General features: G+C 47.4%; 1 protein-coding gene across 2 annotated transcripts; it reads right to left on the reverse strand.

Moving 5' to 3' along the window:
* Nucleotides 1–5,364: 5,364 nt before the first annotated feature.
* Nucleotides 5,365–62,615, reverse strand: LOC137560948 (von Willebrand factor A domain-containing protein 5A-like). Of its 2 annotated transcripts, XM_068272140.1 has the most exons (20): nt 62,546–62,615; nt 58,144–58,208; nt 55,024–55,226; nt 46,181–46,403; nt 41,601–41,770; nt 40,973–41,087; nt 38,483–38,652; nt 36,401–36,489; nt 32,545–32,689; nt 29,325–29,404; nt 28,667–28,781; nt 26,897–27,055; nt 26,267–26,370; nt 24,827–25,029; nt 21,706–21,792; nt 20,723–20,752; nt 18,157–18,228; nt 16,883–17,007; nt 11,004–11,130; nt 5,365–5,541 (listed from the first exon to the last, which is right to left on the reverse strand). In XM_068272140.1, the coding sequence occupies exons 2-20, from the start codon at nt 58,190–58,192 to the stop codon at nt 5,462–5,464; spliced, it is 2,346 nt and encodes a 781-aa protein (XP_068128241.1). In that variant the 5' UTR covers nt 58,193–58,208; nt 62,546–62,615; the 3' UTR covers nt 5,365–5,461. The 2 variants fall into 2 exon arrangements, with proteins under 2 accessions (XP_068128241.1, XP_068128247.1); XM_068272146.1 differs by lacking the exon at nt 21,706–21,792.
* Between the last annotated feature and the right edge of the window lie 47,283 nt (nt 62,616–109,898).

Below are 109,898 nucleotides of genomic sequence, written 5' to 3' on the forward strand. Positions count from 1 at the left end.
AAACCCTATAAATTTTCAAACAAAATTTCAAAATGAATTTTCAAAAATGAATCATTTGTAAACACAATATTAAAAGCAGAGACAAATGACAGCACTCAAGGCTGCACCAGAAATGTAAACTAACAGAGGCAATGCAGAGCCCCCTGGGGCTAAATACATGCCTTGAATGCAAAACAGATGCAAATTATGTGCCAATTCTAATCTAAACATTTTGAAAGTAGATTTGAAGCAATGAATGCAGCTAGCCACAGGTATACTTACGTTCAATTTGCACAGCGGGAGACATGGCAGCGCTTTCAAATAGCAGTTATACCTCAATGATCATTCTGCATGGATGTGCAGAGCTCCAGTAACTGGACAACATTACACACCTAACACTCAAAACAGGCAGGGGGGGGGGGGGGGTGTTGGCTTCAGTAAATGTGTGCACAGATTACTGAATAGATTTCCCCACGGTGATGACGGACCCCCTCGGGAAAGACCCAACACTAGTCTAGCAATAAAAACATAATATTCCTCGTGCTGCTAATCATAAATGGTATACAAATTTCATCAAGCAGACAGTGCAAAATATCAGAGCCGAGATAAGGTCCTCCAGCACCCAAGGCTGTGACACCAAAGTGACACCTCCATCCCTCCCACCCGTCACACACTGATTGCTAGACTACACTGCTTTTATGCTGGGCATACACGATCCGTTTCTGCGGCTAGATTAGCTGCCGGATCGACTCCCGCTCATCCCCGCACGCGCCTGGATCGATTCCCGCTCGTCTCCACGGGAACTTCTCTTATCTTCTGCTTGTTTTACGCTATTGTCCGCCCACGGGTACCGAGAGCGAAATCAATCCGGCAGGTCATCGGACACGTTGGATATTATCAATTGAGCCATCAGCAGCTCGATTGATAAAAAACCGACCAGTGTATGCCCAGCATTAGACTAAGAGGCACCCCAGGGCCCCCAACACCTTTATCTCTAGTTATCTGGCTTGCAGTCACTGCCATATATCCCCTTTTCTTATTTATCTCTGCTTAAAACACAATAGGGGAATAATAGCCAAGTGAATTGTGTGCCCCCTCCTACACTGCGCCCTGAGGCTGGAGCCTCTCTCGCCTCTGCCAAGCCCTGTGCCCCCTCCTACACTGCGCCCTGAGGCTGGAGCCTCTCTCGCCTCTGCCAAGCCCTGCACCCCATCCTACACTGCGCCCTGAGGCTGGAGCCTCTCTCGCCTCTGCCACAGTCCCACCCTGCAAAATATTAAGTGTCAAAAACTACAACATTCAAATTTTCAAAACTAATTATCACGCACAAAATGTCTAATTTGGGCGCCTTATAGCTGATATTTGCATTAGTGACTATGGGACGGCCTAATCATGTATTGGCTGCTTTCAGCTAAACTGTGGGCTTATCAGGCTGTGCAGCATCCAGTCTGCCACCCACCAATGCCATTCAGGTGCAACTGAAATGGCAGCATTTGTATCCCACGCGTTTCAGTGCTTGACATGTGGTGGCACCGGATTGCAGAGCGGCGGGACATGTATGCAATCATGGCTGTGGATGCACTCAGATGAGACTACATGGGAGCCTTCTGTCCAGCAACACTTCCGAGCCCCATTAAGCCCCCTGCTGGGGAACGAGAGCAGCTGACTGGCACTGAATTGACCACTCCTATGCTGCCCTTACAGAGCCTGAAGAAACTCTTCAAATTAGGTCAGATTTCTGTCAATTGACTCCTGCTACCACAACTAGGGATGGTCAAAGGAGAAATGATTTGCATCTCATAATCAAATTTCATGTAAATTACATGCAGTTTGAAGTCAGATGAATGTCAATTTTTATTGTCCAAGCTCAATCTGCATATACTTTACATGAAATTTGCATCTCATTGATCATCCCTAACATTCAAATTTCCTGTAAACCACAACTGCTCTCATTGCATCCCAAGAACCCTGCATGTACCATATAGGGAGGTGCTCATTGTGGATTCATACTTTGTGCTTCATTCTAGGTGGCCGGCCATCTTTCAGGAAACTCTGTATTCTGAAAAATTTGGCTAAAAAGGCACCCCAGTGTGAATAAAATTGGATTAAAACAAGATAAAATAAAAAAGTGGAGGTGGCTTACCACAATGACGAGATCGGTGTATAAACAAAGAAATATTTAGCACAGGCAACACATTTTACGGGCCTAAGCCCGCTTGCTGTTTTTAGGCACAGTTATTGGCCTAAGCAATTTACAATACTTACTATATACACACACGTTCTTTTTTGAGAACATGCATAATGAAACCGGTAAATACAAAAGGATTCAGTAACCACGACATTGCGAATACAACTGATCATGTGTATGGCATTGGTTGCACATATATGAACACGAGTGTGTCCCACATAAGGTGTAAACACAATGCTATCTTTGTGCACACATAGGCACATGTCGCACACATCAGTTTATGCAATTTAACCATAAAATATTTACATAGTAAAGGTCTATAGAATATGCAAAAAAATTGTATATAAAAACACTGACCTGAGGCATTAGTATAAGTGCACCAGAGGTAAAGTGGTTCTAATAGATGTAGTCAAAAATTAGTGAATAAAATGAACATACAATATATATAGCTCACCAAAATTGTACAGCTGAAGACTGGAAAAATGTTGCCTGGTCTGATGAGTCTCGATAGTCAGATTTTGGCGTAAACAGGAAGAACATGGATCCATCATGCCTTGTTACCACCATGCAGGGTAGTGGTGTAATGGTGTGGGGGATGTTTTCTTGGCACACTTTAGGCCCCTTAGTGCCAACTGGGCATCGTTTAAATGCCACGGGCTAGCTGAGCATTGTTTCTGACCATGTCCATCTCTTCATGACCACCATGTGCCTCTGATGGCTGCTTCCAGCAGGATAATGCACCATGTCACAAAGCTCAAATTATTTCTAATTAGTTTCTTGAACATGACAATGAGGTCACTGTACTAAAATGGCCCCAACAGTCACCAGATCTCAACTCAATATGCAGTGTTCCCCAGCCCTGTCCTCAAGGCCCGCCAACAGTGTATGTTTTGTGGAAATCCACAGAGGTAGTTAATCAGCTCTGCTGAGACTAATTACCCCACCTGTGAATGTTTGTGGTTTTCTGCAAAACATGTACTGTTAGTGGGCCTTGAGGACAGGGTTGGGGAACTCCGCAATAGAGCATCTTTGGGATATGATTGAATAGGAGCTTTGTGCCCTGGATGTGCATCCCACAAATCCCCATCGTTCAACACCTTGTTGAATTAATGCCACATAGAATTAAGGCAGTTCTGAAGGCGAAAGGGGCTCAAACACTGTATTGGTGAGAATACAGATTAGATATATATTATGGGGACAGTCTGCAGGCAGCACTGGACTATTTCAACAGCGCTGACCTGCATGTTAAAATGAGCAGGTCACTGAATAAATAAAAGCAAGACAATGTGGTGCTTAAACAGCAGGGGGAGCAATAGTATAGGTAAAGTCATGGAGGGCAGTGGAATGAAAAGACTCTGCTTGGGGTCTTTTTAAAAAAAAAAAACATGCATAAGGGCTGGTTCAGACGGACGTTTGGAGGCGTTGCGTTTGCTGGCGTCGCGTTCAGCAGCGTTCGTGTGCGTTTGGATGCGGTCGCGTTTTTTCTTCCCCTAGGGGGACATTAGCCGTCGCGGTTAACCTCCCCTGGAAGCTACATGTAGCTTCCAGGGGCTCCTTGAACGCCAGGGAAAATCGGGACCCAAACGCCGCGTTTGTGTAAACGCGCTTGAAAGCTTGGTACAAACGCTCCCATTCACTTGAATGGGAGCGTTTAACACCAAGCCCTGAACGCTGGCTGTAAACGCTCTGCAAACGTCCGTCTGAACCAGCCCTAATAAAAAGGACAGATAAAAACAAAATTATTCAGTAAAGAAACCAGTCTATGAATATGGCTGATTGTGTATATGCCATTCATTGCACAAATACATGAACATGTGTCCCACATAGGTGTACAAACAATGCTATCTTTTGCCATACATATATGCATTTCATGCAGTTTAACCATAGAATATGTAGAAGTAAATATCGCAATTTGTTTACTGAATAATTTTGTATTTACTTGTAAAAGAACATATATAGCAAGTATTGTAAATTGCTGTTTTAGGCACAGTTATTGGCCTGAGGAAGCGGGTTTAGACCAGTGAAAAGCATTGCCTGTGCTAAATAAAGGTTTTTGTTCATACAAAAATCTGAGGCAAGCCACCTCTTTCATCTTGTTTTTAATCAAATTTTAATCACACTGGGGCGCCTCTTTACCCAAATTGTGCTTTACATACCACCAACATACCCTTTGAGGATTTTTTTTAGACAGACCAGTTAAACCATAGCGATAATCTGTCACTTACCAAGGAGAGCGGCCACACCCAGGTCTGGCTGGGCCACCCCGAGTGCAGTCGGGTTTGTTGTCTCCACCTGCTTCCTGTGGTCGGTTGCCCCTCTGCAACCTGCCTTTGTGAGTAGTACAATTACCTTACCTGTTGATATCCCGTATATGAAAACATAATTGCACTATTGGGCTCCCATTTTTGTGTCTTCTCTCTAGGGTGCTTAGACACCCCCTACTGCTCTCTGTATTCTGAAGTATCTATACTACAAACCTTCCACCATAAACTGGTCTTAGACCCTGTAGTGAGAATTAAAGAGGCTGCCATATTGGTTTACTTTTAAACAATACCAGTTGCCTGGCAATTGTGCCAACCTCCTTGGCTTCAGTAGTGTCTGAATCACACCTGAAACAAGCATGTGGCCAATATGGCCAACCTTTAAGCCCAATCTACACGATAAGATTGTGATCCATTTACGATCCGATTAAATCTAACATGTCCGATCGGAATTTGTTTTGCAATGGCAAATCTAATTGAATCAATGGAAAATCGAATTCTGATAGGACATGTCAGATTTTATCGGATTGTAAATAGAATCGTAATCCAATTGCACAAAGAATCGTATTGTGTAGATGGGGCTCAAGTCCCAGCAACTCATATTCATACTTAAGGCCCGTACACACTAGTCAGGCTGGGACGGGTTCGTCAGACCCTCCCGCTGGGCGGGCGTTCAGAAACAGCCTTATCAGTCTGCAGACAGACTACACACGCCGGACTGTCGCTGGAACGCCCGCCCAGCGGGAGGGTCTGACGGGCCTTTAGTCTGGGTTTGTGGCTGAAAGTCACAGGATCAGCAGGACAGCCAGGAAAGTGGCATAGGTTATAAGGGAAAAAAAGAAAAAATCTTTCATATCCCATCTCACTAGTGTTCCTTTAAGCTCTAGTGCTGGCAGCCATTTTCACATCAGCTATTCAAAAACAAGGACACCCATGGGCAGATATCTGTATCTTTATTGCACATTGTTATAGTTTTTTGTATTGCACATAGAGTTGCAGGATTTTGTATTGCACATTATTTTGCAGGCTACTATCATGGGCTGAATACATTCAGATCCACAGAAGATTTCAGCAAAGCGTTCCCAGCTTGTACAGCCTCCGTCAGGGAGGAACCTAAAGAGACAGAAGAATTATCCAACATGGCCTCTGCAAGTGCTGCAACAAGAGTCAGAAGCTGAAATAGTCCAGTGTGCTTAATCCACCTCCAGGATTGGCCAGTGTGGCCCAGTCCCTCCCTTTTAACCTCCTTGGCGGTATCTCAGCGTAGCTATTGGTTGCTTTTTACAGCAATAGGTGGTAACCCAGAGCTATACGTGGATACCGCTAGGCAGGCCAGGTTCAGGGATTGCAGTGTTTACTCGCCTCGCCAGGATCCAGCAGCAGCAGCTCTCTTGTCCTCCTAGGGCTGCATCAATATGCAGAGATCGCCATGTGTCACATGACAGAGGGTCATCTCAGCATAGAGATGCAGCGCCCCCTGCAGGACATGAAGAAGACTTCCATTCCAGGATGTGGCTGGATCCCAGAAGGCGTGTAATCTACAGGCTCCCTGCAGCTCTACATAGAGGATGGATGGGCCATTCTGGGACCAATACTGTAGATTGGAGAGGGGGGGGGCACATGATGGCTGTGTATACACTGAAGGGGTGGGAAGGGGAGCACACAGGTTGGGGCTCTCTGGCTGCCTATAACAGGCCAGGGGGGGGGGGGGGGGGGAGCACTGTATGGGGAAGAAAAAAAAAAAACACAGGTAGTGCTTTTAGAAGCAAAATCTGGGAAGAATCAATGCTGAGGAGGAGGTTAAAGATTGCAACTAAGGAATGAAGTTGCAGGGTTGTAATTATGAATGGATGGGCCCATCTCCTCAAGGCTCCTGCAGGTCATGCGACAGCCATGAGGAGCCACAAGGTTGCACATAGTGCAGCTGCACTGTAGAGAGGCGTGAGGACCTGTCTTGCCACAGTTAAAAACGATGCTCTGGAAGTCACCACAGGACCTGGCGCCATATGGGGGGGAGGGGGGCACTATGCCACTGGGAGGTTGTGTAGAACTCAGAGAAGATCTGTAATGCTGTCCATAAAATACACTTCCCAGGCCTTGCAGCTCTTTCTATGCACCACTTTTGCCAAAATGTGCAAAAAAACACAACTTGCTACCATACTTAAAGGAAACCCGGACGTGAGGAGGTTATGGAGGCGGACATCTTAATTTCCTTTATCATCAACGCTAGTTGCCTGGCCAGGAGTCAGAGCAGGGTCACAGCATCTGATCTGCTGCTCATTCTGGGCCAGTGACTTTTATTAGAGGCCTCTGGAGCATCAGCACAGAAGTCAGGCACATGGCATGGTTTAGAGAATGAAGATGGCAGCCTCCCATCTTCCACTCACTTCACGACCCCTTTAAAAGGCCCAGTGCACACCATAAACCTCTAGCAGATCTGCAAACCGCTAGAGGTTTTTGAAGCAGATTTCAGAGCAATTCTATTCATGTTTAGAGAGCCTAAACATGCATAACCTTTTTTGGAGCGTTTACTGTAACAATAAATGACCTGCTACACAAAGCTGCTTCTTTAACAAAAACACCTGGAAATCCGCTCTGATTTAGCGTTTTTCAGAACAGTTTTCCACTTTTCTATACTTAACATTGAGGCAGAAACTCTTCAGAAATCTAAAAAATGCTGCAGGACAGTAGTTTGCGCTTGGAGGGAAAAAAACGCTCTGGTGTGCACCAGCCCATTCACTTTCATTAGCCAAGCGGTTTTCCTCCTGCAAGTGTTTTAAAAACGCTCCAGAACCGCTCTGGTGTGCACCAGCCCTAAATGTATATTTTGGGAATGAAAAAAAGGTGTGTGTAAAGACATTCAATGTTTGCAATCCCTACCAAAGAGGAAGGTGCAAAAGAGAGAAGGCTCTGGGTCCTATAGAGCAGGGCTTTTCAACCCTGTCCTCAAGGCCCACCAACAGTGCATGTTTTTGTGGAAATCCACACAGGTAGTTAATCAGCTCTGCTGAGACACTAATTACCTCACCTGTGCATGTTTGTGGTTTTCTGCAAAACATGTACTGTTGGTGGGCCTTGAGGTATTGACAGGGTTGAAAAGCTCCGCTTTAGAGCCTTCCCATTCCTGGTCTCCTCGTTCCCCCTCAGGCTCCTCTGAATATCCCGATGCGGGAGACTTCGGCAGTCTTCACAAGCACTCTGCTCCAGACTGGCTGCTCTGTAGTGCGCATGCGTGAGAGAGTTCGGGCACTAAGGCGTACGCAGCAAGAAGCAGGTAGACTTCGGGAGCCGAGTGCTTCTGAAGACTGCCAAAGCCATGCGGAAGAGAGCAGTCTGATTAGTCGTAGACTGGTAATGGAGCCTGCAGGGGACTGCCGCAGGGACTGGGAGGAGAACAAGAAGACTACAGGACCCAGAGCCTTCTATCTCCCCTTAGGTAAATATCTGATTTAAAGAGAATCTGAAGTGAAAATGAAAGTCTAGGATCTCCAGAGAGTGACAAACTACACGACTGGCTGCACAGGCACAGGGGAGCTGGTGTAAGTGGTACAGTTTGTCACCCCCTGGAGATCACACACTTACACGCATGCACATGTTCCCTAGAATGTTACAACCAGACAGGCCTCAGCATGAATCTCAGGTTTCTGAGCAAGAATGGTTTGCTTGCTGACTGGTGTGGCTAGAGTCAGGGCCGGATTTAGGCAAAGACCACCTATGCCATGGCCTAGGCCACCACAGGAGCAAGGGCACCAAAGCAGCAGGCTCAACTTATGCAGCATTTGCAAGCTTGCAAATACTGCAATGCAGGGAGATCAGGTGAGCGCTTGACCATGGTACTCTGCTGCCAGCGGCCTGTGCTAGTTTGCATTGTGGCGGGCGGCTACGGACTTGGGCAGCACTGGAGACAGAGGAAGTCAGAGGAAGCTTCTGCACTGGAAATGAGCGGATACATGAGTGTGAGTGACACTGATTGCTGCTGCGGTGTGAAGGCGAGCTGGCTACCTATACTAAAAAGGGGAGGACGTGGGAAAAGGAGGGATTAACGGAGTCATCTGGATACCTATACCAGAGGGAAAGAGGGGAGGGGTCATCTGGATACCTATACTGGGGGTGGCAGCTGGTGACAGCGGTCTTGGGTGGTAAAGAGCACAAATCCGGCCCTGGGTAGAGTAGGGTCTCAACTTGGAGGGAACCTCATCGCTGGTTAAAGGGTTCAGTACGAAATGCTTTTGCATGAAAACCATTTCAGCTGTACAGCATCTTCTCAAAAAATTAGCATATTGTGATAAAGTTCAATATTTTCTGTAATGTACTGATAAACATTAGACTTTCATATATTTTAGATTCATTACACACAACTGAAGTAGTTCAAGCCTTTTATTGTTTTAATATTGATAATTTTGGCATACAGCTCATGAAAACCCAAAATTCCTATCTCAAAAAATTAGCATATTTCATCCGAGCAATAAAAGAAAAGGTGTTTTTAAAACAAAAAAAAAAAAGTCAACCTTCAAATAATTATGTTCAGTTATGCACTCAATACTTGGTCGGGAATCCTTTTGCAGAAATGACTGCTTCAATGCAGCGTGGCATGGAGGCAATCAGCCTGTGGCACTGCTCAGGTGTTGTGGAGGCCCAGGATGCTTCGATAGCGGCCCTAAGGTGGCCACTAATGATCCAATCTTTTTCATCCAATCTTACCATTTCCATGTAGTATAAGATAACTGCCTGAAGTATCCATTCAGAATATTCACTCAATTTACCCTTATACTACATAGATTTGGTAAGATTGGATGAAAAAGATTGGATCAATAGTGGCCATCATTAAGCTCATCCAGAGTGTTGGGTCTTGCGTCTCAACTTTCTCTTCACAATATCCCACAGATTCTCTATGCGGTTCAGGTCAGGAGAGTTGGCAGGCCAATTAAGCACAGTAATACCATGGTCAGTAAACCATTTACCAGTGGTTTTGGCACTGTGAGCAGGTGCCAAGTCGTGCTGAAAAATGAAATCTTCATCTCCATAAAGCTTTTCAGCAGATGGAAGCATGAACCCACTTTTGAATCAGAAACAGCGGCAGAGGCGCCTGACCTGGGCTACAGAGAAGCAGCACTGGACTGTTGGTCAGTGGTCCAAAGTACTTTTTTTCAGATGAAAGCAACTTTTACATGTCATTCGGAAATCAAGGTGCCAGAGTCTTGAGGAAGACTGGTGAGAGGGAAATGCCAAAATGCCTGAAGTCCAGTGTCAAGTACCCACAGTCAGTGATGGTCTGGGGTGCCATGTCAGCTGCTGGTGTTGGTCCACTGTGCTTTATCAAGGGCAGGGTCAATGCAGCTAGCCATCAGGAGATTTTGGAGCACTTTATGCTTCCATCTGCTGAAAAGCTTTATGGAGAAGATTTCATTTTTTTAGCACGACCTGGCACCTGCTCACAGTGCCAAAACCACTGGGAAATGGTTTACTGACCATGGTATTACTGTGCTCAATTGGCCTGCCAACTCCCCTGACCTGAACCCCATAGAGAATCTGTGGGGTATTGTGAAGAGAAAGTTGAGAGACGCAAGACCCAACACTCTGGATGAGCTTAAAGGACTTACGAGGCCAAAATGGCTAAAAAAAAAGCTAAGTACCTTTAAGATGTTTAAATGCACGGAGGACGCCGTCCGCGCCCTCCGTGCAGTTCCGCCGGGTCCCCTTCCTGTGATCGCCCCCCCGTGCCGATCGCGACCCCACAGGCCGGGTCGGGCTCTCGGTCCGCTCCCAATATGGCCGCTTCCTCTGGCCACGGCTGCGCAGTCCGCCTGGCCGCTAGTGCGGCTGCGCAGCTCTACGGCCAACCCCCCGAACCACGCACTGTAGCGTGGATCGGAGGGGTTGGCCGTAGAGCTGCGCAGCCGCACTAGTGGCCAGGCGGACTGCGCAGCCGCGGCCAGAGGAAGCGGCCATATTGGGAGCGGACCGAGAGCCCGACCCGGCCTGTGGGGTCGCGATCGGCACGGGGGGGGCGATCACAGGAAGGGGACCCGGCGGAACTGCACGGAGGGCGCGGACGGCGTCCTCCGTGCATTTAAACATCTTAAAGGTACTTAGCTTTTTTTAGCCATTTTTGGCCTCGTAAGTCCTTTAAGGCCACTATCGAAGCATCCTGGGCCTCCATAACACCTGAGCAGTGCCACAGGCTGATTGCCTCCATGCCACGCCGCATTGAAGCAGTCATTTCTGCAAAAGGATTCCCGACCAAGTATTGAGTGCATAACTGAACATAATTATTTGAAGGTTGACTTTGTTTTAAAAACATTTTATTGGTCGGATGAAATATGCTAATTTTTTGAGATAGGAAATTTGGGTTTTCATGAGCTGTATGCCAAAATCATCAAGAAAAATAAAAGGCTTGAACTACTTCAGTTGTGTGTAATGAATCTAAAATATATGAAAGTCTAATGTTTATCAGTACATTACAGAAAATAATGAACTTTATCACAATATGCTAATTTTTTGAGAAGATCCTGTATATGTACTATAAAGTTTAGCATTTTTTACATGAACTGTTGGCAGAGGTTTTTAGCCCTTACCAGCTTTGGATTTGACCCAGGAGACAGCCTTCCCCTCCAGCAGCTCCCATTCCTCTCTCTGATCCTGGCAGAAGTGGTGAAGCCAGATCACCGCCAGCACCGTCGCCCACACTGATGGCTCCATATTCTGCAGGGGAGAAATAGACTGATATTGTGCATGGTTGCAAAAACACATGTAAGCACTTCACTGACCGAGTCCTCAAGTATATCGATAGTATTGAGCCCCAAATTACTCTGCCCTTCTATGAACAGCAAACACTAAAAGACAGGCGTATCTAGAGGGGTGCAGGCATGGCTCATACCATTGGCACCATAGCACCATGGGCGCCATACCTGCCCCAGTGCTGCGACGCCATGCCTGTCCTTGTGCTGCTCCCCCAAGCCTGCTCCTATGCTCCGCCCCATGCCCCTCCCTCAGACCAGATTAATTCTGTTATCTGGGGAACATGGCTACTTACAATTTATGTATGTAAGGTGTACTTGGATTGGTGTTAAAAAAAAAAAAAAAAAAAAAAGGAATTTCAGTAATATCCCAAGCCATAAACCACAGGCAACCATAACACATGTACATGAGAAAGGATACTGTTTTAGAGGTGAAGGGCTCTCTAAGGGGGAGTGGGGGGCACAATTTCAATGTCTGCCACGGGCTCTATAGTACCCAGATACGCCCCTGCTAAAAGACAAACTAAGCAGCTTTCCTTGAGAAAAATAGTGAATTACGATTATTACTAAAATGAGAAATACTGAACCAAAACTGAAGCGGACCTGAACTCATTTTCCCTGCTCTAAAACGATACGCAACAGCAGAACCACCTTTAACCTCTTCAGGACCCGTGTTAAACCCCCCCCCCCCTAAAGACAAGCCATTTTTCAATAAATTGGCCACTGCAGCTTTAAGGGCTCACTGCAGACACACACACACACACGTGTGATTTCCCCGCACCAACAGAGCTTTCTGTTGGTGGGGTCCTCCCTCCCCCATTTATTTTGTCAATATACATTTTTATTTTTTTACTAATTACTAATTTTTTATTTTTCTCCTAGTCCCTCCCTCCGCCAGCCAATCACTGATTGGCTGTCATAGGCTTCAGCCTATGACAGCAGATCACCTCCGAGCCCACAGAGGGGACAGCAGTGTCGCACGGCTCTCCCCAGTACAGCGCTGCTGTGGATCGCAGCGCTGTACAAGCTAATTAGACGGCTGTTAAGGTGGCCACTAACAATCCAATTTCTAGCGAAAAATCATTTGAGTGATCGGAAGTGAAATATTGTAACACATCGTTCACCACACCATCAACGAACCAATCTTTGCTTCCTATCACAACCAACAGGAAAATCCAAATTTTGGTTTGACGAAAATTCAGTCGGACGACATTTTTTTCACTCGTTCATAATAGATTGTGTCCACCAACAGAGATTAACAATCTGATCAGAATTTCTGATCACTCAAACGATTTTTCGCTAGAAATTGGTCCGTTAGTCTCTTAACTGTCTAAAGCTGGCCACTAACAGTCTCTGGGCAGGCATGGTCGGAATAGCCGATTTCCGTTTCCGGCACAATTCCGCATTCCGACATATACAAATTCCGTTACCGTTCCATTCCGACGGTATACCGGGGCAGTTCCGCGGAATTCCGATTTATACGGAATTCCGTCGGAAAAATTTTAAAACTCCTCCTCCTCCTGTAGGGAATTGCAGATTTTCAAAACAGCTTATATACCATAGCTGGGATTTGAACCCAGAACCTAGTGTGTAGTAGGTATCTGTCTTACCCTCTAGACCATGACCCACACTGCATGGTAGTAGGTATCTGTCTTACCCACTAGTAAGGCTGAGGCTGGAGAGGCTGCAGCCTCAGGGCGCAGTGTAGGAGGGGGTGCACAATTCATTCAGCTGTCATTCCCAATTGTGTTTGAAGCAGAAAGAAATAAGAAAAGGTGATACATGGCAGCGACAGCAAGCCAGATAAGTAGAGATTAAGGTGTTGGGTGTGGGGGGGGGGGGGGGGGGCCCTGGGGCACCTCTTAGTGTAATAGCAATCAGTGTGTGACAGCTGGGGTGGGAGGGATGGGGGGGGCGCACTTTGCTGTCTCAGCCTTGGGTGCTGAAGGACCTTGTCCCACCTCTGACCACACTACATGCTAAAGCCTGGCCCTGAGTGTGGTTGATTGTCTAGAGCAGTGGTCCTCAAACTAAGGCCCGCGGGCCGAATGTGGCCCCCTAAGGCTTTCTTACCGGCCCCCCACACAGAAAATGTATTGCTTATAAATGCAGTCAGCTACATCTTTAAATATTGGTGGTCCACATATGGAATAGCAGTGCAGCACCCCCCATCCACATGGAAGCCAGAAAGCAGAAATTTTGCTGGTTTCCAATCAAATTCCACATCAGGTGACACTGCTGTCCAATTGGCTTGCAGATTGTCACCTGGGTATGCTTCACTGTCTGGTCCGCAAAGACTTCTACATCATTTTATGTTTACTCCGGCCCACCAGCGGTCTGAAGTATGTTGACCCGGCCCTCAACCCAAAACGTTTGGGGACCCCTGGTCTAGAGGGTAAGACAGATACCTACTACACACTAGGTTCTGGGTTCAAATCCCAGCTATGGTATATAAGCTGTTTTGAAAATCTGCAATTCCCTACTGCATGAGATGGATGGATGGATGGAGGGAGAGGGAGAGGGAGAGGGAGAGGGAGAGATTGTGTTATTCCGGAAAATTCCGTCGGAATTATAAATTTTCCGCGGAATTCCGTTTGAGAGGTATAGGAATTCCGATTTGACTACCGGAATCGGAATTAACCTAATTCCGGCCGGAATCACGGAATTTATAATTCCGCGGAATTTTCCGAGCATCCCCATCTCTGGGAGGCTGAAGGCTCCACCTACCAAGCAGAGATGCACACGCATCAGGCTTGCAGGGCTGTATTTTCCCTCCCTCACCACCCTGCCCCATCCTGATTTGATTAGGATGGCGATCTGTCCTCTTCTCCGCCTCTCATAGGCATCAGCCTATGAGAGGGCTTCAATCCCCTGTCGCTTTGAGGGACAGCCGAGTATCCCTTGTACAGTGCTGCACTAGGTAGTGCTGCACTAGAGAGCAGCGCTGTATGGATGTAAACAAAGGTAATTTCTTTCCCCTATCATTTACTAACGGCCTGTTAGCCACGATTGCAGCTAGCAGGCTAAACGCGGAGCTCTATGAATGGGCAGGGAACAATCGCGAGTTTAATGCTAAATTGCAGCTCCAGGACTTGACGCCAATCAGCGTCAGGTGGTTCCAGGCTGCCGCCGCATTCATGCCCATTGGCGTGACACTTTATGTAGTTCATTCTAAATTAATTTAAAAAATGACAAGGGAAAGTTACAGAATGCCAATGGCAGTGTTCTATTTCACTGGTACAGTGTTTTGAATTGGTCAGTGTTGGGTGGTACTCATCACATGGGCAACAAAAGGGAGGAGCAACAGCCAGAATGCACTGACAGATGCAGTAGAGATGTCAGCAATGACACCATGGCCTCAATTCATAGAGCTGTGTGCAGTAAATGTATAATGCTTTTTAAATCTCCGCATTCGATATTTTAGACTTTGGTATGCCAATTCATAAAAAATGTTCAGAGGTGTGATTGAAGTTCAATAATTTACCACTTCAAGAGAAATCTCTGTGCAGTGAGGGCATTACAATGCATCCCGACATCCCTTTAGATGTGCATGCTGTGTTATACTGCCTCTGCTTGACTCTTAAGCTGTGGCAATTAAATAAAATGTTGAGCGACTAATACAGATTCAATGAACTGGGAGACGTTACACATGTCCTGCATTGAAGATAAGTAGCTAGTATAGGGAAATCATCTAACAGGAATGGTAGAGGTTAAACACTGCCGAAGGGCTGCAACGGAAATGTTATTTGTTCCCTTTTCTCTGCTCACTAGTGGATAGAAAGTTTTGTTCCACCAGCGAAGCCTGCGCTTCCCATCAGCATCCCTCAGCAGGACATGAAGAAGACAGGGGCCGTTTCTATTGGCTCTGCTCCCGTCACAGCTCATCTCCTCTGCTTGTGGCTCAGTGTTACCGCTCTCCTATCACTCTCATATTGCCAGCCCAGAGCAGCCAGTAATTTTTTGAGTTATCGCATGTTGTAACTTATGAATTGACATTTACTGACATTTGTGGAGGTATTTACCGCACAAGTCGGTAATTTACCTCACTGCTCGGGAATGTCAGCTTTTCATGCGGCAACAGCTTTTATGAATGGACATTTTGCTAAGTGCTCTCAGTAAAGTCAGCTGTTTCCAGCATTACCACATGTGGTAATTCTTTAGGATTCAAGGCCCATGTGTTCTTTTAGAGCAGTGATGAGCTGAGTCCTAGGGCCCATTCACACTAGAGCGTTTTGCTGGCGATTTCGGCAAAATGCTCAAACGCTAGTGTAATAAAACCCTATAGGGCCTGTTCTCACTTGGGCGATTTGCATTAATTGCCGGCGATTAATGCAAACACATAGCCTGCACCATTTTCAGGCGATTTCCCAGCGATCGCATTGCAGTGCTATAGAAGCACTGAACGGGATTGCAGAGAAATTGCTGCAGTGTTCAGTGATTTTTTCCAGGTGAAATTGTGGAAAAAAAAATTCACTCCCACAACCGGCATTTTGCACTTTCAAGTGTGAAGGGGGCCTTAAGCTGGGTACACACTGTACAATTTTCCCTCAGATTGACTTAGCAGAGCCGGGACAAGGTCCTCCAGCACCCAAGGCTGAGACACCAGAGTGCGCCCCTCCATCCCTCCCATCCCAGCTGTCACACACTGATTGCTATTAGACTAAGAGGCACCCCAGGGCCCCCAACAACTTAATCTCTAGTTATCTGGCTTGCGGTCACTGCCATGTATCCCCTTTTCTTATTTCTCTGCTTCAAACACAATAGGGGAATGATAGCTGAGTGAGTTGTGCGCCCCCTCCTACACTGCGCCCTGAGGCTCTCGCCTCTCTCGCCTCTGCCCTGCTTATCAGATAAGTACCCAAAAATCGATCGGACCAGTCGGAAGTTAATGCAAAAATAGATCTGTAAGAATTTGGACATTACACACTATGCAATCTATCAGATTACTGGTCGATCTGATGGAAAATTGTTCCATGTATTAGGCTTAATGCTGGGAATACACGGCTCGATTCTGAGCCATTTAGATGGCTTGATAGATAATTTCCAACATGTCCGAACACATGGTAATCATTTTGATACAGGTCTCTTCAAAATGATTAATTGAACACCCTCAAAGTAAGCTGCACTACACCAAATTATTCCAACTTTAGAAGCGAATGTGGCTATTGGACTATAAATGGAATCTGACCCCTAATCAAGGGACAGCCACAAGGCTACAGCAGGCCACAAGGTTCATTTTAAATTACAGACTGAACAAGTTTGCCTGATTGCACTTCCTGTTCTGTGTCCCCTCATCTGAATTCTCCAGCCACAGGCAACTGCACTTCCTGTTCTGTGTCCCCTCATCTGAATTCTCCAGCCACAGGCAACTGCACTTCCTGTTCTGTGTCCCCTCATCTGAATTCTCCAGCCACAGGCAACTGCACTGCCTGTTCTGTGTCCCCTCATCCGAATTCTCCAGCCACAGGCAACTGCACTTCCTGTTCTGTGTCCCCTCATCCAAATTCTCCAGCCACAGGCAACTGCACTTCCTGTTCTGTGTCCCCTCATCCGAATTCTCCAGCCACAGGCAACTGCACTTCCTGTTCTGTGTCCCCTCATCCGAATTCTCCAGCCACAGGCAACTGCACTTCCTGTTCTGTGTCCCCTTCTCAGAATTCCCCAGTGTCCCCTCATCTGAATTCTCCAGTCATAGGTCTGTGCCCGCTATAAGTTACCGAATCAGGACGCTTGTCTGCAAAATCTTCTGCTATTTCCAGAATGGCCGCCACATCTGCTGTAGCGTTCCAAGAGCCGTCCGCTTTCTGGAGCGCGATCAGTCTGTAGAGGGGCGGAGTCTCCACTGTCCAGAGGAAGAAAAACAGGTTTACACACGAGTTAGGCCCGGTTTACATCGGCATTAAAAACTGTCAGTTTAGTGGACCGGGTCCTACGTTAAATCAATTGGATGTTCAAAACTGATCCATTCGGCCTGCTCCAAGTTTGGGGTGGCCACAATATATCTGGATTGACGGATATGCAGCATTGACTGCGCACTAATGAAGAGGTTCAAGGATAAACTGATCAGTTTTTGATCTTTGCAGTGCAGATCAGGCCTAACATATTCCAGAGATGCTTTAAAGTTAGCAGGAAACAAAAACATACATAAAAAAAATCCTACATACTTTCCTAAGGAGAGGGAAGGCTCTGTGTCCTACAAAGCCTTCCTGTTCCAGCTCTTGCTCCTCCATTTGAATCCCCCACTACAGGAGGCTTCGGAAGACGGCAGAGGTGTAGCTAGGGTTTTCAGCACCCAGGGACAGTTTTTGCGCCCCCTCTGGACAAAATGGGCGTGGCCACATCAGAATGTGGTCATGGGTGGAATCAAAATGAATTTAGATAGCTATATGTGCCCCTTTACCCCAGATAGCCAGATGTGCCCCCTTTAAATAGCCCAATGTGTGACCCTTTACAGATGTGCCCCCTTTAGATTTGCTGCTGTTAATGCTTCTGCAGAGGGAGGGAGAGAAGCAAGGGCACTTCAGGCAGCCAGTGAGCCGCCTCAAGCATGTGGGAGTGCAGAGACCGTGCTGAGCACCCTCCCTGTGCTACGCCTGGGGATATATGTCCCCCCCTTGCTCACCCATGGGTATGCCTCTGGAGGAAGACGCTCTGTACTGGGCAAGCATGAGTGCGCACATGCAGTACAGAGTTGTCAGTCTTCGGGATCCCGACTTCAGGAGCCTCTTGTGGCAGCAGAGAGCAGTATTTGACTGATGCTGCCGGGTAGGCCAGCACTGGAACAGGGACAGAGAGGAGCAGGAGGGTTCTATAGGACCCAGAGCCTTCCCTCTCTAAGCATCTTTTCTTTTATGTACTTATGGAATTCCTCAGATAGCATCTTTATCTGGACCAGAGGCAATGTGATTATAAAATAAGTTGTGACTGCCATAAAGATATCCTCCGGGAAAGCCAGTGCCCTTTATTCAGCCTGTACATACACATTACTCACCAGTAGGGGTCTCCACCACCAGAGGGTTCTCTGGAGTCACGCTGGGTACGGCATCCGCCTCCTCATTCAACTCTGAGACAGAACAGAGAGCAGTAGTTACTATGGGAATAATGGAGCATGGGGACCCCAGTATGATTTAGTATGCTACAGATAGTCCGATCATTTCCACTGCCAATCAAAATCATGCTGTAATATGCAGCCCTTTTCAAATGCAATTTGTGCATTGCGACACAATTTGTGTGGGGAAACAAATTGCATAAAGGATTTTTATTTTTTTTATTTTGCAGTCCTACGGACTACAACAAACACAAGCGCATGACTTCTGTTCAGATAGAATCCAACTATCTCACACATCACCCACTTGCTGCACAGGGAAAGGGGGTGCTCTAATTACAGTGATAATCACCATTCCCCTGCAATTTCCTCAGCACCTGAAGACAGTGTCCTATTGGATTTTGAGATCAGAAAGCAGTCAGTGGAAAAGGTCTCTTACTGGGAATTGATTATGTAGCAATTAAAGCATTGCTAGGGAACAGCATGCAGAGTCACATGAGGTACAAGGCACAGATTACACATGGATTGAATCACATGACCACTCCTGCTACTGTCGGGGGGGGGGGGGCGTGGCAGTTAGTGGCTGCACAGTGTCTGCAGGTAGGGATGATCAAATATTTCAAAGTTTGGTACATTTTTATGCATATATATGCAGCTTCAAAATGGCCCAATCAACTCAAACCTGTGTGGGTCTCTATTGATCCATTTTCAAGCTGCATTTACATAAATTTGCATACAGATATTTGTATCTCATTGATCATCCCTACCTGCAGGATGAACTCTACAAAAATAGATTGTGACCTTTATACACATTAAATGAAAGGGGTGCAGTGGACAACACTCATCGGTATAGAGACCACATCTGGCGGTTTTAGGCAGAGACAGATTAAGGGGAAATGGGCCCTAGGCAAGCAAGAACTTCTGGGCCCACTCTTGATGGGCACCTGGCTTTTCTTGGTAAGAGGTGTTGGGGGTTAGCATAAACCAGGCACCTAGGCCCCTGCTTTACTTGCCTTGTGACTGATCAGGCTCTGGTTTCAGGTAGAAATAGGGACTACGGGGCCCCTTACATTTTTATGCTGACCGTAAACTGGTGACCCCTAGAGTCCTTTACCTGTGGGGTCTCTAAAGAGCTTCCGGTCCTGGGAAATCCCCCAGTTTGATTGTATGAAAGCACTGGCCCTGTGGGTGAAGCATGCACAAGCCAGTCCAAGCTATGAGAAATGGATCATCCAATCTGGCTGAGAACATTCTTAGTGGGTGAGGTCACATGTCTGGGGGCGGAGCTGGGTCTGTGTGGGCGGGCTTTATACATCACTGCTTTATTACCCAAATACCCACCCCAAAGCTTACAATTCTGTTCTGTAACCAGTTCCGCATTAGCTTGCATGATTGCTGTAATTTCTGGGATAGTCCAGCCAAAAAAAAAAAAAAAAAAAAAAAAGGACAGAGGTAGAAAACAAATATATTTATATATATATATAAAAAAAAAAAATCAACTAAACCCCACACAAACAAGATGGGCCAAAAGTGTTAAAGCCCACTTATGCTACAGAACAAAAGTGGGTCCAAAAATATGGAGAGAGAGAAAAAAAAATTCGGAAGAGAAGTAGAGATGTCAGCGAGGTGCAAATTATTTCCGTCTTGCATACAAATTCATACAAATTGAATGCAAATGACATGGAGCCAATCAGAATCATCAGGGAGTGCATTTGAGAGACCCATATCTAAGCGGCATGCAATTTGCATGAAAGTCTGAATCCTTTGCACGGCATTGACCATCTCTGGTGGTAAGTTGGCATCTCTTCTGGGTCAAATCAGTAAACTGCAATGGCTGAAACTGAAATTCCCTAGCAGTCTTCAGTTACATGCAGCTCTCCATAGCCATCACTTCAATGCCAACCCTGAAGTTACGATTCTGAGAAAGGATCGTATCACTAGAGCCAATGCTAAATAGAGCTTGGAGCCTGTATACAGGGATGCTCAGCGGATGCAATCACAATTCAAATGAGGTTTAATTGGTGTAGGCGTGTGGTGGGGATACAAGGGGTTACGTACCCATAATTCCACCGTCCGCCCTGCGTTCTAAAGAGCTTGCACGCGTCCTATTGGTCATGTTGCAAGCCTCACACCAGCACACTTAGTCCTTCAAGCCGGAAGGAGGAAGTGCGCGGCTTGCAATGTGACCAATAGGACGCGTGCAAGCTCTTTGGAACGCAGGGCGGACGGTGGAATTATGGGTAAAACACATACACCTCATCTCTATTGGAATGCATTGCGTTTTACATGCAGCATTAAATAGGCAGCAAGTTGTGAGTTTTCAAAACGCACATTGTAAAACGCAGAGTGTTTGTGGCCCACAGACTTTCATTATGGGCTAAAAACACTTTTTCTGCAATGCTGGCGATTCTGCCTAGTGTGATCCTAGCCCAATTTAGTTTTTTGCTTTAATATTTGTAAGACTTGGGTGGTGGAGGTGGAGAGGGACTTTCATGTTCCACATACTCATTACCTTGCAAGTCTGCGCCATCGGAAACAACATCTGTGTGCAGAGAAAAGGAATTGGTGTCAGGATCACAGCGAAACCACTACATTTATCTTTCAATTATACCAAACCCCTCCACAACCCATCCTCTGCAGGACCTGATTCATAGATAGGCCACAAAGGTCCAGGCCTACTGCTCTCTTGGAGGAGCCCTCCACACACAATTTACAGGTAAAGTTTTTTCTAAAATAAGTTCACATACAGTATGCCTAATTTTACCTGGTATTTGTGCCTTTGCTAATCTGCAGGATTGTGGAAGGTTTTAGCTACTAACAAGCTTATCTCAAGATGCAAACAAACTTCCCATTTCAGATAAGACAGACACCATGACCAGAAGGGGATTGAAGCCACTCCCTACGCTCCCCACTGCTTTTATGTCCAGTTCTTGCTTTAACTTTTGTGACCCCAGGGGTTACAACGCTGCACATGCAGCTCTGTGCTCCTCTCAGAGAGCAGAACGGTGATTGGCATGGAGGGGGCGGGGAGAGGTGGGGAGCAGGCAGAGGAGAGCCACTGAGAAGACTTGGTGGGTAAATGGGTTACGAAGTAGTTCTCCTGCAAGCAACACCCCTTCCCCATTAGACATCTGTCATCCGCTCATTTCCTCTGTTATTCCACTTTATCCAATAATGTCCTCTCTGCAGTATAATACACCATTCTCAAAACCTGTACTTCTCTACTGGAATTTTCTTAACATCTGCATGTTAGTGAGGCACTTGCATATTACTGCAATATACTGAATGTAGTTGTACCCACAAGTACTGTATGGCCAATTAACGCGAGCAACTGGATCTGCAGCAACTAACTGCCAATCCTAGCAAACAGTTGCTGTAAGCTTTAGCTTATTTACTGTATATCCTTTGCAGACCCTCCCAATAAATGGATAGTCTGGGAACAGTCCGCTAAGCAGCAGGACATAGGACGTGTCATCAGGATGCTGCTGATCTTACCGCTGGCACTTTCCAGGACATGAAGCGTTGGCTGGAAGTGGTGGATTGGCATGGATGGAGCCGCCATGTACGCACAACAAGCCATTGCTGCAAATAGAAATAAATTAATGCAACTTCTCTAGGTCTAGGGATTCTGTAAAACAATTACACCTTAAAGGCAGCCGATGTGTATTGCCACCTCCATGGGACCTTCCTAACACTATCCAGACTCACCAACTCCACCCACCTCCTGAAACATTCTTAAAGAGGCACTATGATGGAAGACTAAAGGTGGCTACTAACTGTCCAATTTCTAGCAAAAAATCGTTCGAGCGATTAGAAATTGTGATCGGACGAAAAATCGTTCACTACACCATCAACTAACCAATCATTGCTTCCTATCTATCACGACCACCAAGAAAATCCAAATTTTCGTTCGACGAAAATTCATTCGGGCGCCATTTTTTTCACTCGTTCATAATCGATTGTGTCCACCAATGGAGATTATTTACAACCAATCCGATCAGAATTTCTGATCGCTCGAACGATTTTTCACTAGAAATTGGACCGTTAGTGGCCAGCTTAAGATGTATAAGTACACAATGTACATTTGTCCCAGTGTAAATGCACAAGTTTTTTTTATTTTTCTCACCTCTACCAACTCCAAACCTCTTACCAACAGACATTGGACTAGTCCATCTCCACATGGGGGATGCTCAGGATTTTTTTTATTTTCAAAAACAAACTCCTTAAATGGCATTGGTACAGTCCAACTGACAATAGTTTCCACATGAATAAAGAGGAACTGTAACCCGGGATTGAACTTCATCCCAATCAGTGGCGGATACCCCTTTCCTATGAGAAATCTTTACCTTTTCTAGAACAGATCAGGGGGCTCTGTATGGCTGATATTGTGGTGAAACTCCTGCCACAGTGTGAGGTCATGGCCATGGTCCTGTAGTAGAGCGTGTCCTCAGTAGCAAGAGTAATACAGATGCGCTCATCTTTGCAAGTAGACGCAAGTATTTCCAAAGGCTGCCTGAGGAGTACGGAAGAGCTATTCATCCTAGTAGGTTAAGTAACTTTCCCACTGGGGATGGCACAGAAACACCCTAGACTGAAAGCTCTACGGTATCCAGAGCCTTTCCTCTATTTAGGCAGAGTTTCCTCATTTCATTTTCCCATTAAAAGAAACTGAGAAACCCCCATTAGAAAGTGGACTAATCCTAAACCTGTCAGTAAGAGCTATGTAAAATGTCAAATACCTACTATACTACCTAACGGCTTCATAGGAAGTAAAACGTTTATTTCAAGTATAATACGGTTTTGAGTTTTTTGCAAAGCAGCACTTTCTGCAATGTATTGAGCCTGGACACCTTGCTCCTGCAGTTTCTTGGTACAAGGAGGATCAAAAATGTGGCTTCCTCAATGCAGCCCGGATCACCTGACCCCACCCACCTCCCTCTGCTGAGAGATCAACTAGCCAGCACTGCAGCTCAGCTGTTCCTCATCTTCACGCCAATTTCTCCCACACAATGAGCATGGAAGAACTTGAAATCGTTGAGCGAGATGGAAATGATTTACTAACAATGCATGCCTGGCATTGGCCAATCTAATTTGTTCATTTTGATTTGTGCAATTTTAAGGTGCACATTTAACATTCAATTTCCATCTCAATGACCATCTCTAAAGGTGCGTACACACATGCGACTATAGTCGTTTGTAACGATCGTTCCCCGATCTTTACCAACGACAATCGTTACAAAAAACGAACCACCGACTATTAAGGCAAATGACAAACGAGCCAAATCGCTACAAAAGAAAGTTCTGTCTCGGCGGATTTTAACCAACGACGATCGTTTGCAAAAGTAGTACATCGTTGGAAACGATCGTTGGTACTAGGCTGGACATGCGCATTTCACTTTTTCTCCATGGAACTTCTCATTTTTATGCGCAGGCGCAATAGTTGCTTTATGTGATGTAACGTTCGTTCTAACAATCAGATCGTTACACACATTTTAAAACTAACTTTACTTAGGTCGTTCTTTCATCAATTAAAAGTTCGTTCGTCGTTCTCAACGAACGATCGTTGTCGCATGTGTGTACGTAGCATAAAGGGTCTCATTCATGATCTAATCATGGCTGTAGAGCTTACCAAATCTATGCAGTAGAAGGGTAAACCGAGTGAATATACTTTGCATAGATGAGTAACCCCTCATATTACATAGAAGTGGTAAGATTGTACCATTAGTGGGCAGCCTTAAGAACATTGGACCCTTCCCATGTCCTCCGCAGTGTTATTTACAAAAGCCACCCTGCTGCTACGTCAACCTCACTGTTAATTATACCCTTGTGCCACTGGATATTGTGTAGGGAAAGTTTCCTTTTAACCATACTCACAGGCCCAGCAGGGATAGCACTGTTGAGCTGTAGCCGCTTTCTAGAACAGCCCTCTGTTCTTAAAGTGTACCAGAGATGGTACACTAGGCATAATTTATACTTACCCGGGGCTTCCTCCAGCCCCTCCTTTGCCACTCTGTTCTAGTGCTACAACTGCCAGTAATCCAGTCAGTCACTGCCAGTTGAGGTCTTCTGTGCATGCGTGGCCGCTCACATCCCGAAAGCATTTTGCGCCTGCACAGTAGTACTGCGCAGGATGCTCCAGGGGACAGGAGCACGATTAAGGGTGTGTGTACAGCCAAGCATGCGCAAAAGTCCACAACTGACCGGATTACCGGGGGTCATAGTGGCTTAACGGAGGGGCGGAGGATGACGGCGAGGGGATTAACACGGCTCATGTGGCAGGGGGAAGCCCTGGGTAAGTATAAATAAGCACTAATGAACCGTCTCTGGTTCATTTTAACTACCATATGTGGAGGTTTCCTAAAACACCCGCCTAAAGGGCTCCCATCCTCACTCCATGATAACCACTCAAGGTTCCAACAAAGGCATATGCTGGGGCTTCCAGCCAGGGCTGTCTTGTGACACCAGATGCCAATTCACTTTTCTACCTAGTAGTTAGATTGCTAGCTTTGCAGGGCGTTCAAGAAAACTATTGGGTGGTGCAAGACGTGGCCAGCGTTACACTGGTAGTGGAGAATAAATTTATAACCAATATTCAAGCAGTCTTATCAAAGCCTACCAACTGGAGGACTAAATCTGGTCACAGGAGGTCCTTCCACGCGGGTCTTTGTGTCCTTGTTGACGGCTACAAAAGCTGTGAGGGAGGAGATGACCCCAGACTGTAGACTGGCCTCCAGTATCTGTTTCTTCACCTCCTCACCATCCATGTCCAGTTCCAGTAGGGAAATCAGATTTTTGGCTGCTAGTCTGTGGATGGTTGGCCTGATACAAGAAATGAAAAGGGGGAGGGGGGGGGGAGGAGATTGCCATCAGTTAAAAGCCATTAGGTATTTCCATAATGTTCCATTTATCACCGCTATTCAATGAATGTTTCAGTAGAAGTGTTCACACCACTTCCTGTAAGGTATTACCCTACTAAGAACATTTTCTTAAACATAGTTACATATCACTGACCAACGTGAACTCTTAGGGGATGAAAATAAGGCAATTATACAAAAGGGTAACCTACTTATTCCAGACAACAGTCTAGCTAACAGTCACATGGATATAAGTGTTTAGCTGAAGGTGTGTATTGCCTTCAAAATATCGAGGCAAGAATGATAGCATAGCATTGTATTTTGTGGCAAGAGACTGCTTTGTCTGTTGAGACGTGTTACAATTTCATACAGATGGCTGGACAGGTGACTTATTCAGCCTGGCACTGTATTGTAAAAATGTGGCACAGGGGGGTGATCTAGACAACCTGCCATGCAACTTTGAGACCTCAGCGCAACCTTTATCCCAAGTTTTGCAAGGAGAGGAGTGGAAATTAAAGGGCAACCGAAGAGAAAGGAATATGGAGGCTTCCATATTTATTTCCTTTTAAATACTAGTTGCCTGGCTATCCTGCTGATCCTCTTCCTCCAATACTTTTAGTAACAGACCCTGAACAAGCATGCAGCAGATCATGTGTTTGACATGGTCAGATCCAACAAGATTAGCAGCTAATGTTGTTGGATCTAATAATTAATAACGCCTGAAAAATCAGGCATTTCTGACAGACACTGCTAAAGCCAAAATGTTCAGCAGGACAGCCAGGCCACTGGTATGGTTTAAAAGGAAATAAATATGGCAGCCTCCATATGCCCCTCACTTTAGTTGCCCTTTCAGAGAAAAAATAAAAAAACTATTAGAAAAGCGACCAAAATTCAGATTGAACATATTGGAAATAATCGATCTGGCAGGTAAATCTGCCAGAAAATTTGTGTTGTGTACCTAGCATAAGAGAAGTGATGGGGTTATGGTTTAGTTTTGACTGTAGATTGCAGCATAGATTAGGGTTAAGAGAAGGAAAGGATTACAGTTGGGTGAATACCATGCGTGGCAAGGGAAGACCGCTTATAAAAGCAGCAGAGGAAGAAAAGGCATTTGTCACACATACAATTACAGCTTCCTCAGGCCCCTCTGCTTGCTCTGAGCTATGAATGGTTATGTCAGGTCCATGAAATCTCCAGCTTACCTCTCTGCACTGTCCATCTTCAGCGGAAACGCCAGATCATTGGTAAGGAGCTCATTTTTGAACTTGTACTGAAGAGACACTTTGGCTTCTTGCTCCTCTTCCAGCTGCAAGAGACAGGAGAGGACAGAGGAATCACTTGATGGAACAAGGAACACTCATGCCAAGATGTAAAAATGATGTGTTAAGTCCATTATGGTTGAGCCCGATTAGCAGGAAGAAAAAGGGGGGAAAAAAAAAAAAAAGCCAGACCACTACGGATAAGCCCTACTGCTCTAGAGGTTTGCTTCGGAGTCTGCTTAGCTTAGGAGTGGATACCTGGCATTGCAAGGATCATTCTGGCTCTCCACTGGAACTAAATTCCAAGAGCGTCATTTTTTATGCACCTGGAAAGCCACACAAGTCTGATGGACAATATACTGTATGGTCACCAGTCCTAACCCTCTAGGAGATAGAGTGCAGCCAGTAGGCAAGTCTTCGATCTGGATTTGGTCTACCACTCACTCCCTTTCCACTTTCCTGCATCTGACAAACAGGCTCAAGAGCAACACCGTTAATGTGAGCTGAGTTCTGGGTCCTTAGTCAAGTTTCCCTTCTTGTCTGTGCTAGGACCAGTATTCAAAGATTACACACCTTTCCCTTTAGTGTGACGTAGATGATGGACCTCTGACCCTGGAAGATGGCCGTGGGCATCTGAGATACTAACTTCTCCTCCACACCAGGAGGGAGGGTCCAATTTAAGGAAATTTCACTCACAGTGGGTTGTAAGGCACATTTCAGAGCTTTCAGTACCTGGAGACAAAATAAAAATATCCAATAATAAACTACAAGATCTTTGACATTCTTTGCAGTGCCTAAACACAAGCAGCGGTTTGTATTGGTAATTGTTGGTCTATTGACAAGACCGGAGGATTGGGGCTTGGGTTAGTTTTAGTTTTTATGGTAACAAGGTTAGACATCAAGAGGTGGTCAACACTGTTGGTGGGGAAAGTTTAGGGACTGGCTTTGAGTATGAAAATGTAGTGTTGCCGGAACCAGTAAAGCAATCCATGGTGGAAAGAAGCAGCAAGTTCACCGACTAAAATGGCATCTTAACACAGGGCAGATGTGGTTACAGAATTTTTTTTAATTCAATTTTAAGTATAAAACAGAAAGATAACATACAGAGCAATGTAACAGTATAACAAACGTCATAATTGGAGCGAAGACTCCAGATTCTCAAGCAGAGAGAATTGAGTTGGTCCATTGTGAGATATAAACAATTAGGAAAAAGGTAACCGGTGTACCTACCGGGGATGCGACTCTCTCAGCCGCAGGGGGGCCCGGCCGCCCGGGGCTGCTCTGGGGCCCGCTCACTGTGCGTGGGGGGGAGCGCTGCTCTGGACCCCCCAGCAAGGTGCTCAACTGGCCGCAGCGTCTAATAGACGCTGCGCCAGTTCATTCCCCGCAGCCCCGCTCCAGCAGCCTGCATAGTCTCTGGCAGGCAGAGCAGGGCTACGGCAAGATGGCCGCCGAAGACTATTTGTGTCTCCAGTACAGGGCTTCGACAGCCATCTTGCCGTAGCCCTGCACTGCACCTGTCAGCGCGGGAGATGTGCTGCAGTGCACAGGTGGATCGTGGGGGGGGGGGGGGGGGATCTGCGCACAAGAGGCCTGGACAGACTCCTGACAGGTAAGTGAATTTTTTTTTTTTTTTTACAGGGGCATTTTTTTTCTGGTGTCTGCTGCCCACATGGCGTTTTCTGGTGTCTGCTGCCCACATGGCGTTTTCTGGTGTCTGCTGCCCACATGGCGTTTTCTGGTGTCTGCTGCCCACATGGCGTTTTCTGGTGTCTGCTGCCCACATGGCGTTTTCTGGTGTCTGCTGCCCACATGGCGTTTTCTGGTGTCTGCTGCCCACATGGCGTTTTCTGGCCCACATTACGATATTCTGGTAAAATGCTGCCCACTTTACAATTAATTTACAGTGAAACGCTGCCCCATTACGATTATTTGGCACCTATGGGGGGGCCCATCCAAATATTCGCAGGGGGCCCAGTGATTTCTAGTTACGCATCAATAATAGGAGTACAGTATACTAGGCATATTAATTCCATCAAAAGTATATTAAAGAGACATTGAGAGAATTAGGGAGGTTAATGATTACAGCTTAAATAGTAAACTTTGGTAGTGGTAGGCGGCCAGTCTATAGTCATTGTATAAGGGATTTTCTGGTTCTCTTTTAAAACTGAAGGATTTTTCCATTTGTAAATTAAAGTCAAATTTTATGGTTACAGAAAGTTGACCAAAACATACAGAGGACTTTTCTTTCCTATCCAAATCATGCCGGGAACATACCAAGGCTTGAGCTCTTTCAGAGACTAAATGACAAGGTAAATCTCTCCATGTACCAGTCACATTTACCTTTGGCTGCAGACGATCTTTCCCAGAGATGAAGTCATAAGTGCCACTGGCCACTCGGGCAACACCTTTAATGAGAGCCGTGGAGGCGCCTTCGCCAATCCCGAATGTGAAACACCTAAGATTACACCATACGGTAAACCACAACCACCAGTGTGGCTGCATCAAACATTTGAATACATTGTAAAGTCATTCTAGCTGCTTAGCAGGAGAGATACAATATCTATCTTTATATTGCTCATCATAGACCCTGGACAAATTGCACATGTGTGCTCCCTGGTCAATGAAAAAAAGGGGGAGTCTAGCAATGGATTTTTTTGGCTGGAGGGGCAGAGCATCAAGGTCTTGGCTTCGGGGGCGGTGCCAAGCACAAACAAAAAGGTGGGCCTCCTGCCTTTTTTGTTTTATTGCTGGTAGGGATAGCTTATGATATACAAATAGTTCTTAGTTGATTTAGGATTATGCAGATTCTTTATTAAAATATATGTATGCTTGTATCGGTGATTTGATTGTTCTTCTCAAGCTGCATAAATTGGGGTACAACAATTGCATAATCTTGCATCCACTTGAAACTTGTTGCATCTCATTGACAACATTGTGCTACAACACGATATCAGTGAATCACTACCAACCCCCCCCCCCCCCCAATTAGACAAGTTACCTGTGAGCGTGTGAATTCCGCCGGACTTCTGCTATCACTTCTGCTGTATTTCCCACCTCTCCATCCGTGAGGAGAAAGACCTGGAGGTGAAGGAGAAGAGGTCAGATGTACAGCATATTGCACAGTATCCTCACCAGTAGCCATAGGACAAGTACTCTGTACCAGTCAGCCACTGATTTTTGACCACCATCCTCACCCCTCCACCCCCAAAAAAGTTCCCTGGATGCCCATGGTACAGCAAGGTGATATAGGGGGCAGGCAGGCCATTGCCAATGTCAAGAGGAAAGAATGGGATATATTACATAGCAACATGTTAGCCAGGGGCATAGCAATAGGGGTTGCAACCGCATCAGGGCCCTTGGGCCAGAGGGGCCCCGAAGGGCTCTCCCTCAACCACAGTATTAGCTCTATTGGTCCTGTGCTCATAATCACTTCTATAGATACTTTGAATAGTGGTAAGCATTAACAAACGGTTCCCCATCCCCTTCTTGCACCTCTGACACTGTAGTTGCCATTGGCAGGTTTTGGTGCGCCGTATCAATTGTTATGTACAGAGCGCTTAGGGGGCCCCATTGTAAAACTTGCATCGGGGCCCACAGCTCCTTAGCTATGCCACTGATGTTCGCATTGAAAAATATATCAGGAAGAGATCTGCTGTTTATATAAAAAGCAGCATTACAGCCATCCTAAAATTCACTACACAAAGACTACATTCACATTTTTTGGACTATAAGACTTTCTCCCCCAAAAGTGGGGGAAAAAAAAAAAAAAAAAAAAAAAAATAAAAAAAAGCGTCTTATATAATCCAAGGCCAGGAGTTCCTGACTTAATGCCTCCAACCCCCTGCAATGTCGGGGACTCCCTGTACTGTGCCCATGCAGAGGACACAAAGGGGCATCAGTGCAGTTTCTAGGCTAAAATGCACCCAGGGCGAGGGTGTAAAAATTGCGCCCCCCCCGAAGCAAGGTATGGGTGCCCACAGTGTAGGTTAGCCAGGTCTAGTTGCACTCAGTATAGATTCCCCCAGAATAGGTACCCCAGTATAGGTAGCCAGCTATAGGTCCCCCCAGTATAGGTAGCCAGGCATAGGTGAGCCAGTATAGTTGCCTCCGGTATAGGTTAGCCAGGTAGGTGCCTCCAGTATAGGTAGCCAGTATAGGTTAGATAGGCAGGCGTCCCCGGTATAAGTTAGATAGTTAGGTGCCCCCACTACAGGTTAGCTAGGTGGGTGCCTCTAATATAGGTAGCCAGAATAGTTGCCCCCCGTATAGCTTAGATAGGTAGATGCCCCCAGTATAGGTTAGTTAGGTAGGTGCCTCCAATATAGGTAGCCAGTATAGTTGTCACCTGTATAGACTAGCTAGGTAGGTGCCCCCAATACAGGTTAGATAAGTTAATGCTCCCACTATAGGTTAGATAGGAAGGTGCCCCCCAGTATAGGTTAGATAGGTAGCTGCCCCCCAGTATAGGATAGGTAGGTGCCCCTCAGTATAGGTTAGATTAGGTAGCTGCCCCCCAGGTTAGATAGGTAGCTGCCCCCCAGTATAGGTTAGGTAGGTGCCCCAGTATAGGTTAGATAGGTAGCTGCCCCCAGTATAGGTTAGATAGGTAGCTGCTCCCCAGTATAGGTTAGATAGGTAGGTGCCCCCCAGTATAGGTTAGATAGGTAGGTGCCGCCCAGTATATGTTAGATTAGGTAGCTGCCCCCTCAGTATAGGTTAGATAGGTAGCTGCTCCCCAGTATAGGTTAGATAGGTAGGTGCCCCCCAGTATAGGTTAGATAGGTAGGTGCCGCCCAGTATATGTTAGATTAGGTAGCTGCCCCCTCAGTATAGGTTAGATTAGGTAGCTGCCACCCAGTATAGGTTAGATTAGGTAGGTGTCCCCCAGTATAGGTTAGATAGGTAGGTGCCGCCCAGTATATGTTAGATTAGGTAGCTGCCCCCTCAGTATAGGTTAGATAGGTAGCTGCTCCCCAGTATAGGTTAGATAGGTAGGTGCCCCCCAGTATAGGTTAGATAGGTAGGTGCCGCCCAGTATATGTTAGATTAGGTAGCTGCCCCCTCAGTATAGGTTAGATTAGGTAGCTGCCACCCAGTATAGGTTAGATTAGGTAGGTGTCCCCCAGTATAGGTTAGATAGGTAGGTGTCCCCCAGTATAGGTTAGATTAGGTAGGTGTCCCCCAGTATAGGTTAGATTAGGTAGGTGCCCCCAGTATAGGTTAAATTAGGTAGGTGCCCCCCAGGATAGGTTAGATTAGGTAGGTGCCCCCCAGGATAGGTTAGGTAGGTGCCCCCCATGATGGAGGGGGGAGCCGCAGCGAGGGCAGCCCGACCTCTCCCTCCCTCTCCCTGGGCCGCCCTCCATGCGATCCCCCCCTCGGACGAAGTGCAGAGTAATGCGCAGGGAAGCGCTATAGAAAACTACTCACCTCGCTGGCTCCAAGCGCTGCTCTCTCGCCACCAGTCTCCTCTCTGCCTACACGCTGATACACGCTGCTTCCTGTTTAGCAGCGTGTGTGTATCAGCGTGTAGGCAGAGAGGAGACTGGCGGCGAGAGAGCAGCGCTTGGAGCCAGCGAGGTGAGTAGTTTTCTATAGCGCTTCCCTGCGCATTACTCTGCACTTCGTCCGAGGGGGGGGGGGGGATCGCATGGAGGGCGGCCCAGGGAGAGGGAGGGAGAGGTAGGGAGAGGTCGGGCTGCCCTCCCCGCGGCTGCGGCTCCCCCCTCCATCACAGCGCCCCCCTCCCAGCAGCGCCCCGGGCGGCGGCACGCCCCGCACGGGGGTAGAAACGGCCATGAGGGGCATAGAGGACACCATGGTGACACAAGAGGGCATAGAGGACACGGAGACACAAGAGGGCATGAGGTACAAAATGGGCATAATCCACAAGATGCCCCTTCATCATGGATGCACCAGGTTTAGTAAGGCATGTCTTATGGTCAGGAGCTTCTTCTAGTCTGAAAAATATGGTATTTCATATACTGCCCAGGAACAGCTAAGTGGGGAACAAAAGAACAGACGGAGAGCCAGAATGGCCTATGTGTGGGCAGGGCAATGTTTTCAGGAGAAAGGCACAAAGCATGGAAAGCGACAGGAAGTATATTTCATAGGCCCAATTTCAAGCTACACATTAGACAATCTGCATGAAATTTGGAAGTCATTACCATCTCAAACCTCATCTACCACCTTTCATCTCCAGTTTTGGACCCCCTTACCTGCCGTGGGTGCTCCGCCCTGCCAGCAGTTTTATAGATTTTCTTCAGCGGTTCCAAGATCTCCGTTCCACCAAGGTCTGCCGCGATCCCGTTTACCTTTTCTATGGCGCCATCCAGTGTCTCCTGCGTGTACTGCACACTTTCCCTGCAAGAAACCATCGAGCGAAACGGTCAGGCAGTTTTTGTAAGTCATGACGCCAATTTATAGATACCGCTTAATTGCTTGCCATGGCTTCTTTCCCAATCAACACTTTACATGGGAGATTGCCATTGTGCAGCATTGTTTGCATCTGGCAACAAGCACAAGATACCCCTACAATGAAGCAGGCCATTGGATAACCTCCACCCACAAGTTGACCTTTTCCCCAGGTAGGTGTACTCTCATTGGGTCAGTCATGCCACATGCTTTAAAACCGTGTGACCAAAATAAGGCAATCCAAAAGAAAAACACTCCAAATCACCCATGTTTCTGCTGAACTATAAACTCCAGTTTTATACTCAGGTTGGACGTTCTATTGCAAATACAGCCACGTGATGGGTCATATGACAACTTTATAAGCAGGCCCTTGGGGGGGGGGGGGGGGGGGGGAACTAACCTTTCAATTACAGCAGGTTGATGCAATTTTTTTTTGTACAGCTTGGAAATTGACCAAGTGCAGTAGATAGCCAGTTACTCCTTCAGCAAGGAATACATTCTACAGCAGGGCTTCTCAACTTAGTCCTTCAGCACCTCGAGCAGTGCATGCTTTGCAGACAGCCACAAACTTTCACAGGTGAGGTAATTAGCTCTTCAGCAGCGGTTAAAGTGGATCCGAGATGAAAAACTATAGCAAGTAACTTGTCTATATCAGACAAAGTTTAGATAGTTTATATAGTAAATCTAGCTGCAAACAGCTTCAACGGTATAGGATTTTTCTTCTTGTGATAAAATGTTCTGCTTGTCTTCATTACACACAGGCAAGCTGCTCTGCATCTCCACCGCTCAGCCTGTGAAACTCCCCTCTCCTCCTGCTCCTCCTCCGAAATCTCTGGCTAGTAACACCTCCTCCCCCTGCCCTGACTGAGCTCCCATAAGCCCTTGCTACATGGGGTTCAGTGCGTCTAGGTGCTGGAGGAGCTGTGGGCAAGGCTTTAGTTTATAGGGAAGAGAAAAAAAAACCAAAAAAAAAAAACCACGTATTTGGCTTGAGGAATGCCCGATAAACTATATGAAATGAACACAATTATGCAAGGCGCAAGTTTCTCGGATCCACTTTAACCTCCCTGCTGAGGGCTACAGCACTGGATCCCAGGAAGGAGAGTTAGTGCAGGCGCTGCCCCAGATCTCAGCAGTATGATTTATTTCCCCCTGGTTTTAAGGTCTAAAAGCATGCAAAAAAAAAAAAAAAAAAAAAGCCAACTCACAAAGGCTCAGTACACTCCCGACACAGGCATGCAGTGCAGGTCTGCAAAGAAGATGCCAACCCGCTGGGATCCTTCACAGCCTGCCAGCGGGACTGGAGAGAAGCCCGGAGCTGCGGCAAGGGACAGAGTGACCACTAGGGGCTGGAAGAAGCCACTGGTAAGTAAAGCTAGTTCATTTAATTTGCTTCAGATATCCTTCAGGGCCCAATCACACCTGAGCAGGAATCGCTCAGGGCAAACCGCTAGCGGTTTTGTAAAAGCCGCTACACATTGTAGCCAACAGCAGTGCTCTTACTTCCGCAAACCGGTTAGCAATAACCGCAAACACGCTGCATGCAACGGTTTGCCGGCGATTAGCAAAAGCACACTAATCGCAATAGCTCCAAAACGCCACAGTGTCCAGTGATTTTTCCGCGTTAATCGTGGGAAAAATCACTACCGCAAAACGCCGGCGGTAATCGGGCCCTTAATAGCCATGTATTTGCACAATACATGCACTGAAGGAAACGTAGAACAGGGTTTCTCAACTCCTTCAGTCTCATGGCAACTGTACTCAAGACTTTACAAAATAAAATTTGCAGCCTTCTGTACTAACTGGCAGCAGATAAATCTGACTTCTCTCTCCAGTTGTAACAGTTACTTGTGGATCACAAATCTAGATTTATTGCATTAAACAGTAAAGGTTGCCGTACATCTAGCGATTTTGCAGTACGATTGACCATTCGATTTGATCATTTTATTGAATCGAGAGATAGAATAGAGTGTTCCACAATTCCCAATCAATGAAAAGTGGCCGATTGTGGCATTGGTCAGATCGATTTGTGAAGATGAATCGCTTGTAGTGTGGGTCACTAGTCTATCGACTTTCGATCAACTATACTGAAGTCAAATCCCCAATAAAGTTGATGGAATCAGAATCGCTAGATGTATAACTACCTTAAAGGACCACTATTGCGAAACAAATGTAACCTTTAAAATGTAAGCACATACAAATAAGTACATTTCATGCAGAGTAAAATGAGCTATAAATTACTTTTCTCCTATGTTGCTGTCACTTACAGTAGGTAGTAGAAATCTGACATTACCAACAGGTTTTGGGCTAGTCCATCTCTCCATGGGGGATTCTCAGCATGGCCTTTTATAAAGACACTCCCTGAAAGATTTATACAAAGATGCTGGCCAGTCTTGCTGCACAGTTTTTGGGCCGTTGGATGGAGCTACTGCCATTCACTAAGTGCTTTTGAAAATAAAGAAAAAAAACACTGAGAATACCCCATAAGGAGATGAGCTGGTCTTAAAACCTGTCGGTACTCACTAATTTCTATTACCGACTGTTGTATTTTATCAGTATAAACGGTGTATTTCCATGTGTGCCTTAATGGAAAAGTATGTCTGGAAATTTATGTTGCTATGAGAGATTTACAGTTAATCTAGTTGATCAGCCGGGGCCTTGTGCAAAGCCTGTGTTTCATAAATGACTTTTAACAACCACACATATAAATAACACAGCAAAGACAATGGCCTCAGACTGACCCCAGCCCCCGCAAATGGCCATTGAGGAGAAAGCTGAGAGGAAACTGATTTATCTGGTTTGTCAACACAAGAGTTTCTGGGATGGACCTGTCCTCTTTCAACTGAAACCAAATCATCTCTACAACCAGGTTTGAGGAGCTGCTTAATCTGGAATGGCGAAGGGCTGTGCTAACTGCAAGTGAACAACTGCTACAACAACCCCAACAGGTTCCTATCCTCCCCAACTGCTAAGGGCAGGAACTATTGATATATAACACAGAGGAGGGGTCTCTATACCTGTGGTATCCAGATATAAGACAATGTTTGGAAAGCTCTCTCTCTCGGAAGGCGGACATGGACTGTGGGACAGAATAGGGGCTCAGCTAATGAAAGTGTGTGACAGTGCATAGGGTATATAGAGCCATTATGTGAGTCACAGTGTGTATGATCTAACTTGTACATATGTATATTTGTAAATAAACCCCTTTTATTTAACCCTTTAAAACTACCTCAAATGTCTGGTCATTAACATAGAAGTTAGTTAACATAAGCTAGAGCACATTCTACACCGACTAAGTGACAGCAACATAGGAGAAAAGTAATTTATGGCTCATTTTACTCCAAGGAAATGTACTTTTCTGTAGGTGTTGACATGTGCTTTAAATTTTAGGATTTACACGATAGTGGTCCTTTATGGGAAGTAGAATAGGGGAGTGTCCAATAAGAGTTTAGATTACATTTTAATTTCTTCTAGCAGAGAAAGTGGATTTTCCGGTTCAGTCAGGCTTAGTTTGGGCAAGATCACAAGTGGCATTTCTGGAACAGATTGCATTTTTATCTCAAACATGGTCTGTTTACCTAGAGGAGTTCACAAGGGGTAAAAAAAAAAAAAAAAAAAAAAAAAAACTTACACAAAAAAAACAAAAACGTTAAGACTCACATAAAGAAAGATTCAAATTGCGATCCGAAGCCATAGATATTGAAATAACATCCGAGGGGTAAACTCTTGAGTAGAAGCAGTAGCGTGTCCTGGGGATACAAGCAGGAAATGGCGACAAGAAAAGCAAAAGCATAACCTTCAAAATATGCATAAAAAGCACAAGAATGGAGTGACATAGGAGGTGCAGAGTAAGTGTTTGGACAATCAGAAAAGCATAGAACAGGCAGGCAGAGAAGAGGACTCTACCGCAACAAGTTTACTCTGCAAGCTCTGCTCATCAAGAAAGGTGGCAACACAGCCTCCTGTGTTTTTACCAAGATCTGTCCCCCATTCTAAAGCTAAGTACACACATCCAACTTACGCACAACATGCACACGACCTGACAAACTGCACGACCTGTATGTCCGGACGGATAAAGGACCAACTGATTTACATACGGCGCACAAATCGGACTAAACATTGAATATAAATAAGTAGTTTAAAGCAGTAGGATCAGCCATACTATGCCATGGGAAAAAAATAAAAAAATAAAAATATAAGTAGATAAATACGTGATCTACTTACATAACACGTATTGTACTGTCCACATTTTGATTTCAGCGAATGTTATATAGTAAATGATGAGAATTCTGTTAGTGGTGGGGGCCATGTCTTTTGCCCACAGTTAAAGCGGACCCAAACCAAACATTTTTTTAAATTAAAAATATTTAGTTGCACCAGTCTGACACATACAAAGATACACACTCCAAGAGTATGAGCATTTCAGTGCATGCTTTTCACTCTCCTCTTTTCATAACTTGGGTTATACTGGGGCAGCCATTAGCAATTCCTCCATTGCCGGACACCACCTACTCCACCAGTTTGCCGGATTTTTTCCCGGCAATTTGAAAGGAAGGGAGGGGTTCCTCCAATAAATGTAAAATATTTTATATTTGTCATCATGCAGCTGAAAAAAAAGGCTGCTATTTATTATAATTTAGAAAACAGATTTTATTTCTGAAATCCTGTATTTTTAATTTGGGTCCACTTTAAGGATAAATCCATGTCATTTCTGCCCTTTACTTTTTTTCTTGTCTCCTATCGCTCAGTCACCCCAGCCTTGCTTGTAAACACAAGTGAGTAGGGGATTAGGTGTCAGATATGCAGCTGGCAGGGAAATAAAGTGCTGTAGATCCACACACAGGCTTGGACTGAGCCACCGTTGGTCCCATCGGTGGGCCCCGACTGCCCCGCCTCCTGGAGGCCCCAGAACTAAGAGGGAGGGGGCACAGTATGGAAGGGGGGGGGGAAATTGGGCACAGAGTGGCAGGGAGGGGGGGGGAAGCCTCCCCCCTCCCTCACCTAGGGCCCCCCCCTTCCGCACACCCCCCTCCTCCAGAAGTGCAGCCAGCAGCGAGCGGAGAATAGCTACAGAGCTTCAGATGCTAGCTCCGCATGCCGCTGCTGCCCTGCTGAGAGACAGAGGCCAGACAGAGACCAGCAGGCAGCAGCAGCGGCATGCACAGAGCTATCATCTGAAGCTCGGTAAGCTATTTTCCGGTTGCTGCACTTCTGGAGGAGGGGGGGGGGGGGTCCGTTGAAAGGTGGCCTCTAGGTGAGGGAGGGGGGAGGCTTTCCCCGCTGATCTGTGCCTGCTGCCCCCCCCCTTCCAAGCTGGGGGGGGGGGGGACTTACATTGTGTGGGGGCATCTGCCGCCATTTGACTGCTTTATGAATCATGAGGCATGTAACTACTTGAATATTTTATCTAAAATGTATCTGGTCAGACCTAATCTCTGAATAACACCGCTACTTATTTTGTGTTTTGTATTTTTTTTTTTTTTTTTTTTTTTTTTAAGTCTGCCCATGACTCATGACCACGCCGATGTTCCAGTGCGTGGTGACACCTATTTAGTCTCGCTGCGGCGCGCTGCATTTAGACATATGTCTATTGGAGACTGTACTCAGAATTGCTCACAATCTATTCCCTACCATAAAGTCATGCAAAATTTCTAGAGTACATGTGTATGTGAGCCCAAAATGGCTGAAACTTCCTTGGTGGGCCCTTAGTGTCCCAGTCCAACCCTGTCCACACATACTTACCTTAGCGCTCTGTATCCGTTGGGGAGCATTGGGCTCTGAATTCATTGGACTCTCCATACTTCCGGAACGGTCCACCACAAAGATGAACTCCCCACAGTTGGACTGTTCCTGGCCAGCAGGGAAACTGGGGTAGAAATTCAACATGGCGGCCGGATGAGCCATTAGAGAATCTAAAGAAGATGGAGAACACATTACTGCACAGTCCGGAAAGAAAAAAGCCATACAGCAGATTATATACTAAATAAAAAGTGCTCACATTTGAGCTTTACAGGGTCACATGTTCCCTTAAAGGACTGCTATGGCGAAAAAAGTGGGCAGTTAGAAACTAACAGAACCAACAGGTTTTAGGCCAGTCCATCTCCTTATGGGGGGGGGGGGGGAATCCTCTGGGCTCTTTGTTTGCAGCTGCCTAGGAAATGCTATTGAAAAGTCTAACTGCCATAATCGCATCTTACTATTTTGTCAATTAAACTTCTGTTCAGGAAACACCAAAGAAACCACGCCGAGAATCCCCCCCATGAGGAGATGGACTGGCCCAAAACCTGCCGGTTGTCAGATTTTAACTGCCTACTTTTTTGCGATCTTGGTCCTTTATAATGAGTACATTTTCAAAATGCCATTGTATACGCCCATTCAATACTATTAAGTCAATCCTAATCCCAAAACTGAAGACGCCTGGGATGCTGGGGGGAGAATATAAGGTAAGCTTTCATCCAGAAGGCATCAATTGCTGGAGCCACAGCAGGTCTAGAGTTTGGCAAGTACTTCATATGGGGCAATAATATGTATATGGACTCCAGCAAGGTTTATTGAAAAACAAAAAACATCCAAATCTTGGCCTAGTTCCGGGCTGAATACAAGCCAAAATCCTGAGCATCTCATTGCCCATCTAGTGACCGACAATCCACTGTTAACACATGGTACACATACCCCAAGCAGGGTTTCTGAATTTTTCATAGGTCAGTCTATTTTATTAAAGATTGGGGGGGGGGGGGGGGGGAAGGGATGATAAACCCTATATGGGGTTTGGTCGCTGCATTCCGCCATTCTGGCCAGAATTTGGTGATTCCGTTTCCGAAGCAACGGAACGGAATTGCTATAGCAGTTTTTTGGAATTCCACGGAACAAAAAACTGATTTTCGCAGAATTTTACAGAATTCTTATTAGGCAGAAATCAGTTAGGGGGGAAAATTTGAAGTCTTTCTACTCAGACTCCTCCTTCCTCCCGGAGGGTCTCATCTTCCAGGGAATTTTAGAATTTCAAAAGCCAGCTTTCATACCTTGGCTGGGAATTGAACCCAGGTCTTGGCCGGGAATTGAACCCATGTCTACTGCTCGGTAGGCAGCTCTATTCACCACTATACCACCACCAACACTACATGCTGAAGCCAGCCTAGCATGCACCATTATGATATATCCAAGAGAAAAATTAGCTTCCTTAGGGATTTGTAGGATTTTAAAAGCCAACTCTCATATTGGCCAGGCCCAGGATTTGAACCCAGGCCTACCGCTCTGTAGACTGCTATCCTAACCATTAAACCACCAACACAACACACTACAATGCTACATGCTGAAGCCAGCCTAGCATGTACCATTGTGATATACCCAAGAGAAAAATGAGCTCTCTCTAGGACTTTGTTTTAAGCTGAAAATTCAGTTCAATGGCATCAACGGATACCGGCAGAATTTCACAGGCAATTTTGGAATTCCGTTAGATTGGGCTTGAACCACCAACCTTGCAGTTAACAGCCAAACGCACTAACCAATTGTGCCACAGAGACTGTGTACCACAAACACTGCATGCAGTTGCTGTTGAATGATTTTTATGGGGATGTATGTGTGTCTTTTGGAGGGAGGAAGTAAGTCTGCTCCAAGAAGTTTCAGCATGTAGTGTTGGTGGTTTAATGGTTAGGCTAGCAGCCTACAGAGCGGTAGGCTTGGGTTCAAATCCTGGGCCTGGCCAATATGAGAGTTGGCTTTTAAAATCCTACAAATCCCTAAGCAAACTAATTTTTCTCTTGGATATATCATAATGGTACATGCTAGGCTGGCTTCAGGGGAGGGAGGAGGAGGGAGAGAGGGAGAAGTGAGGAGGGGAGGAAGGGAACAGTGTATAGGGTCTATGGGCTACCATATAGAACAAACAAGGTTCAATTTGCGATTATTCAAATTTTTCTGTCGGAATCCCGCGGAATTTCGTAAAAATCCGGCGGAATTTTCATAGCGACGGAATTTAGACCTGGCAGAATCCGCAAATTCCGGTGGAACGGAATTTGTTCGTTCCGATCATCCCTATATATGAATTAATCTGAATAAGTATATATGGTTCATTAGAACCATCAAGGAATGTTTGAACAACATTTATACAAGATAAGGAGACACTGCTAAGCAATATGTATACGCCAAGGGGTTCTTGAGGTGTTACAACAGGGGATACTTGGCCATCAGTATAGGGGTACATGCACTAATGTTGAGAAACACTGGACTAACCTGCTTGAGCATCTGGTAGGCCAGACTCCAGGGTGACGCTGGGCTTATTCACTTCATTGTAGTAGACGAGAAGCTCAACATCCCGATCAAACTTGTGGCCCTCTGCCAGCGACACCTAGTGGACAACAAGCAAAGTTAGACCAGACCTAGTGGTCAACCAAGACATGACGGGGCTCACAAAGAAGTGCCCCAAGGCACGAGGAGGAACATGTACAAGTTAGATTAAGTGCTGAACAGTGCATCGTAAAATATCTGTAATGTAAAGTTTTGAGCGCCACTGTGATCCAATGCAGCATGCTATATAGTTAGGAATTGGGGGGGGGGGGGGGGGGTTGGACACAAGGGTTTGACATTCGGAGAACAGCTGTCTACTAGAATACTTTGTCTGGATGGTGTAACTAATACAGGATGCATCTTTGAAGGTTCTTTGTTGCAAGATAATGCGGAGTGTTGGTTCATTAGGGTAGTGGTTTTGGATCACCCCTAGTGGCTTTGTTACAAGAATATAAAATAAAAGTCATAATAATGTTAATGGTCTGTATGGTGTAAAGAACCAATGTTCTATATATTAAGCATCAGAAAGCTGTTCAGTTACAATACCAGAAATCCTCAACGCCCCTCCCCTGACCTTGGCTGCAGTCTTGTCATCATTGGTGTACTGGATTGGAGTGATGTCACATGGGCTCTGGATCTTGGAAATGCCATACGCAGACAGGAAGTGGGCGGTCAGAGTCAGAGTGTACGGGATCTCACTCAGCGGGATGTTGGGCAGCGTGGCTGTGACGCTCTCAGCTTCACCTAGAATATAAGAAATGATGTTCAGATTCTGCTCTTATGCTAACACATCGTACACACTGGGCCACTATCGGTAAAGACGAGTAATCCTTGGTGAGAATGCGACAAATGACACTGACAGCAACATGTATGAATGAAATGACAGTAAGACAGTTTACTGGTTGGATTGTTAATAGAAGCTCAAAGCTGATGACTGAAATATGCAACTAGCCACCCCCCATCTTGAAAGGAGCGAGCCTCAACTATCCACCAGGATGGATTGGTCTACATGGACAATAGCCCTTGCCCATCAGCATCCTTCTGCCTCAGTCCAATTCAGGATAAGTTTCAAGATTCTATGAGAGGCCTTTAAATCTGTGCTCAAAACCTGCCCTACCTACATCTTGGAGCTCATTTACAGGTATATACCAGGTTGTCTCCTCTGATCCTTCAATGACCTTCACCTCACCAGCCGCCCCATGCATTTCCCACTCCCATGTGCGCCTGCAGGATTTCTCAAGAGCCACCCCCACCCTCTGGAACTCCCTCTGCCCATCAGGACTTGCCCCCTCCCACACATTTAAGCAAGCCTTTAAAACCCACCTCTTCAAGATGGCCTACCCATCCCCTACCACACAGCAACGATAGAATATGTATTCTACAGCCCTACCTACTATGTCCCATCTCCCCTCCCCTTAGATTGCAAGCCTTTGGCAGGGTCTTCCTCCCCAGTGTATTCTACATGATCATGTGCTCTTTTCCTATGTGAAAGGTACTTTATTACTGGGCCTACCCAAGGCTGGGTCTAGAATTTTTTGCTGCCTGAGGCAAACTTGTGGCGATATACGCGCCCCCCCCCACCCGACTGGAATGAATGCACAGCACCCAACAATTTGCACCGCACATAGCCATGGTAAGCCCCCAAAAACACTCAGTATAGGTAGATAGCCAGGTATAGGTGCCCCCAGTATTGGGAGCTAGGTACAGTTGCTTCCAGTATAGGTTGGCCAGGCACTCTTCACTTCCTGGTGCTGCCCCCAGACTTGAGCCATCTAAGGAAGTCACCTCACTTGGCATCATGGGTGGACCGGGCATGGGCCTACCTAACCAGCCCACATCACATGATCATGTATTTTTGTATTGTTTGCCTTGTATAGCTTTGTCCTAGGTTTATAAACAGTAATAATGAGACGTAATAAGGTTACACAAGTGCATGGAGCCCTGGATGATAAATACATACAATACAAATGCCTCTTCTCCAATAGCAGATGCATCGTTCCTCGTGGGTTATGGACAATGGTGGTTGAGAGTGGAAAGTACAGCTACACTAGTTGTACAAAGCTTAAACAAGCATCAAGTGCACCACCCATGGCCTCAAGCAAGGAAAGTCCATGAGATGCCAACAGTTTCAGGCAAATGCAAATTTTATGCAGCTTAACATTGGGCCATTGGTACATTTCAAAGCTGCATACATTTAGCATGATCTTGCATTTGGAATTTGCATCCTATTGGCCATTCTTAGTCATGTGACTTGGGGGTGGGTTTTACAGGTGCTACACTATAACTGTCATGAAATGACAGACTAAACAGTATAAGCATTGTGGTTGGTACTCCTGTCTTGTATCAGCATCCCGGGTTTGAATCACTGCTAGGACACTCTGCATTTAGTTTCTTCTCCATGTTACTTTGGCTTTTGGCCTCTTTACCATGGGCAGTTGATAGGACATTAATTGCCTCTTAAAAAGAAACCGTGACCAAGAATTGAACTTCATCCCAATCAGTAGCCGATACCCCCTTTCCCACGAGACATCTTTCCTTTTCACAAACAGATCAGGGGGGCACTGTATGGCTGATGTGGTAAAACCCCTCCCTCAAGAAACTGAGGACCATGGTCCTGGCAGTTTCCGGTCTGAACCTTGTTGCATTGTGGGAAATCACTTTTTACAGCCGTTTCCAACTGCCAGAAAAGCAAGCAGCAGCTACATCACCTGCCAGCAGTAAAAATGTCACCATGTGATAAATGTCAGAATGTAAATCAGGGATTTAAAAGATTTTGCAATGGGCAAACACTGACTAAATCATTTATACATAACTAATAAAATAAGTGCTTCATTTTTACAATATTTTAACTGGAGTTCCTCTTCAAGCTCTGATATCTCCTCACTGCTGCCTGATAACCGTTCAACTGCCCATGGAAAAGAGGCCTAAGCATCAATACCAGGAAATAGACCATCCCTTGTGATTAGTGATAAATATTCCTAGAAGCCAAGCATCCAGGAGGCAGAGGTTTGGTTCAGCCAAAGCAATAGCTTCTAGCAGCACATCTACACTGCTCAAAAAAATAAATCTCCAAGTCAATCACACTTCTGTGAAATCAAACTGTCCACTTACTGATTATTCCATTTGCACAACAGCATGTGAAATGGTCAGACAACAAGTGGAAATTGTAGGCAATTAGCAAGACACCCTCAAAGGAGCTTTCTGGCTGATGCATGGGTCACTTCTGAATGCTGACGTTGCTTGCACTCTAGTGGTAGCATGAGACAGAGTCCACAACCCACACAAGTGGCTCATGTAGTGCAGCTCATCCAGGATGGCACATCAATGCAAGCTGTGGCAAGGTCTGCTGCGTCTATCAGTGTAGTGTCCAGAGCAGTGGTCCTCAAACTAAGGACCACGGCCGAATGCGGCCCCCAGAGGCTTTTTACTGGCCCCTCACAATGTATTACTTATAGATGTGGTCTGCTGCATCTTTAAATATTGGGGGCTCGCTTATAGAATAGCAGTTCTGGCACCACTGTTCCACATGTAGGCCAGAAAGCAGTTATTTGCTAGATTCTTGCTTACTGGGTGGAGGGGATGACTTGTAGCAAGCATAAATCTGGGCAGCACGGTGGCGTAGTGGTTAGCGCTCTCGCCTTGCAGCGCTGGGTCCCTGGTTCGAATCCCAGCCAGGTCAACATCTGCAAGGAGTTTGTATGTTCTCCCTGTGTCTGCGTGGGTTTCCTCCGGGTACTCCAGTTTCCTCCCACAGCCCCAAAAAAAATACAGATAAGTTAATTGGCTTCCCCCTAAAATTGGCCCTAGACTGTGCTACATACACTACACGACATAGGACTATGGTAGGGATTAGATTGTGAGCTCCTCTGAGGGACAGTTAGTGACAAGACTATTCTCTGTACAGCGCTGTGTAAGCTGTCGGCGCTATACAAGTACTAAATAATAATTATAATAATAATAATAATAATAATAATTCACATATTTTGGTCAGTGCTGTGCAGGAATGTTATGGTTTCTTTGCAAAGGGGAAGTGGAGGGTTGTACTGCATATGTTTCTACAGAGATTGTGTATAGGTGAGATTGTGCAGCAGGCATTCACAGGCCATGACTCAGTTATGTTAGGGTCACGATATGTGCACTGTGTGGGAGGGCATACTACCTGCACAAACTGTTGAAGGGGGGGGGTACTATCTGCACATTCTGTTTTGGGGGCATAACATCTGCTCTGGTTAAATGGGAGACATGAGGGCTGCCCATGTTAATAGGTGCTGTCTACAATACCTAGGCTCATTGTTACGGTTTCTACATAATTTCATGTATACTCCGGCCCCCCAGCAGTCTGAAGTATGTTGACCCGGCTCTTGACTGAAAAGTTTGGGCACCTCTGATCTAGAGCAGAGGAGCTACCAGGAGACAGGCCAGTACATCAGGAGATGGAGGAGGCGGCCGCCAACAACCCAGCGGCAGGATCAGGTCTTGTTCCATCCACCAACATGTCTTGTTGCACCACAGACTGTCCAGGAGTTGGTGGATGCTTTAGTCCAAGTCTAGGAGGAGACCATCTGCCACCTCATCAGGAGCATGCCCATGCGTTGTAAGGAGGTCATACAGGCATGTGGAGGACACGCACGCACTCACTACTGAGCCTCATTTTGACTGGTTTTAAAGGACGTTACAGTACATCAAAGTTGGATCAGCCTGTAATTTTTTTTCCACTTTAATTTTGAGTGACTAAATACAGACCTCCATGGGTGGATACATTTGATTTCCAATGATAAATCTGATTTTGTCGTCAGCACATTCAACTATGTAAAGAATGATGTAATAAGACCTAGGACGTCTGATTTGTGGTTTTTTTTAGCAGTGTAGTTCACTAACCAGTTCAGCCATTTGCTAAACTTGGCTTCCACATCTGGGTGAGGCCATCAAGTTTGTCAGGTATTTTCTAAAAGCTCCACTGAGTTAGGAAAGAAGCACAGCCAAAGTCTGTAGCGGCTGGTTAATCAGCCAATGGCCAACCAGCTGATTGCCATCTGCTGGCTGTGAAGAACTTCATTTTCCCTACCCGAGAGTGGAAATTTGCTGGTTAGGAGAGTTTCTGCTCATTACTAATCACTGACAAATCTCACATGTTAGCTGTACAATCAGACATACCTTTAGGGGTGTACCGGGGGTTGAGGACAGCTGGTAGAACAAAGCGTACAGCCCCATCCGCCTCCACCGGCAGCTCCTGAACAAAACTCAGGGTGACCTCGGCCTCCTGGCCGGGAGGAAGATTCCCAACGCTGCAGCTGAAGATGTCCCCGGAGCTCTCATCTTGCTCCAGGAAGAAGGCCTGCTCACCACGACTGATGGCCTCGTCATAGGTCTCACGAGCCTGGTAAGCAGACAAACCAAAAATAAATGCAAGCTCTAGCTAGTATTGGCGTCAAATTATTTCTCCATGAGCCCTCCAACAGTGCCCTGTAGTATAGGGACCAAGATATTGGCAGATTCTTTAAGGGGGGGGTTTGGCATTTGTCACATGCCCCCTAGTGGCCGGACTGCTCAATGCATTCCACTGTTTCAATACATAGACCATCCAATCGACAGGCCAGGAGGGAATGTGTGAGTGACAAACTTTAACACACAATAGTTCAGGTACAAGGCTGCCACCACCTCTGTATAAGGACAGAGGAACCTGCTATCTAGGCTGCGCTAAGGGCAAACTGTAACGATGGAAACACTAAAAACAGGAATAGGTAGGCCCAAACAATTTCCCATTGGATAGGCTTTATGTTTTCAGTTACTATGGAGTTTCATCCCACCTTAAATGGAACCTAAACTAAGGACATGGATTATTTTAAAATACCAGTTACCTGACTCTCCTGCTGATCCTGTGTCTCTAATACTTGTAGCCACAGCCCCTGAACAAGCATGCAGATCAGGTGCTCTGACTGAAGTCAGACTGGATTAGCTGCTTGCTTGTTTCTGGTGTGAGATTCAGCCACTATTGCAGCCAAAGAGATCAGCAGGACTGGCAGGCATCTGGTATTGTTTAAAAGGAAACATCCATATCCCTCTCAGTTTAGGTTCCCTTTAAGTGCTGAAGGTTTTAAGAGGTAGTCTATGGAGTGGACTCTCTACCACATCACATCCATAGATAGATACTCAGATTGTGTGCGTTTTCTGATATTTATGCATGCCTTTTACTACACTGTACTTTCACATCACGCTCCCCCCATTCATTTGCCAATAAAATGTAATAACTACAGTTTGCCACAAGATAAACTTTCTTTGGGTGGTACTTTTTTGCTAATGATTTTATTCTTGCATGCACATGCAATTTTGATTAGCCAGGCATTGGCCAGTATTACCACCACCACTTACATGTGCAATCTGTTCATGGTATTCAAAATCTGTTGGCCCCCCTACTACATAAAGTTGATAAATTGGCCAATCAAAATTGTATGTATATGCGTACATAGGGTCACCAGCTATGACCCACAATAGTATCCAGAGGATTCCTGCCCCACCCCCAGTATTGTCTGTGGCTCAGGAGTATTCGCCACACTGGGTTTGGCTGAGGGGTTTTACTGATAAATGGATTTGTTGTAGAATTATAAATAGGACTGGACTGGTTTGGTCTGGAAAGCTGCCTGCTGTATCTTTGCTGAGAAAAAAGGCTCTTTGTATTTCTATGGACATGTTTGATTCCTTGTTAATCTGTGAAGAGGACTGAGCAAAAGTGTCAGGAAATTGTACACTCTGCTTACCTTCCTTAGCGGTAACCCCGAGTCAGGCTCGGAACGGAAATCCGCAGCTCAGAGCGGTAACCTCGAGCTGGATCCATAGGAGGTGTATAATTTTGCAGGACTGCTGCAGATCTATCTAGCGGTATGATTTTTAGGGTCTAAAAACTTGTACAAAAATTGCACCACTTTTAGACAATAAAATCTGGAAGTAATCATACCGCCAGGGAGGTTAAAGAGTCTGAACTGAAAATTAAAAGTCAAAATAAACATACACGGGTCATACTTACCTTCCATGTAGTCTTCTCCTCAGTGTCTTTCTCCTGTCCTGTGTCCTGTTTGTTCACTGTGATCAAGGGAATTTTCCGTCCTCCATTTTGAAAATGGCCAGTACCCCATAACAGCTTCCTGGTCAGCACACTGTTAAACTGTAACATTGCCCACTTGAGCCAAAGGGAAACATGGACATTACCTGGTACATCAGTTTTCCTCTCAGCTATAACTGACAGCAACTGATATATTTCAGATCTGACAAAATATTGTCAGAACTGGAAGGGATTATTATCAGAAGAAAATGGTGAGCTTCTGAGAGGAACTGATGGCAAGGCAACTATGTAATGTTCATTTGAAGTTACCTCATGTGTTTATTTTAAATATTTTTACTCAGTACAGGTTCTCTTGAAAGGGGGAAGGAATTCAAATTCCATCTCTGGTCTAAAAAAACCTAAAGAAAAAAAAAAAAAAAAAAAAAAAAAAAAGAGGAGGAGGAGAGGCTTAAAGTTACCGTAAGTTTATTAAACTTGCTTAACCCAGAAGCTGAAGGAATTTCTATTGCCAAAATGATTGCACTGAGCTGTATCTGCCGAGTATACAACTGAGAAGCTGCAGGGCCCGTTTCCACTATCGCAGAAACCGCAGAGTTTCCCCGCAGGTGAATCGCATGGGGAAACTGCCATAGGGGAGAATGGCGCCGCCAGCCGAATCGCTTGCGGTAGTGATTCGGAAGGAACCCCCCGCAGAATTCGCTCAGGAGGCTGCGATTCGCACGGCTCATGGGATTCACCTGCGATCCTGCGACCCGGAAGAGCGGCCGCGTGTCTTGCAGACGCAGCGCCGCTAAAGTGGAAACGGGCCCTCAAAGGAACCTTAAAGGGAACCCAAACAGAGGGATATTATGGAGGTTTCATTTAAAACAATACCAGTTGCTTGGCAGTCCTGCTGATCTCTTTGGCTGCAGTAGTGGCTGAATCACAGACCTGAAACAAGCATGCAGCTAATCCAGTCTGACTTCAGTCAGAGCAGCTGATCTGCCTGCTTGTTCAGGGGCTGTGGCTAAAGTATTAGAGACACAGGATCAGCAGGAGAGTTAGGCAACTGGTATTCTAAAAGGAAAAATCCATATCCTTCTCAGATTAGGTTCCCTTTTAAGGTGAACTTCCAGACTAAAAAAAAATAAAAAAAATAAATAAAAAAAGCAGCACTGAAAAGGCGTGTTTAACAGTTTCACAGCTTTTAGAAGTCTTTTACCCAAGCCTCATTTAGCTGCACAGAAGCAAAGCTCCGCCCCAAAGAAATCTGCACAGGCATCCCCCCCCCCCCCCCCAATTCTGTGCAAAGCATGATGGGATTTCTGTTATGTTCTCATTGCCTAGCGCGTGCAGATGGGAGTGGTGATCAGGTCACAGGACAGTTGGAACTGTGTCACATGCTCCCATCACCTCTCAACCAAAAAGATGGCTGCCATCATGAAATCAAACATTTGCCTGTGCTTTTAAAACAGTGTGGGTAAGAGATTATATTACCCATCTATATTAACATAACTAATGACAGCATGCTTGTTTAGGCTGAAGTTCCTTCTAAGGGCCAGGGGTTCTTACCTCAGGAGGGGGAAACCTATGGATCATAAAGAGGGTTACCCCCATCCTCTGCAGAACCCCTGGAAATCCACTTGACGCTGCGTGCAAATGAACTGGCGGCTTTCCACTCAGGCCACAGCGGCAATATCTGAGCCCGACTGGACGTGACCTGTGTGCCTGCGCAGGAGAGGCCGAGGCCTGAGTGACCTGTGTGCCTGCGCAGGAGAGGCCGAGGCCTGAGTGACCTGTGTGCCTGCGCAGTAGAGGGCCGAGGCCTGAGTGACCTGTGTGCCTGCGCAGTAGAGGGGCCGAGGCCTGAGTGACCTGTGTGCCTGCGCAGTAGAGGGGCCGAGGCCTGAGTGACCTGTGTGCCTGCGCAGTAGAGGGGCCGAGGCCTGAGTGACCTGTGTGCCTGCGCAGTAGAGGGGCCGAGGCCTGAGTGACCTGTGTGCCTGCGCAGTAGAGGGGCCGAGGCCTGAGTGACCTGTGTGCCTGCGCAGTAGAGGGGCCGAGGCCTGAGTGACCTGTGTGCCTGCGCAGTAGAGGGGCCGAGGCCTGAGTGACCTGTGTGCCTGCGCAGTAGAGGGGCCGAGGCCTGAGTGACCTGTGTGCCTGCGCAGTAGAGGGGCCGAGGCCTGAGTGACCTGTGTGCCTGCGCAGTAGAGGGGCCGAGGCCTGAGTGACCTGTGTGCCTGCGCAGTAGAGGGGCCGAGGCCTGAGTGACCTGTGTGCCTGCGCAGTAGAGGGGCCGAGGCCTGAGTGACCTGTGTGCCTGCGCAGTAGAGGGGCCGAGGCCTGAGTGACCTGTGTGCCTGCGCAGTAGAGGGGCCGAGGCCTGAGTGACCTGTGTGCCTGCGCAGTAGAGGCGCCGAGGCCTGAGTGACCTGTGTGCCTGCGCAGTAGAGGCGCCGAGGCCTGAGTGACCTGTGTGCCTGCGCAGTAGAGGCGCCGAGGCCTGAGTGACCTGTGTGCCTGCGCAGTAGAGGCGCCGAGGCCTGAGTGACCTGTGTGCCTGCGCAGTAGAGGCGCAAGGCCTGAGTGACCTGTGTGCCTGCGCAGTAGAGGCGCAAGGCCTGAGTGACCTGTGTGCCTGCGCAGTAGAGGCGAGGCCTGAGTGACCTGTGTGCCTGCGCAGTAGAGGCGAGGCCTGAGTGACCTGTGTGCCTGCGCAGTAGAGGCGAGGCCTGAGTGACCTGTGTGCCTGCGCAGTAGAGGCGAGGCCTGAGTGACCTGTGTGCCTGCGCAGTAGAGGGCGAGGCCTGAGTGACCTGTGTGCCTGCGCAGTAGAGGGCGAGGCCTGAGTGACCTGTGTGCCTGCGCAGTAGAGGGCGAGGCCTGAGTGACCTGTGTGCCTGCGCAGTAGAGGGCGAGGCCTGAGTGACCTGTGTGCCTGCGCAGTAGAGGGCGAGGCCTGAGTGACCTGTGTGCCTGCGCAGTAGAGGGCGAGGCCTGAGTGACCTGTGTACCTGCGCAGTAGAGGCGAGGCCTGAGTGACCTGTGTGCCTGCGCAGTAGAGGCGAGGCCTGAGTGACCTGTGTACCTGCGCAGTAGAGGCGAGGCCTGAGTGACCTGTGTACCTGCGCAGTAGAGGCCTAAGCCTGAGTGACCTGTGTACCTGCGCACTAGAGGCCCAAGCCTGAGTGACCTGTGTACCTGCGCAGTAGAGGCAAGGCCTGAGTGACCTGTGTACCTGCGCAGTAGAGGCCTAAGCCTGAGTGACCTGTGTACCTGCGCACTAGAGGCCTAAGCCTGAGTGACCTGTGTACCTGCGCAGTAGAGGCAAGGCCTGAGTGACCTGTGTACCTGCGCAGTAGAGGCAAGGCCTGAATGGAAAGCCGCTAGTGTCCCTGTATGTAGCGCTGGATTGGGCTGACTGAGGATGTCGGAAGCCTCATTAGGATCCAGAGGCTTTCCCCTCACGAGGCAAGTATCCATTTTTACTTATTTTTTTCTTTTAATTTAAAGGGAACCTAAAACGGAGAAGGATATGGATTTTTCCTTTTAAAAATACTACCAGTTGCCTGAATCGCCTGCTGATCCTGTGTCTAATACTTTTAGCCACAGCCCCTGAACAAGCATGCAGATCAGGTGCTCTGACTGAAGGCAGACTGGATTAGCTGCATGCTTGTTTCAGGGTGTGATTCAGCCACTACTGCAGCAGCCACAGAGATCAGCAGGACTGCCAGGCAACTGGTATTGTTTAACAGGAAACATCCATATCACTCTCAGTTACGGTTCCCTTTAAAGTGCACGAGACAAGTCACCTCAGGTTTATACTCACCTGGGGCTCCCTCCAGCCCCTTTTAGGCCGCTCAGTCCCTCACAGTAATTACTGTAATAACGCAGATGTCCACGGGAGCACAACGGTGGAGCGCTCGGCCACGCATGTGCAACAGGGTCAGTACCAGGCTCTCCAGCGGGGGGACAGGAGCGGCACGGGGAGACAAAGGACAGAGTGGCCTCAAGGGGGCTGGAGGAAGCCCCAGGTGAGTATATAACCTAATACTTTAGTCTCTTGTTCACTTTAACCTCCCTGGCGTTCTATTAAGATCGCCAGGGCGGCTGCGGGAGGTTTTTTTTTTTTTTTTTTTTTTTTTTTTTTTTTTAATTTAAAAAACTGTTTCATGCAGCCAACTGAAAGTTGGCTGCATGAAAGCCCACTAGAGGGTGCTCCGGAAGCGTCATTCTGATCGCCTTCCTTGTTTTGCTTACATAGTCGCCATAGCGACGAGTGGAGTGACGTCATGGACGTCAGTTGACGTCCTGACGTCAGCCGCCTCCGATCCAGCCCTTAGCGCTGGCCGGAACTTCTGTTCCGGCTGCGCAGGGCTCGGGCGGCTGGGGGGACCCTCTTTCGCCGCTGCTCGTGGCGGATCGCCGGCGGCGATCAGGCAGCACACGCGGCTGGCAAAGTGCCGGCTGCGTGTGCTGCTTTTTATTTCGCAAAAATCGGCCCAGCAGGGCCTGAGCGGCAACCTCCGGCGGTGATAGACGTATATATTCGTCCATACCGCTGAGGAGGTTAAGGTGCCCATACATCTACCACTGTATGGGCAGATCAATCAAGAGACATCCATCTGATCAGAGATATACTGGCTGCCCATACACCACAGGCTGGGTCCTGATAAATTTCAGCATGAAGTCTCTTTTGGGAATCAGCCTCATGATGGTGCTTTGCCACTGTCCCTCCCCCCTCCCATAAATGTCAGTGTGCCCCCCCCAATTATTGTGCCCCTCCTTTGACAGCCTCATCTGCCGCTTTCCCATAAGCATCGCTGTCACACGTTCTATGCTGCATACCTCTGACTCCCAATGCATGTCATGTGATCAGGAGCTGTAGTATGGAAGCTCAGAGTGTGCAGCTGCTGGGAAGAATAGGAGAGACCCAACACATTGCTGGAGCAGGTAAAAAGTTACACCCCTTTTTGCTGCTCTGCTATTTGGGGAGAGTGGGGGGATGAAGTGTGACTGTGCTTTCTCAGCCACATGAGGGGGGCGCATACCAGGAGGGGGCTCCATACACATTTCGCTGAGAGGTCCCATGGTTTGTTGCTGCACCTGGCTCAAACTGACAGTTTTAAAGCAGACCTGAACTCAGAACTTCCCCTCTGCTCTAAAAGACAAGCAACAGCTGATACAAATCCTGCAATAAATCTGCAGTGTCTCTACTTCCTGCTTTCATGGAAGCAGGTTAATATGATCTCATGTTCACAAATAAGCTGCTCTGCCCAGGCAGCCAGCTGAGAAATGCAATTATACTTGTGGTTAGTTACAGATGAGGGTGAATTCGATAGGCTAAACTCTACACAGGGTGCAGGTCTCTAGGTGTTCCTTATGTCCTGTGCAAGCATTCAGGTCCACTTTAAACAGGGGCATAAGACCCACCGGGCCCCCCTGCAGAAATTTTGAGCAGGCCCCCTACCCCCCTCCCCCCCCCCGGGGCCTGCTTGGGGCCGTTTATACAGGAAGTTGCGTCAGACACTACAGGGAGAAGAGTCTGCGCTGGAGCGCACGGAAGGTATGTAGCTGCTGCTGCACACATATGGTTATTGAAGCTGGAGGGGAGCGCAGAGGGGAGAGCCCGACCGTCCCCCTCCCCGCCGAGTGCGGCCATAGCTTTCCCCTCATGCTGCAACCCCTCCAGCCCCCCCAAAACGGCCCCGAGCAGGCCTGGGCCCCCCGCAGGCGCATGGGCTGCAACCCCTATTGTTACGCCCATGACTTTAACCATAAACCCTGTCACTAGTGTGCTCCTTTGAATGGGAAGGCAGTGTAATTCTTTTCCTGCTTACAATGATATGCATTTTAGGGCTCGTTTCCACTGTTGCGACGCAACTTTGCCGGCATTCCGCATGCGTTTTTACCCGCGATTTCCCGTGCGATTTTGCATGGCAGGGTGCCATGCGAAATTAACCATGACACTGCCAGGGCAAAACATTGAAAAAGGTGCGAAATCGCGGGTAAAAACGCATGTAACAAACGCATGTGTTTTTACTATTAAATACATTAGCGGCGATTCGCACGGATTCCCGACGCAGGCGAATTCGGTGGGTCCCGTCGTGCAGATTTGGCCCGCCGCCAAATTGCTCCCGCACATGTGGAAACAGCCCCGGCCACTTCAATGTACCAAGCGAATCCGCATCTCGTCGACGCATGCGGATTCGCTATGGTGAAAACGAGCCTTTATTAAGCTCTTGAATTCCAAATAACAGTGAGGACTGGATTGTACCCACAGGCCTACAGTTTGACACCTGTGCTATAGGGTATGAATTGCTCCAGTGTGAAAATAGCCCAATTCAGATTCATTGAATCCAGTTAAAGAGACTGAAGAGAGTTAAAATCCATGTTTTAAACTTTTATGTTAAGCACTACAGCTAGTGCTAAAAACTCCAACCCCCGCAGCAAAATGAGGGGTTTATACCCCCAAATCCCCTGGGCTAATTGTGGGAAATGCTTCCTGATTGAGGCAGAGCTTAGGGCTGTAGCTCTGCCTCGTCGCATCAATTCCCACCCCTCTCAATCTTCCTTCACAGAGAGGGGCGGGAGAGGCGGAGATCCGCGGTGGATTGACTCGCATGGAGGCAGAGCTGCAGCACAAAGCTCTGCCTCCATGGGCAGCAAAATCCACGACCAAGAAAGTCGTGGATTTTTGCCCTGTGATTGGGGGTATAAAACCCTTGTTTTGCTGTGGGGATGCGACGTTTTAGCACTAGCTATAGTGCTTAACAAATAAAAGTTAACATGGATTTTAATTTGCTTCAGAGTCTCTTTAAATGCATGTGAACACCTTACAAAGTGTACTTTGAAACATGTGTGATGTAGCCTAAAGCAAGCACACAGCTAGAAGACTCCTCCTCCTCCTCCCCCCCCCCCCCTCTCCCAAAACACAGGCCCCAGCAAGATCTAATACCTGCTTCTTCTCCTGTAGTTCAGCAATAATCTTCTTCCCTTCAATGGTGGCCTCAAAGCTGTAGACGGCAGAGTCCTCATCCATGGGGAAAACAAAGATGGCTTCCACCGCATTCTCCTCCTTGTTCTTATACTTCAGAGTCGCCGACACGTCCGCCACAAAGCCTTTCACCTGGATGTCAACACATATCCCCTGTAGAGGGACTGTGGAGCGCACAAACACGCGTAGCGTTATAACATGCTAGTGAGACCAGACCAAATACACAACACTCAGTCATTATAAAAAGTTTTAGGGACATCCTTTGTGGGGATGGAGAAGACAGGTTTACCCAATAACCTACTAGGGTCCCCACTCAGCAGTCAAGTATGCCGAGTAGCTACTACCAGGCTTCACACACCTGGTCTGCCGGTGCACAATCCCTCTGTGGATCACCAATCCATGTAAAGATGCTCAATGTAGATACGAAGGAGGCTCTCAAAAGGAGTCAGAAACTTTACTCACCTGAGGAAGGGGGAACCCCAAAACATGTTGCATTTGCAATCTATAAAACAAGTTTATTGACTGAGTGCCTTCGTATGTACATAAGGTACCCACTCCACAATTGAGGGAACCCATAATCAGATTTTCAAGATCAATTAGATTTGGCTTTGGAAATATGGGGTGTCTTCAGGCATGAATAAGGGTGTCATAGGGACACCTGAGAAAGGGTGTAAAGCCCAAATCATCAAGCCTGTCTAGATCTGCCCTTTTCTAACACAGGGCACTACCAAACTACTGGTGCATGCCCTGATCATTTCTCGACTAAACTATTGCAACTCTCTGCGGTCTCCCTGGCAACTGTTTAGCCCCGCTACAGTCTTTCATTAACTCTGCTGCACGACTCATCCACCTCTCCTTCCACTTCTCCAGCCCTGTCTCCATCTGTCAGTCCCTTCACTGGCTGCCAGTTACACAAAGGATACAATTTAAAATTCTTACTCTCGCCTACAACGCTCTCCACAACATAGCTCTTTCCTAGCTAAATCAACTTATTTCCAGATACCATCCTACACGCAATCTGTTTTGCTAACGATATCCTGTCTTCTTCCCTGATCACCTCTTCCCACTCCCACTTACAAGACTTGTCACGATCCTCTCTCCTCCTCTGGAACACTCTCCCTCAACACCTCCGCCACTCACCCACACTTAGGCCCAGTGCACGCCAAAACCGCTAGCAGATCCACAAAAACGCTAGTGGTTTTTGGAGCCGATTTCAGAGCGATTCTCAGCATGTTTAGAGGTTTTCTAAACATGCCTAGCAATTTGGGAGCGTTTTTGTGTAGCAGATTACATATATTGTTACAGTAAAGCTGTTACTCAACAGCTTCTGTAACAAAAACACCTGGCAAACTGCTCTGATTTAGCATTTTTCAGAGTGGTTTGCGTTTTTCCAATACTTTATATTGAGGCAGAAATGCCTCTGCAAACCAGAAACATGCAGCAGGTGGCATGTTTACGGTTTGCTACAAATCTCAAACCGCCGGTGTGCACCATCCCATTGAAATACATTAGCCAAGCGTTTTTACAGGCGGATGCGGCCGGCAGATCGCATCCAAAAACGCTCGGGGTGCACTGGGCCTTACTATTTTTAGACTCACGCTGAAAACTCACCTCTTCAGGCAAGCATACTCTCCTACCTAGGACCCCGCCCACTGACCACCATTTCTACCACTCCCTACACAGCTTCCCTTTACCTACGGTCCTATACCTTAAACATTTAGACTGTAAGGCCTTTTGACCAGGGCTCTCTTACCTTTTGTCCCACAATGCTGTGCAATGGGTGTACATACCTCCCACCTCTAATATGTTAGTTGTTATACCCCCCTTGTCTTGTATCAACTGTCGTATTGTATACTTTGTATTGGTATACCCTGTATGCTGTTGTACAGCGCCACAGAAGATGCTGGCGCTTTATAAAATCGATAATAAATGTGGTCTGCTCATTTTCACGATTAAAAAAGGTGAACAGGTAGAAAGCTTGTGTCTTGTGTAACCGGAGGTCTGTGACTGGGTCGGAGGTGGTGGCCCTGTAGACAGGCACTAAGCGAGTCTGCAGGACTGTCTCATTCGTCCTACCTTCACTTATTCTCCAACCCAGCCTGTCCCATCAGTGTCCCTGTACAGCTAGCACAACTCCCTGTGGCCTGCACCTGTGTTGCGGGCTACCATTCTGCATCTTTCAGTCTCCCAGCGAGTGCCGACGTGTGAGGGGTTTCTGTTGATTGACTTCTAGTGCTATAAGGTAAGTGATATGGAGGCTGCCATATTTCCTTATAAACAATACCAATTGCCTGGCAGTGCTCCTCATCCTGTGTCTAATACTTTTAGTCACAGACCCTGAACAAGCATACAGCAGATCAGGTACTCTGAGCCAACTCAGGTTTTACTGCATTAGCCATATGCTTGTTCCAGGGTTTTGGCTCAGATCAGGGCCATTTACAAGATGATAACTATGGCAGCCTCCATATCCCTCTCGCCTCGGGTTCCCTTTAAGACTTGGGACCTGCCCTTAGCTCCACCAAGGTTGATGCAGGTCCTTTCTTTGCAAAGCCAGCTGTTGGGGCCTGACCCACCAATCTTGTGGGTGCATTAAGGGTGTCTGATTACACTGCATGAAAAAAAAAAAAAAAAAAAAAAAAAAAAAAAAAAAAAGGCAGTGGAATTAGAGAAACCCCCAAGAACCTGAAGAATGGCTTTACAATGAGAGGGATGGAGGGAGGATGTGAAAGCCCAAATTCCTGACCGCACTTTTGTCAGTTGGAGCCAGTCTAATGTAAGAGAAGTGCACTGTTTGCCTATCTCTCCAGCAGCCCCTGGTGGTGGGGAGAGGAACGTGCGATGCAACTGTTGATCACCGTTCGTTACTATCCCATTTTCCTGGATGCAGAACACAAATCGTGTTAACATGGTGGCCTTAGAAAACCTTGCGAGACTTGACTAGTCAAGAATAACAAAAATTCTTTGATTAAAGTTCAAAATGTTCATGTGAAACACCCAACACCTTGAAGAGGTATTTGGCGGAATGGGTGGGGTGTGTTTTGTACCCCTGAAGCAATCAGGTACAGCGTGCTGAGAACTCACTTGGTAGTTTCTCCTTTGTTAGCAGTCCGCAGCACGGTTCACACGACATGTTTCCAGAGGATCGGCTGCAAGAGAACGGAACAACAACTTAGGAAAAACAGCACTTAAACACCCCACAACAAACCAATAACCCCTAAATGTTAAAGGACCAATCAAAGCACATCCTTGAATAGTCATTCAAATATCTGAAACATTACCGGACCATTCACAATGTTTTCTGCCTTAAATAACCATTTGTGGGGGGGGGGGGAAGGGAGTCAACAGGCTAGTAAAAAAGAAAAATATAGCTAGAGATGTTAAAGCGCCCCCCTCCCCCCAAATCTGGTGCCATTTTTCACGTGGTACCCAACTACATGTAGTCTACAGCTGTTGGTAGTTTTTAATGACAAATTAAAAGCAATTTGTCATTAAAACAGTTTTTTTCTAAACAATTACATGGTATTGTAAATGGAGAGCATAGGAAGCAGAGAGGGCCTCATTGACCATCTCCAATGATCCTGTCTGATCTCCCACCTACACTAACTCACAAAACATTACCACATGCAATAAAGTAGAAAAAAAAAAAAAAAATTTTGCTCAACATTTTGTGAAATATTTTGTGACTACTAAGATAAATCCCTCCTAGCATGTTCATTCACAAAGAATTCTGCAGCAATTTACAGAGTACATAGTCATGTCTCTCACTGTCCTCAGAGGAGCTCACACCGAGGAGTAGCTAGGGGTGGGCCAGGGGGAAACATGTCCCTGGGCGCAGCACTGAGGGCGCTCAGCATGGCCATTGCACCCCCATGTGCATGAGAGGCGGCTCGCTGGCTGCCTGAAGTGCCCCCGCTTCTCTCCCTTTCTCTGTAGGAGTGCAGAAGCGTTAACAGCATAAAAAGCCGGGCACATCTGGCTATCTAAACAGGGGAAGGGGCACATATGGCTATACATACACAGCATTTGTACATTTGACTCCACCCATGACAAAAACATTCTATATAAAAATACTAAAATAAATGCATGGCCACACCCATTTTGTCCAGGAGAGGGCAGCAGAAAAACAGTCCCCAGGTCAGGTGCTGGAAACCCTAGTTACACCACCGAGTTCACACTCTAAGCCTACCATAGTTAGACTAATGTCCTATATTTCTCCTGCAGCACTTTAGAGTCCATAGTCCTGTCACTTACTGTCCTCAGGAGTGCCATACACATACCTCCCAACTTTGAGATAAGAGAGAGGGACACTTAAGCCACACCCCCAGTCACATGTACCATAAAGATTTCATAAGAATATGCTGTTTTATAATTTAAACCACACTGGTCCTCTCTAGCCTGGTTAATTCTCCTTCATATTAACATTTGAAATTATTATATCAAATTTAAATGACGGGAATAAAGTTTAGAGGCAATTAAACATTTTTTTCAGTAGAGAAATACACGTTTACATAGAAAGAGGGACAAAGTCCTGAAAGAGGGACAAATGAGGAAAGATGGACAGAGCTCCCAAAGAGGGACTGTCCCTCCGAAAGAGGGACAGTTGGGAGCTATGGCCATACAAACTACTGTAACCTCTACTAGTCTTAAGGGGCCCATACACTTAACGATTTTCCCACCGATATACAGCAGATTCAATCACTGACCGACTCTGCTGTGAAATCGTTGCACAAACGCTGACAGAACAATCGATTTCCGTCCAAATGCAATAGTTCCCGTCAATCCGTCCGTGCGGAAGATTTCGCTCGACCGCCGGGTCGGGAGTGCGTCAATAGCGGCATTCAAATGCCCGACATTACCTGCTCCGCCGGCGCGTATCCCCACTGTCCCTCCTCGGCTCCTCCAGCTTCACTGAACTTCCTGTCCCGGCAGGAAGTTCAGTGAAGCTGGAGCCAAGTACGGAGAAGGGACAGCGGAGACCAGGGGACTCGCACCGGTTGGATCAGGTAATGTATGCGGGGCCCCGGGGGGCAGCAGCAGCAGCTCCACAGATTGTGATCGATTTCATGCTGACATCGATTCACAATCTGTTTGCAGTAAAGGCAGCCATACGATCCCTCTCTGATCAGATTCGATCAGAGAGGGATCTATCTGTTGGTCAGTTCTGATGGCAAAATCGACCAGTGTATGGCTACCTTTATATCGCTAAAAAACAATGGGGGGGGGGGGGGGGGTGTAGTCAATTAACTTAACAGGTTTTTTTTAGGATGTGGGAGGAAACAAGAGCACCAGCAGGTAAACTACACAAACACTTGAAGATACAACCTTCATGCAGATAGTGCTGCCCCACATTTCAGCCAGAGTCCCAGCACTGCCAGGTGTGGGTACTATAGCCACTATGCCAGACATTGTCTATGACATGCGGGAGCGTAGCAATAGGGGTTGCACTCACAACTATATCAGGGCCCTTGGGCCAGAGGGCCCTCCCTCAACAGTATTAGCTCTATTGGTCCTGTGTGCAGAATAATGACCTCTATAGAGACATTGAATAGCGGTAATCATTAACAAACTGCTGCTCATCCCCTTCTTGCACCTCTGACACTGTAGTTACCATTGGCAGGTTTTGGTGCGCTGTATCAATTGTTATGTATAGAGTGCTTGGGGGCCCCAATGTAAAACTTGCATCGGGGCCCACAGCTCCTTAGCTACGCCACTGATGACATGTGAAAGGCACCACACCCAATACAAGTTTTGCTGTGAATGCATCCCATACATATAACACCTTGCAGTTGCGTACGTACAAAAAGGGCGCCTGGACAAAAAGGGCGCGGGGTGTAAACTCTAAATAATAATTAATCATTAATAGGGTTTATAAATATAGTGTGCTATATTTCGTTTACAAATAATGTTTAACAAAATTATAAATCATTAAATAATGTCTATGAAATCGGAAATTGTGAAAACGTTAATCTTCCCTGTTTCAAAAGTTAAACTTATAATTACGTTTATAAAAAAACCAATAATATATGTTTAATTGTTATAATTGTATATTATTGTGAATAACCGTCATTTATGGTTTGTTCTTATAATAAAATCTGAAAATATTGTTTATAAAGATGATATAAATATAACTACGTTCGTAATAAGTGTTGTAATACATTAGTAATTATTACTAAAATTTTACTAAAACTATACCTAAGCCTACTCTTACACAGAACCCTACCTGTACCTATCCCTAACCCCTAGACTCCCCTGTTGGTGCCTAAACCTAAGACCCCCCTGTTGGTGCCTAAACCTAAGACCCCCCCCTGTTGGTGCCTAAGTAACCCTCCCTGTACCTACCCCTAACCCCTAGACCCCCCTGTTGGTGCCTAAACCTAAGACCCCCCCTGTTGGTGCCTAAACCTAAGACCCCCCTGTTGGTGCCTAAACCTAAGACCCCCCTGTTGGTGCCTAAACCTAAGACCCCCCTGTTGGTGCCTAAACCTAAGACCCCCCTGTTGGTGCCTAAACCTAAGACCCCCCTGTTGGTGCCTAAACCTAAGACCCCCCTGTTGGTGCCTAAACCTAAGACCCCCCTGTTGGTGCCTAAGTAACCCTCCCTGTACCTACCCCTAACCCCTAGACCCCCCTCTTGGTGCCTAAACCTAAGACCCCCCTGTTGGTGCCTAAACCTAAGACCCCCCTGTTGGTGCCTAAACCTAAGACCCCCCTGTTGGTGCCTAAACCTAAGACCCCCCTGTTAATGCCTAAACCTAAGACCCCCCTGTTAATGCCTAAACCTAAGACCCCCCTGTTGGTGCCTAAACCTAAGACCCCCCTGTTGGTGCCTAAACCTAAGACCCCCCTTTATTATGTGGATAATTATGTTTTACTAATTGTGGATTAAAAAAATATTTTGCAATTTACGTTACGTACTGATCGCTTTATTTTGTGAATAATAATGTTTTACAAACAGTAAGGGATAAAACTTTAAATAATGTTTTAATTATTTAAATAAGATAAATATGTTTAGTATTTTCATAAACGTTATTCGGCACGGGTGCATTTTATAAACGTAAATCACCACAAGTTCAGTTATAAATCATTAAACAGCTCCGGGCGCCGTTTGTAAACTTTATTTAGCTCCTGGCGCCGTTTATAAACTTTATTTAGCTCCGGCGCCCTTTTTTCCTACCCGGCGCCCATTAAACGCTATTTATTATGGGAGTGAATGGCGGCGCCCTTTTTGTCCACTAGCGGCATGCGCCCTTTTTTCCCAGCTCCCTTGCAGTTACCTTTCACAGAAATTCTCAGTAATCAGAGACGGAAACTGGAGCCAAGAATCTGTTGATCGCAGCCCCAGATTTATATGTCCCCTTTGTAGGTCTCTACAGAGCTGATGTTTATGGCCAGAGCTTGTCCCAACCCGGAGTCAGTGCAATGTCTGCCCTGCAGTCACTAACAGTCTGTCCATATGTGCAGGCAGACCACATGCAGCACTCACCCCTTCTGGTGGAGACTCTGGCTGGGAATGGATGTCAGATCTGTGTAGGCTGTATAGCGTCTACTCACTGCAGCTCATTATATAGATGACTGGGTGTGTCCAGCAGCCTCAGGGAGTCCTGCTCTTCTCAGATAGGAGTAACCCTTTCACTGATGTGCTCATTCTCTCATCATCTACCCTGGATAGTGTGCTGGTGAAGGGCACCGCCTCCAACACAGGGGACCAGGAACTGATACTCAGCTCTTCCTGTTTAGTAAAGGCCCATACACACATCCAATTTTTATCTGCAGATGACTGGCCATTTTTACCACTATCATGTAGTATGAGAGAGCATAGCTCCCAACTGTCCCTCTTTTGGAGGGACTGTCCCTCTGTCCCCCTCATTTGTCCCTCTTTCCTCATTTTTCCCTCTTTCTATGTAAATATTTTTATTTCTCAACTCAAAAATGTGTTGATTGTCTATAAACTTTATTTCTTATCCTTAGAATTGATATATTACTAATTTTAAAATGTTAATATGAAGGAAAATGAACCAGGATAGAAAGCGCCAGTATGGTTTGAATTACAAAACAACATATTTTTCTTATGAAATCTTCGTGGTATGCGTGACTAGGGGTGTGACGGGGGTGTGATCAGGGGTGTGGCAGGGGTATGGCTTAAGTGTCCCTCTTTCATCTCAAAAAGTTGGGAGCTATGTGAGAGCTTACCTACACAGTCTGTTCATAGTATTCAGATTCTGTTTGCCCTCGTACTACATGGAGGTGGCAAAATTGGCCAGTCATGGTTAAAATAACTTAGGTCAGTAAAATACCGCATTCAGTATTTTTACACTTTTTTTTCCAAATTCACTAAGATTTCCTGCATGAGGCAGAAGTTTACCGAACAAACATGCTTGAATTCACTAAGCCGTGCTAAGTGTCGCTTACCAGCTGTGGGGCGGGTCAGCGGTGAGGCCCCTGCCTGTGTATATGACATATGAGGGCCCTTTCACACTAGAAGCGCTTTTCTGAGCGTTTTGTGATTGATTAGCGTTTTTTAAAATCGCTCCTATTCACTTTAATTAAAATCGTGGTAAAAATCGTGGAAAAATCACACGATTTTCGCATACGTGATTCCGAAATCGCTGCATTTTTTCCACGATTTTTACCGTGGTTTTAATGACAGTGAATGGGACCGATTTTAAAAAAACGCTAATCAATCGCAAAACACTCAGAAAAGCGCTTCTAGTGTGAATGGGCCCTGAGTGATTCGATCTATGAGTGTTCCCCGACATCCGTTTAGATGTGCTGCAGCCACCAGTTGGCTGATGGTGTAATGGTTAAGGGCTCTGCCTCTGACACAGGAGACCAGGGTTCGAATCTCGGCTCTGCCTGTTCAGTAAGCCAGCACTAATTCAGTAGGAGACCTTTGGCAAGTCTCCCTTACACTGCTACTGCCAATAGAGCGCGCCCTAGTGGCTGCTGCTCTGCTCTGGCGCTTTGAGTCCGCAAGGAGAAAAGCGCAATATAAATGTTATTTGTCTTGTCTTGTCTTGTCACCAGGGGGAGCTCTTCTGTATAACAGTATACAGAAATTCACATCTAAAGGGATGCAGAAATGCCTCATAAAATGTCACCTTTCCCTGCACCACTACAGTGAAGACCCGCCTCCCTTTCCCTGCACTGCTACAGTGAAGACCCTCCTCCCTTTCCCTGCACTGCTACAGTGAAGACCCGCCTCCCTTTCCCTGCACTGCTACAGTGAAGACCCGCCTCCCTTTCCCTGCACCGCTACAGTGAAGACCCGCCTCCCTTTCCCTGCACTGCTACAGTGAAGACCCGCCTCCCTCTCCCTGCACTGCTACAGTGAAGACCCGCCTCCCAGAGTGTCACACCAAATCAGCTTGAGGCCTGGAACCCACTACAAAACGCTATCGCTAATCACAATCGCTAGCGTTTTGTATGATCGGTTGGCAAGCGATTTCATGAGCGTTTTCAGGAGGGAATTTTAAAAAGTGTGTTCAATTTGCCAGCGGTTGTGTAGCGATTAGCGTTTTTAATTCTGATTGGTCCTTTCAATTAATTTTCATTTTGTTACAGTGTGCAGTAACTTCAAAACGCTAGCAAAATCGTTCTGTGCAGGTTTTGATGAACGATTACGCCAGCGATTATATACTTTACATTGCAGAAACACTAACCCTAATCGCTAACGCTAAACGCGAAAAATGCTGCATGTCCTAGTCACAGGAGCCCTCAGTGGCTGACCGCACTTAGCCTTCTAAACGGTGCCAGCGCACAGATCGTGCGAACTCTGGTCGCAGTCAATGCGCAGGAACCGTTAAGAATTAGCCGCAGACAACTCAGAAGGGAGCCTGTGAGACACGGGTGATTACAACGTCACCTACTGGTTCAGAGTAAACTGCCACCACCGCGGTTACTATGGGACCGTGGGGCCCACTAACTGACTGACTAATCCTGCGAATAAAACGGTTAAACACACGATATTCTGTCTAGCCAACAACAAACAAACAGTAGCGTATCTTCAGAGACCCGGGATCATTTCTGTGTGTGCTGATAAGCAGGGTAGCGAAACAGTGAATGACTTGGGAAAAGTCGTTTATTCACGCAATATAAATAATTAATATATACAGACAATTATGAAAATCAACAATTATGAAAACAGTAATAGCCAGTATGAAAAATAAAAGAAGGGAGAAAAATACTTAGTTCCTGGAAAGATGTCCTTATTGTGGGAAGAATCATAAAGTCCTTGGTTTCAAAGTCCAGAGTTCAGAGTTCAGACCAGGTGGATACCAGCATATCCTCAAGCTGGCATCTGATGAGTGCAAGATGGTTCAGTGTGGAGGACCCTGAGTTTTGGCTCCTCTCCCATTCTTATGCCCCTGATTCAGTAGGAGGAAGTGAGGGCGGGCCCACACACCCCCTTAGAACATGAGATGAGTCCTGCCCTTGTCCTGGAGACCAGAAATCATGCCTGAACCATATATGGGCTCTATCTCACAGAACCGTACAGGTCAGGGCAGATTTACTAATATTTTCAGGTCTGCCTCGATGTACCCAGCAGTCTGATACCAAACATGAGGGGTGGGACCCCTGTGGTACCATTAGGGCACTGTTGAACTGCCTAACGGGCAGTCTTTACCTCAGAAGGTTCTGAAATGTGCTCAGAACCAACGCCGGGCAGGGCCCTACCTGCTCTGTTAGTTTGGAGGGTCTGCCAGCCTGGCAACACAGAAAATATGATACATATAGCAGTTTATGGAATATGAGAGACCCCTGGGATTTATACCAGGTCATTCCCAGGCAAAGGTTCTTTGAAGTTGGCAGCAGCAAGCCACATGTCGGCTCCCTGCTGGGAAAAGGAGTCGGAGTGTCTGAGTTCCCTCACTCTAAATTGGTTCTGTCATGGTGTTTGTCACCTTATACCTGATGGATGGGCCATCAGCACAGCTTGAAGCCAGGGACTCTCTGGGCCCAGGCTCATTAGCATATCAAAAGGGCCAACCAGCATTTAAGGTGATGCTATTCCTCGGCTAAGAAAGGACTGCAGACCTCCTACACAATAAATCCAGATTGTACCGTTTTGAAGCGCAATCGATGCAGGAATCGAGTGCGATCATTCTTTTCTTCACGGGCGGTTCCAGGACGCGCCTGCGTCCCCGCAATCGTCCGTGACAGCCCCCCCCCTTGTCCGTGGCTTAGCCACTCATCCGCAAGATGTGTGGCGGCGCCGCTAACCTGGCTGACGGGCCTCGAGTTGCCGGTACGGCGGGAAAACCTATTGGAGCCTGTGGCTCGGTTCCCCTGGACCGGTCGCGGTCTGCTACCCTCAGGGTTGACCCAACATGGACCGTTCTGGACAGGGCGTTTGCGCCACTGCAGTCGGACGTGGTGTCTGCCGGGACTGCGGACAACGGGCAGTGGGTTGGTTAGGTCAACAGCCAGCCCACGCAGGGTTCCCCTGCTGAGTGGCTGTGGACCTAAGGGAACCCCGCGGGAATCCCTGGACCTTCCCAGCTCCTGACAGATGGCACATGCCCTGCAGTAGTTGGCTACATCCCTGTTCATCCGGGGCCAATAAAACTGTTTCCGAATACCGGCGAGTGTCTTGCGGACACCCGAGTGCCCGGTCAGAGGATTACCATGTGCGGATTTCAGCACATGTCCCCTAAACGCACTCGGGACCACAAGCCACTTGGTATCCGCGTGGGATCTACCTGTAGGGGGCTGTACAGACTCACTGTACAGTCTCCCACCTTCCCAGTACACCTTGAAAGCGGCCCCGTCTGCGAGGGGCTCAGCGGCTTGCTGCCTGAGCACCTCCAGGCTTGGGTCACTTTGTAGTGCGGCTGAGAATATGGCGCTGTCAGTTTCAGCCAACTGGCTCATGTCACACGAGGCCAGCGGCTGAAAGGTCTCATCCCTGTGGTCAGAGGAGGGGGAGGAGGCCGGAACCCCCTCCACCTGTCCTGAGCTCGGGTTCTGAGCAGTGCAGCTGCGCGGTACTGCTAGCACCGGTACACTGTCAGAATGGCACAGACGGACATTACTCAAATCATCATTGCATGCAGTAATGACATTGACAGGTATAGACATTTTTTCATTACAGACAGGTTGTACAGTAAACTCAGGTACAGTTACAGCATCATCACAACAGACAGTCTGTAGATCAAACTCAGGTGCCTTTGAAGCAGGCACTATTGAACCTGGTACCCTTGAACTGGGCACATTCAACCCACCTCCCCCTGGTGCTCCCCCAAGTGTATAAAGTACCTGGTGGTGGGTGGAGAGTCCGTCTCCTTCCGTGAGCGACAAGGCGGTCGTGGCAGGTTCATAGTAGGACACAAGCTTGCCCAAATCAGTCCCTAGCAACACAGGGACTGGGAGATCCTTCATAACCCCAACAACCCTTTCGTGGACCCCTCCCACTCCCCAATCCAGCTTCACTCTTGCGTGGGCTATGTGGAAAAGGGTGCCCTCTACTCCAGTAAGGGCAAGGGATCGGCTGGAGCTGATGCTCTCCTTTGGCACAAGATGTGAGTGAACTAACGTGATGTCAGCTCCGGTGTCTCGAAATCCGGTGACAACTTTGCCGTTCACTCTAACAAGTTGCTGCTGGTCGGTTCGGTCGCGGATTTCCTTTCCGCGTGCAAACAGGACAAAATCTGACGATCCAGGCTGTGGTTCGCTGGCGGGCTGCCTCTGCTGTGGGTGAGGTGCAGGTGATGCAGATGATCCAGGTGCTGGTGGTGTCTGTCTCCGCTCCGGACAGTCGAATTTCATGTGTCCGGGCTGGCGGCAGTAGTGACAGGTGACCTCTCCAGGCGCTGCAGGCCTGGGTGCAGCAGCTGCGCTGGGTGGCCTCTGTGGCGGACGGCTCACAGGGGCAGGAGAGTCTGCCAGAGTATTGGGCTGACCTCCTCTCCAGCTGGATGGGACAGTTCTGCGGGTATCAGCCACCCGGGTAGTTGCAAAAGTCTCAGCAAGGTCTGCAGCGACAGTGGCTGAAGCCGGCCTGCGTTCTAACACAAACTGTCGTACATCAGCAGGGCAAATGTTCAGAAATTGTTCCAGGACTATCAAGTCCTCCAGGACGCCATAAGACCCTTTGGTGAGGCCTAGTGTCCACTGGCGGAGTGTGGTGAGCAAGCTGCTGGCCACATCTCGGTACGAATCAGAAGGCTTTTTCTGCCAGGCCCTGAACTTTTTCCGATAGGCTTCTGGCGTCAGCTGGTACTTAGTAATGATAGCGTCTTTTATAGCAGCATAATCATTATCCTTCTCCGCAGGCAATTCTGCGAAGGCATCAAGCGCTTTGTAGCGCAGCAAAGGTGTCAGATGTCTGGCCCACTGGTCTTGGGACAGACGATACTGACGGCATGCTTTTTCAAAAGACCGCAAACAGGAAAATTGTAATACTCACCTAAAGGTAATTTTCCTTTCCTGGTGTTTCTCCATGGCAGCATACTAATGGGTAAAGTCCCGCCCCCTTTACCCCTTGTAGGACGTCCAAAGATGTTAAAAGCCCTCCCCATGCTCCTACCAGTATTCTTAGTGTTTATTACGAGCCGAAAGCATAGGGTGGGCCCGTATGCTGCCATGGAGAAACACCAGGAAAGGAAAATTACCTTTAGGTGAGTATTACAATTTTCCTGTTTCCCTGGTGTTTTCCATGGCAGCATACTAATGGGCCTTAACTAGTATAAATAAGAAGGGTGGGACTGATATGCCAAGAAAATTCAATTTTTAATGAACAGAAATTTATAGTACAAACAAATTAAATTGCAGAAGGTACAGTGGAGGAAATCACAGCTTTTCCAAAGTCCACTGACGTAAGCAGTGCAGGGTCTACACAATAATGCTTTATGAATGTATGACCCGATGCCCAATTTGCTGCCTTACACACATTCTGTAAAGATACTCTGCCTAAGGAAGCCCATGAAGACGATAGACTTCTCGTCGTATGAGCTCCGAAGTCCTGTGGTGGCTGTAAGCCATTGGCTTTGTATGCCAGTTGAATTATATCTACCACCCATCTTGCTAACGTTCTGGTGGAGGCTGATTTGCCTTTTCTGTACCCTGAAGGTACTATGAATAAGCATTCTGAGTCTCTAAACGATTCTGTTAATTGGAGATAAGTTTTGATTACCGAAGGAAGATCCAAAGGGTGTATTCTTGTGGAATCTGACTGCATTCTGAAGCTTGGAAGGACCCACTCCTGGTTGAGGTGAAACATGGATGTAACTTTTGGTAAAAAAGATTGCATTGGGTACAGGACCAGTCTATCGTCATATATGACTAGATGCGGCTCCTTGCAGCCTAGGGCCTGAATTTCTGAAATTCTTCTTCCTGACGTGATAGCTATTAGAAAAACAGCTTTTTTTGACATATTTTGAATGGAGATATTTTCTGGAGCCATTGATTGATGGAACGCTAAGAAATCTAGCACCATCGGGAGATCCCATTTAGGAAAACGTGTTTTAAACGGTGGTTTTAACTTAATAGCTGCCTTAAAAAACTGTATTATCAATGGATTGGAAGCCCATGCGGTTCCTGAAATGGAAGAAATAGCAGAGACTTGTCCCTTTAGGGTAGAATATGCTAAACCCATCTGGAGTCCTCTTTGTAGGAAGGATAATAACTGGGCTACTGAAAAGTTGTTTACTGAAAAATCTGATCTCTTCGCAAAGATCGAAAAGGCTTTCCATATTCTACTGTATGAATTTCTTGTATTATCCTTTCTTGCTGAAACTAATGTTTCCACCACATCTTCTGTACAACCTTCCTTTCTTAATCTGCGCTTCTCAAATTCCACCCCATCAAGTGAAGACGCCGAGGATTGTGATGTGATATCGAGCCTTGAGTCAGCAGATCTGGTATCTGTGGGAGTGGGATCGGGTCTTGAGTGCTGAGTTGCATCAGGAGTGAAAACCACGGCCTCCTGGGCCACCAGGGCAGAACCGCCACACACGAGGCCTTCGACAACTTTAGCTTGGTCAGAAATCTGTATATTAAGGGAACTGGCGGGAAGGCATACATCAACTTGAATTCCCATGGCTGGATCAGAGCATCTACTGCCCATGCTTCCGGATCTGGAAATCTGGAGCAATACTTCTTCACTTTGCAATTTTTGTTCGAGGCAAACAGATCTACCTCTGGAAGACCCCACTTCTCCACTAACATCATGAAGGCTGACTGATGGAGAGACCACTCTGTATTGTTGAACAAGTTTCTCGATAGATAATCCGCTTGCTGATTCTGACTGCCTGGAAGATATAGGGCTGAAATGTTCAACAGAAATTCCTCCGCCAACTCCATAATTGGAGAAACTTCTTTCAAAAGACTCTTGCTGTGTGTTCCCCCTTGCTTTTTGATGTAGGCAACAGCCGAAACATTGTCCATCCTGAACAAGACTGACTTGCCCCTCAGATAAGGAAGAAAGTGAAGCAATGCTTGGTATGCAGCTTTGAGTTCTAGTACGTTGGAGACAATATGTTGTGTTGCCATTCTCCATCTGCCCTGGGCTACCTTGTTGTTGTATATTGCCCCCCAACCGATGCAACTTGCATCTGTTGTTACTACCTCCCAAGTCGGAAGGATGAGGGAATGACAATTGCTCAGATTCTTTGCCTCTGTCCACCAGCGAAGAGATTGTAGTATTTCCACTGGAACACAAATCTCCTGAAGGAAGGATGTATCTGTCCATTGTTGCAGAAAATTTATCTGAAAGGGGCGTAGATGCCAATGGGCCCATTTTACCATTGGTATGGCTGAAGACATTAGGCCTAAAGTCTGCATACAAGCTCTCGCTGTCAAAACTTGATTCTGGATTATTGAAGATATCTTCCTCTGAATCTTTAGTTTCTTGTCCTGCGGAAGCGAAATGGTTCTGTCTTGTGTGTTGAAAAGAGCCCCTAGAAAGAGCATTACTTGGGTGGGAATCAATTGGCTCTTTGGATAATTCACAATCCAACCGAACTCTTCCAAAGTTCTGATCACTACCTTCTGATGTTCCATCAAGGTTTTCTCTGTAGATGCCAGTATCAGGATGTCGTCTAGATAGTGCAAAATTCGTATCCCTTGTATACGAATATGAGCGATGACTGTGAGTAGAATTTTTGTAAAAGTTCTGGGAGAGGTAGACAGACCAAAAGGTAAACAGACGAATTGTAAGTGACAATTTCCTATTGCGAACCGTAGGTATTTTTGAAAATTTGTGTGAATGGGGATGTGAAAATAGGCGTCTTTTAAGTCTACTGAGCACATCCAATCTCCTGGCTGGATTGCTAATGTGATGGAATGTAGACTCTCCATTTTGAATTTTTGCAGGAATATGAACTTGTTTAGACCTTTTAGATCTAGCACAGGCCTGAGATCTCCCGTCTTCTTTTTTATCAGGAACATGGGCGAATAGAACCCTCTTTTCCTTTCTGTACTTGGAACTTGAATCACTGCTCCTTGATTTTGGAGTTTTGACACATATTCTTGAATAGCTAATAGCCTCCTTTTGTCCTTCGGCATTGTAGTTTTTACAAAAGTGTTTTGAGGTGGATTTTTCTTGAATAACCATTGATGTCCCTTCGAAATGGTTGATAGAACCCATTTGTTGGTGATTGTTGCCGCCCAGACTCTGCTGTAGTGAATTAGCCTGGCTCCTACTGGAACAGCCTGGACGGGCCTCATTTCAAAAGGACTTTGTATTATCGGAGACATTAGAGGTGCTTCTATTTCTATTCGCCTTCCCCATTGAAGACTGACTATTCTTCCAAGGACGTCTGAATTCTCTTCCGGGCTTGTAAGATTTTGCCTCAAAGAACCTACTCTGGGTTTGTTTCTTGAAGGGTATAAACTTTTGTCTCCTAAACCGTCGGTCTTGAGGCAGGAAGCCAGATTTGCCTCCAGTAACTCTGGCGATTGCATCATCCATTCTTTCTCCGAATAGCTTCTTACCATCATAGGGTATTCTGGTCCAATTCTGTTTAGAATTAGGATCTGCCGACCATGATTTTAGCCACAAGGACCTCTTCGTCATAATAGAGTACAGCATTGATCTACTTGCCGATCTAACTGCATCCACACTTGCTGTCCCTACAAATTCCGACGTAATTTTTAAGTCTTCTAACATGGAAATAATAGTTTCCCTACTACGACCGTTTCTGGCTGCACTTTGGATATCTGAAACCCACACTTTCATAGCCTTGGCTACAGAAGTTAGCGCTACTGCTGCCCTGGAAGCTTCTCCTGCTGCCAGGTATGCTCTTTTTAAGTCTGTATCCATCTGTCTATCCATCACATCCTTGAATACTGCCGCATCTTCCATAGGCAGGGTCACGTTTCTTACGACTCTCATCAATGAAGCATCAACCACTGGATTGTTCTGGAATAGATACAACTGATTCTCTTCCAAAGGGTAAAGTTTTTGGAACCGATTCTTGAATGAGGGTTTCTTGACCGTTTTTTCCCATTCTTGTAGGATGACTTCCTTGATCTCTTCCATCAGGGGAAAAGCTACGATTTTCTTATTTAAATGCTTATAGTATCTTTTTCTTTTTTCTTTTGATGACGAATGCTCATCCTCCCACTGAATGGCCTCTTTAATTTGTGAGATAAATGAAGGTATTAACTTGAAGTCGAAATCTTCATTATCATCCTCAGAACCTTCTGAGTCTGAACATGAGTCTAATTGCTCTGGAGAAGACATATTAGATGTGCTTTGGCCAGAAGTATGTTGTTTCAGGGATAGCTCAGATACTGTGTCCTTTACTACCTGCTTTATAAGAGAGGAAACCTCCTTATCCTCCCTGGCGATATCTAAATGGCATAATTCACAAACTTTTTTATTATAAAGGGCTGTTCTGCCACAAATCCAGCAGTCTTTAACTAAATCCGGATTCCGCAATGGCCGAGTAGACAGAATTGAAGACTCGCTTGATGAGGATCTTCTTGATGTAGAATCTTTGTGAGCTGGTGACTTTTGACTTATGACAGGTCTCTCTTTAGAACCTGATCTCGATCTGGACTTTTCTCTTTGTCTTTCCGCCCTGGCCTGTACTTCAGAACTTGGCCCCGGAAGTACTTTAACTGATGTGGATTCTTTTGGTCGCTCTTCCCTCCGATGATCTGCATCATCCTCCTTGGATCTGTGAAGAAGGAGTATCCCTTTAAGTAACTCCTCTTTCACTCTTTTAAATAAATAACAATACTTACCAGGTCTTACCTATTTGATTTAGATTTTGACTTAGAGGACTTTCCGTCCGAGCCTTCTCTCTTTTTCCCCATATTGCATATACCTAACAATAACCAAACAATATAATTACCTAACTATCAATGAGACTACCATTTTGCATCTTACTGCTTTCGTCAAAGAGAAAAAACCTACCAGTATCTGCAGATTCACAGCACAGAAAAATACCAAGGCCTTGCAAACACCTCCAGCAGCGTCCCCGTCCCAGGAATTACTGGCGACCATAGCGCTGAAAGGAAGAGGCTTTTATACCCCTCCCAATCCTCGTCGTCACGTCCTGCTTACTTGCCCATAAACAAAATGGCCGCCGAGCCACTTCCGCCCTAACCGGGATACTGGCTCTGCCTGCGCATGCGCATTGGCGACCCCGGAAGATCGGAAACATCCCGCCGTGCCGCCGCTACACTATCAACCGGCGCATGGAAAGCCTTCACACGCATGCGTATCCGCATGCCCGGACTTCGCATATGGATCTCCCAGCCACACGAAAAGCCAGAAAACGGGTGAGCAATAAGACAGAACTTTGGGGAAAACCCTAGACCTGACATTACACAATCTGACCAAGAACACAAACAGTATAGGTAATGCAGTATGGGGAGCTACCATACCTCAGTATGTAGTGTAGCCACAGGACCACCTCATTCGGTTTTGTTTTTCTTTTACCCAGAGAGAAGCCAGAGGGGTTCTGTACCTTATAGGAGAGTTTATCAACCTAAGGCACAGACTTCAGTAGGAGAGTGTGAACCTACTGGTCGCCGCGGACTGCGGAGGTAAGACCCACTATGATCCTTGGACACCTACATCTTGAGGCGAGGAAAATTTTTAGAATACTGGTAGGAGCATGGGGAGGGCTTTTAACATCTTTGGACGTCCTACAAGGGGTAAAGGGGGCGGGACTTTACCCATTAGTATGCTGCCATGGAAAACACCAGGGAAAAACAAGTCAATGTCTGTGTCTTTTTCAATATTAGCAAACTTAAATTTTGCACTTACGGGTGCTGCAGCTCCTTCAGCAGGGAGGCTGGGCGGTGAACTCCGGCTGGCCTGTTGCACTTTTGCCATGTTTAGCTCATGCTGTCGTTGGCGCTCCCGTTCTCGCTCAGCGGCATCCCTCTCCGCGTGGCGTTCAGCAGCAGCAGCAGCAGCAGCAGCAGCTTTGCGTTCTGCAGATTGGCGCTCCCGTTCCTCTCGTGCTTCCATGTACTGCATGTACTTGTCCAGGTCAGTCTCCATCAGCTTTTGTAATGCCTGCTGCATTACCGGGTCAGCACCCATGGACAGTCCAGTACTGGCCAGTTCCGGGCGAGTAATGTCAGAAACTCTGGGATTGGGGTCCATACTGACAGTCTCTGGCGTAACTGTTGCAACAGGGCCCGCAGGATGCTCAACCTCTGTACGCCTAAGATCTTCAGCCTCTGGTTCCCCTTGATTGTCAGATGGGCTGGTATCCACCTCAGCGGACACTCCCGGCTCCCGCAGTTGCTGGGCATCCCATCTGGACAAGTCTGCTATCAGGTCCCGTTTTGTCTTGCGGAGGATGCCAATGCCCCTCTCTTCGCAAAGATTTTCCAGGTCTGCTAGGCACATGTTCTGGTAGTTCCCGGACATTTCCATGCCAAATAAAATAAAACTTTGGGGAAGGGGTACTGGCTACACAGTCTCTCTGTATATATAAAAAATATATTGCCTTCCAGCTACACCAACGAATTAGTTCGTTTCTCGATAGCGCTAGCGCTATCGCAGATACTTTCAGCACAACACAGATCCCACCGCTGCCAACACTGTCACAGGAGCCCTCAGTGGCTGACCGCACTTAGCCTTCTAAACGGTGCCAGCGCACAGATCGTGCGAACTCTGGTCGCAGTCAATGCGCAGGAACCGTTAAGAATTAGCCGCAGACAACTCAGAAGGGAGCCTGTGAGACACGGGTGATTACAACGTCACCTACTGGTTCAGAGTAAACTGCCACCACCGCGGTTACTATGGGACCGTGGGGCCCACTAACTGACTGACTAATCCTGCGAATAAAACGGTTAAACACACGATATTCTGTCTAGCCAACAACAAACAAACAGTAGCGTATCTTCAGAGACCCGGGATCATTTCTGTGTGTGCTGATAAGCAGGGTAGCGAAACAGTGAATGACTTGGGAAAAGTCGTTTATTCACGCAATATAAATAATTAATATATACAGACAATTATGAAAATCAACAATTATGAAAACAGTAATAGCCAGTATGAAAAATAAAAGAAGGGAGAAAAATACTTAGTTCCTGGAAAGATGTCCTTATTGTGGGAAGAATCATAAAGTCCTTGGTTTCAAAGTCCAGAGTTCAGAGTTCAGACCAGGTGGATACCAGCATATCCTCAAGCTGGCATCTGATGAGTGCAAGATGGTTCAGTGTGGAGGACCCTGAGTTTTGGCTCCTCTCCCATTCTTATGCCCCTGATTCAGTAGGAGGAAGTGAGGGCGGGCCCACACACCCCCTTAGAACATGAGATGAGTCCTGCCCTTGTCCTGGAGACCAGAAATCATGCCTGAACCATATATGGGCTCTATCTCACAGAACCGTACAGGTCAGGGCAGATTTACTAATATTTTCAGGTCTGCCTCGATGTACCCAGCAGTCTGATACCAAACATGAGGGGTGGGACCCCTGTGGTACCATTAGGGCACTGTTGAACTGCCTAACGGGCAGTCTTTACCTCAGAAGGTTCTGAAATGTGCTCAGAACCAACGCCAGGCAGGGCCCTACCTGCTCTGTTAGTTTGGAGGGTCTGCCAGCCTGGCAACACAGAAAATATGATACATATAGCAGTTTATGGAATATGAGAGACCCCTGGGATTTATACCAGGTCATTCCCAGGCAAAGGTTCTTTGAAGTTGGCAGCAGCAAGCCACATGTCGGCTCCCTGCTGGGAAAAGGAGTCGGAGTGTCTGAGTTCCCTCACTCTAAATTGGTTCTGTCATGGTGTTTGTCACCTTATACCTGATGGATGGGCCATCAGCACAGCTTGAAGCCAGGGACTCTCTGGGCCCAGGCTCATTAGCATATCAAAAGGGCCAACCAGCATTTAAGGTGATGCTATTCCTCTGCTAAGAAAGGACTGCAGACCTCCTACACAATAAATCCAGATTGTACCGTTTTGAAGCGCAATCGATGCAGGAATCGAGTGCGATCGTTCTTTTCTTCACGGGCGGTTCCAGGACGCGCCTGCGTCCCCGCAATCGTCCGTGACAGTCCTGCGTTTTGCGATTTGGTAATAGCAATCGCTCCAGTGGAATTTGGCCCATCCATTAACATTAGCTGAGTGTTTAGGGAAAATGCTAGCGGTTTGAATCACTCCCTAAACACTCAGAAAATCGCTCTAGTGAGTTTGAGCCCTCAGAAGTAGCGCTGTGTAGCTCTCCTGGCTCTCCCTATTGGCTGCCCTCAGAGGTAGCGCTGTGTAGCTCTCCTGGCTCTCCCTATTGGCTGCCCTCAGAAGTAGCGCTGTGTAGCTCTCCTGGCTCTCCCTATTGGCTGCCCTCAGAAGTAGCGCTGTGTAGCTCTCCTGGCTCTCCCTATTGGCTGCCCTCAGAAGTAGCGCTGTGTAGCTCTCCTGGCTCTCCCTATTGGCTGCCCTCAGAAGTAGCGCTGTGTAGCTCTCCTGGCTCTCCCTATTGGCTGCCCTCAGAAGTAGCGCTGTGTAGCTCTCCTGGCTCTCCCTATTCGCTGCCCTCAGAAGTAGCGCTGTGTAGCTCTCCTGGCTCTCCCTATTGGCTGCCCTCAGAAGTAGCGCTGTGTAGCTCTCCTGACTCTCCCTATTGGCTGCCCTCAGAAGTAACGCTGTGTAGCTCTCCTGGCTCTCCCTATTGGCTGCCCTCAGAAGTAGTGCTGTGTAGCTCTCCTGGCTCTCCCTATTGGCTGCCCTCAGAAGTAGCGCTGTGTAGCTCTCCTGGCTCTCCCTATTGGCTGCCCTCAGAAGTAGCGCTGTGTAGCTCTCCTGGCTCTCCCTATTGGCTGCCCTCAGAAGTAGTGCTGTGTAGCTATCCTGGCTCTCCCTATTGGCTGCCCTCAGAAGTAGCGCTGTGTAGCTCTCCTGGCTCTCCCTATTGGCTGCCCTCAGAAGTAGCGCTGTGTAGCTTTCCTGGCTCTCCCTATTGGCTGCCCTCAGAAGTAGCGCTGTGTAGCTCTCCTGGCTCTCCCTATTGGCTGCCCTCAGAAGTAGCGCTGTGTAGCTCTCCTGGCTCTCCCTATTGGCTGCCCTCAGAAGTAGCGCTGTGTAGCTCTCCTGACTCTCCCTATTGGCTGCCCTCAGAAGTAACGCTGTGTAGCTCTCCTGGCTCTCCCTATTGGCTGCCCTCAGAAGTAGCGCTGTGTAGCTCTCCTGGCTCTCCCTATTGGCTGCCCTCAGAAGTAGCGCTGTGTAGCTCTCCTGACTCTCCCTATTGGCTGCCCTCAGAAGTAGCGCTGTGTAGCTCTCCTGGCTCTCCCTATTGGCTGCCCTCAGAAGTAGCGCTGTGTAGCTCTCCTGGCTCTCCCTATTGGCTGCCCTCAGAAGTAGCGCTGTGTAGCTCTCCTGTCTCTCCCTATTGGCTGCCCTCAGAAGTAGTGCTGTGTAGCTCTCCTGGCTCTCCCTATTGGCTGCCCTCAGAAGTAGCGCTGTGTAGCTCTCCTGGCTCTCCCTATTGGCTGCCCTCAGAAGTAGCGCTGTGTAGCTCTCCGGGCTCTCACTATTGGCTGTCTGCCAATGTTACCGCAAGGAGGGAGCATGGAAAGAGCCAGTTATCAACTGGTCAGAGCACTCCGATTCAGCTAAATCGCAAAATGAATGCGATTTTTAAATCGCTTGGTTTTGCAATTAACGTAGGAATCGTTGTAGGTATTTTCCACTACCGCGATTCAAATTTTTTCCAAAGCGCAGTTGCATTTGGGAATTTTTACCGCGATTTTGCAATGCAAGTGCATTGCGTATGGAAGATCGCGATCGTTTAAAAATATTTGTGACAACACGCAATCGCTAGGTAGTGGAACAGGGACCTTACTGCATGGGTAAATCTTTGTGAATAGCAATTTCTTAACATTTACTGCACAAGTTGTTAATTTACCTCACTAGTCGGTAATATTCATTTTCTGTGCAGTAATAGGTTTCGTAAATTGGAATTTATGAAGGTGTTCGGTAAAATCAGTTGTTTCAGTAATACTGAGTGTGGATTGAGGCCATATTTAAACAAGGCCAAATGCAATAAATCTCATGAAAAAAAAAAATAGCACAATAATAAAAAACAAACGCAAACGTATTGGAAAACTCAAGAACACGGTAGCAGAACAATGCAGGCGTTTGCCACTCTGCAAGCGTGTCCCACTCCCTGCCTGAAGGTAAAATGTACCTGAGACTGGGGAAATAAAGAATGTATACTTACCTGGGGCTTCCTTCAGCCCCCTCCTGCCTGATCGCACCCACGCAGGGCCGGCCCTAGACTTTTTGCCGCCTGAGGCAAATGTTGAAAAAATTGCCACCGCCTGCAGCGCCTGCAGCGTTGCAGGAAGTGACGTCAGTGGAGCGCACACTGGAACGAGGAAGAGGTGAGTCCTCCCCGCCCGTGCCTCTTACAAATAGCGGCTGCTTCTATTTAAGGCTGGAGCGGACGGGCGGGTGCCGCCCCTGGAAATTTTCCGCCTGAGGCAAAAGTTTCACCCCGCCTCATGAGCGGGCCGGCCCTGCACCCACGGTGCCGTCCTCCTCTGCCTGCAGCCTCGGAAACTGGCCCCAGTACGTCGTCCAGTAGGGGCCAGTCGGCGCAGGCGCAGTCTGGCTGTGCACATTCCCTTATCTCACTTCCGTTGCCTGGAGAGTTTTCCACCTGCGAAGAACGGTACCGGCGGCAGGAGCGAGACGAGGGAGCGCGCACGGCCTGGACACAGGGCTGCCACCTCATCCTTTTAAATACTGGCACATATGAATTATACATGCCATGTGGCTAGTTAGATGCAGTTTAGGCACTGATTATGTGTGAATAGCCCCAGAACCTGTATAACTTAGATGTGGCGGTATTTAAAGGGATGAGGTGGCAACCCTGCCGTGACATGCATGCCCGGTTAGACATGAAAATGTATCTTATTACTAAATGTGAGTTTTTCTGCGTTGCTATTGAGGCTCTGTACACACTGGGCTCTATTCGATTATTTACCGCTATATTAGCGCCAGTGATAATTTCCGCATATTTTGTGCATTTACTAAAAATGTTCTGCATGTTTCCCGCATGCGGGAACAATGCGTAACAAAATTTGGGAAACATGCGTAATTACATAGTAAACACATGCGGAAACCATGCGGAAAAAAGTGGCATAAAAAACTTGTCCCCAAAAAACCACAGCACTCAAGGCTCCAGTAAACACAGCACTCAAGGCTCCAGACTCCATTTAAGTCAATGGGAAGCAAAATATATCACCAAGTATTAGTAGGTGATAAAAAAATCGGTAGTTAAGTCAGAAATAAGGCGCCCCTTTTTGTTGTGAATTTAGATGTTTTACGGGAACTACCGACTTCTGCTGACTTTTACCACATTTTTGTACGCATGCGGGTAATTAATGCGTAAAATTTTACGCATGCGTAAAATGTTCTTGCGTGCAATTTTGTGAATGTCAAGATGGTCTCATTTCAGTCGGGAATTTACCGCAAGTGCATTTCCGCATGCAGAAAATGATTGTGAATAGAACCCTATGGGCTTGATTCACAAAAGAGTGCTAACTGTTAGCACGGCCGTTTTCGCGCGAATTTTCGCATTGCACGCGATCGCGAATTTTCGCGCGAAACGATAACGTTTTCGCGCGCAAACGCGAATTTTACCGTGAAATCGATATCGTTTTCGCGCGAAAACATTATCGTTTAGCACGAAAATTCGTGATTGCGCGCAATGCGAAAATTCACGCGAAAACGGCCGTGCTAACAGTTAGCTCTTTTGTGAATCAAGCCCGTTATGTTGTGTCGTGGCGCAATAAACAATATAATTGCATGAAAACACGATGCACTTGTATTTCAATGGGCCTTTCACAGTGATGTGACAAGTCCGGAAAAAAAAATGCATTGCCCGCTGTGAATTACTGGGCGACGTTGGCAGGGTACGGTGTAAGCAGAGAAGGATAAAGATAAAATCGGGCCTAAGGCAGGGTAGTAGCAATGGCACCCAATTAGTCATTCTGGCAGGCTGAAGTGGAAGAGGAGTCAAGAAAATTGTAGCAACTGGGCCCTTGACACCCAGTAGGCCCCAGGCACATGCCTAGGTTGGCTTGTGAATGATCCTGCTCTAGATGTAAGCATAGGTGTATGGACTGTAAGCTGCACTACGCGTGCAGCATCACATTGAAATCAGGGCAATGCGATCTGCCAACACCATTGCTGTGTGATCCCATTTCTGTGAATGTGCACCGCAACAGATCTAGTGTGAAAGAAGCCTGACTTACATGAAAACATGAATCACACACTGCAGATGAGACCTGGTCCTCGATCTGTCGTCCAAGTTTTAAATGCAGAAAAATCACAAACTACAAACAAACGTGCAATAAATGCGATGGTAATCACAATAAAATTAAAAAAGAACACAAATCGCATACCTCCCAAAATTTTGAGATCAGAAAGAGGGACATTTATACCACACCCCTAATCACACCCCTTACACACCCCTTGTCACGCATACCATAAAGATTTCATAAGAAAAATATGATCTTTTATAATTCAACCCACACTGGTCCTTTCTATCCTGGTGCATTTTTCTTCATAGTAACACTTGAAAATTAGTAATGCATCAATTTAAAGGATATAAATAACGTATGTAAAACACATTTGTTCAGTTGAAAAATACACACATTTACATAGATCTGTACGAGAGTCCTGAAAGAGGGACAAATGGGGAGGATTCAGGAAAGAGGGACAGGGCTCCCAAAGAGGGACTGTCCCTCCAAAAAAGGGACAGTTGGGAGCTATGCAAATAGCATGTGAAATATAAAAAAAAGGTAAATCTGTCTGAGGCCCAGTGCACACCGAGCGGTTTTTGGAGCGATCCGCCGGCTGCATCCGCCTGGAAAAACGCTTGGCTAATGTATTGCAATGGGATGGTGCTTACCGGCGGTTTGAGTTTTTTGCCAAGCCGCAAACGCGCCTCCTGCTGCGCGTTTGCGGATTTCGGAAGCGTTTCATCCTCAATGTAAAGTATAGGAAAAACGCAAACCGCTCTGAAAAACGCTACTTCAGAGCGGTTTGCCAGGCATTTTTGTTACAGTAGCTGTTCAGTAACAGCTTTACTGTAACAATATGTGTAATCTGCTACACAAAAACGCACCCAAAACCGCTAGGTATGTTTAGAAAACCTCTCTAAACATACCTAGAATCGCTCTGAAATCAGCTCCCAAAACCGCTAGCGTATTGCGGATCTGCTAGCGGTTTTGGTGTGCACTGGGCCTATGGCCTAGGCCTATGGCCTAGTGCACACCAGAGGAGTTTTTCTGAGCGTTTTGAGTTTTTGAAACCTCCTGCTAATGTTATCCTATGTGTCTGTGCACACTGGAGCAATGAGGTTTTGTAAAAAAAAAAAACCATAGCATTACATTGGGAAGAGCTTTTGATACTTCTAGCGTTTGGGGAGCTTTTCTGGTGTGTCTCAGCCCTGAGACCCGGTGCACACCAAAACCCGCTAGCAGATCTGCAAAATGCCAGCAGATTTTGAAACGCTTTTTTTATTTTTCTGAGGCGTTTTGCGGATTGCTGCTGCGGATTTCAGTGTAGCATATTTCATATATTGTTACAGTAAAGCTGTTACTGAACAGCTTCTGTAACAAAAACGCCTGGAAAACCGCTCTGATCTGGCGTTTTTCAGAGCGGTTTGCGTTTTTCTTATACATTGGAGGCAAAAACGCCTCCGCAATCCAAAAAATGCCTCACCCCGGGAGGATTCGTTTCTGCAAAACACCTCCCGCTGTGGTGTGCACACCCCCATTAAAATACATTACCCTAGCGGATCCGCTCGGTGTGCACCAGCCCTGAGGCCTGGAAGCCGCTGGGAAATCGCTGCAGTGCTTTAAAGAGAATCTGTATTGTTAAAATCGCACAAAAGTAAACATACCAGTGCGTTAGGGGAGATCAGCACGGAAGAGTTGGCAGCCTTCCAGGCACAGGGTGACAAGTCCGACAGGCAGGGCCGGCCCGCTCATGAAGCGGGGTGAAACTTTTGCCTCAGACGGCAAATTTCTAGGGGCGGCATCCGCCCGTCCGTGGGTGTGTGTGTGTGGGGGGGGGGGGGGGGGGTGGGGGGCGGCCGCCAAGCTGGAGGGGTTGAAGTCAGGGCCACAGGTCTGTAGTTGTTGAGGTCCGTGATGCCCGTTTTTTTGGGGACTGGTATAATGGTTGACCTCTTGAGGCAGGTGGGAACTTTGCCCTCCATAAGGGATTTCTGGAACATGGAGGTGAGGACAGGGGCCAGCTTGACACACCGTCCGGACCAGGGGCCTTTCTGGGGTTCAGCTTTTGTAGGTGCCTTAGAACATCAACCTCCTGGCCCGCCACTGGCCCTGAGAAACAATGAACCATTTTAGAAGAGGTGGATGTGGGAGGCGCGCTAGGTGTGGTCACCTGGGCCCCAGGATGATTGGGTTGGCACAAATCGAGGGCGAACCTCAATGTCTACTGGCCACATTCCTACCTTATGAAGTTCCCTGGTGTCTAATGGCCCCCTCCATCCCCTATACAGCTCCCTGGTGTCTAGAGGCCCCACCCTCCCCTATACTGTTCCCTGGTGTCTAGAGGCCCCCATCCTTCCCGATACAGTTCCCTGGTGTTCAGTGCTTTCCCCCTTCCTCCCACATATGGCTTCCCAGGTAATCTAGGGCTTCACCTCCAATATAGCTTCCCAGGTGGTCTAGAGTGGGCCAAATATATTGCAAAGTGGGGAAACCACCTAAGGGCCAAATTTAATGCCTCCGAGGGCCAAATTTGGCCCGCGGGCTGGAGTTTGACATGTATGCTTTAAAGGGATGAGTTGGCAACCCGGGCTAGTGACCCCTGCAGGACTGGGCTAGGGGGAATTAATCACTTGCTGTCAGTAGGGAAAAGCTGGCTACCTTTCCCTTGGTCTTACTGGACCACACCACATACAAAACTAATACAAAACTGTAAGGGCTGGACTAGACCAGAAATGTACAAATTTATGTGTGAACACAGCCAGGGGTCAAGTCCTGCATGAACACGGGTTGACGACATCCACTTGCTTTTTCCAGAGAGTGGACACCGTCCACCCTGGCATGTGTGGAGGGGAGCAGCGCAGTGGAAGGAGAGCTGTGAGCAGCGGTGGGGAAGGGGGGCCATCTCCCCCCTCCTTCCCTTACCTTAGGGCTGTCCATCCCTCGCTGTTCCCTCCAGAACTAATGTGCGTCGACTGGCAGTGGGCGTGACTCACTTCCTCGATCCTGCGCCGGATCTGCGTGCTGCTGCTCTGGTCTAGACCAGACCAGACTTGCGGCAGTGGATAGCTCCCTCTTGCGCCGGCCCGGAACGAGGAAGAGGTAAGTCCCGCTCGCTGCCAGCAGCCCGCACGTTAGTTCTGGAGGGGAGAGCGAGGGATGGAGAGCCCTAAGGTGAGGGAAGGGGGGGAGATGGCCCCCTTCCCCGCTGTCCGCATAGCTCTCCTTCCACTGCGCTGCTCCACTCCTGCTGGGGGACACCTGACTACCTATTCTGGGGACATATACTGATGCCTACATATACTGGGGACATATAGACCTGCCTACATATACCCCTGACTACATATACTAGGGGACATATACCTCTGGCTACATATACTGGGACATATACCTCTGGCTATATATACTGGGCACATATACACCTGCCTACATATACTGGGGACATATACTCCTGCCTACATATACTGGGGACATATACACCTGCCTACATATACTGGGGACATATACCTCTGGCTATATATACTGGGCACATATACACCTGCCTACATATACTGGGGACATATACACCTGCCTACATATACTGGGGACATATACTCCTGCCTACATATACTGGGGACATATACACCTGCCTACATATACTGCGCACATATACCCCTGACTGTATATACTTGGGACATATACCTCTGGCTTTATATATTGGGCACATATACACCTGCCTACATATACTGGGCACATATACCCCTGGCTACATATACTGGGCACATATACCCCTGGCTACATATACTGGACACCTATACCTCTTGCTAGGCTACATATACTGGGGACTACTAAATCCCTGACTACATATACTAGGCACATATACCCCTGGCTACATATACTGGGCACATATACCCCTGGCTACATATACTGGGCACATATACCCCTGGCTACATATACTGGGCACATATACCCCTGGCTACATATACTAGGCAACTATACCTCTGGCTACATATACTAGGCAACTATACCTCTGGCTACATATACTGGGGACTACTATACTCATGGCTACTTATACTGGGGACACCTATAGACCTGGCTACCTATGCTGGGGGCACCTATTTTGGGGGAACTGCTGTCAGAGTATCTGCATTTTTGTGGAACCGCTGTTATGTATTTTAAGGGACTGCTGCCAGATTGTGTATGTTTGGGGGACCACTGCTGCCAGATTATATCTATTTTTAATTGCCTCTTTTCCACGAACTGTTTACAGGCAGTGAAATGCCTCTCAAACTCTCACAACTGCTCACTGCTGCCTGGTAACTGCTCACTGCTGCCTGGAAACTGCTCACTGCTGCCTGGTAACTGCTTACTGCTGCCTGGTAACTGCTCACTGCTGCCTGGCAACTGCTCACTGCTGCCTGGTAACTGCTCACTGCTGCCTGGTAACTGCTTACTGCTGCCTGGTAACTGCTCACTGCTACCTGGTAACTGCTCACTGCTACCTGGTAACTGCTCACTGCTACCTGGTAACTGCTCACTGCTACCTGGTATCTGCTCACTGCTGCCTGGTAACTGCTCCCTGCTGCCTGGTAACTGCTCACTGCTGCCTGGTATCTGCTCTCTGCTGCCTGGTAACTGCTCCTTGTTGCCTGGTAACTGCTCCTTGTTGCCTGGTAACTGCTCCCTGCTGCCTGGTAACTGCCCACTGCTGCCTGGTATCTGCTCTCTGCTGCCTGGTATCTGCTCACTGCTGCCTGGTAACTGCTCACTGCTGCCTGGTAACTGCTCCCTGCTGCCTGGTAACTGCTCACTGCTGCCTGGTATCTGCTCTTTGCTGCCTGGTAACTGCTCCCTGCTGCCTGGTAACTGCTCCCTGCTGCCTGGTAACTGCTCCCTGCTGCCTGGTAACTGCTCACTGCTGCCTGGTATCTGCTCTTTGCTGCCTGGTAACTGCTCCCTGCTGCCTGGTAACTGCTCCCTGCTGCCTGGTAACTGCTCCCTGCTGCCTGGTAACTGCCCACTGCTGCCTGGTATCTGTTCTCTGCTGCCTGGTAACTGCTCCCTGCTGCCTGGTAACTGCTCCCTGCTGCCTGGTAACTGCTCACTGCTGCCTGGTAACTGCTCACTGCTGCCTGGTAACTGCTCACTGCTGCCTGGTAACTGCCCACTGCTGCCTGGTATCTGCTCTCTGCTGCCTGGTATCTGCTCACTGCTGCCTGGTAACTGCTTGTTGCTGCCTGGTAACTGCTCACTGCTGCCTGGTAACTGCTTGTTGCTGCCTGGTAACTGCTCACTGCTGCCTGGTAACTGCTTGCTGAGCGCACAGCTCAACAGTTCGTGGAAAAGAGGCCTGAGGCCTGGAACCCACTGAAAACCGCAAACGCAAAACGCAACCACTAGCGTTTTGTCTGAGCGGTTTGCAAGCGGATTCATGCGTGTTTTCGGTCGCGTTTTGCAACAGTGTATTTTTTTGCTCAGCGGGTGCGTAGCGTTTTGCGCTTCGCGTTTTTATCCTGATTGGTCCTGTGAATTATTTTTAATTTTGTTACAGTGTGCTGAACCGCAAAACGCTAGCAAAACCGCTCAGTTTAGGTTTTGCTGAGCGTTTCTGCTAGCGTTTCAATACTTTACATTGAAGCGCTAACGCTCCCAAAATGCTGCAGGTCCTGCGTTTGCGTTTCTGGGAAACGCAAACGCTCCTGTGGAAGTTGCCCCATCCATTAACATCAGCTGAGCGTTTTGGCAAAACGCTAGCGTATCGCAGCGCTGCCAAAATGCTCAAAAAAACGCTCTTGTAGGTTCCAGCCCTTAGTAGTGACTTCTTCTTATTGGTTTTCTGCCCATGATTCTGCTGCCATCTTGTGCCCATATAGGAATATTACACTTTGCTTACATTCGCTTACAGTAAAAATTCAATCAATGTTATTTATTATTATTATTTATTTATAAAGACTACAATAGCAAATTTAACATGATGACTAAAATGTATAAATGTCTAACAGAGTGCAAGCTATTTCATGAATTACATTCATGAATTACATTCCAAGACACAAAAGGGTGAGAGCCCTGCCCTTGCAAGCTTACAATCTAAAGCCTCATCTACACGGGTAGATGAGGCAGCGATCCGGCGGCTCGATTAGCCGCCGGATCGCCTCTTCCGCGTGCCCGCCGCGTCCCCGCTCGCCGCGCGTGCGCCGGATTCGATTCACCGCTCGTCCCCGCCGGCGCCGCTTATCTTCCGCTCGATTCCCTGCCATTGTCCCCTAGCGGGGAGCGAGCAGGGAATCGGCATCGCGGAGATCCGTCCTGTCGGATCTTATCAATCGAGCCGCATCAGCGGCTCGATTGATAAGGAGCATCGCGGCCGCATCTACGCGTGTAGATGCGGCTTAAAGGAATGGGGTGGAAACAAGAGGTGGGGAAGTATACAGTATATGTACAGGCAGTGCGTGATTGGGTTATTTAGTGAGGAGTAAATGTAGACGCGATGTTGAAGGGTGCATGGCCTAAGATAGAGCATATGCTTGTCGGAAAAGGTGGGTTTTGAGGGAGCATTTAAAGATTTCAAAAGTGGGAGAGTGGCGGATGTGCTGTGGAAGGGCATTCCACAGGAGGGGTGAGGCACGTGAGAAGTCTTGTACACGTGAATGTGAGGAGGTAATTGTAGAAGAGGATAAAAGAAGCTTGTGTGCAGATCTTGTTTTGACAGATATCTGACCTGTAAAAGTGTTTTGTAATTTTACGATATTAGAAACAATATTTTCAGTTTGCAGCCAGTTAAGATCATCATCACAAAAAATTGCAAAGTTTAAAATATATATGTATGAATACATAGAAAATGTACTTTTGTTTCATATTTATATATGTCTAATTGAGGAGGGAAAAAAAAAGAAAAACATTCTATAGTGTATAGCTACATTTAGGCCTCTTTTCCACGAACTGTTGAGCTGTGTGCAAGCAGTTACCAGGCAGCAGTGAGCAGTTACCAGGCAGCAGTGAGCAGTTACCAGGCAGCAGTGAGCAGTTACCAGGCAGCAACAAGCAGTTAGGGCTCTTTCACATTAGGGCAGATTTTCTGCGTTTCAACGCAACGGGTAAAGTTTGCGTTACCCAAGGTAAAATGAAAGTCCATAGACTTTTATTTTAGCTTTCACATATAACGCTGCATTTTTGTGCGTTACGACGCACCCAGGTGCAGTTTTTCGGTAGACGCTAGCTTTATGCGTTACAATGTTAGGCCTGGTTCACATTAGCGTTCCAGGTCCGGCTTCCCCGGACCCGGAACACTCCGTACACAGCGGATGGTGAATGGATACATTGTTAACCAATGTATGCATTCACACTCGTGCGACCGTCCGGATCGGATCCGATCCGGGAACGCAGCTCCGGGATGATCCGGCTTTTTTCCAACATGCTCCATTTTTGCCGTACGTCTCCGTGCGGCTGCGGACCCGGGCCGGATCCTGACCCGAACATGCGGCCATGCTGTGCAATGAGAAACGGATGTTTCTCATCACACTGGCAATAGGGCCGGATGCTTCCAGCACCGGTCCTATGCCACTTGGGGGGCCTGGACTACACGCCGGTATCCCCCATGCTTGCGGTGCCTTTCTGGCACTGCAATGTATCTAGTTCCGGCTACTTTATTGTAGCTGGAACTGATACATTCCGGATCCACAACTTGTGGCCACCGCAGAGACCCGTACGGTCTCTTTTGTGGCCCCCGGACCCCCGGACACTTGCGGACTCGAACTTAGTCAATGTAAAATGCACGCTATTCGCGTTTTTAAAATGTTAACGCAGGCAATCAGTCCCAGAATGCAACAGAGGAACAATGTAGAAAGTTGAAAACTAAAGAAAAAAAAAATTACCTGCGTTTTCCTATGTGCTGTAACGCATTAAAAATGCACACTTACTGCAGTGCATTAAAACGCATACAACAAAATGTATGCTTTCTCCAACGCAAGCTCTGATGTGAAAGAGCCCTTAGGCCCAGTGCACACCGAGCGGTTTTAGCAGCGATCCGCTAATGAAAACGCTCGGCTGATGTATTTCAATGGGATGGTGCACACCGCCGGTGTGAGGTTTTTAGCAAACCGCAAACGTAGCTCCTGCAGCATTTTTGCGGTTTGCAGATGCATTTCTGCCTCAATGTAAAGTATAGGAAAAGCTCAAACCGCTCTGGAAAACGCTATCAGAGCGGTTTTCCAGGCGTTTTTGTTACAGAAGCTGTTCAGTAACAGCTATACTGTAACAATATTTGTAATCTGCTTCACAAAAACGCTCCAAAAACGCTAGGCATGTTTAGAAAACGTCTCTAAACATGCCTAGAATCGCTCTGAAATCTGCCCCAAAAACCGCTAGCGTTTTGCTGATCTGCTAGCGATTTTGGTGTGCACTGGGCCTCTCCAGGCAGCAGTGAGCAGTTACCAGGCAGCAGTGAGCAGTTCTGAGAGTTTGAGAGGCATTTTACTGCCTATCAACAGTCCGTGGAAAAGAGGCCTAAGAGCTTATTCACATTGCATTCTGTTCGCTTTAGCATTCGCATTTGGCATTTTTTGAGCAGTTTTTTTCTTCTTCTCTCGGCACTCGTGCAATTTTGTGAGCGTTTTGCGTTTTTCCTATTCCTTCCATTGAGGCAAAATCGCCCCCAAAAATGGTCCAGGCAGCGCTTTGGTGAACGCACAGCACACGAACTGCGCTGATATGAACCTTCAGTTCTTTTCCGTTAGCCGGGCGCATCCACTAGGTGGCGATAAAACTCCACCAGGGTTGCATCTTTCCCTACTATCCATGGCGGCCTGGAGGGGGAATAGTAATTAACGCCACCTAGTGGTTGCGCCCGGCTAATGGAATAGTACCGAACCTTCTTATAGACATTCGTTGGACAAGCATCTTGGGGGGCGATTTTTAAAAATCGTCTGCGCTTGAAAAAAGGCTGAAAACACCCCTAGTGTGACCGAGCCCGAAAACAGCCCATATCTTAGAAGTAGGGAGGGTCAATGATATGCAAATAATTCTGAGGTGATGCATGATTATGTAAATTCTGTATGCACATTAATGCAGCTAAAGGTTCGTATACACGTCCGATAAAGATCGTTCGTTACGAACGATTCGTGGCGTTTACACGATATTCAAATTAGACCGAAAAGATCGTTCGTAATGAACGATTGTGTACACACGTGAACGATATAAGTATAAAGTACTGAACGACGAACGAGAAAAAATGCGTGCGCAAACGGAAGTGACGTTATGACAGGCAATAAGAACATGCGTACTACTCCACAGATAATCATTATCGGACGATCTTTGTACACATTGCAACGATTGAACGATTATCTTTCAAAAAAATCCGCCGGGTTGGATCGGTCGGATTGAACGATAACGGTCGTTATCGTCCAAAAAAATGATCGTTGGCAAATTTGGAACGCATGATTATCGGTCCGATTGTCGTTAACGTTCGTTTTCGAACGAACGTTATCGTACGTGTGTACTCAGCTTAAGGCCATGTTAACATTATAAATTGCCAGCGCTTTTACAAGCGCTGAACAATTTATTGAGCGATTTTTAAAGCACGTTTCTAAATGCTTTGAGGGCTGGTGCACACCGAGCAGCTTTTTGAGCGTTTCTGCAGCTGCTTGCGGCTGCGGATCCGCTTGGTCAATGTATCTCAATGGGGTGGGTCACACCAGAGCGGGAGGCGTTTTGCAGAAACGCATACTCCCGGGCTGCTGCAGATTTTGGATTGCGGAGGCGTTTCTGCCTCAATGTTAAGTATAGGAAAAACGCAAACTGCTCTGAAAAACGGCACTTCAGAGCGGTTTTGCAGGCGTTTTTGTTACAGAAGCTGTTCAGTAACAGCTTTACTGTAACAATATCTGAATTCTACTACACCAAAAACGCTACACGGTTTGCTAAATAACATAGAAATCGCGGTAGGTTATTTCAACTTTTTGCCTCAAACGCGATCGCGCTGCGGAACGATATTTGCCGCGATTTTGCTATGCACACTACAGCATAGCAAAATCGTGAACGCAATCGCCGGAACGTTCCTGCATTTTGCGATTCAGCAATCGCTAGCGTTCAGCGTGAACGCTAGCGATTGCTAGTGGAAAAGGGCCCTAAGAGAGATTTTTGCTTAGAAAAGCGATTTTCTAAGCACTTTTGTGTAGTGTTTTTTTTTTTTTTTTCACTTCCTAACATAAGTAAGGAAGTGAACTCTTTTTTCCCCCCGGAAATGAATAAATACAATGGGCTCTGTTCACAATCATTTTCTGCATGCAGAAAACTACTTGCGGGAAATTTGCATCCAAAATAAGACCATCTTGGCAATCACACAATTTTCCGGAAAAAAAACGGTAAAAGTTCTCAAATAATGCGGAAAATTACCTCAAAAGTCGGTAGTTTCCGCAAAAGATCCAAATTCACAATAAAAAAGGGGCGCATCATTTCTGACATAACTACGGATTTTTTTATCATCTACAAGTACTTGGTGATACATTTTGCTACCCATTGGGCTCTATTCACAATCACACGTGCGGTAAGAGATTTTGTTACCGCTATATTACCGCATTTGATAAATTCCGCATTTTTTGCACATTCACTAAAAATGTTTCGCATGTATCCCGCATGCGGGAACAATGCGTACAAAAATTTGGCAAACATGCGTAATTACATAGTAAACATGCGGAAAGAAAGTTGCAATAAGAAACTTGTCCAAAAAAGAAAAAATATTAAAGTCCACCAAACGCAGCACTCAAGGCTCCAGACTCCATTTAAGTCAATGGGAAGTGAAATATATCACCAAGTACTAGTAGGTGATGAAAATTCGGTAGTTAAGTCAGAAATAAGGCGCCTCTTTTTTTTTGTGAATTGTGATTTTTTTTTTTTTTGCGGAAACTACCGACTTTTGCAGACTTTTACCGCATTTTTTTACGCATGCGGGTAATTAATGTGTACAATTTTACGCATGCGGTAAATTTCATGCGTAAACACATGTGAATGTCAAGGTGGGTTTTTTCAGTCTGGAATTTACCCCAAGTGCATTTCCGCATGCGGAAAATCATTGAGGGCCCGTTTCCACTTGTGCGGTGCGAATCGCCGCGGTAAAAATGTGCATGCAGATGCAAATTTCGCATGCGGGTGTAAGCGAATTTTCATGCGAATTCGCACGCGAATTTGCATGGATCACGCTGTATGCGATTTTAAGCATGGCAGTGCCGGTGTTCGCATACCAAAGCCGCAGGCGATTTCCCTATTAAATACATTAGCAGCGATTTGCATGCATTCCACACGCAGGCGAATTCTGAGGGCTCTGCCATGCAGAAAAATCCTACACAGAAAAACGCTCAGGAAAACTGACAAGTGGAAACTGGCCCATTCACTTGTATTGGCTATGCGAATCTGCATGCAGGAAACGCATGCAGATTCGCGATAGTGGAAACGGGCCCTGAGAATAGAGCCCATTGACTTAAAGTGAACCAGAGACGAAACACCCTCAAGTATTTTACCATATAGATCAGTGGGAACATTAGAGAAAACGCCTACCTTGCTTTCTGTTTCATTCTGCTCTGCACAACTTGCTTCTAATCAGCCCTGATAAAATCCCCGACTGAGCATTCAGGCTACTCACACACCAGGACGTTGCGTTTAGGGGACGTTATAGGGCACATAACGTGCCCCTAACGCATCGCCTGGTGCTCTCTGATGTGGACGTCAAAGTGATCCGCGTTGTGCAGCTCTCTCTGGCGTCCGTGATGCCGTGATGCGTACTCTTGGATGCATGCGGCATCACGTGGTCCCGCCCGGCCAATCGCCGCACAGAGCGGCCGCTCCAGGAAGTAAACACTGCACCTCACACCGTGCAGTGAATATTAATTAGCCATGTGCCCGGCCGCTCTCCACTCCTCCCCAACACTACTGAGCATGTGCGCACAGTCTAACGCGGCTTAGCCGCGCATAACACACAGCATGCAGCACTCTCAACGGATGTGCTGCCTTACAATGTAACGCTACGTGGGCACTGTGAACAACCCATTGATTTTTCATTACTGTGCGGTGGGGCTGCGTTACTGGCTGCACTAACGTGCGCCTGTAACGTCCCACTGTGAAAGCAGCCTCAGTCTGGCTTTGCTCAGGAATATTTATAGCTCAGTCTGTGTTCTCTCATGTCTTTTCAAGTGCAAGCCTGCCCCCTGCTGGCTCTGCTCAGGAATCATTATAGCTGAGTCATTGGCTATCATTCATAAAGCATTTCCGCAAGCGGAAATGCTGAAAACAGCTGACTTTACCGAGCACTTAGCAAAATGTCTATTCATAAAGGCTGTTTCCACAACAAAAGTAGACATCCCCGAGCAGAGCGATAAATTACCGCCTTGTGTTATGTTTACAAATGTTCCTAAATGTCATTTCATAAAGATTATAGCAAGCGGTATGAGGACGGGGAATACCACTCCCTTGGAAGTAGCGATAAGCACGCGGAATACATGTAAGTGAATGGAGACAGACCTCCCAAGCAGCAGCAGTGAGAGCAGCGCACGGAGGGACTCAGGCAGCTTCCCCTGTTACACCCAGGGGTGCAGCTAAGGTTTTTGTGGCCCCAAGCGGACTGTAGCAAGAGGCCCTATCCTGCGGCGCGCGAAGCGCGCCGCGGCGAAAAATGGGTGTGGCTATCCCGCATAAGTGGGCGTGGCCATGACATGTGGGTGGAGCAGGAGGGCGGATTGGGGCGGGGCTGTTTGCGGGGAAAAAATGGATGTTGGGGTGATTGAGGCGCGCGTAGCGCGCCGAAAGATTGGCGCGGCCATAACATTGTATGGGCGAAGCTTAACCGTAGCACAGCAAATATAGCCAACTATGACCATTAAATAATAAATGCAGCAACAGTTACCCCAGACACCAGAAAATAAAAACGCAATTTGGGCCACATTTCAGCAGAAATCAAACGCAATTAGGGCACATTTTCAGCAGAAATCAAACGCAATTAGGGCACATTTTCAGCCGAAATCAAACGCAATTAGGGCACATTTTCAGCAGAAATCAAACGCAATTAGGGCAGAGTTCAGCAGAAATCAAACGCAATTAGGGCCACATTTTCAGCAGATATCAAACGCATTTAGGGCACAGTTCAGCAGAAATCAATCGCAATTAGGGCCACATTTTCAGCAGATATCAAACGCAATTAGGGCACAGTTCAGCAGAAATCAATCGCAATTAGGGCCACATTTTCAGCAGATATCAAACGCATTTAGGGCACAGTTCAGCAGAAATCAATCGCAATTAGGGCCACATTTTCAGCAGATATCAAACGCATTTAGGGCACAGTTCAGCAGAAATCAATCGCAATTAGGGCCACATTTTCAGCAGATATCAAACGCATTTAGGGCACAGTTCAGCAGAAATCAATCGCAATTAGGGCCACATTTTCAGCAGATATCAAACGCATTTAGGGCACAGTTCAGCAGAAATCAATCGCAATTAGGGCCACATTTTCAGCAGATATCAAACGCATTTAGGGCACAGTTCAGCAGAAATCAATCGCAATTAGGGCCACATTTTCAGCAGATATCAAACGCATTTAGGGCACAGTTCAGCAGAAATCAATCGCAATTAGGGCCACATTTTCAGCAGATATCAAACGCATTTAGGGCACAGTTCAGCAGAAATCAATCGCAATTAGGGCCACATTTTCAGCAGATATCAAACGCATTTAGGGCACAGTTCAGCAGAAATCAATCGCAATTAGGGCCACATTTTCAGCAGATATCAAACGCAATTAGGGCACAGTTCAGCAGAAATCAATCGCAATTAGGGCCACATTTTCAGCAGATATCAAACGCAATTAGGGCACAGTTCAGCAGAAATCAATCGCAATTAGGGCCACATTTTCAGCAGATATCAAATGCAATTAGGGCACAGTTCAGCAGAAATCAATCGCAATTAGGGCCACATTTTCAGCAGATATCAAATGCAATTAGGGCACAGTTCAGCAGAAATCAATCGCAAATTCGCAATTAGGGCTGCGGCTGCAAAAAGAAAAGAATTTACTCACCTGGCAGGCTGGCACTGGCAGAAGTCTTCTCTCCCTGGTCTCCTCTCCCGGCCGGCTTCTCAGGCGCGCAGTTCCCACGGAGCTCCCTTCCTGGCTTCCTCCTCCAATCTCCCGCGCTGATTCATGCAGGGCTACGGGTCGGGAAGATGGCCACCCGAAGCCCTGTACTGGAGACATAGTCTCCAGAGCAGGGCTTCGGCGGCGGCCATCTTCCTGTAGCCCTGCTCTGCTCTGCCAGCCCGGCGGGGCTGCGGGGAAAAAGTGACGTCACGCCGACGTCACGGAGCCGCCGAGGCCCCTAAGATTGTGAGGCCCCAAGCGACCGCTTGGTTCGCTTTATGCCTCGCGGCGCCCCTGGTTACACCAGCCCAGGGGTGCCTCTAGCCATTTTGTCACTCCAGGCGAGAAATCCTGTGGCGCCCCCCCCCCCCCCCCCCCGTGATTGCCCCCCAGCCCCATTCCCCCCACCCCCAAAACCCCTAAAAATAATCATAATGCAGCAGCGTTTCACCAGAAAATCAGAAAATACACTTATTGCGGCATGGGTTCACCAGTAAATGGCTGTAATGCAGCAGAGCGTTTCACCATAAAATATACTTATTGCGGCATGCACTCACACACACCACACACAGTACACACACACACACACACACACACACACACACACACACACACACACACACACACACACACACACACACACACACACACACACACACACACACTATACACACACACACCACACACACACACACACTATACACACACACACCACACACACACACACTATACACACACACACACACACACACACACACACACTATACACACACACACCACACACACACACACTATACACACACACACACACACACACACACACACACACACACGCACACACACTATACACACGTGCGCACACACTATACATACACACACACTATACACATGCGCACACTACACACACACTATACACACGCACACACTATACAAACACACACACACTATACATACACACACACACACACTATTATTTATTTATTTGTTGTATTTATAAAGCGCCAACATATTACGCAGCACTATACACACGTACACACACAGTACACACTATATACACACTATACACACGCACAGTACACACACACTATACACACGCACACTGCACACTACACTATACACACACACACATACACCTACCTATGTCCTCCCCTTCACCACCATCTCTACTAATCCCTGCTTTCGCTACCTTATAGTGTGTCTGAGCCCTTATGCAGAGAAATAATGAGGAGAGAAAATCTAAAAGAGAGGGAAGAAGATGTTTTCCTCACCAGGATTGCACTTTTATTTAGCTTTCCTGTATGACAAGAAGACACAGCCAGCCAGCACTAGGGGAAGAGGGAAACAAAGGTGAATGAAGGAGGCTGGTGCACACCAAGAGTGCTTCTGAGCGCTTTTCAAATCCACAGTGATTTGAACAGCACTGGGCTATTGTTACCCTATGACGGTGTTCCCACAGCAGCGTTGTGATTTTTTCTAATTTTTTGGAGCGATTCTTTCAAAAATCGCTTCACAAAGTCGCATTCGCAAACTGCTAGCGATTGCTATTGCGATTTTGTCGTGCAGTAGCCCAGAGAGAGGCGGAGTGGAGAAACTTAGAATAGCCTGAGATGGAGCAGAGAGCTTATCTGTATTGCAGTCCTACATTACACAGAGACTACTTACCTGTAATAGGATTCCTGTCCCTGGCGGTCTCTCACACAAGTCAGAAAGCAGCCCTCCTGGAGTGTAGGGACTGTCAACATTTTTCCACTTGTTTAACACCTTATCTGCACAGGCAGTCATTTTAACAATGGTGAGAGACCAGACAGATGTTTTCCCACAGACCCTCCAGGCAAGCTCTGCATTATGTTGTGTATATTTACCAGCTTGCCTGCCCTCTAATTGCACTTTTATCTGCTAGCTTAGTGTTTGACATTGCCTTACAACAACAAACCTGAATACACCAGGCACTGGACCAGCCCTAAATCACTGAATGAAAGGCGACCTGGGGGTGGGGGGCAGTCAATGCCTGGCTGCTACACTAAAGGTACCACCGACTATTAAGGCAAATGACAAACGAGCCAAATCGCTACAAAAGAAAGTTCTGTCTCGGCGGATTTTAACCAACGACGATCGTTTGCAAAAGTAGTACATCGTTGCAAACGGTCGTTCGTACTAGGCTTGACATGCGCATTTCACTATTTCTCTGTGAAACTTCTCATTTTTATGCGCAGGCGCAATAGTTGCTTTACGTGATGTAACGTTCATTCTAACGATCAGATCGTTACACACATTTAAAAACTAACTTTACTCAGGTCGTTCTTTCATCAATTAAAAGCTCGTTCGTCGTTCTCAACGAACGATCGTTGTCGCATGTGTGTACGTAGCATAAGTCTCTCTAAATCCACGGAGTTACCAGTAGCAGAGAGAGAGAGAGAGAGAGAGAGAGGAACTGACTTAAAGGGAAGGTCCAAGCAAAAAAAAAAAATGAGTTTCACTTACCTGGGGCTTCTACCAGCCCCATGCAGCCATCCTGTGCCCTCGTAGTCACTCACTGCTGCTCCAGTCCCCCGCTGGCAGCTTTCTGACCTCTGAGGTCAGGGCCACATTGCATACATTTTTACGCATTCCAGCTAGTGCAGGAACAAAAATGTACACGTTGCACCACTAACGCGTAAAAATGTATGTGTTAATGTTCCTGCACTAGCGGGAATGTGTAAAAATGTACGCAATTCGGCCCTGACCTCCGAGGTCAGAAAGCTGCCAGCGGGGGACTGGAGCAGCAATGAGTGACTACGAGGGCACAGGATGGCTGTATGGGGCTGGTAGAAGCCCCAGGTAAGTGAAACTCATTTTTTTTTTTTGCTTGGACCTTCCCTTTAATCAGTCAGGACTCAGAAGCTGATGCTGTACTCCAATGGATCCCTGACTGAGTGAGCTGGAACTGAGTGAGCTGGGACCAGTGCCTTCTCTCACTGACTCATTCATTACTGTGGTTCTTTGAATCATTGAGCTGAAGGAACTGAATTAATCAGCTATGAGTGGAGTCCAGCACTGCTTTTAGCTGCTGTTGTAATCTGACCCCTGAGTGAGCTGAGAGGCATTTCTTATCTCACTACTCAGTGCAACAGCGCTCTTCCCTCCTCCTGTCGCCCTAGGCAAAAATTTATAGCTGCCTAATGGCTGAGACGGCTGTGCACCAGCCAGTGGCGGACATACGGCCGTGCCGCAGCACGAGGGCCCCTGAAGTTCCGTTGCTTCAGGGGCACATTAAGTATTTTTTTTTTAATATATATATATATTTTTTTGTTTGTTTCCCTGGGGGGCCCGACTCCTATCCTCCCTCCCTCCCTCACCTCGGGTGGCCCCCCTCCCGGTATGCGCGGCGGAAGAGCGGCAAATAGAGGATGTCTCCGGGGCTCCAGGCAGGCGCTAGAGGCTTGGTCTCCGATGTCTCCAACTCTATATACGGCTCGCTACTAAACCAGGAAATAGCGAGCAGTATACAGAGTTGGAGACATATTGGAGACCAAGCGGCTGAGCCTCTAGCGCCTGCCTGGAGCCCCGGAGACTTCCTGTATTTGCCGCTCTCCCGCCGCGCATATCGGGAGGGGGGCCCCCCGAGGTGAGGAAGGGGGGAGGATAGTAGTCGGGCCCCCCACCCAGATAGCTGCCCACCCACCCAGTTACCTGCCTACCTACCCACCCGGCTACCTACCCACCCACCAGGCTTCCTACCTACCTACCCACCCGACTACCTAACTACCCACCCGGCTTCCTACCTAACTACCCACCCGGCTACCTAACCACCTACCCACCCAGCTACCTACCCACCCACCAGGCTTCCTACCTAACCACCCACCCGGCTACCTACCTACCTACCCACTCGGCTACCTAACCACCTACGCACCAGGCTTCCTACCTACCCACCCACCAGGCTTCCTACCTACCTACCCACCAGGCTTCCTACCTACCTACCCACCCACCAGGCTTCCTACCTACCCACCCGGCTACCTACCCACCCATCAGGCTTCCCACCTACCTACCCACCCGGCTACCTAACCACCTACCCACCCAGCTACCTACCCACCCACCAGGCTTCCTACCTAACCACCCACCCGACTACCTAACCACCCACCCGGCTACCTACCCACCCACCAGGCTACCTACCCACCCAGCTACCTAACCAACTAACCACCCGGCTACCTACCCACCCACCAGGCTTCCTACCTAACTACCCACCCGGCTACCTACCCACCCACCAGGCTTTCTACCTAACCACCCACCCGACTACCTAACCACCCACCCGGCTACCTACCTACCCACTCGGCTACCTAACCACCTACGCACCAGGCTTCCTACCTACCCACCCACCAGGCTTCCTACCTACCTACCCACCAGGCTTCCTACCTACCTACCCACCCGGCTACCTACCCACCCACCAGGCTTCCTACCTACCCACCCGGCTACCTACCCACCCATCAGGCTTCCCACCTACCTACCCACCCGGCTACCTAACCACCTACCCACCCAGCTACCTACCCACCCACCAGGCTTCCTACCTAACCACCCACCCGACTACCTAACCACCCACCCGGCTACCTACCCACCCACCAGGCTACCTACCCACCCACCAGGCTACCTACCTACCCACCCAGCTACCTAACCAACTAACCACCCGGCTACCTACCTACCCACCAGGCTTCCTACCTACCTACCCACCCGGCTACCTTCCCACCCACCAGGCTTCCTACCTACCCACCCGGCTACCTACCCACCCACCCACCAGGCTCCCACCTACCTACCCACCCGGCTACCTAACCACCTACCCACCCGGCTACCTAACCACCTACCCACCCGGCTACCTACCTACCCACCAGGCTTCCTACCTACCCACCCGGCTACCTACCCACCCACCAGGCTTCCTACCTAACCACCCACCGACTACCTAACCACCCACCCGGCTACCTACCCACCCACCAGGCTCCCTACCCACCCGGCTACCTACCTACCGACCCACCCGGCTACCTAACCACCTACCCACCCGGCTACCTACCCACCCACCAGGCTTCCTACCTACCTACCCACCCGGCTACCTACCCACCCACCAGGTTTTCTACCTACCTACCTACCCGGCTGCCTAACCACTTACCCACCCGGCTACCTACCCACCCACCAGGCTTCCGACCTACCTACCCACCTAGCTACCTACCCACCCACCAGGCTTCCTACCTACCTACCCACTCGGCTACCTAACCACCTACCCACCCGGCTACCTACCCACCCACCAGGCTTCCTACCTAACCACCCACCCGACTACCTAACCACCCACCCGGCTACCTACCTACCTACCTACCCACTCGGCTACCTAACCACCTACGCACCAGGCTTCCTACCTACCCACCCATCAGGCTACCTACCCACCCACCCACCCACCCACCCACCAGGCTACCTACCCACCCACTCACCGACTCACCCACCCACCAGGCTACCTATCCACCCAACCACCCATGGGTGCTGCGTGCCGGATGGAGGCTGGGACAGGAGGTCTGCTGCTGCAGGTGAGTAAATGTTTTTGTTTTTTTATTTATATTAGCAGGTGTGGGCTCATTTCCACTATAGCGAATCCGCATGCATTGTCCGCATGCGGATTCGCACAGCCAATACAAGTGGATGGGCCTGTTTCCACTTGTGTGTTGTGCGGAGCGTTTTTGTGTGCGGGGAAAATCTGCATGGCAGAGCCATCAGAATTCGCTCCCCGCACACCGCTAAGCGAATCGCATACAATGTATCTAATAGGGAAATCGTATGCGGTTTTGGCATGCGTTTTTCCTCACGATTTCGCATGCGATTTCGCATAGGAGGTCATGTTAATTTACAAAGGCAGTGACATGGTTAAATTCGCCCACCTACTACCCTATGCGAAATCGCATGCGAAATCGCGGGAAAAAACGCATGCAAAATCGCACCCGCATGTGATTTTGTCTGCGGTGATTTCCCATCGATTCCGCACCGCACAAGTGGAAATGCAGCCTAAATGTTCTGGACAGGTCTGCCACATGATTGCATGTATTTTCTGGGCATATCTGCCGACTTGTTTGCACGTATTTTCTGGGCATATCTGCCGACTTGATTGCATGTATTTTCTGGGCATATCTGCCGACATGATTGCACATATTTTCTGCGCAAATCTGCCGACATGATTGCATGTATTTTCTGGGCATATCTGCCGACTTGATTGCACGTATTTTCTGGGCATATCTGCCGACTTGATTGCACGTATTTTCTGGGCATATCTGCCGACATGATTGCACGTATTTTCTGGGCATATCTGCCGACATGATTGCATGTATTTTCTGGGCATATCTGCCGACATGATTACATGTATTTTCTGGGCATATCTGCCGACATAATTGCATGTATTTTCTGGGCATATCTGCCGACATAATTGCATGTATTTTCTGGGCATATCTGCCGACTTGATTGCACGTATTTTCTGGGCATATCTGCCGACATGATTGCACGTATTTTCTGGGCATATCTGCCGACATGATTGCATGTATTTTCTGCGCAAATCTGCCGACATGATTGCATGTATTTTCTGGGCATATCTGCCGACTTGATTGCACGTATTTTCTGGGCATATCTGCCGACTTGATTGCACGTATTTTCTGGGCATATCTGCCGACATGATTGCACGTATTTTCTGGGCATATCTGCCGACATGATTGCATGTATTTTCTGGGCATATCTGCCGACATGATTGCATGTATTTTCTGGGCATATCTGCCGACATAATTGCATGTATTTTCTGGGCATATCTGCCGACATGATGTGTATTTTCTTGAGAAAACCTGCACAGTTATGTGAATTTTCTGGGGAAAGGGTCACCAAAACTTGGGCCCACTGTCTTTGCGTTGCACTTTTCAAGGGAACCTGAGGTGAGAATAATCTTGAGGCTGCCATATTTCTCTCCTTTTAAGCAATACCTGGTTCGCTTTAAATTACAGTTAGCTCCGCCCTCATCCGGTCATTGCCACGCCCATTTTTTTTGCGGTTCTGTCCACACCTATTTTTTGCCTGTAGCCACGCCCATTTTTTGCCGCGGCGCGCTTGGCGCGCCGCAGGTCGTAGGGGCCCACAATTGCAATTTTGCACAGGGGCCCACTGCTGGCTGTGTCTGCCACTGACACCAGCCTACCGACAGCCTAGAGCCAGCCTAGTTCGGGAAATCACTGCAGTGCTAGCGCAATTGTACACATTTTTATGAATGAGCACACCGAAGTCTAAACTACCGAATGCCATGTTTTCCAGCACTGATTTTATTTACAGAACACCCCTTCAGGCTGCTTTCCCTGTGGGACGTTACAGGCGCACATTAGAGTAGCCTGTAACGCAGCCCAACTCACAGCAATGAAAAATTAATGGGCTGTTCACAGTGCCCACGTTGCGTTACATTGTAACGCAGCACGTCTACATAACGTACTGCATGCAGTACTTTACACGCGGCTAAGCCGCGTTAGACTGCTTGCACATGCTCAGTGATGTTGGAGAGGAGGGGAGAGTGGCCAGGCATAACGTCCTCTAAAACGCAACGTCCTGGTGGGAAAGTAGCCTTATGAATGATAACCAATATAGCAAAGCCAGACTGAATGCTCAGTCGGGGATTTTATCAGGGCTGATTAGAAACAAGCTGTGCAGTGTAGAATGAAACCGAAAGCATCGTAGGAGTTTTCTTTAATGTTCCCACCGATCTATATGGTAAAATACATGAGGGTGCTTCGTCTCTGGTTCTCTTTAATGGGCTCTAGTCACAATCACTTTCTGAATGCGGAAATGCACCGGCGGTAAATTCCCGACTGAAATGAGACCATCTTGACATTCACAAAATTGCACGCATGAACATTTACCGCATGCGTAAATTTTTACGCATTAATTACCCGCATGCGTAAAAAAACGCGGTACAAGTCAGCAAAAGTCGGTAGTTACCGCAAAAAATCTAAATTCACAAAAAAAAGAGGCGCCTTATTTCTGACTTAACTACTGATTTTTTTTATCACCTACTAGTACTTGGTGATATATTTCGCTTCCAATTGACTTAAAGAGACTACCAACATTTTGAGCCTTATTTCTTCCATCCTATAAGTTCCTATGCCTGTTCTAATGTGGTCTGTCTTACTGCAGCCTTTTCTAGTTGCACTGTCTATGTAATAAATCTTATCTTCTTTCCTCTGTTGGCTCTGTCGGGCTCAGGCTGGAATGTGTGGAATGTGCAGCACTGCTTGTCATTGGCAGAAGCTTTACACACCCTCTCCAAGCTCTGCATGAGTCACACAGTGAGCTGTTCTCAGCCTATCATACTCTGGTTAGCAGCCATGTCTTTTGTTTGTAAACACTGCCTAAAACTGTTAATTACAAACCAGGATTGCAGCAGGGAGTGGCAGACACAGCACAAAGGGGCCCAGGAGAACATAAGGAATAGAATGGTATGCTTTTTATTGTAAGAATATTAGAGTACAGATTCTCTTTAAAGGGGAACTGAAGAGAGAGGTATATGGAGGCTGCCATGTTTATTTTCTTTTAAGCAATACCAGTTGCCTGGCAGCCCTGCTGATCCTCTGCCTCTAATACTATTAGCCATAGCCCCTGAACAAGCATGCAGCAGATCAGGTGTTTCAGACTTTAAGGTCATATCTGACAAGACTAGCTGCATGCTTGTTTCTGGTGTTATTCAGATACTACTGCAGAGAAATAGACCAGCAGGGCTGCCAGGCAACTGGTATTGATTAAAAGGAAATAAATATGGCAGCCTCTGTATACCTCTCACTTCAGTTCCCCTTTAAGGCTGCTTTCACAGTGGGACGTTACAGGTGCACGTTAGTACAGCCTGTAAAGCTCCCCTTAACGCACAGCAATGTAACACAAGTGGGCTGTTCACACTGCCCAGGTTGCGTTACATGTAACGCTGCACGTTGTAGTGAAGGTGCAGCATGCTGTGCGTTCTAGCATTAGACTGTTTGCACATGCTCAGTGGGGGGCGGAGAGAAGGCGAGGAGATGCCGCTACAGTAGCCGCGCACATGGCTACTTAATATGCACTGCACTGGCGGCCGCTGATTGGCCGGCGGGACCACGTGATGCGGAGTGTCACCGCACTATTGCGGTGCGGAATCGCCTGGATTTCACTGCTGATGAAATCGCATGCGGATGCGATTCCGCATGCGTTTTTTGCCGCGAATTCACATGCGAATTCGCATAGGTGAGGGTATACGCGATTTTAACCATGTCACTGCCTGTGTGAATTTACATCGGTACCTATGCGAATTCGCATGCGAATTCGCGGCAAAAAACGCATGGGGAAAATGCATGCGATTTCCCTATTAAATACATTGTGTGCGATTCGCCTGCATTCCACACGCAGGCGAATTCTGCAGGGTGTTCCGTGCAGATTTTCTCCGCACAATAAAACGCTCCCGCAGACGCATAAGTGGAAACAGGCCCATTCACTTATATTGTCTATGCGAATCCGCATACGCAAGACGCATGCGGATTCGCGATAGTGGAAACGGGGCCTAACAGTGCCCACGTTGCGTTACATTGTAACGCAGCACATCCGTAGAGAGTGCTGCATGCTGTGTGTTATGCGCGGCTAAGCCGCGTTAGACTGTGCGCACATGCTCAGTCATGTTGGGGAGGAGGGGAGAGCGGCCGGGCACATGGCTAATTAATATTCACTGCACGGTGTGACGTGTGCAGTGTTTACTTCCTGGAGCGGCCGCTCTGTGCGTCGATTGGCCGGCGGGACCACGTGATGCCGCATGCGTCCAAGAGTGCGCATCACGGCATCACGGACGCCAGAGTGAGCTGCACAACGCGGCTCACTCTGACGTCCACATCAGAGAGCACCAGGCGTTGCGTTAGGGGCACGTTATGTGCCCTATGACGTCCCCTAAACGCAACGTCCTGGTGTGTAAGTAGCCTTAAAGGGGAACTGAAGAGAGGTATATGGAGGCTGCCATGTTTATTTCCTTTTAAGCAATACCAGTTGCTTGGCAGCCCTGCTGATCCTTTGCCTCTAATACTATTAGCCATAGCCCCTGAATAAGCATGCAGCAGATCAGGTGTTTCAGACTTTAAGGCTAGTTACACACCGGGACGTTGCGTTATAGTGGACGTTATGGTCGCATAACGTTCCCTAACGCAACGCCTGCCGGTGTTGGTAGAGGACGTTGAGTGAGCCGCGTTAAGCGGCTCTTTCCGCATTAGGGCAGTGAGAGTGGCGCTGATTGGCCGGCGGGACCACGTGATGCGGAGTGAAACACTCCACATCACGTGGTACCGCTGGCCAATCAGCGGCCGCCAGTGCAGTGCATATTGAGTAGCCATGTGCGCGGCTACGTAGCGGCCTCTCCCCGCCTCCTCTCTGCCTCAACACTGAGCATGTGCAAACAGTCTAACGCGGCTTAAGCTGCTGGAACGCTATAGTATGCTGCACGTTCTGAAGAACGTGCAGCGTTACATGTAACGCAACGTGGGCAGTGTGAACAGCCCCATTGACTTTGTATTGCTGTGAGTTGGGGAGCGTTACAGGCTGCTCTAACGTGCGCCTGTAACGTCCCTGTGTGGAAGCAGCCTAAAGTCTGACAAGACTAGCTGCATGCTTGTTTCTGGTGTTATTCAGATACTACTGCAAAGAAATAGACCAGCAGGGCTGCCAGGCAACTGGTATTGATTAAAAGGAAATAAATATGGCAGCCTCCGTATACCTCTTACTTCAGTTTCCCTTTAAAGAAAAACATTTTTTTTGTTACAGCTGATACAAATCCAGCAAACAATCTCCAGTGTATGTACTTCCTGCTTTCATGGAAGCAGACATAGGGTTAACATCATGTGTTTACACATTAGCTGCTTTGCTGAGGCAGCCAGCCGGCACAGCTGAGAGCTCAAATTACAGTTGTGATTATTCACAGATGAGGGGGAATTAGACAGGCTAAATTATATACATACAGGGTATACATTTCTATATGTTTTTCTTCTGTCCTGTGCAAAAGTTAAGGTCCCACTGTAAATGTGACAGGCTATCCTGGGTCGTCTCTGTGTAATGGGTGGCAAGCATGTGGGCTGCCCTACAGTGGTCAGAAAAGCTTTATTTCCGTACATATTACTGACAGTTTTATCACCTGTTTTACAGCACTTTTATCAAACATTTATCACACTTGGTACATTTTAGTGAATACTCACTATTTTCACTATTTTTAGTGAATTATCACTGGAGGTAATTTTCACCCAAAAAGAGTTACCGCGCATGGTTTGGTGAATAGAGCTCTAAACTGTTCAGGCGCATCATTTCGTCATTATTTACCGATTTTTTTTTTTATCACTTACAAGTAGTAGGTGATATATTCCGCATTCCATTGACTTTAACCCTCCTGGCGGTTTATTAAAATCCGCAAAATCAGCAAAGCCGTTTTAAATTTTTTTTTTTCATGTAGCGAGACAAGGTCTCGCTACATGATAGCCGCTGCTCAGCAGCATCCCCCCAAGGAACGGGATCTCCTGCAGGGCTTCCTCCGTCACCATGGCGACGGGCGAGATGACATCACCGACGCCGTGACGTCAAAGTGGACTCCGATCCACCCCACAGCGCTGCCTGGCACTGATTGGCCAGGCAGCACACGGGGTCTGGGGGGGGGGGGGGGGGCGCTGCGGCGCGACGGATAGCTGCGGATCGGTGAGTAGCGGCGGCGATCGGATTGCACACGCAGCTAGCAAAGTGCTAGCTGCGTGTAGCGAAAAAAAAATTATGCAAATCGGCCCAGTGGGGCCTGAGCAGTGCCTTCCGGCGGCATAGCCCGAGGTTAGCTCGGGTTACTGCAAGGAAGGTTAATGAAGTCTGGAGGCTTAAGGGCTGCGCTTGCTGGACTTTAAAAAAAATTTTTTAAACACTTTTTCATGCGAACTTTTTACTGCATGATTACCGCATGAATAATGGCGGTTTCCGCATCTTTTTTACCGCATGCGGAAAATTTTAGTGAATGCTGAAAAAATGCGGAGTTTACCGCTGGCGGAAATTTAGCGGTAAAATTTTGTGGTAATTTTGGCTCTGTGTGAATAGAGCCCATTGACTTTACCACATGCGGTAAGTCATTGTGAATATAGCCCATTGTATTTATTCAAGCGCTCAGGAAACCATTTTGCAAAGTGCTTTTTCAAGCACTTAGCGATTTCCCTATCCTTTCTACTGAATCGCAAATGCTCTGAAAATGGTGCAGGAGCTGCATTGGTGATTAAATAGGAAGTCCATCGCTTTAAAGGCGCTTTTCAAAATTGGCAGCGCTAAAAAAAAAACACGAAATTGCCCTTAATGTAAACAAGCCCTTAAAGAGGCACTTAAGCCTAGTAAAAAAAAAAAATTAGTTTTACTCACCTGGGGCTTCCCTCAGCCCCCTGCAGCCGATCGGTGCCCTCGCCGTGTCTCTGCGATGCTCCAGTTCCCGGTGGCGACCACTTCCAGTTTCGCCATCAGGACCCGACAGGCATGGGAACGCGAGTGATTCTTCGCGTTCCCAGCCAAAATATCGCCCCCTTTGCTGCTATTGCGGCCAGGAGGGGGCTGAGGGAAGGAAACAGGAAATTTAGGAGCATGAGGCAGGTGGACAAAAAGGGCGCCGCCATTCACTCCCATAATAAATATCGTTTAATGGGCGCCCAACAGGAAAAAAGGGCGCCGGAGAAAAATAACGTTTTACAAGCGGCGCCCGGAGACTTTTAATGTTTTATAACTGCTTCTCATGATTACACATTATTTAATGATTTATAATTTTGGTACTTATCCGTTAGCCGGGCGCATCCTCTGGGTGGCGACAAAACTCCACCAGAGTTACATCTTTGTATCCCCAAAACTTCAGCGCTGCAAGGTCTCTTAATTCAGGGATCCACCACCAACACCCCTCACAGTGCAGGCTTACCAGCTTCCTGTGAGACCCAAATTATAAGGTCTGAACGTGTGTGTGGTCAATCTCCCCACCGATCTGTGACTTCCACGTCCTGCGATCCCAAATGCGTTGTGGAAGGCTGGAAGCACCTCTGCAAGATCCTCATATGCGGAGAACATCTTCAGAGGAGTAATATCAGAAGCATTTGGGTTCGTAGGACGTGGAAGTCACAGATCGGTGGGGAGATTGACCACACACACGTTCAGACCTTATAATTTGGGTCTCACAGGAAGCTGGTAAGCCTGCACTGTGAGGGGTGTTGGTGGTGGATCCCTGAATTAAGAGACCTTGCAGCGCTGAAGTTTTGGGGATACATGTTATTATAAAGTCAATCTGAAGGACTTTTTAACTTCTGGGCAGCTCATGGAACTTTCATAACTCTTTGCGCAGAGATTGTTTTATATTTTAGAGTTACATCTTTCCCTACTATCCATGTCGGCCTGGAGGGGGAATAGTAATTAGCGCCACCTGCCGGATGCGCCCGGCTAACGGATAAGTACCATAATTTTTAAACATTATTTTTAAACGAAAAACAGTACAACATTTTTTTTAGAAAATTATTTTTAAACGAAAAACAGCACAATATTTTTTTCAAACGTTATTAATGCTTATCACAGGGGGGTCTTAGGGTTTGGCACCACCAGGGGGGTCTTAGAGTTAGGCACCACCAGGGGGTTCTTAGGTTTAGGCACCACCAGGGGAGTGGTTAGGCTTAGGCACCACCAGGGGGGTCTTAGGTTTAGGCACCACCAGGGGGGTCTTAGGTTTAGGCACCACCAGGGGGGTCTTAGGTTTAGGCACCACCAGGGGAGTCGTAGGTTTAGGCACCACCAGGGGGGTCTTAGGTTTAGGCACCACCAGGGGGGTCTTAGGTTTAGGCACCACCAGGGCGGTCTTAGGTTTAGGCACCACCAGGGGGGTCTTAGGTTTAGGCACCACCAGGGGGGTCTTAGGTTTAGGCACCACCAGGGCGGTCTTAGGTTTAGGCACCACCAGGGGGGTCTTAGGTTTAGGCACCACCAGGGGGTCTTAGGTTTAGGCACCACCAGGGGGGTCTTAGGTTTAGGCACCACCAGGGCGGTCTTAGGTTTAGGAACCACCAGGGGGGTCTTAGGTTTAGGCACCACCAGGGGGGTCTTAGGTTTAGGCACCACCAGGGGGGTCTAGGGGTTAGGGATAGGTACAGGGAGGGTTCTGTGTGAGAGTAGGCTAAAGGTGCATACACACATCAGACTATAGTCTTTGGAAAATGAAACATCACAGACCAATCTTACCACCCTTCATGTAGTATGAGAGCCATACTCTACACAGTCTATTCTATGGAGCTGAACTCCCCATCAGAAAAAAAATCTTTGCAAGATGCTGCACACAAACATGCTGCACACACTCAAAAGATCTGTAGCTGCAAAAGATCTGTTCCTGCCAAAAATCCATTCCTGCAAATTGCAATGATAGTCATGAGATCTGCAGATCATCATACACACATGATTTAACAGACATTCATCTGCAGATCAGATCCACCAGGATGGATTTTCAGATCTGCAGATGATTGTCTGATCTGCAGATGAATGTCAGTTTAGGGCTCGTTTCCACTATCGCGAATCTGCATGCGTCCAACGCATGCAGATCCGCACATGTAATACAAGTGGATGGGCCTGTTTCCACTGTAGCGTTGTTGAGGTGCGTTTTTTTCAGCGTGAAAAAAACGCACAAAAGAGCCAACGATTTCGCCTGCGTCGGGAATCCGTGCGAATCGCCGCTAATGTATTTAATAGTAAAAACGCATGCGTTTGTTACATGCGTTTTTACCCGCGATTTCGCGTGCGATTTCGCACCTTTTTCAATTTTATTTAGCCCTGGCAGTGTCATGGTTAATTTCGCATGGCACCCTGCCATGCGAAATCGCAGGCGAAATCGCGGGTAAAAACGCATGTGGAAACGCATCCGCATGCGTTTTTACAAGCGTCGGAATGCGGCCGAAATCGCGTCGCAACAGTGGAAACAAGCCCTAAATCATGTGTGTATGATGATCTGCAGATCTCATAGACTATCATTGCAATTTGCAGGAATGGATTTTTGGCAGGAACAGATCTTTTGCAGATACTGATCTTT

The sequence above is a fragment of the Hyperolius riggenbachi genome, chromosome 1, assembly GCF_040937935.1.
Source record: "Hyperolius riggenbachi isolate aHypRig1 chromosome 1, aHypRig1.pri, whole genome shotgun sequence".
Lineage (NCBI taxonomy): Eukaryota > Metazoa > Chordata > Amphibia > Anura > Hyperoliidae > Hyperolius > Hyperolius riggenbachi.

What these genes read in the sequence shown, in the direction of transcription:
- LOC137560948 (XM_068272140.1), bottom strand. Translation starts at nt 58,192, where the DNA reads ATGTCGTGTGAACCGTGCTGCGGACTGCTAACAAAGGAGAAACTACCA. An exon ending in CCCCCGGTACACCCCTAAAG is followed by an intron (nt 41,771 to 46,180) that starts GTATGTCTGATT and finishes CTTATATTCTAG; the next exon opens with GTGAAGCTGAGAGCGTCACA. An exon ending in AACGGATACAGAGCGCTAAG is followed by an intron (nt 36,490 to 38,482) that starts GTAAGTATGTGT and finishes TTGTATCCCCAG; the next exon opens with GACACGCTACTGCTTCTACT.